At 39.4% G+C, this 144,179-nt stretch overlaps 8 protein-coding genes and 1 pseudogene across 12 annotated transcripts; 3 read left to right on the top strand and 6 right to left on the bottom strand.

Annotated features, from left to right (window-relative positions):
- The first annotated feature begins 403 nt into the window (after nucleotides 1–403).
- fxr2 (FMR1 autosomal homolog 2) lies at nucleotides 404–19,114 on the top strand. Its single transcript, XM_053343328.1, has 17 exons — nucleotides 404–1,104; nucleotides 3,967–4,019; nucleotides 5,087–5,180; nucleotides 6,504–6,575; nucleotides 8,154–8,302; nucleotides 8,529–8,622; nucleotides 9,004–9,120; nucleotides 9,214–9,384; nucleotides 9,475–9,553; nucleotides 9,725–9,882; nucleotides 10,351–10,437; nucleotides 12,799–13,018; nucleotides 13,137–13,316; nucleotides 14,265–14,459; nucleotides 14,627–14,734; nucleotides 16,146–16,234; nucleotides 16,352–19,114. The coding sequence occupies exons 1-17, from the start codon at nucleotides 1,054–1,056 to the stop codon at nucleotides 16,460–16,462; spliced, it is 2,028 nt and encodes a 675-aa protein (XP_053199303.1). The 5' UTR covers nucleotides 404–1,053; the 3' UTR covers nucleotides 16,463–19,114.
- A 3,922-nt stretch (nucleotides 19,115–23,036) lies between these two features.
- LOC128383743 (RNA-binding protein 4.1-like) lies at nucleotides 23,037–27,350 on the top strand. 5 transcript variants are annotated; one of them, XR_008323957.1, is made up of 6 exons: nucleotides 23,037–23,076; nucleotides 23,475–23,904; nucleotides 24,020–24,664; nucleotides 26,419–26,766; nucleotides 26,872–26,897; nucleotides 26,969–27,350. XR_008323957.1 is itself a non-coding variant. In XM_053343334.1 (4 exons), the coding sequence occupies exons 2-3, from the start codon at nucleotides 23,496–23,498 to the stop codon at nucleotides 24,640–24,642; spliced, it is 1,032 nt and encodes a 343-aa protein (XP_053199309.1). In that variant the 5' UTR covers nucleotides 23,037–23,076; nucleotides 23,475–23,495; the 3' UTR covers nucleotides 24,643–24,664; nucleotides 24,956–25,787. The 5 variants fall into 5 exon arrangements, 1 of the variants encoding a protein (XP_053199309.1); XR_008323956.1 differs by having other exon boundaries at nucleotides 26,872–27,350; XR_008323959.1 differs by lacking the exon at nucleotides 24,020–24,664 and having other exon boundaries at nucleotides 26,419–26,497; nucleotides 26,676–26,766; nucleotides 26,872–27,350.
- Nucleotides 27,351–30,243: 2,893 nt separating this feature from the next.
- Nucleotides 30,244–31,372, bottom strand: tifa (TRAF interacting protein with forkhead associated domain). The gene is made up of 2 exons (XM_053343339.1): nucleotides 31,260–31,372; nucleotides 30,244–31,140 (listed from the first exon to the last, which is right to left on the bottom strand). Exon 2 carries the CDS (start codon nucleotides 31,086–31,088, stop codon nucleotides 30,501–30,503), a length of 588 nt encoding a protein of 195 aa, XP_053199314.1. The 5' UTR covers nucleotides 31,089–31,140; nucleotides 31,260–31,372; the 3' UTR covers nucleotides 30,244–30,500.
- Nucleotides 31,373–32,545: 1,173 nt separating this feature from the next.
- Nucleotides 32,546–36,439, top strand: rbm4.3 (RNA binding motif protein 4.3). The gene is made up of 4 exons (XM_053343333.1): nucleotides 32,546–32,650; nucleotides 33,361–33,779; nucleotides 33,883–34,540; nucleotides 34,827–36,439. Exons 2-3 carry the CDS (start codon nucleotides 33,371–33,373, stop codon nucleotides 34,512–34,514), a joined length of 1,041 nt encoding a protein of 346 aa, XP_053199308.1. The 5' UTR covers nucleotides 32,546–32,650; nucleotides 33,361–33,370; the 3' UTR covers nucleotides 34,515–34,540; nucleotides 34,827–36,439.
- A 5,651-nt stretch (nucleotides 36,440–42,090) lies between these two features.
- LOC128384379 (uncharacterized) lies at nucleotides 42,091–43,449 on the bottom strand. Its single transcript, XM_053343929.1, has 5 exons — nucleotides 43,404–43,449; nucleotides 42,962–43,303; nucleotides 42,489–42,596; nucleotides 42,332–42,366; nucleotides 42,091–42,213 (listed from the first exon to the last, which is right to left on the bottom strand). Exons 1-5 carry the CDS (start codon nucleotides 43,447–43,449, stop codon nucleotides 42,091–42,093), a joined length of 654 nt encoding a protein of 217 aa, XP_053199904.1.
- A 2,471-nt stretch (nucleotides 43,450–45,920) lies between these two features.
- On the bottom strand, nucleotides 45,921–47,246 carry LOC128384380 (uncharacterized). The gene is made up of 5 exons (XM_053343930.1): nucleotides 47,201–47,246; nucleotides 46,759–47,100; nucleotides 46,319–46,429; nucleotides 46,158–46,192; nucleotides 45,921–46,043 (listed from the first exon to the last, which is right to left on the bottom strand). Exons 1-5 carry the CDS (start codon nucleotides 47,244–47,246, stop codon nucleotides 45,921–45,923), a joined length of 657 nt encoding a protein of 218 aa, XP_053199905.1.
- A 3,002-nt stretch (nucleotides 47,247–50,248) lies between these two features.
- LOC128384381 (uncharacterized) lies at nucleotides 50,249–51,604 on the bottom strand. Its single transcript, XM_053343931.1, has 5 exons — nucleotides 51,559–51,604; nucleotides 51,115–51,456; nucleotides 50,668–50,784; nucleotides 50,492–50,526; nucleotides 50,249–50,362 (listed from the first exon to the last, which is right to left on the bottom strand). The coding sequence occupies exons 1-5, from the start codon at nucleotides 51,602–51,604 to the stop codon at nucleotides 50,249–50,251; spliced, it is 654 nt and encodes a 217-aa protein (XP_053199906.1).
- A 24,742-nt stretch (nucleotides 51,605–76,346) lies between these two features.
- LOC128384382 (uncharacterized) lies at nucleotides 76,347–77,432 on the bottom strand. Its single transcript, XM_053343932.1, has 5 exons — nucleotides 77,402–77,432; nucleotides 76,954–77,298; nucleotides 76,727–76,843; nucleotides 76,569–76,603; nucleotides 76,347–76,469 (listed from the first exon to the last, which is right to left on the bottom strand). The coding sequence occupies exons 1-5, from the start codon at nucleotides 77,430–77,432 to the stop codon at nucleotides 76,347–76,349; spliced, it is 651 nt and encodes a 216-aa protein (XP_053199907.1).
- Nucleotides 77,433–119,806: 42,374 nt separating this feature from the next.
- LOC128384384 (uncharacterized) lies at nucleotides 119,807–125,860 on the bottom strand (annotated as a pseudogene).
- Between the last annotated feature and the right edge of the window lie 18,319 nt (nucleotides 125,861–144,179).

Here is a 144,179-nt window from a genome sequence, read left to right on the forward strand (position 1 = left end):
CCACCATGTGATGTAAGTGTTGCTTGGTAAATAATATGTGTAGTAACTTCACTAGTGTGCTGTTTACACAATGGCTGGTGGTCCTCATTCATCAATGAGTGGGCAAAATTAGATGTGGGAGCCAGTCAATTTGTGCAGGATTATAATTGACAAGAGATAAAACCAACGGATTGTGTCAGGATGCAACTCTTTGGATTTGATTGGTCACACTTGCGGACCAACCCTTATTTGCTACACCAATTAACGAAAACTAGGATTGATTGCTGGGATTATTGACCAATTATAAGCGCACATTTCCTAATGGGCGGCTCTTGGCTACGGAGGGGTGGGGTGTTTGAGGTCATTCAGTCAGTCCCTCTCTGATTCACTCTATCGGCGTGTGTTTGAGGGGACGGGGTAGTTGGAGTAAAGGAGTCGCCGGGCGGCAGTGCATCTCAAAACGCCTTTTTTTTGGGAGCGAGACACCGCTGAAAAAATTGCACCACCAACTGAAGAAAACGACCCCCCCCCCCCCCGGTGACGACTTGTGTGAAATTTATTCAACGCAACGACTGCGCCACACGCACAACCAACAAACGCAGCCAGGCTGTATCAAATGCTAGCCAGCTAGCATCCCTGAAAACGGACGGTATCAAGGTGTTGATAGCTAGCCTCCCAGCTAATTATCCAGCAGATAGCATCCTTAGCTTTTGCTTTTTCCTCTTCGCCGTTGCTCGTGGCGGCGCCTTCTCAGCTAGCGAGCACCGTATCCCGCATTGAGACAAACAAAAACACCGGCGCCTCCTCCCCGGCTGCTCCTGGAGACAGCGTCTGCGTTTGCATTAGTTTGACACCATCACACCCATCTCCCCCCTAACCCCTCTTCACCTCTTGCCCCCCCCCTACCCCCTTACCCCCTTCTCTCTCTCTCCCCTACCACCCGAAACACTGGAAATCCACAAGCGGCCGGAGAGCGGCGAGGGGCCGGCGAGGCTGGGGGTGGTACCGCTACCGGACTCGCAGGGAGTCGTAACGGCTACAGACAAGCTCAACCGTGGGGAGCTACCGACGAGCATGGATGGGCTGGCCGTGGAGGTCCGTGGCTCCAACGGGGCCTTCTACAAGGTAACCTGGCTACAGTCGTAGTTTTCTAGGTGTCCCAGTTGAAAGTTTTGTTTGATGAAAAAACTGCCAGCCCAAGCTAACTCTGACTTGGCTAACGTTAGCTCAGGCAAACAAGGGTGTTTTTGCGTTGGCCATTGTGGGGTGGGTAGCTAGCTCCAGCTAGCTGTTGAGCTAGGTACACTTGTCACATCATCTTGTATGGCCTGTGTTTGGTCGTTATTTAGCCATTGTCAGTGTGGTTACAGTCTATAGAATTGGAAACATAGTCAAATAGTTTTGATATGGCACATAGTGTTTTCTTGTAACATATAAGTTTGTCCTGAAATGTGGGATGCAAGCATTTAAAATACAAGCGAGCTGCTAATCAGACAGCAGTTGAGCAGCTTTGCGTGCAAATATGATGAGCTGCTACATTAAAGATCACATACTGACTGTTGTTTAGTAGCCCAACCAACATTTGAACAAATTACTGAACCTGAAGAGCCTCCTCTTCATCGCTGTGACTGAGGAAGAGCTGTTGTTGGTTTCTGTTTCAATTCTGTCTCATTTTCATAAGAAAGTGTACTTTCATATCCAGACAAATGACTTTTAGGTTTTGTTGCGGCTGTGTCACAACTTGTTTTTTTACACATCAAATTCAGGGGGAAACTTGGTGACTTCATATTGTAAATTCTACACGTACACATTTCAATGTTTTTTTATTAGTCAGTCATACAGATTTGGGTTTGAGTGGACACTGAATTTCACAGGACTTTAGCTGTGTACTTAGCCAAAACACTTATAGTGGTAACCCTAAAGATGAGGACAGCATGGTTGTCAGGGACAGGCAAATTACTACATTTATCTTCCACCCCCTGTCTAGTTTTAATCTCGATGACATCTCTTATTTTTGATTTCTCTCACTTCAAACACATTCCTCTCTTCACTTTTGTCTTTGGACGTTCAGCAGGCCGACCGACTCCCGGCTCTAACCACATGGCGGTTTAGAGATGAGCCTATATTTACACTCCTTATGCTGCTTCACCTGTCGTCCTGTTTTACAGGGTGACAGTTTGGCTCTGGCGTGAATGAACACTTTCCACTCATCTCTATTACGTCCATTATCTCCCCAGCTCTCATTTTGTGGATGAGTTGCACGCTTAACTGTTCTAGTGACATTATAAATGTCATATTACAGTAGATATGTTGTCCTTGATGACAGACAATGAGGGCAAAAGCGTTTCCTTTAATGATTGACACACAGTGTAAAAGAGATTTTGCTATTTGAATGCACTTCAGTCACCTTGGTGTCACTGTTTTTACTGTAACTATGAACCACAATCATATTTATGGACCTAAACCTGAAACTGGAAAATGGCACTGTGTCTCATTTATGGTCTGCACCTTTCACAGCAGCAGACACACACCAGACAAACTGATAAAAGCTGAAATGGGGATACACACATTGTTGTGTAATTATGTGTAAGTTTTCGCATGAGTATGTGTTATGTTTATATGTATATGTATTATTATTATTATTATTATTATTATTAGTCTACTCAGATTCTTAGTAGTTTTTGTTAGAACTGGAAGTTGGAGGCCTGGCTTAGCTGGGCCAAAAGGTCTTGGTCACCACATGGACCTGCATGTGGCTGCTGGCCAGAGGATAAAGTGACGTAATTACGGCACTGCTCGTGCCCCCACTTGTCCCCCCCAATCTTGTCATGTCAGAAAGAGGGCTTGCCTGCCCTTTGACCTGGTACTACTTGGTGGAAGCAGCACTTACACTGACATAACATGCACATGCAGCTGTCTCCTAATGTGACCTCTGGAAAATGGAGGATGAGCACTTTTTCCAGACGCTAGCCAGCTCTAGTAGCGCCCAGCAGTGTAAGACAAGTTTCAATGAATGCTCTCTAAAAGCAGCAGCAGCAGCAAGTGGTAATTGATAATCAAAGCTGGACTCAAAGGGCCACGATGGTTCTGATGTGTGCACAGAGCATACACATACACACACACATTTCTCCTGATCCCAGCTGAAACTCTAGCCGGTTGGTCCAGTGCATAGGCAGCACCTTCAAGCAGGTGAATCCACCCCTCTCGCCCCCACCCATATGCACCCCCATCCCAATCCCGAAGCATGCTTGCATATGGAGAAAATGCCTGACCTCTCTGTCCCATACATGGTAGTGTCACACCGAGCGACTCGCCACACCCACCGCTTCCCTTCTGTCTCGTCATTGCTTAGCGCTGGGGGGGGGTGTCCAACGTTTATGGCGTGCTGTGAGTGACAGATTCGTGGCGGGTCACAACGGACAAGCGACATATTTACGCAAACTCTCTCGTAATAGTTGTCTCTGGGCTATCTCACAGTGTGTCCATATAGAGTTGGCAGGGGGACTACACATCGCCCCCCATACATGTGCCCTCGTGAACACGCCCCTTGTAAAACTATAGTCACCCAAAGAGAAAGCTCCTGCATTTTAATTCTGTTTGTGTGTGTGTGTGTGTGTGTGTGTGTGCGTGTGTGTGTGTGTGTGTGTGTGTGCGAGCGAGCGAGAGATTTCCAGGCTGTCTGTGCTGTCAGGAGGAGTCAGTGTTACTCGTCACTTTACCCAGCACAGAATTCACAGCCAGAGAATTGTGTCAGCGATGTGATGTCTCGGCTCCCAAAAAGCCCAGAGATGCTCTTTTTTCTTTCTTTCTTTTTTTCTTTTTTTTGAGCAACAGTCACAGTATTAGTCTAGCACAGCTTACGAGCCAGCTGCCTGTGTTGTTTACATGCAAAAATCGAAACACCCACAGCCCCACCCCTCATCACTGTCTCCTGTGCATTCATGGGAATACATTTCTCTTTCTCTCTCTGCTTTTTTTCTTTTTTAGGGTTACATCAAAGATGTCCACGACGACTCGCTCACAATTGTATTCGAAAACAAGTAAGTTTGCTCTCTATAATAAGTAGTCCGCACATGAAAAATGAAGGAAATGAAAGCTTGACATGAAATGAAATGAAATGAAATGAAATGGGAGGGGGGGCATGAAGTGAAGCTCGAGCTGTAGTAATTGAGAGTTAGAAAGAGCAGCCCCAGTCTGGTGCTTCACCCAGGCATTCAAAATTATCCTCTTCAGGCACCTGTGCTTGGAATGCAGCTGTCCACACACGTCTGTAACAGTTTTTTTTTACTTCCCCCTTTCCACCCCTCCGTTCATCCTGATAGCATGCTTTCCTATACTCCTAGCCCCACCTACTGTCCCTCATCCACCAACCCCTTACCCACACATCCCTCCGGACCCTTTTTATCTATTTGGCTTAGAGTGTAGAGCAGGGTGCCCCTAAAAATAGTGACCCAAAGTATGCAGGGAGGGGAGGGAAGTGGGGGTGGCAGGATGGTGGCCTGTGTCATTTTTGGGATGGTTGCTCCCGCCCCCCTCACCAACACCACCTCCCCCTATCTCCTCCTTTTACTTACTGAGCACATGGTGGTGTTAGAGTAGCCTGGTTGTATAAGAAAGTGCATGAATGAAACACCTTTTCTGCTCTATAATGACAGTAATTCAGATCTTTAGATACATTTTCATTTGAAGTACAAGCTTCTAAATGAGCACGAGAGGGTTTTAGTAGATATTAATACTGAATTAACATAGAAATGAGCCAGTTTTCATTTTGTGTCCGATATTATAATTCACATTTGAAAGTCATTTACTGAGCTTTACAGCGCTCCATTCAGCTATTTTCAATTTCTTCTTTAATGTCAAAGGACATCATACAATGAACATAGTTGCTCTCTGTCCACACTCAAGTCTTTGAACTTTCTTATTAAACTTAACGAACCATTTTCATTTTTCTTTTCATTATATCTGTTAATGTGCTGTGCAGCGGGGGGGGCGATATGCTCCCTTCGCTTTCAATCCTACTGTGACACAAGAGAAAATGAGCCATGTTCCAGCATTACGTTTTGTTGACTTGGAAGTGTTTGTGTTTTTGTCTCCCGTCTCACCAAAGTTGGCAGCCAGAGAGACAGTTGCCCTTCAGCGATGTGCGGTTGCCTCCTCCGGCAGAGTACAACAAGGATATTGGTGAAGGAGAGGAGGTGGAGGTAAGGCCCCGCCGCACCCCGGATCTGTTTTCCGACTCAGAGTTTGCACCCATGTCAAGGCCTCGCTGTCTTCACACCCCATCAGACGCTTCATTATTGGATAGTGCTGAGTTTTGACTGACATAACTAAAACGTCCATGTGGCCTCTAAACTCTGGAAACATCTCAAATAAAAACAATCAACTTTGATGCTTTTTAAAGTATTTCTCTTACTGTGAAAGAGCTTTTAACACATGACTGCTTTAAAGTCATTTCAAATCTACATTTGCCCATTTTTTTTTAGTGCTTTTGGGTGATAAAGTGTACCCATAAAAGCTGTTCACCCAAATCTGTATAAAACCTTTCATACTGTGTTTGCAATATCCAACAAATTTGCCTTTGTTATTAAACATTTTCTCCATATAGCACAGCACTATTAGGGCTAGGTATCAATTCAGATTTCCTGATTTGATTCTGATTGACAAGATCCTAAATCTGTTAAATATTGATTTGATATAGAGATAAGTATAACACTAAGTTTGCTTGGATATGAATGAGATTCACAGAGAACTAATGCTATAAATGATGCAAGGAACTTTCTACCTGTTGCATTCTTAAAAAATTTCAATGTTTACTTTAAGAATTGACCCCAAAACAGTAACATGAATCTACTTTTTATTGAACACAAGTTGTGCGATACAGTCAGTGAGTTTTAGGGAACTAGATAGGTGCTTTCTTTAGTGCAGTGTAAAAATAACAACCATAGATTTTAAACCAACTCACCAGGCAGTCAGTGTAAATAAGGTGGCTACAAACACACCTACTGTAGTGTGATTTTCATTCATATATCAGGAGAAGACACACTTTGCTGTGAGTGTCAGCAGCAGATCAGCTCCCGCCATGTTCACAGATCTCACACACAGCAAGATCTCGTGGCCAGATCTCGTTTAAGATGGTGGGAGCTGCTACGCTGACGGCATCACCAAGCCTAAAGGCAGATTCATTTCAGATCTAAAATCACAGCAAAAGGCTATATATCAAAAGGTCGATCTCTGATTTTATGAACTGATGTTGTAAAATTTTAATTAAGATCAATTTGAACCAAAAAATTGACTTTCTTTTTCAACCCAGCCCTCTACACTGTTTCTATTTGCTTTCTGAATCGCTGGCATAGTGCAGATCTGCCATTTTCTCCCTTGACATCCAGCCAAAGCCACGTTCACCGTCATCACGCATTCCCCTACAGACTATTTTGCACTTGAATCACTGTCTATAAGTGTGATAGGTGTACAAGTACTTGTCATTTTCAGCTGTCTGCTGTCATTCACTGTGTGTCTCCTTACAGGTTTACTCCAGGGCCAATGAACAGGAGCCATGTGGCTGGTGGCTGGCCCGGGTCAGAATGATGAAGGGAGAGGTAAATGGCTCAGTGAGATTAAAAAAAAAGTGTGCAAGTAGTGTGTAAACTAAACTTTATTTAAAAACATTATCTCATAGCTAGCTGATGGATACTAGCAGAACAGAAATAACACAGAGTATATCCTCTGTTCATTGTAGACATGTGTTGAGCATTTTTGTTATTTTCACCTTCCTTTCCACCTCTGCACTTCCTCCATTAAACACTAATTCACACATAATAGTTGTACCACAGTGAAATACACAGAAGAACAACAGGATGCTGCTTTGTTTTCTTGTCATGTGCAAAAAACCAAACGTTTTAAAGCGTATGCTGCTGTTTTTTTGTTTTGTTTTTTAATCCGCTGTAATTTGCCTAATCTTCACAGAGGCTCAGATGCAGTGGAAACACTTGCATGCTAAAGTAATTGTTTGTTCCTGTGGATTAAATTTCCTGAAACTATTTAGTTGTTTAAAAAAAATAAATAAAGGACTTCTTACTATAGAGGATGATACCTTGTGTGTCACAGATAAGATCCAGCCAGCCTCGCTTCTCCTTTTTGTCTCTGCGTTTAATAATCTGTAATAGAGGCTAAGCCGTTATCTTTCACTTTGGCTCAGTGTTACGTTGTATTGCCAGTAACTGTTTACTGAGCTCTGAGTACTGCAGCACACTCTATGCAGAGTGAATACAGGGCTGTAGTAAGATGCTGCTGGATAATAAGCTCAAAGAGTCCTGATGTGGTCTGACACTGTACGTTTAAATAATGTTCCCTGCTTCTTTACACTGACTTATCACGTCAGAATGGAGGCTCAGTCGGCTTTATTTTGAGCTAATTCCTCCGAAAAAATTCTTAAATTCCAACCAGGAGCGTCTCTCTCTCTCTCTCTCTCTCTCTCTCTCTCTCTCTCTCTCTCTCTCTCTCTCTCTCTCTCTCTCTCTCTCTCTCTCTCTCTCTCTCTCTCTCTCTCTCTCTCTCTCTCTCTCTCTCTCTCTCTCTCTCTCTCTCTCTCTCTCTCTCTCTCTCTCTCTCTCTCTCTCTCTCTCTCTCTCTCTCTCTCTCTCTGTCGCCGGCACGAGCTTACAGGTTGAATAGTGGGTCAGTGGGATATGGAAAAGGACAGAGCTTTGCAGTGCTCCGGTGCCGGGGGAGCTGCTGCTGGTGTAGCGCTGTTATTTGGAGCAGTCTGATAAGAGCCTGCAGGAATGTCTAGCGTTGACTGATGACTTTAATTCTGTCCTTTTGAGCGTGGAGTGCACAGCGTTCATCTCACTGCCTCGTACTCTCACACTTCCCCTTTTCTTTGCCTGCATTAGTTTATTTATTTTCCATATCTCACCGTGCTATTCTATCCCTCTTTCTTTCATCTTGTGTCTTTTGTAGTAGGAGCTGGGGAAAGGAGTGGAGTTTCATTAGCTAAATGAATTAATGCATAAAGTAAATGCATTTTTTAATGTAGAATTTCTTTTAAAAGTTGAGTAACGTTATCTTTGATTTATAATTTGAGTATTTTTGTATTTCTGCCTTATGTATATATTGACTTGATGGTGATTTTGGCACAATATTTAAAAAAGTGTTCTCTCTCCTGCTCTTTTCAGTTCTATGTGATCGAATACGCGGCATGCGACGCCACATACAACGAGATCGTCACAGCGGAGCGCATCAGGCCCCTCAACCCCAACAGCCCCTCCTCTCGAAACTCCTTCCATAAAGTCCCCATCCCTGTCCCGGAAGACCTGAGGGACATGTGAGTATCTTTTTATGGAATTTGTAGCAAGGAAACAAATGTGTGTATTGGTTTATTGTGTGTTTAGAGTGTATGCAGTTTATCTTAATACCTTATTTTTCTCCTAGAGCGTTAATTTTTTAACCTCCCAAAGTTGTCCCACTGTGCGGCGTAGTTTCAAAGCACAGAGCGCCGACAAATGAATAACAAAGCCTGACTCTCCTGTGGATTGTTTTCTTATCGACAGCTGCGCAAATGACAACATTCACAAAGACTTCAGGAAAGCTATCGGAGCCAACTGCATCTTCTTCAGTGCCCAAACACACGAACTCATTGTGCTGGTTAGTACTCTGAACACACACGCATCAGCTGGGTCTCACCTCATTAACAAGTGAATGGACATTGTTATACACCCAGAGATGAAGGACTAATACAAAAGGGCTTATAATGAAAACTTGGAAAAGGTTAAAATGAATTGTACATCAGGGATTCGTTGGGTAAATGCTGAGTTGCATATAACATATTGTAGCTCTGTAGATTTAAATTCAGTTTGTCACTTATCATGCTTGATTTTTCTGTTTTTATGTGAATCTTCACCAGTCCTCATTAGACTCCTTAATGATGCTCGTTAATAATCACAAACACTGGCGAAACAATATTTGATGTTTGAGGACTAATTTTGAAGATGAAACTTAGCTTCTCGCATTCTTTTGTCTCCACAGTCTACAAATGAAACCACAGTAAAGCGTGCCACTCTCCTGAGCGACATGCACTTCCGCAGCATCCGTACCAAGCTCATGCTCATGTCCCGCAACGAAGAAGCCACCAAACATTTGGAGGTAAACATAACAAAAACACATAATTCATCTGCCTTCTCGGATATCGACTGTACACTTTTTCACACAAACCTTTCATCCGTTTCCCCCTCCTAGACAAGTAAGCAATTAGCGTCGGCGTACCAGGAGGAGGTGAAGGTCAGAGAGGACCTGATGGGCCTCGCCATCGGCTCCCACGGTGCCAACATCCAGCAAGCGAGGAAGGTGCCGGGCGTCACGGCTATCGAGCTGGAGGAGGAGAGCTGCACCTTCAGAATCTACGGAGAGGTACGCTGCTTAATGGATTGTGCGCAATTGTATAAACATGGAGAATATCCAGTAGTTGACTTTTCGTTTGATGTGTGTGTTGCATTGCAGTCCCCAGAGGCAGTGAAGCAGGCTAGAGAGTATCTTGAGTTCAAAGAAGACTACTTTCAGGTACCCAGGAATCTTGTAGGTGAGTGAGCGACAGAACATTCCTGAGGGAGAATCATTTTGTTGGTGACCACATCCCACTTCATCACCATAACCTGATTTCTACACATATATTCCCTTATTATTATGATTATTAATTTGACTGTTCCCTTTCTTTTCTTTTTCCTTTTCTTTTTCTTTCCGTCTCACGCAGGCAAAGTCATCGGCAAGAGCGGCAAAGTCATCCAGGAGATCGTGGACAAGTCGGGCGTCGTTCGCGTCAGGATCGAGGGAGACAACGACAAAAAGCTTCCCCGGGAGGAGGTAGGCAGGCAGGGGGCTGGCAGGGACGACACTGCCAACAGCAAAGAGGTGAATGGACCGTCAGACTTGTCTCCCAGCACCCACCCCACCCCCCCATGTCCCCCCTCCCTCTTTTCTCACCCCTGCTCTACAAAAAAAAGCTACTTAACTGCAGCACGGTGTAGACGTCCCATGTGCTGTCTGCTTTGACACTGTTCCTTTCTGCTTCTTTGTCTCTTTTCTTGTCAGTAGTGATTCTTGTTTTGTTTTTTTGATTGCTTTCAATACACACAGCCCACCACACAGCTTATGTCAATTATGTTGGGCGTGTGTGGGCTCTTAGCTGTCTGTTGTCTCCGCTGGGTTGATATGTTTTTGTCGAGTGTGCTTCGTAAGCATACCAATCATTTCAGAAATGGTAATTCTGAACCTCTTCTCTTTTTTTTTTGAGAGGATCAGACAGTGATGATCTGTTTCCCTAAAAGAAAAAAAGAAACTCAACTCTACATCTCTCTCTCTCCTTTTTGTTTTTATCAGGGTATGGTTCCCTTTGTGTTTGTGGGGACTAAAGAGAACATCAGCAATGCTCAGGCTCTGTTGGAGTACCATGTGTCCTATCTCCAGGTTAGTTTATTGTTCATGTTCACCAGTAGAGGGCGACACCACCCCTTTCCTCTGCTCCTGTCACTCAAAAAAAAAAGAAATCATAAAATAGAACTCTCGCAGCTACTTTCGCTCAATGATTTGAAGCTCACATGTGTTTCTGCTCAGAATATCCGCTCACTTAAAGGAAATGTGTTTCTTAGAAGTACACCTCCTTTATGAGAGAGGGGGTAGGAATGGGGGTTTGCTTTTGGGTAGTAGTGTAAGTGTGTGTGTGTGTGTGTGTGTGTGTGTGTGTGCGCGCAGGGTCATTTTCATATTGGTCACCTGTCTCCCTCCTGTCCAGCACCACATGAGGAAAGCTGCTGAGAGCACCTCATTTTGTCCTTACCTCATGTGCTTTTATAAATAGAGCCTCTCTCTGGGATGGGGGTTGAAGGGTACGCTGGAGTTTAGATTACCAGCTATCTGGACCCTCGGCTTCCAAAAATAACACCAGACCCTCCTCCCGCCTCGCTTCCTTCACACCCCATTTTGCCCCCCCACCCATGAGATTCAGCTGTCGTTGGTGGAGGCAGCTGTCACACTCTGAAGTGAGAGTCCCCCCCCTCCCTTCATCCAAATCACCTACCAATGAACCACCAAAGAAACTTGCTGTCAGTGCACTGTTGCTACTATACGCCAGTGCCCACACCCCCCCTTATCTACAGAGAAGGCTCATGTTGCTCAGATGAAGAATTAGAAATTGTGGCACTCCAAAAATATCATCTGGTAGTTAAATGTTTAAAGTTACCTTTATGGTTGTATCAAACATGATAAAGTGATACCTTTAGTTCAATCCTGCCTGTGAGATAGTTGGGCTGTGTGACTGTGCCAGGGTTTGAGACTAACAACGTCCAGTCGTTCCAGGAACAAACAGATCTTCTCCAGGACACCTCTGTGACGAAAGGGATTTTTAAAATATAATCTTTCATTTATTTATTTTAAAAAATCTCCTAGCAGATGACAAACTAAACCAAGCACTGACTACAACCGAGCATGTCTTCTCATGCTGTTACTATAGTTACTATCACTGGCTGGCTATTCAACATCAAACCTGAAATGTTCAGGCAGTACTGGTACATTTATCCCTTCAGTCACAAACTACTTGCTGGTAGGACCTCACAAATATGTCTGTGTTCATGGCCCTGCTGCACAGCACTATGACTCAGTGAAAACACTGACCAAGTGGAGGAGTAGAAGCTTCAGGGCACAAAGACCTCAGTACAAAGAGTGAGGCACAGATTTGTTTCCCTAATCTGTGTTCTCCTGCTTGTTTTTTCTTTATTCTGCTTTGTACAGTTTACAGATAACTTTTCAGTTTTGTTTTGAACCAATTTCTTGGAATGGTGCAAAGAAATTCCTCAACATTTTAATTGTTTAATTGTACTATTAACAACTATAGATGACCATAACAAAGTTAAGAAGCAACATTTAGATTTTTGGGATTGGGATGGTTAAAATAGTTTTTCGGGGACTGTTAAAAGTTAGTCTGGAGCTCTGGACAGTTCTGAGAGTGAAACTATCATTGTTATTTTTATGGGGTAAAGTCTAATTAATCAAATGGGCATTTGGGTCAGATGCCTCTATTCTATTTGGGTATCAGTGAATCAAAGGGGCTGAATTTGTCCACAGTCTTTATCTGGTTGGAACACAGAACTTTGCACATCACTGCCACTTAGTGGTCGACTGATGAGCTTAATGAGAAACACAAAACCAGCCCAGGCACATAGTAGATGTGAGTTTTAAGACTGTGGCTCAATACCAGCTCAGAACAGCAGAATTTGCTTGACTTTTTTTTTTGTAGGCTTAACAAACCTGTTTCTGTGATGAAACTATTGTAGTCGATCAGTCAACCAAATGCTGTGTTTTAATTCTGTAACTGGCTTTTTGCAGATGTATTAATAGTTCTTTCAATCATGTAAAAAATGATCTCTATTTAATAGCATGCAGTGTGTAAGTCCATATAATCCTGTCTTTGTCCCTAGACAGGAGGATCATCTGATTGAAAACAGTAGCATGCACAGTGTGTTTGTAGCTGAACCTGATAATGACTGTTGGTCAGATGATACATGGTAACACTTGTGGCATGTTGTTATTTAGTCAAACTGGAGGTGGCCCAGGTCACCTTGTCATACTAAACGGCTCACTGATCTTACCTTTCACTTAAAGCAGGAGAAGAAAAATCCATTCTAGCTGCTAATAAAAACACGAGTGACATACATGAGCTATTTTGATGACTGTTATCTTGTAAGTCAGATTATAATAAATGGTACCATGTGCTAGGGGACAGGCTATGGAGCTCAAACTATCTGCCACTCTTTCTCTGTCCCTGATGTGCAGGAAGTGGAGCAGCTGCGCCTTGAGCGTCTCCAGATTGACGAGCAGCTCCGTCAGATCGGGGTGGGGTACCGCGCTCCTGCTAGTCGAACTGGGGGCCCCGGCCCCGAGCGGGAGAAAGGTTACCTGACAGATGAGAGCAGCAACTCACTCCACACCTCTCGTACCTACGGGGGCCGCGGCAGAGGACGCAGGGCCTCTAACAGCCAGTACTCTGGATATGGTGAGGGTGAAGGAGCTAGAATACTGTTTCAGTTTTACTCTTTATCAGTTGTGTATGTCATCTGAGAGGAATGTGGAAAATAGAAGATACTTATAGAGAGTACTTTCTTTTTTTACAGGCACAAACTCTGAACTGTCCAACGCATCCGAGTCGGAGGACGTCAACGACCGAGACCAGCGGCCCCGTGGAATAGGCGGAGAGGAGAGAGGCTCCCGACGGGGCGGCAGAGGCCGAGGCTCCAACTCTGGAAGAGGCCGTGGAGGGCCAGGGTCCAAGCCTTCCAACTCCATCAGCTCAGGTAGTTAAATCCCATGTTCAGTTTACTAACACACAGAAATATTCCAACTCTTGAAGACTGTTTGCCAAATTTTCTTCCCATTTTTAAAGGCTTATTAAAGGCAATGTAGTTTAGAATATTTCAGGCCACTTGAAGTCTTCTCACAGCCCATTTCATTAATTTATACTGTGCAAATGTAATTGCAAAATCAATACTTTGCACTCATATGTTTGATTTTAAAAGAGCTTATTTTTACTCTAAATATAACTATTCTAATTATGTTAACTCTCTTTGCTCTTTCATCTGTTCCTTATCTGCAAATGTCAGATTTTTTTAAGACTCACTCTGTATTTAGTGTTTTGTCAGAGTGATTATTTGGGGTGCCAACTGTGCGCTCTTCCTCATGCCTCTCGGTGCATGGAGAGTTGTATTCTCTCCTCTGCAAGCTTGCGCCGTTTTTTTCCCAGCTCTAAAGTCGTGTAAACCAACACTAGAGGTTTCTCATGTTCATCAGCCCCCAAGCGTACCACCGGTTGAGCTGCTGACATCATCCCAAGTAGCGACACGATGGTCCCTGCCGGCCACAGGTCTCACGCACCGGGTCAGCTGCAACAACACCTCCGCACGCTCCTCTGACAGTCGTGCGTGCCGAGTGAGTGCAGGTGCCGAGCGAGCTGGGCCATCTGCTGGATCAGCTGCAGGTCGCTATTAGCGCGCGATACATTTGGAATGTGCCACAGTCAATGAGTGGAGCTGCTGTGAACGCCCCCCCGAGGGCACCGCAGCAAACTGTTCGCGCCGATTCATTTTAAAACGGCAATAGCAAATGGCTCAACCAACGGTGTGTCTTCATCCCTCAGCAACATGCAGACATCAGCGGTTATAGTGCTGATCCTGCTGTTGTGTTCCAGCCAAAAAATGAGAGGAGATTAGTATTGTTGTAGTAATAATTTTCTGTGGTATCTGCAGTGCTGAGGGACCCGGACAGTAACCCATACTCTCTGCTGGAGGGTGAGGGAGAGCTGGCCGATGCAGACATCAGCGATGGCATGGGAGGAGACCGCCGCAGACGCTCCCGCCGCCGCCGCAATGACCAGGAGCCCAGCGTGATGGATGCTGCTGCAGAGTCAGACAGCCAGGCCGCCCCCAGCGAGAACGGACTGGGTAAGAACCTTACTATTACATTCTCACGATTTGTGAAAATTTAATAGAGGTGAATCAACACGTAGTAAATCTCTGATGTTGAAATCAAAATTCTTGTGAGGAAAGTAGAAATTCCAACGGCGTGACAGGATCAGACACTGACCCATATTTTCTCATTTGACTTTTAGATGAAGAAGCCCGTCCTCAGCGCCGCAACCGAAGCCGCCGCCGCCGTAACCGTGGCAACCGCCCAGAGGGAGGTTCAGCCAGCCGTGACAGACAGCCAGCCGAGAGTGGTGAGGCACAATGTTTTACTGGTTAACATTTTCTCCATTACAGTGAACAATATATTCTGTGTCAAGAGAGGCTGGGATTTATTTATTGCTCCGGGTGGTCTTCGCTAAAAGGAAACGTCACTATTTATCAACCTAGATCATTTTGTGTCAAAGTGATTGATGGAAACTGTAATTTTTAACTGATTTCCAAAATAACTCTTGTGATATTTCATAACGTGATTTCTGCTTGAGTGAGATTTGGTTAGACGTAGTAACAAACAGTAGAGATCAATTGAAAGGTAAAGGAAAAAGTTTTATTCCTCTGTGTGAACCTTTCCATAATATTGTCAGACACTGTAACAACCTGAGCCTGTCAGTGGCACTTTTAGGAGACGTACATTGATGGAGCACTATTGCCCCATTGGATTATATTACAGCCCATTTCACAGCTGCCGGCTGAAGCGCTCTGACTCAGCACTGGACCAATTTCAAAAATTGTCTTCCCCACTGGTCACTTGGACACAAAAAGATGAGAAAATACAGAAGTTTGCCTTTTTAAAGGAGACCCTTCCCTATTTTCAGTCACATATATGATGCTACAATGTCTAATGTTCTTATTAAACATGGCCAAAATGTCAAGTAATGAGGTAAAGGTATGTAAAGTAATCTCAGTGAGACAAAAGCACCTGTTCAGACTGCTCTGAACGCTGAGTTTCCAACAGTTTTTTCTATTTTTAGTCCAACACACAGCGCGCGAGTTCTCTGCTCTGTTAACATCGTGGCATCTTTCCATTGTTTTAGTCGTGCCGAGCCATGACTCAAATCGAGCTGGCACACTGTGAGTGTTTTTCCATTACACAGCAGGCAAAGTAAAAAAAGTGGTTTACCTGTTGGAGGTAGTCTGGTCGTCTGCAGCTCTTCATCAAACATCATCATCACTCTGGCTGTTTCTTTTTGTGCTATTCTTCCCTACATAATTTATAACCAATCTACTGAATCTACCAACTCAAATTTCTATGTGTTGTGTCGACTGGTTTTTAGTGCAGTTAACATTGATGCTAATTTGGTAAACGTGTTTAATTTCCTCCAAATTCTTCACTAAAAAGTGTTCCATTATTTAGTAGTGTAAAAACTTTTAATATGAAGTAAAAAAAACAAAAACAAAAAATGTTGGGTTTGCATCAGCAGTAACTTGACAGGCTTCTGGAAAGCTGGTCAATCAGAACACAGTGGGCTTATTATGATGGGGGTCCTAAAGAGATAATAGATCAGGTGTTTTTTTAACTTTGAACTCTAGTGGAGTCCCAGAATAAAAATATAGAGTGGAGATGAGCATGAGAGGTGCCCTGTAAAGCTTTACCAGGACACTTTTAAACTGTATCCACAGTGTATGGACAATATCTCTCCAGCTAACAGATTTCAATGTTTGCAGTGACTGTTGCTGACTACATATCCCGTGCTGAGTCCCAGAGCAGACAGAACCTGCCCCAGAAGGAAAACCACACCGGCCCCGAACCCAAGGTACCAAATGAGAACCATCATATTGACCCTCTGTGTTAGTCTCAATGACATAAATCGGATGATTTGATCATTCTCACTTTTTTCCCGCCTTTCTTTTTTTTTTTTTTTTACCCATAGGAGAACGGGACCACCGCCAAGAAAGATGAGCTAACGCCCTCCAAGCGTTCCCCCAGCAAAGGCATGACCTCGGCCAGCGAGACTCTGACCTTGGTCAACGGGGTCTCGTAATGAGGCGGCCCCCCCGACCCTCGCGAACCCAAGTCTAGAGCAAGACTCCATGGCAAACTCTGTCCCTGCTTGCATTAACTTAAACCTTAAACAGATGAGTGAAAAGTATCTGACAAAAATACCTGAATTCATACTATGAGAGTGAAAAAGTACAAAAAAACGACAAACGCATCTACTTAAAAACACACGTTAACGGTGTATGCTATCCTATCTATCAGTACTTAGTGCTTATTTAAAAAAAAAAACAACTAGCTTGCCAAAAAAGAGCTGGTGGATATGACTTGATTTTTAAAGAAATACTGAAACACGAGAAACAGGACGAGACTTTTTTTTTTTTCGTTTGTTTTGTTTTGTTTTTGAAACGGTTGTCTTTATTTGTGTCTTTTTTTTTCGTTTTTTTTTTTTTAATGTTAATTTTGTTCATTGTTTATCACTGGTTTGGACTTGGCGGTCGCTCTCTCAACCAAAACAGACACGTCTTTTAACAGTGTTAAAGTACAGACAAGAGAGATGTAAGCTGTAGGGAGTGGCATACGAGCAGACAGTCCAATAGCTTATGTGACGCGATGTTCGCACACTGAACCTGGGAGTGGAGACAGACAGATTGGAATATTGATAGACATTGTGCCTTGAATTTGAAAAAAACAGAAAAAAAAATAAAAAAAAAACTTGAGTTTTTCCATTAAGTTTGTTTTTGTTTTCCGAGAGGAAGAAAAGAGGGAGGGGTTGTTCCTCCGAGGTTTATTTTGGTTCCGAGGGGAAAACAGGAAGTGATGGGTAAAAAAAAAAAAAGTGAAGAGGAATACAGGAATAGAGGGAGTGGCTGGCCAACGTGAGGAAAAAAAGAAGTCTGGTGCCAAACACGAAATTCAAGGCGCTTGTCTTCATTCCGAGGAGAATGGACAGCGTTGGGGGTCAGTGCGTGCGTGTATGGGCGTGCGCGCGTATGTGTGTGTTTGTGTGTGCACAGTTGAGATATTTGGCAACCACAAAACTAAACTGAGAGGGGTAAGGTAACAAAACAAACCGTAGCCCTGGGCGCGTCACACGGTGAGGCATCTCTATTTATCAACAGGCCTGAGAGGTGTCAGGTGAGGTGTCGCTTCTCACCTCCTCTCACCTGTTTTAGGTCTTTCGAGGGTACAGGGTGGCACCCGTACAGCCTTGTAAACATGACAGGCTGAGACCAGACAGACGGCAGACTTGAACTATAGATTTAGACTTAAAGAGAACTATACCGTGCCTCTTTCTCTGTGTCGGAGGGGGCGGCGGTGCTAGCTTCCAGCCACACTAGTGTCTTGATAAACCACTGCAGCGCGCAGCTCCGGATGCACACGAGGGCGACCACCTCTCTGGAACGGGTGCTGCTAGTGGGGGTGGGGGTGGGGGTGGGGGAAGGGAGGGCCTGGAGACTGCGGACCGTGGGATTGGGACAGCTTCAAATGAGACGAGAGCCACATGACACACAGGCCCACGCTTACAGGTACACACACACACAGGGCATCCACACCAGGCGCGATAACGCAAAAAAAACAAAAAAAAACAGCACGCGGCTACGAGTCGGCGTGGTCCTGCACGGCGCAGAAGTAGAGGACCGCAACAGAAAAACTTTAAACAAAAGCGAGGTGTCTGTCTTGTACCTGGCAGATTTGGGTTGGCAAATGGTGCAAGAGAGGGACTGGCAACCACAGTGGCTCTCTGCTCATGTTGTTACTGTTGTCTTGGTTACCGCTCTCAAGTTTTTTTTGTTGCTATTTCCACATCTTAGAAAAATATTAAATAAAAAATTGAAGTGAAATCAACCTCTTCTCTGGAGATGAACTTTGATTTCTCTGTCTTGTGAGTTTGCAGTCTATTTTTCTAACTTGCATGGCATTTAGTTAACCAGTAGTAGGTGGTGCCTGTCCTGTGCATGAAGGAAGGGTGTTATTAATCTGACTTACAAAGCCATTGTTTCATTCACTAGAATTGCTGCTAATGTACACATTGAATGTCCAACTAACTTAGAAACTCTACCTTGGAGAGAGAGAGAGAAAGAGAGAGAGAAACTTTATTTGTGACTTTAGTACATTTCCCACCCCGCTTATCTGCCCAGTTTCTATCGGTGGATACGAGTCAGGAAAGGGGGGAGACGACCCATTCCTTCACTCACAAGTTTCAAGAGTCTCACAAAGTATTAAATTACAAAGGGCAACATTGTGCATGACAAGCAGGCGTCCACACGACAAAGGTTTTGAGGGACAGACGAATGGGGGAGTGCGGTTGAATCGAGATGACCCAGATGCTGCTGTTATACATTTCTGCTCACCTGTATGTTGTGTTTTTAGAGTATGAAAGAGCACTTGAGTATTTGTACCTTGGTTCAGTTGCATGTGCGTGAGTGGAGACTGAAGCCCTATCTGGTATGTTTGTGTTTACCTTTATACCTCATTGTGTGAGTACTGTAATCCCTTATGTATCTGTATCCCTCATGTCCTATTGAAAGGCTGCTCTGTGTGCGTGTGTGCGTGTGCGTATGGTGTGTATGTGTGCGTGCGCGTGTGTGTCCGTGTGGATGCTGGTTGTACAGTCGACTCCTCACTGTCAGATTTTGTCTCTGGTTTTCTCACTCATGTTCTGATGGCAATAAAGGACTTTTCATTGTTTGGTATACATTTTTTCTAAACTTGTTCTTTTTAAAAAAATATATATATTTATATGCCCAGACTACCAGAGAAGCTCAAGACAAACAGTGGAGGAAAAAATGATAAGATAATTCTTATTATTCTCTCATTTAAGTGAACCGAACTACTTTCAAGTTATAAAAAACAAAAGGAGTGGAAGACATAACTGCGTCACCAGAGTGTTAAATTTGTCTCAGGCTATTTTGAGCAAACCTCATTTTGAGTTTTGTATTGAAGCATCACTGAAGTCCAACTATTGTCTTTTATTCATTTTATTTCTTTTATTGCATTTTGTTTTGCTTCCCCTCATCAATGCTACTCTTCAGTTACAGTTCTGCATGTGAATAGACTTTTGCACAATGATAGATTTTTTTTTTTTTTATGACTAACAGTGTGGCTCTGATGGATTCATCAAACTGTTAAGACAGGGGACACTACCTGTGTCATTTCTCATGCAATTCAACTTTTAATATGAATCAAGGATACATGTAGAGTAGAGACTCAGCATGGTATACAGGCCCATGGTTACTGTTTGACTGGAGATGAAGCATCATTGCCTCTTTAGTGAAAGTATTAACCTGTAAGATGATAATCATGAGCACAGATGACTCATCATGACATTATATGCTTTATTAATAGTTTAGTGTTTTTTGCAGTTGGTGTACAAAAACATGTTTTTTCCAAGGATGTAAGAGTCTTTTGTTTTTCGGCGTGTTCACAAGCTTCTTTTACCACCTTTTTGATTTTTTTTTCAGCAGTGACAACCTCTTTGCATTATGAGACAGTGGCGTGCATCAACAGCACATGGGGGTTTTTGTATGCAAAGTGACTGTTTTGAGTACACTTAATTTAGTCACTTTTCCAGTATGAACACTCAAAAGCTGGTTTGCCTGTGAATAGCAGCTTTCTGAAAAGCCTTCAAATGCAAAGAGTCCGTTCCAGGTTTCATGGTTGAGACACTGACACTCTTCTAACAGCAGCTGTTGGCTTGCTGTTTTAACTGTCACAGTTTTGTACTGCCATGGCAAACTAATGGCCACCATTATAAATAAAAAAGACACTAAACATCTGGGCTGCTGTTATTCAGACAGCATTTGAGAGACACCTGAGCTGGAACAACATTCAAAAAGTTGTGCTTTGTGTCCCTCATATGAAAGCTTGATTGAACATGAATGCAGCAAAACAAGAAGATCCAGGAGGAAAACCTGATGCAGCCTGGTGGAAACCTGCCACGTGACAGTCCATCTTCAAGCAAGACAAGACCTCAAACAGAAAGTTAAATTTCACAGGTACGGCTTCAAAACAACAATACTTATATTTGACTCTATACCTAAATCTAATCCAGTATTCATTGCCATGGAGAATATAGAGATTTATTTTTGCAGGTAATGAAAGAAGCTAAATCTCATAGAAAAACAAACACTTATACACACTCATTTAGACATTTCTTTTAGTGGTCTATCTGCTACTATATTCATCTCCATCATGCATTAAACCAGGTTTATACCTTGATGAATGTGATTGATATTCACTCTATATATTAATCAAAACTGAGTTAATGCTATTTATAGAATAATCATATAACAGTGAGGATTCATTTCAGACAGTTGTTGATAACAAAGCTACCAGGAAGCCAGGGAAGAACTTGAAACTCATAAATGTTGCTGTAATAACAGAAGAGGATGCAGCACTCTGTCAGCCTGTGTCTCCCTCTGCTGGACACTTGCTGTCATAGCTGCTAAATTTATTCATTTAAAAAAAAAATGTGTGTGACACTAACACACCACATGAGGGGGAAGTACACAAATTCTCAGCAGCAGTTATAAACCATGTCATTCTCTAATCTGCTGCATCTTTTATCTCGCAGCATTTCATTAGATGTCACTTTTTTCATCTCAGACTCCCAGTGACTTTTTAAATTCATTATTTATAATATATTTTGACTGGGCTTATTGTGTTATTATATTTCACTCATTTAATACTTCACTTACTTTAATACTGAACGTTTAGTATTCCTAAAATCAGTTTATCATTGTATTAATACCTGGGCTTTAATGTGCTTGTGCCCAATGGTGAGTTTACATTGACCTATTATAGTATTATAAACTACTATTACTACAATATGTTTATTATGTTTTAATACCATAACACACTAAAATACAATTAAGAGGAGAAATACAGTAGTTTTGTTGTATGTTGCATTTGAGTGCACTCATAAAACTGCAGGAAAACTGACTCGATCGATGAACTGAATAGAGACACTGTTATGTTTGGTGTATAATAATTGGCAATAATTTCATATAACAGAAAGCAAATAGTGGTGTAAAACTGACACAAAAAAAACCTTAACTTTGTTTACAAGAAAACTCCACAACTTTTAACTTTTTTTTGCAAAATTGAGAAGCTGTCCAATTCTATGAACGAGAAAAACATTTTCTCTAGCTGCCTTTTCTGTGCGCTAATATATGGTAATATTTGCCTATGACGACTGTATTATGTTATTAAATTATTTTTCTTTTTTTACACCATTCCATTTATAATAACTTATATTGAAACGCACCTACATTTTTGTTTTGCTCAAAGACAAAGAGACTTTATTCTTGCCTCTCTAAAGTGTGAAGTTGTTCAATACAGCTTTAAGATGCAGCAGCTCTCTAAATGGGATCATGACTACATATGATTCATTCCATTATTTTCCACTAATGCAAAATTGGGATTTCTGGGATAATGGCCAACATCTGACTAACATCCCGTTACGAACACACACCTTCCCAGGGGACACACGTAATGGGATAGTCCCTCAACACAGACACTTCCAAAGCTTTTCACCTCTGCTGCTTCACTGTCTTTCCTCACTGCTGCTGTAAATGACTCATCACAGAGGGAAAAACAGGAATAGGGGGGGATTGGAACAGTTCATTTATTTCTGCACTACAACATGACAGTCATGTGCTTCTTACATCTAGATTAAAATGAGCTTTTTATGTAACTTCTCATTGATTTTCCATTGACTGAATGTTCTCCTAAATGACACACTGTAATTGATTGAGTTATGATATATAAATATAGAGCAGTAATTTAATTTAAAGTTAGGCTATCTAGTTTCAGGTATGTGTATTTTCCTCTGGGAAAAAAATGACAACTTGACCTGAGGTCCTTGAATACCCGTCATGCACTTTATTATTTGACTAAAGTTACAGCCATTTTATGACTTTGAGTTCCATTGTTGTAACTTTACAATGTCATAAACTCACTGCAGTAACAAAGGCACAGTTATCTTCAATGTCTTGCCCTTTGGAATCCAAGAGTCGCATCTGTGATTACATTAAGGAATAAAGTCCAAAATGTTTTTTAATTACACAACTTTATTCAACATAATAATGTCGTGCATACGGCATCAGGGAAAAAAGATTACACAATACAGGAGTGATGTATATCATATATTTTTTAAAAGGACAATTGAACAGTTATAAGAATAATTTTAAATTATATACATATATATATATATATATGTATATATGTAAAGAAGATTAATTTGACCTCAGGTGGTTTCATCAGAAATGTTCCTGTAATATTCTAAGAACCTGTTGCTTTTTGTTTGTAAGATCGACAAAGTAAAAGAACTGAGTAAAAAGAATTCAATAAAAGTCAGTATACAGGCTATGTGTGTATTTTGTGGTACGTAACGTTTCAAAGGTGATCCTTTGTAGGACAAATGAATGATTGTGGTAAAGACAGTTTACTGTTAACTGTTTCTCACGCAACAAGAAACACCATCATATAAGGAGCGGCTAAGTGAAAGCAGGATTACCCAATCACAGTCCACACTTTTTGAGTGAAACCTCTGTCCACCAATCAGATTCGTATTTGTGCGCTTATTGGGCTGTTGGTTTCAGTCGTACCTTACACTGCAGTCAGAGACTTAGTGGCGCGGAGCGTCGATTCTAAGTGGTGAGTACTGTTGTTTTTACACTATTCTTTCCACTTCTTTAATAGTAACTGCGTGTGAATTCACTTTTAGTAACATGACACAAAATGGGCTAACACCTGGGAGCTAAGGCTAGCTTGCTAACATAAACTATTGGAGTGAGCCCGGCTAGCAGCTCTCTGACCAGGAAGCGCAAACACGGAAACCTCGTCAAGTTTAGCTTAAATGCGTCGACTGTGTTTTGAAGTTGTGTTTCCAAACAACTAACGACATTTAAACGTTAAGAAGAGTTGAGTTTCACATGTAGTTCTACTTACTTCGACTAACGTTACTAGCTTTCTATTTCCTGATCATGACGTTATGGAGTCACCATTTGCTCCCCCGTCGCTTCATGGTCGCCTGTGTCTTTACCGCCCTGTAGGAGAGCAGCAGCGGAGCAACCATGGTGAAGATATTCATTGGGAACCTGTCTCAGCACACCGAGAAGGATGAAGTCGAAGCTCTGTTTGCAAACTACGGCACAGTCACCGAATGTGCCAAGTACAAAAACTACGCTTTCGTCCACATGGAAGACAGAAAGGCCGCCACTAAAGCTATCCGGGAGCTCCATCTGCACAAGCTGGGCGGCAGGCCCATTAATGTGGAACCCAGCAGAGGGAAGAACCAGGGCCCTGTGAAGCTCCATGTGGCCAATGTAGAGAAGGGCTTCAGTGATGAGCTGAGAGCGCTGTTTGAGGAGTACGGCACAGTCACCGAGTGCTCCATCGTCAAGGACTTTGCTTTTGTACACATGGACAACTCTGATGAGGCCATGGATGCCATGAAGGGTCTTGACAACACAGAGTTTCAAGGTAAGTCGAACTTTTTTTGATATTAAAGGAATGTGTTGATTTGGGAAGTTTTAAAGGGTTCCATACAGTTCAGCCGTTGTTGGATTTGAGGGCCAATGTTTCTCCTCTCTCTTAGGTAAGCGCATACATGTTCAGATATCAAAAAGCAGGAGAGCGGCACACAAGGACGATGAGTATCCCCCTCCGCCAAGCAGAGGCGGCTATTATCCTCCCCGCTACCCAGGGGAGATGCCCGAGCCTCCCTACAGAGGCCGCATGTCCGCTTACCCGCCTCCGCCGCCGCCCCCGCCCCCTCCTCCTCCCCCGAGACGACCAGTGTATGCCGAGCGTGGCTACGGCGAGCGAGACAGCTACGGGGTGGTTGATTTCTATGAGAAATACCGAGCCCGTCCTTACAGCATGCCGGGCTACGATGACAGGCGTTCCAGTGCCATCCCCCCTCCTCCGCCTCCTCCTTCGGCGTTGGTTAGAGAACGTCTCGGGATGGGGTCCCTCGATCCATACGAGCGCCGGCAGCTCCCCCCTCCTCCTGCGTCCTACATGACCAGGGACCGAAGCCCCATCAGACGAGCCCCGCTCCCCCCTGCTCCGTCAGCTGGTAACGGCTACGCCTACGAGCGCTCCCGGCTCTCCCCGCTGTCCAGGTCTCAGATGTACGCGGCCCCGCGCCCCAGGGACTCGTTCTCGGACAGATTGCAGCCGCTGCCGCCGCCGCCACCTCGCTATGCGGGCTATTAGGCACACAAGAGTATAATACAAGGTGAGAACAGAGATGTTTTAATGACCTCATGAATCACATTGCTAAAATCTTTTTAAAGAAATGTCAAAATCAAAACTTTGATTTCATAAATTGAGGTAGAAACCCACTTTTTTTAAACCATCAACATCAGCCAGAGCTCTCCATTGCTGCAGTGCTAACAAATCGACATACAATCATTCAAACATTGCTAATGGAATCCTAAAATATTGCTGCTTTGACCTCAAACATCAATCTTGCGCGAATCATGAGTAAAACGCGCTCCTTGACATGTGTCGTGTGCTCTCTCTCCAGGTTTAGAATATGACAAGATCGTCGTCGTCTGCTGATGTATACATCCCTCTCGTCTATGGCGGATTGCGTTGCGTTCGCCTGAGACTTACTGGAAGATACTGTATTGCGGACAGACCCCCCCTCGTACTTAAAAAAACAAACAAACATACGATTCCATGTCTACAGTTCACATATTCTCATGAGCTGTTCCTGCCTTTTTTCTTTTTTTGGTTCTGTTCCTCTTGCTTGTTTCTACTGTTCAAATCCTTCAATTGTTTGAGAGAATAGGATGCTGGCATAGGTGCTAAGTCTATTGCAGTGTGACTCAGTACTGATAATGGCCAAAAACTACAGTTTGCTATTCAATCTTTCTAAAAATGGATATGGCCTCTGGGGAAATTTCATAACAAGGGAAGTCAATTCAATGAAAATCTTTGTAGTATCTGTAAACAAAAAATTATTGTAGATTTTGTTCAATCTAAAGGTGTTGGTTGATCACAAAATGCTCATCAAAATAAGTAAATAAAATTCAACGTATAAAGTGCTTTAATATCATACTCTGATGTGGCAGGTTGTACATTAATCTCTTTAAGTTGTCGGACGCATGTAAAGCATGACAAATCAAAAAATTCCACTCTGGTTTTTGTTCTTTTTCACTTTGTGTTAAGTTTTTTTTTTTTTTTTTTTCTAGCGTGAACAGAATCTATTAGTAACGTTTATGTATGATTTTATTTACTTTACAAAGTTGCTTTTCATTTGAAGGCTTTTTAATAAACACATGAAACCCAAAAAACCCGACGTCCTAACTGTCAAATTCTTCCTTGCTGAGTCGGCCTTTTGGTCAGCCACTATTCACCAGAGCAGATATCTGGAGGATTACGCAGGCGGTTTCACTCTGTAACACGCTTTCAGTTTCATTCTTCACACCTTTTGACAATCCTCAGCTTGACACATGGTAGGTAATGTATTTCCAGCCCCGTTCACTTCCAGTGAAAGTGAGACTTCTTCTTTTAGACTTTTTTTTTTTTTTTTTTTTTAAGTTGATACAGCAAATTTGTAGCTTACCACAAACCCAGAATGACAAAACACTTGGAAACCAAATTCCCACTTCCTTTATTCTTCTTTCTTCTGTAGCTCCACAATGTTAAATCAGCATCCGTCGGCTGCTACGTGTCCCCTGGCAAACAGGGAGCCTCATCTTTCCCCACTCTCCATCGTCTATTGCCTACCTTGTGTCGAGCCTATGAATTATTTCCCTACAACAATCAAAAGTAACAGTAACGATAATTAACTGAGCTTTTGCGATGGGCTATGTTTCTGTCATCTTGATACAAATGTTCTAAAACTCTTCATCTCTCTGTCATTGAGTTCATACAAACGATTCACACTTTTCCATAATTTTTCCATAACTTTCAACATGGCCTTTTATCTGTGCCACAGATTGCATGCAGTCTTGGAATTCTTAGTATTTGTGCTCTTTGTAGGTTGTTAGACTCTATAGAGGAGGCAGCAGCTCTTGGTAAGTGATCCATGGAAGATGTCTCCGCCTCCTGAGGAAAAGCGGTATGTATTCAAACTGCAAAACACCCCTCACTAATGCAGCACAGTAACTCATGCATCCACTTTGTGTTTCTTGGATACTTCTTACCCTTTTTAAATGTGGTCTTAAACATTTGAAAATGTGTAATTTAATAAAGCTGTGGGGAGAGTGGCTTTACTGACCTTGTGTCTTTGTTTACAGCTTGTAAACAGGCCTGCTCTGGTGGCTGCAGTGGGTCATAAAGTGAATTGAGAACACAAACGAGGGGGATCAGGTGGTCGTGCATTTAAAGGTATGTCAGTAAAAAAATTCCTTATCTGTGCAAGTTTTTGTGTGTGTGTGTGTGTGTGTGTGTGTACCTTGATTTTAAAAGCATCTTTTTTTTTTTGTTTTATAGGAAGTGGATTCTGTGTTTCCATGAAGGTTGATTGGTGAGCTGGATTGGATGTGAAATCCTAAGGAAATCTCTTTACTTTTTTTTTTCTCTCCATCAGCTGATGACGCCAAAATAATGGATTAGGTGATAGGAAAAGACCTCTGAACAATTACTATAGATTTATAATTAAAAATCTAATTGAATCAAATCATCTTAAACATGCCAAAGACACTTTTCAAAAGCTTAAATAAATATTGGAAGTTGAGATGTGGCTAAAACATGAAACTGTGACATAGCCTGAAATGTTACTTTTTTAATTTCCTGTAATATTTCACACACATCAACAAACCTTTTTGTATTTCTATGATCTTTCTACACCTTTCTATATATCTTCACTATTTATTAACCTCAGACCTCCTAATATACTGGTTACTGTATATTGGCAGTTGCACACTGACATTTGTAGCAATTGCAGTTTTAATAAATTGAGTTTTTATAAATTATTGTCTTTGCTTTTTTAAAATTAATATGGATATGAACTTTTGACATTATCACTTTGGTATGAAAGTTGAAGCTTGGTCATTCAAGACTGTTTAGTATAAATTGGTTTCAAATATTACTCTTTATTCTAAACTATGAAGAGCTTTTGCTGTTAGTTAAAAGGTGGTGAGTGTATGAGAAAAGTCAGTTTAGAAGTGGTAATTAGGCAACATAAGATAATCGTAAGGCCTCACCCTAAAAGTATTCATAGTCTGGGAAAACCTCTGGCAATACAGATGTTGAGGTATTAATGTGTCTCAACAGTCCTTTAGTCATACCAGGTAATGTGCCTCTGTAAAAGAGTAAGATTTGTCTTGCTTTGTGGGTTGTTTTTTTTTTTTTTTTTTAAAGGTGCATATTGTCATTTTAATGTGACTTGATTTGTCATAACATTTAGCAATATACTTGTTCCTAGGGTTGCAAAGGGGTGGAAAGTTTCCGGTAAATTTCCGGAAAGTTTCCGGTAAATTTCCATGGGAAGTTAAGCTGGGGAATTTTGGAAATATTCCAAATTGGAAACTTTGCATGGGAATTATGGGAATTATGGGAATTTATGGGAATTAAATGGGAATTTATGGCAACTGAGGGTAATTAAGTGGAAAGGTATCATCATTTGATTGATTAATTGGATAAAAAAAGTCCATCCCTTCATAAAAAACATTATTTTAAGTTGACGATAAAAAAAGGTGCACAATGTCGCTTGATGTATCTGAGCTGTTGAAGTTATATTAAATTATACAATAATTTATAATTTAATATTAAAAAATAACAACTAAATGTTATTATTCTTAATGGTTTCACACACAACTCTGAAAAAATACAACGTGTCTGTGAAGCTACACATCCCTGAGGGGGATGTGTCTAATGTATCCTGGTGGAGATACAACTCATAAAATCCAAAATATACAAGATGTTTTTAAAACTATTAGTTATTGTTATTTACTTAGGTGCAAATGATATAACTAGTAACATCAAAGTGCCACTCCTGTCTGTTAAAGTGATATTTACTGTATAAATTGTGGTTTATTTGGTTTTGACCAGTTTTATTTTTTCCACCATAAGGCTAAATATAGCACTTACACATAAAAATATCCCTAAATATATTACCATATAATGTCATCAAAACCACAGGCTCAAAAGTCTGGCTTCAAGTTGTGTGCTCTGGGCTCGAAAGTATGGTCTAGGATTGTAGAAATCATCATCTGTGCATGTGATGGAGGAATGCACAGTGCATGTAGGGGGCGTGGTCTCAGTAGCCCTGCAGTAAACAGTGTGCTATGTGAGCATGTGATAGCAAAGATATTCAACTGTACTGCATGATATCTGGTTGTTTTAGTCAGGATTATGCTAAAATATTATTTTACACAACTATATTTAAGTTCCCTAATAAGAACATACCTTCAGTTTTGTAAATTCCCAGTTTATTCCCGTTAATTCCTGTTAATTCCCATAAATTCCCGTTAATTCCCGTTAATTCCCATGGAAAGTTTCCAAGTTTGAAAATTCCCGTAATTTTGCAACCCTACTTGTTCCTGATAAAATGGCGACGTGCCTGTTTTGGCAATGAATCACTTAATTTTTATCAGTGAGGAAAAATGGCTCAAACATACAGTGTGTGTGTGTGTGTGCGCGTGTGTAAATTAAAAATAATCTTTCCATTTACACTATTACTACACATTATACATCCAGCACAGGTAGGCTGCCATAATGGATACTATAGATACTGTATTTAGGAATAAGAACAAGACAACACTATCAAAGCAAAATAAAATACTCAAAGAGAAAGTTAAATAGAGCTCCTTTGTATTTCTCACAAATGAGCAGTGTCATCATCTCTATTCCCTTTTCATGCTCACTGATGTCATTCCAGTTTAAACTAGGTTTCCTGTAAACACGCTCTGTTACTGCTGCGCTCGAGTTTCCAGAAATCAGTGGTGGTGGTGGTGATAAGAATCTTAATATTGTTTACCAGACGCTGTTTTATAGGTCTGCAAGACTGGTCCAACTACTGCCAGCACGACAAGATCACATTTCAAACTGTTATGACCTTTTGTACTCATTACTCTCAATGGCTACTGATTCTGGACCTGATCAGCAGTGTGTTTCTACTTTAATCCTGTGCTGGTGTTTTCCAGAAGGACTTTTAAAGAATGTTTTTTTTTTTTCTTCAGTTTTTGGCACGATTCACTGTCTCATCTTTGCATGTGTTTGATCATGATTATGTCATGCTGGGTACAGGACCTGACAAACGGGTCAATTACAGTTTTGAGATACCTGTGCTTTTGTGTTTCCACTTCATGCTACTTTATACTTCAACTCCACAAATGTACAGGGGGAAGTTGAAGAGGGAAGTTTATTTAACAGTTATAGCTATAGTTACTATTTATATTTCAGACTCACATTTTCATCCAGAATATATAATCAGTGTATGTAATGTAGATTAAGCTTTACCTGTCGACTAGTAGCAAGATAACACTGCATACATATTAAAGTCACATTAATAATAATCCCCTAATATGTAATACTGTAACAAAAACCTCCTATTTTTGATACTTTTAAGTGTACTTCACTGGTAATACTTTGGAGCTTAAGCAATCTGATGCTGTGAGTAAAGCTTATCTCAACTTACTGTAACCCGAGGTCAAACATTTGAGGAATTTTCCTTTAAACAATGATTGGTGAGCCATTCTACTGTATGTTCAGGAGCACCATTGTATGAATAATTGCTATAAATTCTTAGTGAGTGTGAGAACAGTTTATAATGAATTGGTTGTCAAATCTAGTTCTAAAATATTTAAAATCAAAACAATTCACAATAAGATTCGACCAAAAAGAGATTTAATGTACATAAGTAGAACATGTAGAAGAAAATAGCTTTAAGGCTTGTTTTTAGCACTTACACTTCAAAAAAGTTAAAATAATACATTAAAAATCACAGTTTACAGTATATAGATATATGTTGTAATACATAGAGTGCTAAGTAATACTATCGTTTCACATTACAAAGAGGGATTGTACTTGAGTCTGAAGTCAGATGTAACAGCTGCAGTGTATTGCCATTAAGAAAGTAAAAAAGAAGTCACAGTATGTCACAGAGCAGTGATGGTCAGTCAATAACAAATGAGAGTCTCATCAGTCTCCAAGGGGGTTTGGGACCTGAGTTCAGCAGGGACATCATTCATCACATGTGAACCTGTATCCATGACAGGAGTTGTATTAGGCACATACATGCATGTCTCCCTGGATGGAGGCACTGCCAGCACCTCAAACTCCACCTCAAAGCTTCCCTTCGCCTCACCGGACTCACGGATGATCAACATCTCATACTCTCCAAACCGGATCAGGGCCTTGTCTGGGAGATCCATCCTCTCCAGGTAATTCAGCACTGAACCGTTTACTGACAGTCGTCCCCTCTGGGTCAGGTTCTGGATGGTGAACAATATGTCAGGGCTCTGAGGTGTGCGGTAGGCGAATAAGGCCAAGTGTTTACGGGACACTCGGGGGTCAGCCAGGGCATAGGTGCAAACCTGGGCATCACGGCCCAACCTGAGAGGGTCCTCAGCTGAATGCTTGCACTTTTCCCCCAGAGGAAGCAGAGTGTAAAAGCCCTGGGAAGCCTGCTTAGGATGGTAAAGTTTGATATGGAGACAAGTCAGGAAATCCTCCTCTGTCTCCATTGTCTGGGAGACAGTCGTCATGACAAAAAGCTGATGAAATGAGCAGAGGGCTGATCTTCCAAGTGATGAATGGCTGTTGGGATAGTAAACAAACAATCCCATCAGAATATGGGGGTGGATGTGGTGGTTTACCATTCAAACAAAAGTATAAGTAATACAACACATTCCTTCTGTTAGATTAGTGTGCCTTACCTTAATATGAAGAATGTTGGTATGATGTTTTACTGGAAAGTCCACTGGAAAGCTGCATCAAATACACGGTGTAACTCTCAGTACGAGCAAACTAACAGTGAGTGAACAGGAAGACTTTTACTGTGTGTCTGCTCTCCTCCCGAGTTGGATTTCGTCACCCTCATAAGGTCTTGTGGTAATAGTGCTGCGTTCAATAGCAACCTCGGAAACATGACGATTCTAAACGTGTGGATGAAATAATTGAATTGAATTGAATTGAATTGTCTTTGTCATTGCATTGCGGTCAATACAACGAATTTTAAAACAGCTACATCCTCGGTTATCACTCTCACACACATCTCACACTTAAATAAAAGAAACATTAGTTACAATATTTACACATATACATACATACACATACCCATACCCATGCACACATACATACATAAAAACTCATAATTTAAAGTACACAGATAATTATGTATAAAGTACATTTAGCGACTGCATACAGTTTCCTGGCAAAGAAATAGGCAGTAGTAAATAGACAGGAAAGGATTGGAAGTTATGTTCACTAAAAAAGATGTGTATATTAGTATGTAGACTGTTATATGAATCTACCTGTTAGTCTATCTAGGTAACTTGTCACTCACTTTCTAACACAAATTCACACAAATATTAAACGAGTGGATGGGAATTCTTTAAAATACGACTTTTAGATGAGCACCTTAACGCAACATTGGGGCGCTGAAAATTCCCCGCTGATGCAACTTGAGGCCCTTTTTGTTTTTGCTTTCACTTATATATAGGCCTATACATAGTGTTGACCAGGGCAGGGATACGACCATGGCGAGAATTAAAGCCCTGTTGTAAAATGAAGCTGTTACACATTAATCCAGGAAGAAGTCCTTTACTGCGGTCTATTTACAAAATTCTCTTACTTGTAACTATACCTGGTAGGATTGAGTCAAGCAAATAAAATGACGTACTTGGTAAATTAATATGAGACAGGGTGAGTTGCTACCTGTGGTTGCTACCAATATCAGGTTTTTAATGTTCAATAAAGTATAAACAAACTAACTAATATGCTGGAAAGGGGTTTCAGGCAAGTGGAGACAAAGCGTGATAGTGTATGGAATAATTTTAAACTCCTCCTGCCGTCAAGAATATGACATACAGTTATGACATAGTTTAAAATAAATAATACAGTTAGGTTGTGTAGGTATGAAGCGGATGATGGACACTGCCCCCTCCTGGCAGTAGGTGGCGGTGTGGCTCTGAGTTTGCAAAGAGAGGCAAACAAAGAAGAGAAGGAGAGGAAAAAGCGGAAATTAGCTGAGGCTCTTCATACATCCGTGAAAGGAAAGCTCTCGAAAGGGGGTTGAATTTTTTTGTAGAGGCCGCCCCGTGAAAAGGTAACACAAAATGCACAGGCCGCTATATAGATATGTATAATTAACTGTACCCTTAACGGCGAGGATGACGTACAGATAGCATGAGTGTTTGTTCACCTGCTTCGTGTTTGTGTGTTAACATGGAGCCCGGCGCTTTGTTAACAGCGCGGCTCGACGAGCAAGCTAACTGTGGCTAACGGCTAACGGAGTTTAGGGAGTTGCGTTGAAACCATAGAGCTGTTTAATAAACCACGCTGTCGAGTTATGAAAGGAGCAAAGTAGACAGAAACGCGTTAAAATACGTTTGTTAATATGTATCAAAATGCGTAACGACATATTTGTGACTTGCTGCGTTTAACTAATGTCAGCCATTTTGTATTGATAAAGAGGCCGGTTAATACGCAGTTGCTACGTATCTGAGCAAGTATACGTAAATATTGCCTCCGGACATGTTTAAATATGTATGTCAAATACTTTCCTGTACATAATTTGTGTCTAATAGGTTTTTTTTTTGGAAGATAATTAGCCTGTTTAAAATGCATAACTTTACATCTTCTCGATCATAAAAATCCTCAGACTATTAAATAAGCAAAATAAATAATAATAAGTATGCTGTTAGAAAACTTGCAAGTATATAACATAAAAGGATCTATGCCTTATAAATCTAATGAGAGTTTTCCTCTGTCTTCATCCCCGTGTGCCCCGATTTTCTTCAATATATTTTGAAACAGATCTTTAATAATGGTGAAGATTTTTGTTGGGAATTTGCCTCGGGAGGCAGACCAGGATGAGATCAAGGCTCTGTTCACCCAGTACGGCACGGTCACTGAGTGTGCCATCATCAAGAACTACGCCTTCGTCCACATGGATGACCGCAAGGCTGCCACCAAAGCCATCAAGAACCTGCACCTCTTCAAGCTACACGGCACGCCGATCAACGTCGAGGCCAGCCACGGGAAGAACCAGGGATCCGTCAAACTGCACGTGGCAAATGTAGAAAAGGGATCTGATGATGAGCTGCGGTCTCTTTTCGAGGAGTACGGCACGGTCACAGAGTGTGCTGTCGTCAAGAATTTTGCTTTCGTACACATGTCCAACTCTGATGAGGCTATGGATGCCATCAAGGGGCTGGACAACACCGAATTCCAAGGTAAGAAAGAGCTAGCATGTTGAATAAGGAAATGTTTAGTGTAGGCAGTCTGTCTGATTTTAATCCAGATTGTTTTAATTTGTGTGTCTTCTTTTGCATTTAGGCAAACGCATCCATGTGCAGATTTCCAAGAGCCGTCCAAGACATGATGAACGGGACGACTACCCCCCTCCTCCCCCAGACAGGGCAGGCTATTGGCCCCCACGCTATCCAGGAGAAAGGCATGAGCCACCACCTCCCAGCTACCTGAGAGGCCGCATCAGCCACATACCCCCAGGTTACCCCGCCCCTCCTCTTCCGCCCCCTCCCCCCAGGCGAGCCGTTTACCCTGACCGACCCTATGAGGGTGAGAGGGACAGATATGGCGTGGTAGATTACTATGAGAAGTACAGAGCCCGTCCTTATGGCATCGCCTCCTACGAGGACCAACGTGCTGGTGCTCCTCCTCCTCCCCCTCCCCCTTCAGCCGTCGTGCGAGACCGCCTTATGACCTCGCCGCTCGACCCGTACGAGCGTCGGCCTCTCCCTCCTCCTCCGTCCTCGTACTATGCCCGAGACCGTAGTCCCCTCAGGAGGGCGCCTAGCACGCCAATGCCCCCTGCTGGCAACGGCTACTCCTACGAGCGCTCCCGTCTCTCTCCGGTCCCCCGGGTCCCGGCATACGGAGTTCCTCGAGCCAGGGACCCCTACGCAGACCGGCTGCCTCCGCCACCGCCTGCACGCTACGCTTATTAAGCAAGCCCCCGGCATGTGAAATCAAGGTGAGGATAGGTCTGAGGTAGACTGGTGTTCATATCTTTACTGAAATTCGTCCCTGTCAGGGCAGAGGCAGCCTTTGACTTGTCCCGCACGCTCCAGATCTTGTGAGAAGGCATGCGTATGAGGTGCTACTCTGATAATGTACGTCTGGAATCTCTGTGGCTGAAGAAGGGGACTCGGCATAAGGAAGCCGATTTTAAAAACGGCATATACATAATAAAGATGGAACAGCGTGCTTTGCATCAGCAGTTGCAGACAGTTCATTTGTGTCATGTGCTCTTCTTTCAGGATCGTCGTTCGACTGCGTCGCCGCTCGCCGCCTCCTGATGCACGTGACGCTATCCTCTTCCTGTCTGCGGCTGAGCGCGTTAACGTTCCCCTGCGATGCTCACAGGAGGAGCTGAAATGCCGACGTCCACGTCTGTTTTTGTTTTTATTATTTTGGGACAGTTTTTACACTCGTATTTTTCCCTCTTGATTGTTAAGTTTGTCAATGTGCTTTAGAATTTTTAATACTTGACGTCCAAGTAAGGCGTTTTTTGTTTATTTTTTTAATTTGAACTTTTACGTTTGAATAATTAGTGTACTGGTATTGTGTGTGACCTTTGGAAAGCTGAATCAGCAGCAATTCAGCAGCATTTTGTAGGCGATACCTGTGACTGTAGATTTAACTGAACTTGAATGTTTGGTACTAAATCCAATCTGCACGTTGGTTCCATCATGTTGACCTTTATCACAAACGCAAACCAAACCAAACCACCCTGTGGCGTTCCTGTGAAAATCTAAACTGAAAAGACGTAAGACAAATATATAAAGTAACTGTTCGTAGGACAGTCAACGTAAAACGTCTACATGTACCTGTATATTGTCGAACATGTTTTCAATAAAAAAAAAAGAATTGTGCAGAAATGTTCTTCAAAGATGGCTCCAAGTCATGCCCAGCGCTTAAACACCTAATCAATGTGACCGTCTGAATTGATTCAAATACTTTAATAGAGCCTCTCGACAAATACCTAGCTTGTCAAGTAAGAGATCCAATCATTAATGATGAACTGACGCATAATAGACTTGTTAAAATCGATGCACTCATTAAAGAAACACAGCCTGTCTGAAGTGCCCCAGCCTCGTTCAGCAGCGTACCTTTTTAGCTTGTCCCCTTCTGTGCCAAAAATTGGAAGTTGCCCATAATGGAGCTTCAGCGCAGGGCATAACACTTTCCGGGCATTACTTCAGGTTGGATTTTGAAGTTGAGACTAGTTAACCCTGAATCTGGGGGGATGGCATCAAAGGCTGTTGGACACCTTCAGAATTCACAGGTAAGTAAAGGGCTTATGATGTAGACACTTATTGTGAGAACACATTTGAACTTTGTAAAGGCTGTCATTCCTAGTTGTGTCCTACAGAGGTTTGTAACAGTGGAAATTATTGTAGCCATGTTCAGGTTTAGGTTTGCTAGCTAGTAAAGTTTTTTATTCATTACCTGTTCTCAAAGGTAACCATTCAGCTGAAAATCTGCTACTCTATATTGCAAATGTTTGTTAGGAAATAATCTGCAGCTGCATAGTCAGGTGACAAATTGTTGAGACCCTCAGAAATTTAGATATCAATAAATGATCCTCAGTTTGACGATCATTATTGGTTTTAGAGGAGAATGTGTTTCAAAATTTGTAGAGAAGCATTCAGAGCAGGAAGAGTAGTTAGTAGTCAAGATTTAGAGTGAGATGATGAAGGAAGAATCAGGATCAGATGTTAGCTTTATGAAACACTTGTAAAGCAAGAAGTCAAGTTACATACAAATTGCTATATTGACAGATTTCGCATACGTTTTAATGGATGTGATAATCTGACAGGACTCTTTGTATTACCATGTTGGATTCTGACCTGCATGAATAAAATATTTAAAACAATCACTGGCTCTGTTAACTGTTGTACTGTAAAACTGTGTAGGTTTTCCAAATGCAGTAATATTACATTTCTGTATCAAATAAGGCCAGCCCAAGGAATATTGAAACTATTGCATGGTTTGGTCTTATTTTAAAAGTATAATCTTTCAATCAGATCAGGAGATATCTATTAATTCCTCTAATATATCAGTCAGTGCACAAATAAGTTAATTGATTTATTTGCTTATGTTTGAAGACAGCCCTAGTGTAATTAAATGTTCTGCTCTTTATTAGAGCTACAAGGTTTAATGAAGAGTTTATTAGAGCTTTATGGGCTTGAAATGGGAATATTTTCTAGTATTGTTAGTCCTCTGACTGTTTTTCCTACATCTTAGTCTGCAAGTACCACTGAAGGCCACCAGATGGAACATGCTTATAATGCAAAACTGCATGCTTGGCAAAAGCATTGAGTATAATGTAGGGTTGTGTGGTCTGGTCACAATTTGATGAGGTTCAGGTATGGTGTGTTAACTCTTCATAACCATAATTTTACCTTTTGATATAATCACTTGATACTCACCTGACTCATCACTGAAGACGTTTAAACTACAACAAGGAATGGGTTTGATGATATCTGAATATATTGTACTTCAACTGTCTTAGTGTATTTCAACCACCATTCACATTTTGTCACGTTCATCTGTTGAGTTTGGTCACAGTTTCATTAACACGTTTCTGGTTTTGCAAATGCTGGCTCTTTTATTGTTTGACATCTTTGAAATAGGGTAACACACAAGCTGGTACACTGCATTTACACCAAGCAAAGTAAAACAAATACTCTGCATGCGAACACACATTACACAGACCACACTGTGCTTTCTCTTCCTGTCAAAGAACCAATGTGACATTTGTAACATTTCATATAAACTCTCTTTAATTTGACAATCTTCAATGTCCTTACAGGCTCTTAATACTCAGCATGAAGACTGTGGATTTACCACAAACGTTTCTTTATTACAAATTAGAACTTAAGACAAGTGATAGTAGCTTCTTCCACACACCATCCATACAACAACACAACAGCAGAGTGATTTACTGGAACAAGTTACCAGGCTGCAGTTCCAGGTGCTTCTTGAGTCTATTTGGTGGTGGCATAAATCACATTTGGGTCCTCTGATACAGGTCTTCGGTTTCTTTTTGGCTTTGGTTTGAAACTCAATGCTGCGTAGTTCAGGTTATCAGACTCCAGATTCTGCATATTGAAGTCTTGACAGTCACTCATCTGACAAATCTGATTTTAAGAGGAGGAAAAAAAACTTTTAAAATAAAACTGTCAAATGACTTGAAATGATTCCAACACTTCCTACAATTAATAAAAGACAGTTTTCAAATTAAATGTACCTCGCTATGTGGTGTCGTTTGCTCTTCATCAGAAGCTATACAAGAGAGACAACAAATGATGAATGAATCATATTAACACACCTTTAAATGGGGCACGCAAACATAACAAAGCCAAATTTAAAAAGACATAGTTGCTCTCACAAGTACCTGTCTGAAGCTTCATGATTTTAACAACCAGACCGATGATGACCATTAGGAGGAAAAGAGTCAGACCGCTCAGGATCAAACTCATCAGTTGTGTTTGTTTGTAGAACTTTTCTATAAGAAAGATTTAAAGACAAGACTAAAGTTTACCTCTAGTGACTTGGCACCTGTTTAACATTAAATCTGACTCTTATTGACCTTCAGTTGACTGATGGTCTATGCAGTGAAAGAGAACTTAAGGAGACTCTTACTTTTATATATGTTAACCACGTCATCATTGCATTCATCGTAGCCTTGAAATGAAACAAAGTTTAATGTTTAGTTTTGTGTAGTCACATGTTGAATACAATAGTGAGAATCTAAATTTGCAATATAACAAAAAACTCAAGAGACACGAAAACTAAAAATATTTTTACCTTGAATATTCAAGTGTATTCCTTTAAGTTTTGTGTTTCCATTCAAGTAAAATCCACACATATACAGTCCAGAGTCAGATATTTCTACTTTTGTGATTTTAAGAAAGACAGTAGATATGTTGGAACTCATATTGAATCTGTCATTTTGGAATCCATCACAGAATTGAGCATGGCCATTTGACCCATTCATGGAGGAGATACAGTTGATCTTGGTTCTGTCAACAAGTCTGGACCAAAATATGTGGGTTGGAGTTCTGGAGATGTTGGAGCAGTGCAGTGTGACTTCATCACCAGGCTGGACCTCCACTGTCTGAGACTCAGAAACTGAGACAGAGGCCCAGCCTGAAACACACAGAGACAACAAGACATTTACTCCTCAGCTGATAAAGCAACAGGGACCTGGATTCTTACACCTAGATGTAATTTCAGTGGCAGTACTTACTGAAGCTGCAGAGAAGAAAAGCTGTTATCAGGATGAAGCTCTTCATTGTGCGTACGAGCATCGAACTGCAATGACACTTTATTAACTGAGCTCAAGTACAGGGGCTTTGTTGGAAAGAGGCGGGGAGTTTCTTATGTTGACTGGCCACATTAATGACTTCCGAGCGAGAAGTGTTCAAACCAAATGGCAGCCTCAAAGAGTGACACGACACTACAATAGAACACAGTTGTATCTCTTAACCTGCTTAAAAAAGAAAATTCAACCTGATCGACTAAAAGTCCAAATATCGACTGAATGAAAATGTCTTCATGAGAGAAATTTGATAACAGTTTCATGCAAATGTCCTCTGATGCAGTGAGCGACAAGCAGTCAGAGTCAATCTCACTCGTTTTGATCCCTGTGAAAATGGAAGCAAAATTAAATCAATTAGTGTGTTCAACAAATAAACACTTCCATACTATGTACTTAAATATTCTCAATTTGTACTTGTTACGTTTAATGCCAGCTTTTGGTACTTATATTAATATTTACTATTTTATGAATCTTCCACAGTCACAATTTGAACACATTTTGGTCTGTATTAAAGCTTTTCATTTTAAATTTTTTTTAAATTGATACTCCCACATCAGAGTAATGTTGAAACTTATGTGTGCTGGTCTTATTTTGAAAGAATAACCTTTTAATCAGATGTGGAAATATCTCATTAGTATTTGCTCATGTTTGAAGACAGCCCTAGTGTATTTAACTAGTCTACTGTTTATTAGAGGTACAATTATTGATTGGTTGTTTACTAATAAATTAATCTCCTGCTGTTTTCACAATCAATATTTTTGTCTTTTCTTTGAGAAAAAAATGACCCAATTGTTGAATGTTGGTTGCCGGTTGGTTTCGCCTTTTTCTTACATGTTATGTGTAGCAAACGACTAAAAAGTTTCATTTTCATTCTGCTTAATCTGCAAGTACCACTGAAGGCCACCAGAGGGACCATGCTCACAGTACAAACCTGCTGGCTTGGCAAAAGCATTGAATGTAATGTAGGCCTACAGCATGACATATGACATTTCAGCTCCACCCAAGCTTTGTAGAGTGATGTTGAGTTGTGTGGTTTGGTCAGGATTTGATGAGGTTCAATGTTCATAGCCATAATTTGACACTGGATGTAACCACTTGATAATCACCTGACTCATCAGTAAAGACGTTTTCCTGTTCTAACTGCAGCAATGAATGGGGTTGATATCTAAATATATTGTACTTTCATAATGCATTTCAGCCACATATACACAATTTATCACGTTCATCTGTTGAGTTTGGTCACAGTTTCATTTACACGTGTGTGGTTTTGCGAGTGTTGGCTCTTTTTTCTTCTGACATCTTCGATTCGAAGCATGATAAAACACTGTGAAATAAACCAATTTATTAGATTTATAAACTGCTAACTTATAAAATGACTTTATATAACTAACATAATAACTTTAATAAGTTATTTTGATGGACTATTATTTCTCATAACTCAATAGACCTTTGAACATGTGGTTATAATGCAGAGAGCTGAAGGGTGGTCTTCCTGTTTATCACCACAATGGAAAATAACAAGTAGAGTATCAATACAAGTCAAAGTCACTTGGCATGCAAATAAGCATTACACAGATCACACTGTGCTCTCTCTTCCTGTCAAAGAACCAATGTGACCTCTGTAACACTTCATCTAAACTCTGTTTAATTTGACAATCATCAATGTCCTTACAGGTTCTTAAAACTCAGCATGAAGATTGCAGACTTGCCAAAAATGATGACTCTAGATTTGCCACAAATGTATCTTTATTACAATTTTGATTTTTTTACAGAGTGATAATATCTCCTTCCACACACTAGCTGTACAAAAACAAAACAGCAGAGTGACTGACTGGAACAAGTTTTCAAATCAGATTTACCTCACTCTGTGGTGTATTTTGTTCTTCATTAGGAGCTATACAAGAGGGACAACACGTCATCTTTTAATTATTCATTTTACAAAATATATATGCACACAACTGTAAACAGGAAATAAAAATACAACAAAACAAAATATAAAAAGATATTTTAGCTCTCACAAGAAGGAAATGTCCAAATTGTCAGATTTCAGCTCTCTAATGTGAATATGTTGGTCCTCTATGATAGTAAATTGAATATATTTGAGTAATGAACTGTTGGATGATGGCCAGTTTTGCCTTTTTCCTACATTTTAATGACCAAATGACCAACAATTAATTTTGCTTAATCTGCAAGTACCACTGAAGACCACCAGAGGGACCATGCTCACAGTACAAACCTGCTGGCTTGGCAAAAGCATTGAGTATAATGTAGGCCTACAGCATGACATATGACCATTCAGCTCCACTAAAGCTTTGTAGAGTGATGTTGGGTTGTGTGGTTTGGTCAAGATTTGATGAGGTTCAGAAGAAGATGCCAGTTTATTGGGTCTGTAAGGTGTGTTCAATGTTCATAGCCATAATTTTACACTGGATGTAACCACTTGATAATCACCAAAGTCATCAGTAAAGATGATTTCCTGCCCTAAAACTGTAAATGTTCAAACTGCAGCAATGAATGGGGTTCATATCTAAATATATTGTACTTTCATAATGCATTTCAACCACAATACACAATTTATTTCGTTCATCTGTTGAGTCACAGTTTCATTTACACGTGTGTGGTGTTGCAAGTGCTGGCTCTTTTTTCATCTGACATCTTTGAAGCATGGTAAAACACTGTGAAATTAAACCAATTTATTAGATTTATAAACTGCTAACATATAAAATTACATTATGTAACTAACATATTAACTTTAATGAGTTATTTTGATGGACTATTATTCCTCATAACTCAATAGACCTTTGAGCATGTAGTTATAATGCAGAGAGCTAGGGTGGTCTTCCTGTCACCACAATGGAAAATAACAAGTATCAATACAAGTCAAATACACTTTGCATGCTAACCTACATTACTCAGATCACACTCTGTTTTCTCTTCCTGTCAAAGAACCAATGTGACCTCTGTAACACTTCATCTAAACTTTCTTTAATTTGACAATCATCAATGTCCTTACAGATTCTTAAAACTCAGCATGAAGACTATAGATTTTCCACAAATGTATCTTTATTGGAAATTAGAATTTTATACAAGCAATAGTAGCTTTTTCCCACAAACCATCCATACAACAGCAGAGTGACTGACTGGAACAAGTTATCAGTTAATCTCCAAGCTGCAGTTCCAGGTGCTTCTTGAGTCTACTTGGTTGCAGCATAAATCACATTTGGCTCCACTTCTCTCTCTGATACAGGTCTTCGGTTTCTTTTTGGCTTTGGATTGAAACTCAGTGCTGCATAGTTCAGGTTATCAGAGCCCAGATTCTGTAAGTTAAAGTATTTACGGTCACTCATCTGACATAGCTGAAACTGAAAAATGCTTTTGAAATAATTGCAGCACTTCCTACAATTCATATTTTGAAAGTTTTCAAATCAGATTTACCTCGCTCTGTGGTGCATTTTGCTGTTCATTAGGAGCTATACAAGAGGGACAACTTTTAATTATTCATTTTACAAATCATATATACACACAACTGTAAACAGGAAATACAAATACAACAAAACAAAATATAAAAAGATGTATTAGCTCTCACAAGTACCTGTTTGAAACTTCAAGATTTTAACAACCAGACCGATGATGACCATTAAGAGGAAAACAGTCAGACCACCCAGGATCACACTAATCAGCGTTGTATGTTCATCAGACTCTACAAGAAAGATTTAAAGACCAGATTACACTTTATCTGTAGTGACTTGACATCCTGCGAACATTAAAACTGAATCTAGTTTCACCTTCACTTAACTAACGGTCTGTGCAATGAAATACAACTTTAGGAGAATCTTACTTTTACACTTGATGTCCACGTCATCACTGGATTCATTGTAGCCTTGAAATGAAACAAGGAGTTATTTTCAAATAATAGTTTTGTAACCATTATGCTACTTGTTGATAATAAATCAACTTGTTGATAATAAATCAAACAAGTCAAACATGTTGGATACATTAGTGAGAATAAACATTTTCAATATGCCAAAAAAGATCAGCAGTTCAGAAACCTAAATGCATTCTTACCATGAACATTTAAGTGTATTCCTTTAAGTATTGTGTTTCCATGCATGTCAATTCCACACAAATACAGGCCAGAGTCAGATAAATCCACGTGTGTGATTTTAAGGAAGACAACAGAGTTGTTGGAACTCATTTTGAATTTCCCATTTTGGAATCCATCGCAGAATTTAGGATCCCCATCAAACCCGTACATAGAGGAGATACAGCTGGCTTTGTTTCTGTCGACCACTCTGAACCACTCTGCTGTAGTTGAACTTGCAGAGATGTTGGAGCAGTGCAGTGTGACTTCATCACCAGGCTGGACCTCCACAGTCTGAGACTCAGAAACTGAGACAGAGACCCAGCCTGAAACACACAGAGACAACAAGACATTTACTCCTCAGCTGATAAAGCAACAGGGACCTGAATTCTTACACCTAGATGTAATTTCAGTGGCAGTACTTACTGAGACCGCAGAGAAGAAAAGCTGTTATCAAGATGAAACTCTTCATTGTGCGTACAAGTGTCAAACTGTAATGAAATGTTATTGACTGAGCTCAAGTACAGGGGCTTTGATGGAAAGAGGCGGGGAGTTTCTTATGTTGACTGGCCACATTAATGACTTCCGAACAAGAATTGTTGAAACAAAATGGCAGCCTCAAAGATTTACACGACGCTACAATGGAACAGAATTGTATTCCTTAACCTGTATCGTTCACTGCTCCACTCTGCTATGTGAAATATTGATAAATAGGCCTGTGGCTAAAGGCAAATATCCTCAAAATAAAAACATAATATAAATAGCAAAATTCTCTGATAATATCACTGACGTGTATGGATCATCCAAGTTTAAGTTTATCCATGTTTCTTAAAGCTGCATTAACAGATTTTTGGCTTCTTGGGGGTCAAATGGCTCTATCTTTGCCATTGTTTGTTAGGAAATAATCTTTAGCTACATAGTCAGGTAACAAATTGTTGAGAGACACAGAAATTTGGATACCAATCAATGATCATCAATTTGATGACCATTGTTGGTTTGTTTGGTACCATGTACCATTGTACATGTAATACTCTTTGTATTACCATGTTGGATTCTTTATTCATATAGTAATTGGCAGAGAGGCTGACAGGAAATAGGGAGGGAGGGGGAATGACCTGCAACAAAGGTCCCTGGCCGGGTTCGACCCAGGGATGCTGCAACTACGTGACGTGGTTTAACCACTTGACCAGCGGCACTCCAACCATTTTTCTGATCTGCATGAATAAAATATTTGAAACAATCATAGACTGTTAAATGGTGCATTGTAAATCTGTGTCTGCCTCATTTTCCAAATGTAGTAACATTATGTTTCTGTATTTCGGTGCTGAAACTAAAACCATACGTTATCTGGTGCCTTACTCTGAGTAATAGAAACATGATTTTCTACTGACACTTACTTTCACTGAGCAAAAGAAAAAGATATATTAAAGATGTATTAAAATAGTCTAAAACTAGTCAAATTATGATTTAAATCAATGTGTGTTCATTAAATAAGCACTTACATACACTCTGTACTTAAATATTCTAAATTTGTTACTACAGCTTTTGGTACTTGCATTAATATTAATTATTTTATGGGTCTTCCACAGTCACTGTTTGGACACATTTTGGATTGTACAAAAAAAAGATATTGATCGATGATACTCCCAAGTCCAAGTAATTCTTGATTTAATTATGATTTAAATCGAAGTGTGTTCAACAAATTGATGGATAATACTCCCATGTCAGATTGATATTGAAACTGATGTATGCTGGTCTTACTTTGAAATCATAACCTTTTAATCAGATGTGGAAATATCTCATTATTATTTGCTGTTTGAAGACAGCCCTAGTGTATTTAAGTTGTCTACTGTTTATTAGAGGTACAATAATTAACTGAGTGGTTGTTTACTAATAAATTAAGTACCACTGAAGGCCACCAGAGGGACCATGCTCACAATACAAACCTGCTGGCATGGCAAGAGCATCGAGTGTAATGCAGGCCTACAGCATGACATATGACCTTTCAGCTCCACCCAAGCTGTAGTAAATGAAGCTTACAGAGTCATGATGGGTTGTGTGGTTTGAACAAGATTTAATGAGGTTCAGAAAAGATGTCAGTTTATTGGGTCAGTAAAGTGTGTTCACTGTTCATAACCATAATTTTGCACTGGATATAACCACTTGATAATCACCTGACTCATCAGTCATATTTTACTGCCCTAAAATTGCAAATGTTCAAACTATAGCAAGGAATGGGTTTGATATCTGAATATATTGTATTTATATTTTCATAATGCATTTCAACCACAAAGCACAATTGATCATGTTCATCTGCTGAGTTTGGTGACAGTTTCACTTACATGTGTGTGGTTTTGCGAGTGCTGGCTCTTTTTCAATTGACAACTTTGAAGCATGGTAAAAAACAAGCTGATACTGTGATATTAAACCAACTTATTAGATTTCTGAAAAGCTAGCTTATAAAATGACTTTATATAACTAACATAATAACTTTAATAAGTTGTTTGGTTAGATTATTTTTAAAACTCAATAGACCTTTGAGCATGTGGTTATAATGCAGAGAACTGAAGAGTGGTCTTCCTGTTTATCACCACAATGGAAAATAACAAGTAGAGCATAAATACAAGTCAAAGTCACTTTGTATGCAACCCTGCATTACACAGACCACACTGTGCTCTCTCTTCCTGTCAAAGAACCAATGTGATCTCTGTAACACTTCATCTAAACTATCTTTAATTTGACAATCATCATTGTCCTTACAGGTTCTTAAAACTCAGCATGAAGACTGTAGATTTGCAAATGTATTTTTATTGGAAATTAGAATTTTTGACAAAGTGATAATATCTCCCTCCACACACTAGCTGTACAAAAAACACAACAGCAGAGTGATCTGAACAAGTTACCAGTTAACCTCCAAACTGCAGTTCCAGGTGCTTCTTGAGTCTATTTGGTTGCAGCATAAATCACATTTGGCTCCACTTCTCTTCCTGATACAGGTCTTCGGTTTCTTTTTGGCTTTGGATTGAAACTCAGTGCTGCGTAGTTCAGGTTATCAGAGCCCAGATTCTGCAAATTAAAGTCTTTACAGTCACTCATCTGACATAGTTGAAACTGACAAATGACTTGAAATGATTGTACTTCCTACAATTAATTTTTTGAATGTGTTCAAATTATATTCACCTCGTTCTGTGGTGTATTGAGCTCTTCATTAGGAGCTGTACGGGAGACAACATATGATCTTTTAATTAATGATATAACAAATTATTTTTACATAACTGTAAAGAGGAAATACAAATATAATAAAACCAAGTATAAAAAGATACAATAGCTCTCACAAGTACCTGTCTGAAGCTTCATGATTTTAACAACCAGACTGATGATGACCATTAGAAGGAAAACAGTCAGACCACCCAGGATCACACTCATCAGCCTTGTATTTTCATCAGACTCTTCTGTAAGAAAAATTATATTTTTCTTCATTGTTTAAAACTGAATCTAGTTTCACCTTCAGTTGACTGATGGTTTGTGCAATGAAAGAAAACTTTAGGAGAACCTTACTTTTACACTTGCTGTCCACGTCATCACTGGATTCACTGTGGCCTTGAAATGAAACATAGTTCAATTTAAACCAGATGTTATTTTCAAACAATTGTTTTGTAATCATTATACTATAATGATTTATAATCCACAAGTAGTCACACATGTTGAATACAATAGTGAGAATCTTAATTTGCAATATACCAAAAAACTCAAGAGACAAGAAAACTAAAAACATTCTAACCTTGAACATTTAAGTATATTCCTTTAAGTCGTGTGTGTCCATTCAAGTAAAATCCACACAAATACAGTCCAGAGTCTGATAAATCCACTTGTGTGATGTTAAGAAAGACAGCAGAGATGTTGGAACTCATTTTGAATTTCCCATTTTTGAATCCATCACAGAATTTAGGATTCCCATTAGACCCATACATAGAGGAAATGCAGCTGACTTTGGTTTGGTTGACCACTCTGATCCACTCTGTCGTAGTTGGATTTGTTGACATGTTGGAGCAGTGCAGTGTGACTTCTTCACCAGGCTGGACCTCCACAGTCTCAGACTCAGAAACTGAGACAGAGACCAAGCCTGAAACACACAGCGACAACAAGACATTTACTCCTCAGCTGATAAAGCAGCAGGGACCTGAATCCTTACACCTAGATGTAATTTCAATGGCAGTACTTACTGAGGCTGCAGAGAAGTAAAGCTGTTTTCAAGATGAAGCTCTTCATTGTGCGTACGTGCGTCGAACTGCAATGACACTGTATTGACTGAGCTCAAGTACAGGGGCTTTGTTGGAAAGAGGCGGGGAGTTTCTTATGTTGACTGGCCACATTAATGACTTCCGAACAAGAAGTGTTAAAACAAAATGGCAGCCTCAAAGAGTGACTTGAATCTGCAATAAAACACAACTGTATTTCTTAACCCGCATGAAATGAAAATACCATCTAAAGTTCCACTAAAAGTCCAAATATCTATATAGAGAAAATGTCTTCATGTTACAACTGAAAGAATGTGAAATTTGTGTTTGCTGTTGTTTCGTAATTCCCAAGTAGTAGTTGCTTTGAGAGTATAGATTTGATAGTTTATGACCACAGACAGAAAAAGTCAGTGATATCTGGGGAACATAGGCGAGTATTCAACAGCTAAAGGGACAGACATTTTTTCTCAGGAGTTGGTGAGGACGAAAATGGCACGTTCATACATACTGACTCAAAAGCTGGGACAGCAACAGTTACTGTTCATTGCTGTTCACAGCTTCATCCAAATAACCTCTGAAGCAGTCAGGGGGGAACCAGTTAGAGCCGATCACACAGAGTTGTTCATTACTCCACTCTGCTATGTGAACTAACTTTAAACAAAACTAAGGAAAAGCTGATCATCAAGGTCTCTGAGGCTGAGAAAACACCTGTCCAGTCAGAGCAGAATATGTGAATTATGTGCTCAACACAACATACATAGAACTACAGATTTATAAGAAACCAAAGAATGATGATTACTTTGTATTCACGTGTGAACACATATGAAAGAAGAGTGAATATTGGACTTATGCTCCTTAGCTGGATAGCAACTTGACTCCAAATAAATGCTAATTTTGCACATTTGTTTTATAAGGCAATAGTATGTCTGATATTGTCTTTACAGCTTGTTCTCTGCTGTCCCCAAGTGGCCAAAAATCTGTTAATGCAGTGAAACATCATTAATACAATAACTTATTTACAATGTACACATTAAAGTAATGCTTTATGTTTCTTGTTTCTGGCAAAAATAAACCCCCCCCCCCCCACTCTCTATTTATCTGAAATGGTTCAGTCCTGCCTCCAGCCCAGGTGTGGTGATTGCTTGCAGTGAATTGTGAGTGAGGAGGAGTGCAGCATGAGCACATTGAACAGCTTCATTAAATACAAGCAGAGTTCCCCAAACCAAAAGACAGAAATGAAAGGGCGACAATATGTCACCCAATGTTTCATAAAAAGGTGGGTTTAGTCCATGAGTGGTGGAAATGAACCTGTTAGTTAAGCTTAGTCCACATTGAAACAGCTTCATTTTACTTTAGCTCTCCTAACATTACTTACTACTACTCTCTTTTCTGACATTTAATCAATGCAGGTAAATGTTTATCAAGCTATTCAAACTAACTCAGTTGTCCCTGATCCTGGTACCAGGACCAACAGATGCACCTTCAAGCTCAGCAGCCCCTCTGTCCCCCATAATAATGAACCAGCTCTACTGCAAACTGAAAAAAGAGGTGAGAAACATTGTCTTGAATGACATGTCACTAAGCATGAGAAAAAGAAGAATGATTAAATCCTTTTCAATGATAAGAATTGGTTGTATACTTAGTTGGAATACTTAGTTTAAAAAATACTGCTGATTTGATTATTTTGTTCGTTATATCAATTTATGGATAGAATTTTAAGAATTTTAACATTAAGATTACATTTAGCTTATCACTTATGGAGGGTGTCAGTCTTGTGTCAAGTAGTGAATGCTACTGTATGCAGAATGCTGCCTGCATGTCTGCACACTGTTATATTTTCACAGCTCAATGTCAGTATATTGTTGGTAATGAACTACATGAGAGTTGCAAGCCTACACAGGCAGAGGTGTGGTTACAGCAACTGTGCATGGTTGGCGTGGCCTGTGTGTGGTGGTGGGTCCCAATGTGATATCTTTTCATGGGGCCCAAAATACCTGGCCATGCCCCTGCACACTCATCTGTGTTGCAAAGAGATATTTGCTGTTTATATTCTGTCTTCATTTTGAGGATATTTGCCTTTAGCCACATGCCTTTTTCACAGCAGACATGTGTCACTGTAGGGAAAGTACAGGTATCACTAATAACATTAACTGTGCCTCTGCTTTTATTCAGGTGTCCCAGTAAAGCAATGACAGTGTGAAAATGTTCTGTGTTGAAAGTAAATGTTTAATTATTTCTGTCATCTACACAGTATCCTTAGAGTGAGATAAAGACAAGAAGTAGCATTTTCATTAACATTTGTTGTTTTGTGCTTGTTTCACCTTACATTGTGATCATTACAGGCTGGAGAATAGCACCGAACTGAAAGTCAGTCTTCCTGTGGTTGACACTTCACTTCAGACTCATACAGAGAGAACTGTTTGTTACCACAGTGGAAAGTATCATAATGGACAGATGTGAGGCATGTAGTAATGCAAACACACCAACTGAATTGTATCTTTGTATTTTTCAGTTGGACATTTACCACCCTGTCTAGCTGTTACATGTGTAGAATGCTTTCTTCAGTAATGTGAACTGGATATTTTTCAAAAACATGGCTTAAATAACAAGGCTGGTTTCTCTATCGACATTATTCACTCCTTTCTTTGAGATTTTACTCCCACAAAGCTATGAGTTAACAGGTGATTTTCCAACCCTGTATCCTAGAAATGATGTCAAAAAGTTTCATCCGCTGTTATAGACCTCAACTCTTTCTATCAGAGAATCTGGATAGACACACTCACACACACCAATCACATTCTTCAAACAAAATATGAAAGATGTAAGATGAGAGAAAAAGAAATAGAGAGGGAAAAATAAAGAGAGAATTAATACAAAGCACCACCATAAAATGTCATGAATGTAAGCTCTTTATTGCAAAGAATGATGATAAGCTTTCCCATCCAACAGCTGTACCAAACCAAATACGCACATTAATAGAAACAAATAATAATCCCTTTTGCTCTGAGTTGCAGTTTCAGGTGCTTCCTGTGTCTATCTGCTGGCAGCATAAATAACCTGAGTCTCCACTTCCCTCTGTGATGCAGGCCTCCTTCTTATTGTTGGCAAATACAATCTCAATGCTCCATCTTTGAGGTCATCAAAGTTCTGCAAATAGGACATATAGGACATTACAAACCATGTCTGATGATGTCAAAATCTATATAAAATTAAGAGATACTTTTGAGATGAAATAATTCTGGGACCATACAAAAGTAGATGGAAATACGGATTCACCTCATTTTTTGGTGGATGCCCTTCTTCATTAATGGCTAAATGACATACAAAACATTTGATCAGTACATCAGCATTAGTCATTATTCAAAAACATCGCTGTCAATGCACTTTGATATAACAATTGAGGATGTGCATGAGCAGTAATGCCAAATATAAAAAGATACAGAAGCTCTCACCAGTACTTGTCTGAAAGTTCATGATTTTAACAACCAGACCGATGATGACCATTAGAAGGAAAACAGCCAGACCACCCAGGATCACACTCATCAGCCTTGTATTTTCATCAGACTCTTCTATAAGAAAGATTATATTTTTCTTCATTGTTTAAAACTGAATCTAGTTTCACCTTCAGTTGACTGATGGTTTGTGCAATGAAAGAAAACTTTACGAGAACCTTACTTTTACACTTGCTGTCCACGTCATCACTGGATTCACTGTGGCCTTGAAATGAAACATAGTTCAATTTAAACCAGATGTTATTTTCAAAAAAATTGTTTTGTAATCATTATACTACAATAATTTATAATCCACAAGTAGTCACACATGTTGAATACAATAGTGAGAATCTAAATTTGCAATATACCAAAAAACTCAAGAGACAAGAAAACTCAAAACATTCTAACCTTGAACATTTAAGTATATTCCTTTAAGTCGTGTGTGTCCATCCAAGTAAAATCCACACAAATACAGTCCAGAGTCTAATAAATCCACTTTTGCGATTTTAAGAAAGACAGCAGAGATGTTGGAACTCATTTTGAATTTCCCATTTTTGAATCCATCACAGAATTTAGGATTCCCATTAGACCCATACATAGAGGAAATGCAGCTGACTTTGGTTTGGTTGACCACTCTGATCCACTCTGTCGTAGTTGGATTTGTTGACATGTTGGAGCACAGCAGTGTGGCTTCTTCACCAGGCTGGACCTCCACAGTCTCAGACTCAGAAACTGAGACAGAGACCCAGTCTGACACACACACAGAGACAACAAGACATTTACTCCTCAGCTGATAAAACAACAGGGACCTGAATTCTTACACCTAGATGTAATTTCAATGGCATTACTTACTGAGGCTACAGAGAAGAAAAGCTGTTTTCAAGATGAAGCTCTTCATTGTGCGTACGTGCGTCGAACTGCAATGACACTGTATTGACTGAGCTCAAGTACAGGGGCTTTGTTGGAAAGAGGCGGGGAGTTTGTTATGTTGACTGGCCACATAAATGACTTCCGAACAAGAAGTGTTAAAACAAAATGGCAGCCTCAAAGAGTGACTTGAGTCTGCAATAAAACACAAGTTTAATCCTTTGAATGATGACATGTTAGCAATTGATAACAAAACCAGTTGATAAAAACACATTTTGCTGTATTTTGCGGACAATCACTGTAGCAACGTGTCCACAGATAGAAGTTGGACAGAGCTGTGTGTACAACTGATTTAATGAGACATAAATAAGACACAACTGCAAATAAACTTCTTAATCAACAAATATCCTACCAAATTTGAGGGCCAGCTGTAGAAGATCCTCCTTCCTGCTCAGTGCTAGGTAGGCAGAACTTGACTCAGTTTAAACCTACTAAAGCACTCCTAATCTGATAATAAGCCTAATATGTTGGGTCATTTTTTAAGAAGGAAATGTCCAAATTGTCAGATTTCAGCTCTCATACGGGAATATTTTCTGCTATCTTTGGTCCTCTATGGTAGTAAACTGAATATATTTGAATACAGAACTTTTGGTTGTTGGTTGGTTTCACCTTTTTCTTACATCTTATGTACCAAACAATTAAACTGTTGTTTCACTTTCATTCTACTGGATCTGCAAGTACCACTGAAAGCCACCAGAGGGACCATGCTCACAATACAAAACCGCTAGTTTGGCAAGAGCATTGAATGTAATGTAGGCCTACAGCATGACATATGACCTCTGAGCTCCACCCAAGCTGTAGTGAATGAAGCTTACAGAGTGATGTTGGGTTGTGTGGTTTAGTCAAGATTTGATGAGGTGTCAGATTTTGGGGTCAGTAAGGTGAGTGTCCATAACCATAATTTTACACTGGATGTAATTACTTCATAATCACATTAGTAAAAATGTTTTCCTGCTCTAAAATTGCAAAGGTTCAAACCGCAGCAAAGAATGAGGTAAATATCTGAATAAATTGTACTTATACTTTCATTTCAGCCACAATGCACAATTTATCATGTTCATCTGTTGAGTTTGGTGACAGTTTCAATTATACGTGTGTGGTTTTGCAAGTGCTGGCTCTCTCTTCCTCTGACATCTTTGAAGCATGGTAAAGCACAAGCTGATGCACTGTGAAATTAAACCAACTCATTAGATTTCTAAAAGCTAACTTATGAAATTACTTTATATAACTAACATAACAATTAAATAAGTTATTTTGATGGACTATCACATTTCAAAAATCAGTAGACCTTTGCTGCGTGTGGTTATAATGCAGAGAGCTGAAGGGTGGTCTTCCTGTTTCTCACCACAATGGAAAATAACAAGTAGAGCATCAATACAAGTCAAATACACTTTGCATGCTAACCTACATTACTCAGATCACACTGTGTTTTCTCTTCCTGTCAAAGAACAAATGTGACATCTGTAACACTTCATCTAAATTCTCTTTAATTTGACAATCATCAATGTCCTTACAGATTCTTAAAACTCAGCATGAAGACTATAGATTTTCCACAAATGTATCTTTATTGGAAATTAGAATTTTATACAAGCAATAGTAGCTTTTTCCCACAAACCATCCATACAACAGCAGAGTGACTGACTGGAACAAGTTACCAGTTAACCTCCAAGCTGCAGTTCCAGGTGCTTCTTGAGTCTATTTGGTGGCGGCATAAATCACATTTGGCTCCACTTCTCTTCCTGATACAGGTCTTCGGTTTCTTTTTGGCTTTGGATTGAAACTCAGTGCTGCATAGTTCAGGTTATCAGAGCCCAGATTCTGTAAGTTAAAGTATCTACAGTCACTCATCTGACACAGCTGAAACTGTAATTCATTTTTCTTTTCAAATCAGATTTACCTCATTGTGTGGTGTATTTTGCTCTTCATTAGGAGCTATACCAGAGAGACAATATATGATCTTTTAATTAATCATATTACAAATCATATTTACACAACTGTAAACAAAAAATACAAACAAAAAGATATGAAGAGATACAGTAGCTCTCACAAGTACCTGTCTGAAGCTTTGTGATTTTGACAACCAGGCCGATGATGACCATTAGAAGGAAAACAGTCAGACCACCCAGGATCACACTTGTCAGCTTTGTTATTCCATTAGACTCTTCTATAAGAAAGATTTAAAGACCAGATTATACTTTAGCTGTAGTGACTTGGTACCCTGCTAATACTGAATCTGAATCTTATCAACCTTCAGGTGACTCACGGTTTGTGCAATGAAAGAAAACTTTAGGAGAACCTTACTTTTACACTTCATGTCCACATCATCAGTGAATTCATCCTGGCCTTGAAATGAAACATATTTCGTTTTAAACTGGATTTTAATGTCAAACAATTGTGTTGTAAACATTATACTTTATTGATTTGTCACACATATTGGATACAACTGTGAAAATATACATTTGCAATATACCAAAAACTCAAGAGACAAAAAACACTCTTACCTTGAATGTTCAAGTCTATTACTTGAAGTTTTGTGTGTCCATCCAAGTAAAATCCACACAAATACCGCCCAGACTCTGATAAATCCACTTGTGTGATTTTAAGAAAGATAGTAGAGATGTTGGAACTCATTTTGAATTTCCCATTTTGGAATGCATCGCAGAATTTAACATCACCGTCAGACCCGTACATAGAGGCGATACAGCTGATCTTGGTATTGTTGACAAGTCTGGACCAAAATGTGTGAGTTGGAGATCTGGAGTTACTGGAGCACTGCAGTGTGACTTCATCACCATGCTGGACCTCCACAGTCTGAGACTCAGAAATTGAGACAGAGACCAAGCCTGAAACACACAGAGACAACAAGACATTTACTCCTCAGCTGATAAAGCAACAGGGACCTGAATTCTTACACCTAGATGTAAGTTCAATGGCAGTACTTACTGAGGCTACAGACAAGAAAAGCTGTTACCAAGATGAAGCTCTTCATTGTGCATAGGAGCGTCGAACTGCAATGACACGTTATTGACTGAGCTCAAGTACAGGGGCTTTGTTGGAAAGAGGCGGGCGGTTTCTTATGTTGACTGGCCACATTAATGACTTCCGAACAAGAAGTGATAAAACAAAATGGCAGCCTCAAAGAGTGAATTGCAATAAAACACAATTATATTCTTTAATCTAAACTTAAAACTAAAAGTAGAAATATCAGTGAAAATGTCATGTTACAACTGAAAGGATGTGAAATGTTTGTTTGTGCTGCCAAGTAGTAGTTGCTTTGAGAGTATTTGATTGGATTTGATAGTTTATGATCACAGACAGAAAAAGTCAGTGATATCTGGGGAACATAGGCGAGCATTCAACAGCTAACGAGACAGATATTTTTCTCAGGAGTTGATGGGGATGAAAACACAGTTAACAGCACATTCACACATTGGGACAGCAACAGTTACTGTTCATTGCTGTTCACAGCTTCATCCAAATATCCTCTGATGCAGTAAGAGGGATAACCAGTGAGAGTCAATTGCACTTTTTTTGATTCTAGTGAAAATAGAAGCACAGAGTTGTTCCCTACTCCACTATGGGAACTAATTTTAAACAAAACTAAGGAAAAGTTGATCATCAAGGTCTCCGAGGCTGAGAAAACACCTGTCCAGTCAGAGCAGAATATGTGAATTATGTGCTTAACATAACACACATTCTTTTGAACTACAGATTTATAAGAAACCAGAGAATGATGATTACTTTATATTCACATGTGTAAACACATTTGAAAGAAGAGTGAATATTGGACTTATGGTAAATGGATTGTACTTATAAAGCACCTTTCTAGTCTTTGCCCATTCACATTCATACACCGTTGGCGCAGCAACAATTGAAGCAATTTTGGGATTAAGTGTCTTGCCCAAGGAACATGTGGACTGGAAGAGCCAGGAATTGAACCACCAATCTTCCAGTTGGAGGACGACCGCTCTACCTCCTGAGCCACAGCCGCCAACTTATGCTCCTCAGTTGGATAGCAAATGACTCCAAATAAATGCTAATTTTGGACATTTGTTTTAAAAGGCAGTAGTATGTCATATATTGTCTTTACAGCTTGTTCTCTGCTGCCCCCAATTGGCCAAAAATCTGTTAATGTAGCTTTAAGAAAGTTGTCCTAAAAACATTAAAACATTAACACATTTTTTATCAATGAATCATCATTAATACAATAATTTATTTACAATGTACAAGTAATGCTTTATTTTTCATGTTTCTGGAAAAAATAAACCACCTAAACCCTCTGTATTGCTCAAACCCCCCCTCTATTTATCTGAAATGGTTTAGTCCTGCCTCCAGACCAGGTGTGGTGATTGCTTGCAGTGAATTGTGAGTGAGAAGGACTGCAGCATGAGCACAATGAAAAGCTTCATTAAATACAAGCAGAGTTCCCCAAACCAAAAGACAGAAATGAAAGGGCGACAATATGTCACCCAATGTTTCATAAAAAGGTGGGTTTAGTCCATGAGTGGTGAAACATTGTGAGTGTTTGCTTTTTATCCCTGTTTTATCTGACATTTAATCAATGCAGGTAAATGTTTATCAAGCTATTCATACTAACTCAGTTGTCCCTGCTCCTGGTACCAGGACCAACAGATGCATCTTCAAGCTCAGCAGCCCTGACCCCCCTTAATAATGAACCAGCTCTGCTGAAAACTGAAGAAAGAGGTGAGCAGCATTGTGTTGAGTGACATGTCACTAAGCATACAAGAAAGTCTGTGAGAATCTCTTTTTATTATTATGAAAAAATGAAGAATGATTAAATTCTTTTCAATGATAAGAACTGAGTTTATACGTAGTTGGTAGGAATACTTAGTTTTAAAAATACTGGTTTTATTGTTTTGTTCATTATATCAATTTATGGATAGAATTTTAACATTAAGATTACATTTAAACTGTAAAATGACTTTTTGCACATTATTTATAGAGAGTGACAGTCTTGCATCCAGTAGTGAATTCTACTGTATGCAGAATGCTGCCTGCATGTCTGCACACTGTTATATTTTCACAGCTCAATGTCAGTATATTGTTGGTAATGAACTACATGAGAGTTGCAAGCCTTGACAGGTAGATGTGTGGTTACAGCAACTGTGCATGGTTGGCATGGCCTGTGTGTGGTGGTGGGTCCCAATGTGATATCTTTTCATGGGGCCCAAAATACCTGGCCATGCCCCTGCACACTCATCTGTGTTGCAAAGAGATATTTGCTGTTTATATTCTGTCTTCATTTTGAGGATATTTGCCTGTAGGGAAAGTACAGATATCACCAATAACATTAACCGTGCCTCTGCTTTTATTCAGGTGTCCCAGTAAAGCAATGACAGTGTGAAAAAGTTCTATGTGTTAAAAGTAAATGTTTAAATCATTTCGGCCATCTACAGAGTATATGAAAAGTGAAATGAAGACAACAAGTAGCAGTTTCATTAACATTTGTTGTTTTGTGCTTGTTGCACCTTACATTGTGATCATTACAGGCTGGAGAATAGCACCTAGCTGAAAGTCAGTCTTCCTGTGGTTGACACTTCACTTCAGACTCATACAGAGAGAACTGTTTGTTACCACAGTGGAAAGTATCATAATGGACAGATGTGAGGCATGTAGTAATGCAAACACACCAACTGAATAGCTGCTGTATCTTTGTATTTTTCAGTTGGATATTTACCACCTGACTCGATGACATGAATATAAGTTCTTTATTGCAAAACACAATTTTCTGACAAATTGACAATAACTCTTCCCATCCAACAGCTGCACCAAAACAAATCAACACATTAATAGAAAAAAAAGTCAGTTTCAGTTCCAGGTGCTTGTTGCGTCTATCTGCTGGCAGCATAAATAACCTGAGTCTCAACTTCCCTCTGTGATGCAGGCCTCCTTCTTATTGCTGCTGAACACAAACTCAGTGCTGCATCCTTCAGGTCAGCAACGTCCAGGCTCTGCAAATAGGAGAAATAGAACTTCAGAAACAATGTATGATGATGTTAAAAAATGCTAAAAGCATCTTAAATACATGATAAAGAAATAATCATAAGTTAAAATGATTGTGGGACATTTTAAACCCATGCAGGATCATACGAAAGTAGATTGGAATTACGGATTCACCTCATGTTTTGGTGGATGCTGTTCTTCATTCATGGCTAAATGATAAAGATCAGTACATCAACATTAATCATTTTCCAAAAACATTGCTTTTAATGCACTTTGACATAACAATACAGGATGTGCATGAGCAGTAAAACCGAATTTAAAAAGATACAGTAGCTCTCACCAGTACTTGTCTTAAACTTTTTATCAACCAGACCAATGATGACCATTAGAAGGAAAACAGTCAGACCACCCAGGATCACACTCGTCAGCTTTGTTATTCCATCAGACTCTTCTACAAGAAAGATTTAAAGACCAGATTATACTTTAGCTGTAGTGACTTGGTACCCTGCTAATACTGAATCTGAAGCTTATCAACCTTCAGTTGACTGACGGTCTGTGCAATGAAAGAAAACTTTAGGAGAATCTTACTTTTACATTTAATGTCCACGTCATCAGTGAATTCATCCTGGCCTTGAAATGAAACATATTTCGATTTAAACTGGATTTTAATGTCAAACAATTGTGTTGTAAACATTATACTTTATTGATTTGTCACACATATTGGATACAACTGTGAAAATATACATTTGCAATATACCAAAAACTCAAGAGACAAAAAACACTCTTACCTTGAATGTTCAAGTCTATAACTTGAAGTTTTGTGTGTCCATCCAAGTAAAATCCACACAAATACCGCCCAGACTCTGATAAATCCACTTGTGTGATTTTAAGAAAGATAGTAGAGATGTTGGAACTCATTTTGAATTTCCCATTTTGGAATGCATCGCAGAATTTAACATCACCGTCAGACCCGTACATAGAGGCGATACAGCTGATCTTGGTATTGTTGACAAGTCTGGACCAAAATGTGTGAGTTGGAGATCTGGAGTTACTGGAGCAGTGCAGTGTGACTTCATCACCATGCTGGACCTCCACAGTCTGAGACTCAGAAATTGAGACAGAGACCAAGCCTGAAACACACAGAGACAACAAGACATTTACTCCTCAGCTGATAAAGCAACAGGGACCTGAATCCTTACACCTAGATGTAATTTCAATGGCAGTACTTACTGAGGCTGCAGAGAAGAAAAGCTGTTATCAGGATGAAGCTCTTCATTGTGCGTACGAGCATCGAACTGTAATGACACGTTATTAACTGAGCACAAGTACAGGGGCTTTGTTGGAAAGAGGCGGGCGGTTTCTTATGTTGACTGGCCACATTAATGACTTCCGAACAAGAAGTGTTGAAACAAAATGGCAGCCTCAAAGAGTGACGTGAGGCTACAATCAAACACAATTGTATTCCTTAACCTGTGTGATTAAAAATGTTTCTAATGTTCCACTAAAAATCCAAATATCTACAGAGTGAAAATGTCATGTTACAACCAAAAGGATGTGTGTTTGTGCTGTAGTTATTAAACTAACAAGCAATAATTGCTTTGAGATACTTTAGAGAATGCAGACAGGCAACGTTAGTGATATTTGGAGATCATAGGTGAGCGTTCAACAGCTATAGAGAAATGTATCTTTCTCAGGAGTTGTTGGAGACCAGAACAGTATTAACAGCAAGTCACACGTACAGAGTCAAAAACTGGGACAGCAAAGAGTTGACAGCTGTTCGGCTGCATTACAGTCTGGATATAGAGATTCAGAAAGCATCCAGCTATACTACATAAGAAATTTGAGGACAGCTTCAAGCAAATGCCCTCAAATGTAGTGTGACTTCTGAAAGCCAATCACACTTGTTTTGATTCCAGTGGAAATGGAAGCACAGAGTTGTTCACTACTCCACTCTGCTATGTGAACTAACTTTAAACAAAACTGAGGAAAAACTGATCATCAAGGCCTCTGCCTCTCTGGAGATGAGAAAACACCTGTCCAGTCAGAGCAGAGTATGTGAATGAGGTGCTCGACACAACACAGACAGAACTACAGATTCATTAGACACCAGAGGCTGATGACTACTTTGTCCTACCTGTGAACATGCCATGAAGGAAGAGTGAATATTGGACTTCCGTTCCTCAGCTGGACAATTCCAAATAAATGTTAGTGTTGCAAATCTGCTTTATAAAGCAATAATATGTCAAATATTGTCTTGTTCTCTGCTGCCCCTAAATGGCCAAACATCTGTTAATGCAGCTTTAAATAAGTGTCCCAGTGAAGCAATGACAATGTGACAGTGAATCAACATGCACAATAGCAGGATCCTAAAGCTGAAGCAGTTAAATTAAATCAGCCATGTTATCATTTTCACCTTTTCCTGCTGTGGCATGTCAAAATGTCTGTTGTGAAGTGTTTAATCATTTCTGTCATCTACACAGTTTATGAAGAGTGAGATAAAGACAACAGGTAGCAGTTTTAAAATGTATTGTTTCGGGCTCGTTGCACTTTATATAGTAAACATTAAAGGCTGGAGAATAGCACCTATCTGAAAGTCAGTCTTCCTGTGGTTGACACTTCACTTCAGGCTGATACAGAGAGAATTGTTTGTTACCACAGTGGAAAGTATCATAATGGACAGATGTGAGGCATGTAGTAATGCAAACACACCAACTGAATAGCTGCTGTATCTTTGTATTTTTCAGTTGGACATTTACCACCTGACTCCAGCCTGTCTAGCTGTTACATGTGCAGAATCCTTTCTTCAGTAATGTGAACTGGATATTTTTCAAAAACATGGATTAAATAACAAGGCTGGTTTCTCTATTGACAGTATTCACTCCTTTCTTTGAGATTTTACTCCCACAAAGCTATGAGTTAACAGATGATTTTCCAACCCTGTATCCTAGAAATGATGCCAAAAAGGTGATGTGCACCTCAACCTTTCATCCACTGTTACAGACCTCAACTCTTTCTATCATCGAATCTGGATAGACACACTCCTCCTTCAAACACCAATCACATTCTTCAAACAAAATATGAAAGATATATGATGAGAGATGAAGAGACCGAGAGGGAAAAATAAAGGAGCTGGTGAGAATTAATACAGAGTACAGCCAATATTTATTGCAAAACACAATTTTCTGACACATTGACAATAACTCTTCCCATCCAACAGCTGCACCAAACCAAATTAGCACATTAATAGAAAAAAAAAGTCAGTTTCAGTTCCAGGTGCCTCTAGCATCTATCTGCTGGCAGCATAAATAACCTGAGTCTCCACTTCCCTCTGTGATGCAGGCCTCCTCCTTATTGTTGCTGAACACAAACTCAGTGCTGCATCCTTCAGGTCAGCAAAGGTTCTGCAAATAGGACATATAGGACTTCAGAAACAATGTTTGATGATGTCAAAAATGATAAAAGCATCTTAAATATACTATAAAGAAATAATCATGAGTTATAATGGTTGTGACATTTTAAACCCAGAACCATATGATAGTAGATTAGAAATACAGATTCACCTCATTTTTTATGGATGCTGTTCTTCATTAATGGCAGTAGCTGTACCTGTCTGAAGCTCAGTAGACCATCAGACTCGTACATAGAGGAGATACAACTGATCTTGGTTCTGTTCACAAATCGGAACCACTTTGACATAATTGAACCTGCAGAGATGTTGGAGCATTGCAGTGTGACTTCATCACCAGGCTGGACCTCCACAGTCTGAGACTCAGAAACTGAGACAGAGACCAAGCCTGAAACACACAGAGAAGACAAGACATTTACTCCTCAGCTGATAAATCAACAGGGACCTGAATCCTTACAACTTTAGATGTAATTTAAATGGAAGTACTCACTGAGGCTGCAGAGAAGAAAAGCTGTTATCAAGATGCAATGACACGTTATTGACTTATAGAGGCGCTTTGTATTGTAGCAGGCAGCATAGAAATGCGGTTGTCTTATGTTGCTGCAGTTAATTGCACACAGCTGACCACTAGGGCGGCAGTATATAAGTACGGCCTCCCTTCTTGCGCATCACTTCCAGGTCTGAGGTGTTTGCCATGCGCTGCTGCTTCAATTCATGCTTATAGCCTGTGTATTTTCACTGCAGAGTAGAGACAAAGTGCACCGTGCTCCTGGTTGATGCCTGGATCTCTCTGGTGGTGGTAAGTGTCTTTTCTCTCTGCCTTACACCGAATGCTATCCTGTGGCTAACGCTAGTGTGGTCACAGGTAGATGTCTGCTGCTCTCCCTCCCTCTCTACCTGTGCAGATCTTGACTTTGAAAACAGGTGTGCTACGTTAAATCTAGCTCTCAAAAGCTTCTGTAAATTTAGCTTAGCCATGCTAATTTTGTTTACTGTCATAAAATGCTGGCCGAAATCCAACTTTTTTTATTTTTTTATTTTTTATTGAATCATTGTAAAGTTAATCCCTTTTTTATTTTTGGGTAACTTGTTTTTTTGTTTGTTGTAGTATTTCCCCATTTAGTTTCAGTAGATTTGTTTTCTTTACTTTGCTATTGTTTTGATTAAGTAAGTTGCTGTGTTATGCAATTGTGTTTAGCTTATTTATGTCCCTTGCTTTAATTTGTATATTTTGTACATTTTGGGTTAATTATTTCTGTTGTATATTCCTTTTTTGTCCTTCTCAGTTGCTGCAGGTTGGTGGTTTTGGTGATATCACAAAGTGCGTGTCTGGGTGAAAACTTTTTTTTTTCTTGTTTGTTGATTCCCCTTCCACTCTACTAGCTCTTTCCCCACTAGTAGGCCCCTTTTCTTCATTCTTGTATTGATGGTAATTTTTAAGAGTGTATATATTTTGTAATAAAGTATTTAATTTCGTAAACTGGGAACCTTGTGTCTTGCCTGTCGCCAGTGGCGATTCTAGACCAAAATTACCAGGGGGGCCAGAGAGGGGCCAACATGTTTTGAGGGGGGGCCCCATGTACCTTATATTCTTCGACCTACTTTTGCCAAATATCGGCCTTTTTCTAAACCCAGTGTTGCCTAAAATACTTGCAAAAACACCTGCTTCAGCATCTGAAGCACATACAAAGCATGTAATTAATTGAATTAAAAGCTGAAAACCTCATCTTGCATTAGAACATATTCATTCAGCTCTAACATACCAACTTTCTTCATTAAAAAAAAAAAGGCCAGCGGTTAGAAATTATTTTTTATATCATTGGCTGCTCTGCACAGGGGCCATAGGGGGGGCAGGACCAATTCTACAGGGGCCCTGGCCCACCCTGGCCACTGTCTAAAATCGCCCATGCCTGTCGCGTAGAACGAACCTGATTCTGATAAGTGGTAAGTAATTCCTTGGGTGCAATTCCCAAGGTGGCGTTGTCCAGCAACCACATTCACATTGAGGGCCTCGGCTCGCCACAGTATGAAAGGTACGGGGTGTTTCTGATGTTGTAGTTCCTATTTGGCTTTTTGTTTAAGCAAAATCAGACCCAAAGAGTGAAGTAATGTTCATAACAGTCATTCTTCTGCCTGTATTGTTTGGAAATGGAATCTAATGTTACAATAATGAGAATATGACTATTTAGCCTCCAGTGGTAAGCTTGGTACCAACAATGGTGCTACTTTAAACCTTGATACTAAAAAATGTCCTAAAGTAATTGCTCTCAGTATATGCATTAAGAGTTGGAGTGGGTAAAAGTTTTGTTTTCTTAGTTTGGTTTCTTTTCACACAAATCAAACAAATCAAAATGTGTCATTAACATCTAAGCAAGTGTTCTCTCCTGTCACTGGTCAGATGTGTCTGGGGTTGGAACGAATGTAAGGTCAGGAAGACATGTCCTAAAAAGTCATATCTGCCTAAATATTAAGATGTTGCTGGTCCAAATCCACCAAGAATTCTTTGTGGCTGGACTGAGACAACTTTGTCCAGTAGGTGTCAGTGTGGTTTGACTATTAAAAAAAAAAAAAAAACTGGCCTTCAGTTGCCATGTGCTGAACTGTAGAGTCAGACAGCTGACCTCCATAAAGGTAACTTCAAATGCTTTAAATGTATGAAGGAAAGTAGGATGGCTGTCTTTGAGCTTTTATTATGGACCGCTTTTTTTTTTTTTTTTTTTTTTAACTTTCCATACAAATAGAGGTTTGTCATGTTTGCTGTACAGAATAAAATCTATTCACTTTACTTTTACTAAGCTTTAACTTAACAGACATCAGTCTTGGCCTTAGCTGTGCTCAGACCACACTGTGCTGTTTGTCTCATCCTGTACATGAGAGAATTTTGATATCATCCATTTCCTTTCTGGCTGCTCCTCCATCAAACACAACACATCACATAAAATCTTTCAGTCAGCTCAAAGGAAACCAGTAAGACGTAGAGAGAATGAGAGAAGAAACAGATTATGATGATGGTAACTCATCACAGCAGCAGATTTACATGACAAAGCATAAGTTCTACTTCAAGGCTGATTTAAAATAAGCAAACATTGCCTTTATATTTAGTCAACAGTACAGTTGAGGCTGCAGAGAAAGATGATCATGCATATTGTGTTGTAATGGCTTTTATAACACTAAGGTCATCAGTTATACTTTTTTTTGTTTACACTATTCATATATGGGATTCTGAGAGATGAATGTTGGAGCATAATCATAGCCTCAATGAGTGAATTATAAAATTAAGAGTATGGAAGTTATTAATGGTGCAGTGTGTAGAATTTAGTGGCATCTAGGAGAACAGACTTGGCAGAAACTGAAATATTCACAGGCATGTTTTAATTACTGCATAACCACTTGAAAATACAAATATTGTCTTCATTATCAAGAGGGGACCTTTTGTAGGTTCTCCATACCTGGAAGGTAAATACTCAGTTGGCTGCAATCTGCAACTTCACCACTAGATGTCACTAAATTCTTCACACTGCACTTTTGAGTCAGTTAATTAGATATAATTCATCTTAATGTTGCACTGTATAAGGTATTTTCAAAACTTGGCAGCTTTATCAAGGACTGCAATTACACATTATTCCAGCATGTGAATATTTAAAACGGTGTACCATCAACTTGAAAGTGCAGCTACCTTTTTTCGTGTCACCACTAATCCTAAATAAGAGGAGCAAAGATTATGTCTGTTGTGTGGAATGACGAATCATGGACATTATATTACCCTTCACATATTTGCTTTGTCTTCAAGTCTGTGTTCCTGATCATGTTGTAAATATATCAGGATAAAACACTTAAGGAATAGTGAATATATACGGCTTCCCATGTCAAAAGGCATAATCTTTGATCATGTCAGCTGGATAAATTGATTAAATTGGAATTGATCAGGTACAGGGTGGAGCACAGTGAATGATTTCATATGAGGTTGGTTTCAAAAGCTCCAGCACTCAGCAGGCTGATCTTTCTCTGCTTTACAGAAGCTGAAAACAGCTGCTCACTGTCTCATGATTGTCATAATTATGTTCACACCAGTGTTATAGTTTTGAAAATTTTTCTTTTTAATTAGTTTTTATTTTTACTTAGTTTTTCAATTTGCTTTTTTATTTCATTTTAGTTTTAGTTAGTTGAACAAGTGATGAAGTAGTTTTAGTTTTGGGGAATTGACTTGTTTTAGTTTAGTTTTTATTTCGTTTTAGTTTTTCAGGTATTAGGAGGAATGCCTTGATTAGTAGACACTGAAAAGGATGAAATAATGCTGACACTGAGGTCACATTTGCTGTGTACGGCCTACTGTAACCCGTTATTTCAAGAAGTCAAATTGAACAGAATACAGTAAAAATGGATGGAGAAAACGAAAATAATACTAAGCTGATTTTATCTGCAATTCAGTTTAGTTTTAGTTAGATTTGCATTGTTCATTGTAGTTTTTATAGTTTTCATTTTTCTTTTACAAAACTCTTCATTTTTATTTTAGTTAACTAGATTATTTTTTCACTGCTAGTTTAAGTTTAAGTTTTATATAACTATAATAACCCTGGTTCACACTACACACTGCTGCTTCTTCATGTCAAAGAGTTTGTATATCCTGGTCCCAAGAGAAATGATACTTCATTCAGCTGTATTTTTCATTGCTGTAATAGAAACACAATTTGAAAGTCCTCTGCTGCAGACCTCCAGCTAACTTCCACTATTAACAGTCATGAATGTCCTTACTGGCACATGCTCTAGCAAAGAGAAATTCTCTAAGATTAAAATCTAAAAAAGCCAAATGTGTGACACAGAGAGAGAAATGAAGTAGACAAGAATTGAAACTCACATTGAACAAGAGTATTGAATGTTTTATTTGATTCACTGTTACAAAGTTGGACTTAATGACGAAGTAATCCTGATACTATGTGATGTATGGTTTAAAGTGATGATGCACCCACCAAGCATAATAAAACACACTAGTGGATCAATAATAAAATCAGTTCCACTTTAAGCTGCAGTTTCAGGTGTCCTCTGAATCTATCTGCTGGCAGAATAAATAACCTGAGCCTCTGCTTCGCTCTCAGATGCAGGTCTGTGGTTCCTTCTGTCTTTTGGGTGAAAGGTCACTGCTGCATAGTTCAGATCATTGCAGTCGGGACTCTGTGAATAAGAGTATTTACTGTCATTCATCTCACATATCAAAGTTTTTGAGAAAACAACGGTCTTGAAGTGAGTGTGGTGCTTTCCGTAACAAAAAAATGTAAACAGGTAAATCAATAAACCACAATCTTTACCTCTGGATTCAATTCTTCAACATGAGCTAAATGATAGAAACAAACAAAACTGTTGCTATCAACTGAATTTGGTAAATAGCATGTTATTGACTTTTATGTCATATAGATACAATTGAAAAAAAAAATGTAAAAATGCAATAAAACTCAAGTACCTGTCAGAAGCTTCATGATTTTGACAACCAAACCAATGATGACCATTACAAGGACAACAGTCAGACCCTCCAGGAACAAACTCATCATCTTTGTTGTTCCATCACACGCTTGATCAGACTCTTCTACAAGACAGATCATTAAATTCTGGTGACTTGACATCTGGTTTAGATTTAGACGGACATAACTGATTGATAACCAACAAAGATCATGGCACAATGACAAATTTTAATGGGAGACAATAAGAATTAAAATGTTAGGTTATTCCGTGAATCTAAAACTTTAAACTGTCATCATGAGGTTCACTAAAATGAAATAAATAAGATAACATTCTCCCCATGTTATTTTGCAGGAATATCAAATAGACCATATGTTAAATAAAAGACAGACAAGACAATCTTACCTTGAACCTCTAAATATGTCGCACTGAACATAAGTGGGCTTTTGTTTATTTTATATCCACAAAAATACAGTCCAGAGTCTGTGTAATTGACTTGCTTGATTTTTAGAAAAATTGTTGAAAGGTTGGAGCTCATTTCAAATTTGCCATTTTGAAATCCCTCATAGAATGAAGCAGGCTTGACAGGCTCGAGCATAAATGAGATACAGTGAGGCCCAGATGATCTCTTGACCACTCTGAACCACATTATCTGAGTGGGAGAGCTGGAAAAGTTGGAACACAGCAGTGTGACTTCTTCACCAGTCTGGACGTCCACAGTGAATAACTCAGAAGCAGAGATCCAGCCTGAAACAAATATATGGTTGATAAAGGTACAGGAACCTAATCAGTACTTTAATACACATTTACTTAAAGTTGACCTTAGGTTGAGGAGTAATTCAGTGCCAGTACTTACTCAGGCTGCAGAGCAGTAAAGCTGTAGTTAAGGTGAAGTTCCTCATTTTGCGAATGGTTGTCACTGCAGCTGCACACAAGTGTGAGTTCCTATAAGTGGCTTTCAAGAGGCTATTCTCCACTTGCACAATGTTGTGTGACGTAACAAACATTACATCCAAACTGCTGTCAACTCTACAGTAACGATATATTTGTCTCCACTTACTTCACTTTTCGCAGTTCATCTTGTACATATTGTTAATAAAATTTACTGTTTGTTTTTATAGTATTTTTAGATGTTTGATAATTTTACTCAGTCACTCAGTTTTGCACCAACATTGATTTTTAATGTTAGGTAGCTACAGCTTGTTTGTATGTAGTGTTTTGCTGCCAAAATGGAAATTGAGTGACATACACTGTCTTGTGAAAGCAAGCAGTAAATGTCTGATCTCATTGCTGGATAAGGGGTTTAAATTGTATGTGTCTAGTTCGATTTTCAGTTATGAAGGTGCATAATGTTAATGTAACTGAAACATTCACCAACATTGTTCCAATAACTTGGGTGATCATGGACAAATTCTTCTTAGTGGCCTTCAGTTTGAATCTTTCATGTAACACATTCCTCAAACTTCATGGTGCTTTTCTCCATTTTAGTAGCCATTAAGCTAGCTGACTAGCTACATTTCCTATTTAAGATACAGAGATGGTTATTGAAACGATAAAAAAATGCTAAAATGCTTTATACAAAATCAACTGGGAAATAACTATGTACAACTACACTGCTAAAAAATAACACCAAGTGAGTTAAACTTCAGGGATATCAATCTATCCATTTAGATAACACATGTGATTGTGAATCATTTTCACATGCTTTGGTGCTAATTAAAAGTAACAATAGGTTCAATGGAAAGGCAACAGTAAGACAACAGCTAAAAAGGGAATTATTTTGTATGTGGTGGCCATAGACATTTGCTCTCTCCTTATCCTTTCGGCCTGATTTTTCTTTAGTTTCATGTTCTGTTAAACATCAAAGGAACAACGTTATAAGAGGGTGGAAGCCATTTGATACCTACTGAACTCAGGAGAGGCAGTTTTCTCAGTTACTGGTTCTTGTGTTTTAACAGCAGCTCTGATGAAGTATCATTGCTCTATGGGAACATCAATGTCTTTGTTGCATGTGGTTATGATGCAGAGAGCAGAAAGCCGGACTTTCTCTGGTTTAGACCCCACTCATGATACAGATATAGATACCTCACTGATACACAGAAGGCTGTTTGTTACCACAATGCAAAGTGCAATAGTGGTTAGGTGTGAGTCATTTATGTTTTATGCAAATGATAAATAGCGTTGATAACATACGCAATGACCAAAGGTGGTAAGAAACTTCATCTTCAACTGTGCTTCATAAATTCTGCCTGCAACAACAACAGTGAGATTGTTTTGTGGCTTTTTTAAAAACTTACATGCTGGAAATAATAGTGCATAGCTGAAAGCCAGTCTTCTTGTGGTTGACACTTTACTGTAGGTCAACACAGTGCTGTTTGTTCCGATAGGTGAAGAGTATAAATTCTTGTTGCTTGTTTTTTGCATAGAAAGATGATTATATTCACTCTGTTAAAATGACAAAGTTGATCCAGCTGCACTGTTCGTGTATGTTCTATGATGAAAAGGATTGATTATTATTTTCTCAGCTTATATGTTAATGAAATGCTTAGAGACATTAAATATGTGGCATGTTTTTGTTTGCTATCAGCAGCAGAGTGATAGCAGATGTTATCCCAGAAAGGCTGGATGCAGAAATCAAAACATATATTGGATATACTGCCTTTTTAAAATCCCATTTTAAATGTAGTTTATAAATAAATTTTAATTGAGATGAGAAGGCTATATATTATGTTATATCTGTGACAGAATTAAACATCAAAGGAACAGCATTATAAGAGGGTGGAAGCCATTTGATACCTACTGAACTCAGGAGAGGCAGTTTTCTCAGTTACTGGTTCTTGTGTTTCAACAGCAGCTCTGACATCAGTGGCCATTCTCATTTTTCTGATTCCTATTATGATCTATCATTCATTATGAGTCATTATGAGTCTGCCCATATTGTGTGCAGATTACAATGATAAATTAATAAATGTTTACTTGTTGTGTCAACTCTCCACTGCTGTTTATCTCTCTGCGTAGGCCTGCAGCCTCCTCTTCTTGGTGCTCCTCAGCTCCCTGTTTACGTTGCTAACTAACCGCAGCGTCTACTGCAGGAGAGATATTCATGTTACACACGCCCTTATCCTCGCAATATAAAACATTAAAATCATTACACCCCTTAAAATCCAGAGGGTGTCGCGACCATCAGTGGATCTTTGGCACCCACCTGGTTGGGAATCACTGCTCTAGTCGGACCTGTCCACACAGCCCAGCACTGTGCAGCACGATTGGCAATCACCAGACACACCAGTATTTGGAGGTCTGCCATTGGCACCTTGTTCTTCTTCACAGATGAGAGCAGGTTCACACTGAGCACATGTGACAGGCATGAAAGAGTCTTGGGACTCCATGGTGAACATTATGCTGCCTGTAACATCATCCAACATGACCAATTTGGCAATGGGTCAGTGATGGTATGGAGAGACTTATCCTTGGAAGGTTACACAGCCAATGGTACCCTGACTGCTGTTAGGTATCGGGATGAAATCCTCAGTGATTGTCAGAACTTAGGCTGGTGCAGTGGGCCCTGTGTTCCTCCTGGTGCAGGACAATGCCTGGCCTCATGTGGTCAGGGTATAGGCACTTCCTGGATGATGAAGGCATTGATGCCATTAACTGGTGCTCACGTTCAATCGACCTAAATCTGTTACGTTATGTATCTGTGCATCTGACACCGCCAAGTACTGCCACACACTGTCCAGGATCTTACTTGTACCCTGATCCAGGTCTGGCAGGAGATCCCCCAGGACAGCATCCCCTGATTCATCAGGAGCATGCCTAGACATTGTTGTGAGTGCATACAGGCACATGTGGACCATAAACACTACTGAGTCACATTATGAGTTTCATGATGAAATTCACACAAGTTAGATCAGCCTGTGATTTCAGATTTTTACTTTGATTTTTGGTGTGATCTTGAATCCAGCCCTCAATGGATGATGATTTTGGTTTATATTGACCGTTATGTCATGTTGTAAAGTTCCCCTAAATTTTTGTGCAGTGTTTAATGCACAGCGGGTTCAAAGAAACCTTTTTGCATCATTCTTGCTTTGTGACAATGTAAAATTGAAAAAGTTGAACTCTTATTATAACTTAATTAAATTTTGATAACGATGAACTGGTTCACAAGAGCAGTCTAAGGCCATGTGTAAAGAGAGGCTCATATTAAGTGTGACTAAGATCCATCATTTGCTGCAAATGCTGCTGCAGTGAGCGGACTAAGTACATATCACACAATGGATGGAAACTGCAACTGCTGTAGCTTTACTGTGGTCTGTCATGTCTTATTCACATCTAGTCTGGAGAAGGGTAAACAGTTGTGTGGTTGTGCAAGTGTCATGCTACATCTTTTACTAGTTTTAAAAGAGGTGAATTTAGAGACAACAGAAAGTTCATCAAATATATCTGTAGAAATCAAACACATTTCTATTTAAAAATAATTGATGAAGCATCATTGCTCTGTGGGAACATCAATGTCTTTGTTGCATGTGGTTATGATGCAGAGAGCAGAAAGCCAGACTTTCTCTGGTTTAGACCCCACTCATGATACAGATATAGATACCTCACTGATACACAGAGGGCTGTTTGTTTGCACAATGCAAAGTGCAACAGTGGTTAGATGTGAGCTATCTATGCTTTATGTAAATAATAAATAGCATCTAACATACTCAATGACCAAAGGTGGTAAGAAACTTCATCTTCAACTGTGCTTCATAAATTCTGCCTGCAACAACAAAAGTGAGATTGTTTTGTGGCTTTTTGAAACTTACATGCTGGAAATAATAGCGCATAGCTGAAAGCCAGTCTTCCTGTGGTTGAGACTTTACTGTTGGTCGACACAGTGCTGTTTGTTCCGATTGGTAAAGAATATAAATTCTTGTTGCTTGTTTTTTGCACAGAAAAATAATGATATTACACTCAGTTATCCAGTAAACAACTCTGAGACCTTACGAACCTTAAAACTGATAAAGTGGATCCAGCTGCAGTGTTTTACCTTAAAATGAAAATCTGCACAAACCTTCAATAGAATCTTACTTTCAGTTCTGCTTCTTTTATGTCCAGTTTCTGTCACCTTTATTAACGTGAGTCAGACTGACAGCCTTGAATGACTCCTTGTGTGACTTTGCGAGAGGCACGTTGCTCCCAGAAGTCTGACTCATAATGAAGTTTAGTATTACAGATTTGAATTTAGTTAGTAGTTAATAGGTCTGATGATTTTCATCTCAGTTACTGCTGCAGACCTCCGTTACTGTAAGGGAATCTAGACACTCATCATTCACTCCATCTGTTACCAATCATATGCTTAGGACAAATAAGAAAGAAACATTTTAATTTAATTATCTTGATTTCAAAAAAGATATGTTATTTATTAGAATATTACCCTTTCTACATTGTGTAAATGATCTTAATTCCTCCCACCTGTCACAAATAACAAGTGCAGAGTCCATCTAGTGGCAGCATAAGTAACATGAGCATCATTTAGTTTTCATTGTTCTGATTTGTCACTCTGTTGTTCATTTGTTTCTTTTTCTTTTCTTTTTTTGTTTGTTTGTTTGTTTGTTTTTAATACTCTATCTTTCTCTCTGTCCTGAGCTGCCAAGGGACAACGGATGAAAACTAGCATTGCATTTACATTTTAATTTGAAATGTTCATGAATGTACACTGTCCCTTTTTAAATAAATAAACTAAATGAAATGAAATTTTCTCTCTGTGAGAACATTCACTAGTAATGTCTTCCTATGCAGTATGTCAGGACTTGGCTCTCTGTTATTTATTAATGTAATTTGAAATTCTTTGGATTTGGGCCTTTCAGTCAGGCAAAACTATAGCAAAAGCAATTTGAAGATTAGGTGCTGCCATATTGTGCATTTAATATAAACTAAATTAATGAAATAAACATAACCATTAATCAATAACAAAAAATAATAGTTAATTGCAGCCCACATCTGTTCACTCTTGTCATGGTCACATCTTTGAGAGTTTTAATTTTCTTGAAAGGAGTGAAACAGCGCCTCCCTGGATTTCTATATGAGGTGAAGGTGATTAGACATCTGCAAGCACTGAGGCCCTCTGCTGTCACACTGCACTGTTAGATTTACTCAGCAATGGAATAAAAAAAGGAAACAGTCCATTCAACAGCTCAGCTTGGATACAAAAAACAAAAACAGGGACTTGAAAAACATTAAACATTTAAACCCAATATTTACATTAATTATGTATAATGAAATACAGTCTTGGCTTGGTTATCATATCCTGGATATGATAATGTGCCTTGTTTGTTTGTTTAGCCTATATCAAAAACAAAACAAAAAACAAACAAACTATTGACCACTCTTTTTTATGTCGTTGTCACAATCTGCTGGACAGGACCAGTGAAGCTAGGGATGGATAATACTGTAGTAATGGCTATAATGTATAGATAGACATGTAACCTACAAGAATTGAGTAAAGTTGGAGCTCAAAGTACTGCAATGTGTCCCCCTCATTTATAGTATTATGTCCTTTCAATGTGTGGATTTAAGTGCGTAAGTAAATCCCGGATTCTTTAACAATAAGGAACATAGCACGAGGAAGACAATCAAGGATAGCTTCCTTTTGTGTTTTATCATTGGTCCTACAGCTCTGTTTTCTGTACCTGCGTTTTCTTTTTTTTTTGGTAAATACTCATTATGTTCAATACTGCAAGCACCACCGCCAAAAGGTCTCCTAGTTTAATTTCCTGAAGTGGAAACGCGGCTATAACAGAAGAACTGCTTTTTTTTTTTTTTTTTTTTTTTAACTGAAAGGTCGCTGAACGTTAATTAGTCGACCTGCAGCAGGTGCGTCAATTATCGTTTGTGCTGACAGTAACACGATACTCATGTCTCTGCCCTGCTAAACTGAACTGAATACACTCTCAAAAAAAAAAAGAAAAAGGAAAAGTTGGTGAAGGTAAGTCCTCGGAACACCAGCTTCAACACTTTTAGAAAATTATCAGCCATATTGAAATGAAACAGCGAAGAGAGTTAGCTAGTGTTACTAATGACAGCTAGCGTCTGCCTCTGTGAGACTGAGTGATAGTTTCATGAAAACTATGAAATGATAGACTAAGATAAGAAACGGATAAAAGGCATTGCTAAACTTTTTTTTTTTTTTGCTTTAAAAACAGGACGGAGTGAGAAGAATAGAAGGGATAAAGTTGGACATGGGCCACAAAAATATTCGTCCGCGTGGAGGTAAACTTCAAAACCAGCGGGAAATGATATGCCGCAGTTATCTCACCATTATGAAGAACGGTGGCTTCAAATACCGGTAGGACAAATGAATACTCCCTCTTCTTTCTGCTTGCTGTGTGGCTTTCCTGATAAATAGCCCGCCGTGGCTGTCTATGTATGAACATACTGCAGAAGTGCTAATATTACTTGTAATGTTTGCCTGAATAGAGCTGTTTGTTTTGGATTATAGTCAGTGTGAGTGAAGCTTGTGAACTCAGCACCATGGACAGAGCCCACCAGGCATTAGATAACCTTTGACATTATGTTGTGGAACTGTTGTTTTTTAGTTATAAAGTGGCTTGTTGTGCTGTGTGAGATTGGTGATTGATTATATGCCTTAAATATTCCCTCTTTATTTAACATATTATTTATAGAGAGAAGTACAGATGTAAGTTATAGTTGCTTCAGTTTCAGTGTCCTGGTGTGGTGCAGTCTAATATAGCAGAGCCATCATTAAATGTTCTAAGTAACACCTGTGCTATTCCTACTATCTGCTGTGAAAAAAGCCTGTTGTAAGGTAAAAGTATGACAGTCTTGGTCAAGGATGATATAGTGTGTGTGAGATGTGTTGGACTGCTCTGGGCTGAACAGCTGCTTTCACTCTTAAGTCTGAATAAACTTTTTACTGTGTTCAAACTGTGTGAGATGTTAAGTCACAGATATTAATATTTTTGTACATGTTATATGTTCTATTCAGACAAATAACAGCCTGTGTGAAAGTACATGTTGTTATATATTAAGGAAAAGTGAAAATACAGGTAGGACAAATGAATACTCCCTCTTCTTTCTGCTTGCTGTGTGGCTTTCCTGATGACAGAATAGCCCGCCGTGGCTGTCTGTGTATGAACGTACTGCAGAAGTGCTAATATTACTTGTAATGTTTGCCTGAATGGAGCTGTTTGTTTTGTATTATAGTCAGTGTGAGTGAAGCTTGTGAACTCAGCACCATGGACAGAGCCTGCCACAGGGCTTTACACTGGGAACACACCGAAGAGCGCACAAATCTAATTTTTCTGCACCGGGGGTCGGGCCTTTACCTTTCATTTCTCTCATTCAGTGTGCTGCAGTAATAAACTACCAATGTGAACCAAAAACATTGCTGACATATCTGATGTTCTCTGAAGTGAGAGAGGTTGCCAAAGAGATGTCATCCCACCAAACTAAGTTTTTCAATGGAAAAGGAATTATTCAAATAATATCCTTGATAAGAGATCATTTGCACCATGGAGAGAGACACGTCACTCTTGCTGTTGCTCTGGTGTATTTGAGGAGTAAAAGGTGCTGCTCTGCCTGTCTGTGGGTGCATTACAGACTTATATTTTACTGAATATGCTCTTGGCTGAACTGCTGCTTTCACTCTGAATGATTTTTTCACTGTATTCAAACTGTCTGAGCTGTTATTTCACACTTATTAATATTTTAGTACCGGTTGTAGTACATTCTTTTCAGACAAATAACAGCTGAAACTTTATCATGTATTAAGGAAAAGTGGAAAATAATTTTATTGTGAAGGTCCTAAAAGGGTTGTATGGTATTGGGCTGTACTGTGGTATTGTTGAACATAGCAATCACAAGTAATGCAGTTGTTGGCATACCACAAAAAAAGTTGTCTTCTCATGTAACATGAGCAACTGGTCTTTTACAGTGTGTGTGACCGTAAGTGTTTGTTTAAAGGTCCTCAAAAAGCAGGACATGTATATTCATTTACTGGAGCTGATAAAGGAGTTAGAGGCCTTAAAAAAGGGGGAAAACATCATGACTGTCTCTGACTGTGTAGAGTTTAACATCATGGAAGTTGAAATGATCAGCTTTTTCCTTTTTTCTGTAGTTTGAAACAAATGTTTATCATAATTGTGTAAATGTATTAGTAGAAGACAGCAAGAAGACAACTCAGTGAGTGCAGTCATGTTCAGGTTTAGTTAAAGATTCCCTCCAGACCTGTTTTAAGATGTATTTGTGTTGTTGATGTTTGCTGCAGCTCAGTGTCTTCATGTTGTTTTGTGGCTTTAGTTTACACTGTGAGAGTTAGAGAGCTGCAGACCTGTCTTCCTGTGGTTGAGACTCCTCTTTAGGTTGATACACACAGTGCTGTTTGTTACCACAGTAACAAGTGTAACAACAGACAAGCGAGGTCATAAATAAACTGATTATTGACATTTTAAAATATTTAAACAGACACATTAGAGGAGAGGTATAGACAGAATAATTGTTGTCTGCATTGTACTGTCACTTTGCATTCCACTAAATGTTTCCAGTCTGCAAAACTTGAGTTTCTGTTTTGTGAATTGCGTGTTGTGTGGAGTTGTGACTTGCTGCAACAGCCTCATGAATTTCACCTGAGTTGTGTTCAGACCACACTGTGCTGTGTCTTCCTGACAAACAACTGTCATCAGTGTTCTTAATGTTTCCTCTTCCATAAAACACAATCATATCTGAGTGAGATATACGATGCACAAAATAAATAAAATACACAACTTTACATGGTTATGGAATCTTTAATCGAAAGTGAATTTATTGACAGTGATGGTAACTTAACAGTACATGGAGTTGATAAAGCATCAGTTTCACTCTGAGTTGCAGTTCCAGTAGTTTCCTGAGTCTATCTGGTGGCAGCATAAATCACATTTGTCTCCAGCTCTCTGTCTGATGCAGGCCTTCTTCTAGTTTTAGCTTTTGGATGGAAACTCAGCGCTGCATAGTTCAGGTCATCAGAGCCCAGATTCTGTAAATAAACATATTCACAGTCACTCATCTCACATAGCAAAATAAAAGCATGATGTGATAAACGGAGCAGACAGCATAGAAAATAGACTTTGATCACCTCACTGTGTTGTGGATTCTGTCCCTCATTTTGAGCTGAATGACAGAAAGAGTAAAATTGGTTGTCCGTTGCTTCCAATTAATTCATTTTAAAATCAACATATTTAGACAAATATGTTTTGGAGCTTTATTAACTTAATTGAAACCAAATACAAGTACCTGTACGAAGTTTCCTTATTTTGACAAGCAGAGCCATGATGACTATAATGAGGAAAACCATCACACCAACCAGGATCACAGTCACAGTCGTCCAGTCTACTATTCCATCAAACACTTCTACAAGAGACATGATTGAATCAAACTTTTTGTACAGTGTTTTACCTCTACTTTCTTAACTTTGACACAAATTAGTTTATTTTCAATGAAAAGACAGAAAAGAGTCTTACCTTGAACCTTTAAATATGTTGCACTGACAATAACTGGATTCCCATCTGATTTAAATCCACAGAAATACAGTCCAGAGTCAGATAAATCCACTTGTGTAATCTTGAGAAAGAGGGTGGTGGTGTTGGACGTCATATTAAATTTGCCATTTTGAAATCCATCGCATAATGAAGCATTGGCTTCAGGGGTGGTCATAGAGGAGATGCAGCTGGAGTTGGATCTGTCAGCCAGTTTGAACCAGAAGATGTGACTGGGAAGACTGGAAAAGTTGGAGCAGTGCAGTGTGACTTGTTGAGCAGGCTGAACCTCCACAGTGTAAAACTCAGAAACAGAGACAGCGAGACAACCTGAAACAAACAAGTCAGTTATTCATAGGATGATCAAACAATACACATGATGTTATTAATTAGTCATTTTATATTGAGTAAAGAATGTGGCAGATATACTTACAGAGTAAAGTTGTTAGCAAGGTGAAGTTCATGTTTGTGCTTACGGTAGGACTGTACCACTGCAACGTCTGTCACTGAACTGTGCTCCAGTCAGTGTGGTCTCACGTGAAGAGGCCACGTGTTGTTTTGTTCTTCCGGGAGCTCAAACGGACAACTTTACTTTTTACTTTTTACTGCTCTTATTGAAACAAATCTCTAAATCTCAGTACATCTAAAACAGTATAACTCAACTCTTCAACTCTCATTTAATGAAATAAATATTTGTACCCTTTGTTCACCTGAACCTCAGAAATTATGCTTCTTTGTGTCGTAGTTGTAGCTGTAGCAGTTAAAATGTAGCAAACTGCTACAATAGCTTCACAAACTGCAAATTGGTCGTATTTTATTTATGTATGTTGATCATATACATCATTGTAATGCACACTCAAAAGAAGCTGATAAATGATTGTTTTTGTTGTCATGGTATTTAGAAATACTGTGATATACATATGCTCCTTTTTGTATTTAAAATGACACAGATGCTCTATTAATGTGACGTCTTGATTGACAGCTGATTGAAGTTATCAACTTATGTTATGGCAGTAAAAAAAATTTAAATCTTACCTGTGCAGTGATTATTATTGGATTCATGTCTGCAAGGCTTATTAGTGGGTTTAAATTATTCACTGTGGAGATGGATCAGACTGGAGCCAAGTGAATGCTTTGATTTGAGGCTAAGTGTCATCATGCTACACATATCTTCTCACAAAAATGTGGTGATGTGAGTTTGTGGGAGTGATTAATGGATTATTGAGTGAATAAATTTGAACTGATGAAGTGAAGAGGTGAGCGGTGACACAGTTTGAGAGTGGTTAACCACTAACAGGATGCACACTGATACCAACAATGTCTTTACTGTATGGGGAGTTTCTACTCTTAGAGACCTCTTAGAGATTTAAAAGAAGTCTGAAACCGTTGATCTGATTTTCTCAAGCAGCTTGTTGCAGAGTTTTGAGGCTGTCTTCACTGTATCATGAGTTTCTACTGTTGAGAACATCAAGGCTTTTCTCTGTGTGGTTGTGATACAGAGAGCTAAAGGCTGAGCTTCCACTGGCTGAGACCTCATCAATGATACAGATACACACCTCACTGATACTCACAGCGCTGTCTGTCATTTTTATCTTAATACAAACTCATGTTGTACGAGTGGGAATCTTTGGGAATTTCACGATCAGTTCTCTTCTCTGAATTCAAAAGTGATTCTCAGTAGAGTGAATAGAAAAGATATCAGTGTCTTACTCTTACTCTATTCATTGGTGCCTTTATTCCACTGAAATGCAAAATGAAACATAACTGGCAGTTAAGATAAATGATCTTGATGAAGATTACTGTCAGCAGAGAAATGTATATGAGAGTATGCAGCTTTTTGATTTAAAGTTAAGAGCATTAATTCATTCATTTGAAAAAGTCTTATTCTAACTGTATTACAATAACAAGATGAAAGTATAATTTAATGACCAACATCACTGGTTTTTGCCTTTTGTAAAAACACAAGTTGGTGTGTTCACTTTGCATTAACCCATAAACACAGCCCTAATACACATACCTCTTCACTGTTATATGAACACACTGTTTTATTTGGAATTTGATCCATTCTGTCCTAAAACATTTGGAAAGTCTAGAAGAGCCACGCTATTAAAGTCTAAACTTCCAGCATGAGAATGTCGTGCCAGACATGAGATTTAAAAACTCTTTACTGTGTAATACAAAGAGATTTATCTGGTGTGATCGCCTTAACCAGCATTGTGTTAAACCATTTGGACCACACTACAGGTTTAAAAAAAGTTTTTTTTTTTTTTTCAAAGGCTTCTCCATTTGTCAGTCAGTATTATTTCTTTATATTTATCACTTTATATCAGATTTTATTCTTGCAAAGCTTTTACTCAACAGACTCATGATGTTCACCTTAGGTGTGTTCACACCACACTGTGACTTGTAGCTCACTCACACATCCATCTAAGGACGTGTCTAGGATGTGTTGTGTGAACTGTCATCATCTTAACCCGCTCGGCAGGCACACATCTTCTGCTGTTTGTTGAGCGGCAGGAAGCGCAACACTGAAAGGGGTCCCGTCTGAAACAGTGTCGTGCGGCGCAGTGTTCCGAACGTTGTGTAATGAAGTACACAAGTATGGCGCTACATTTAAATTCATATCATAATGGAAATATACACCACTATTCGGTGTGAACCGGTATACTGCCCAGCACTAAATCTTACCTTTAACAGTGTATCTCACTGAAGAATAGAGGTCTGTCATGTAAGGCTGCTCAATTAATCGAAATTTGATCGTGATTACGATTTAGGGGCCAAACGATCTCAAAACTAATAAAATCAGGAAACTATTTTTAATAGTAATGAGATAGCGCACAATAACAAAGGTTTTATTTTGAAAAGCTTAGACTGGAAGCCACCGCAGCTCCGTTAGTTTGACAGAAGCTGAAACACATGGTGAAATGTTTTAACTGTAAATAAAAGTGCACAGTTTACTGACTAATTTTTAAAAACCAGGATGTGTTGTGTGAACTATCGTCATCTTAACCCGCTCGGCCAGCACTAATATCGCTTCACATTTTCTGCTGTGCGTTGCGTTAAGCGGCAGATAAAAGGCTGCTGTTTGGAGAGAAAATTAATTAAGCCGAATGGACAAGAAAATCGTTTTTAATAATTGTGATTTCAATTTTGACCCAAAAAAATCGTGCTTATGATTTTTTTTCCCTAATCGAGCAACCCTACTATCATGTAAAATCAACAGAAATACAGTCCAGAGTCAGATAAATCCAGAGTTATTGGTACTCATTTCACAGGGCGGCTGTGGGGCAGGAGGTAGAGCGGTCGTCCTCCAATTGGAAGCCCGGCTCCTCCAGTCCACATGTCGATGTGTCCTTGGGCAAGACACTTAACCCCAAATTGCTCCCGTTGCTGTGCCAACGGTGTGTGAATGTGAATGAATGGTTAGATCCCTCTGATGAGCAGGTTGGCACCCTGCGTGGTAGCCCCTGCCATCAGTGTATGAATGTGTGTGAAAGGGTGACTTGTCATGTAAAGCGCTTTGAGTGGTCGCACAGACTAGAAAGGCGCTATATAAGTACAGTCCATTTACAGTCCATTTACCATTTTTCACTTAGAAAGCCTTTGCAGAAAGTAACTATGCTCTTAGCTGGTCATAACAGAAGTTGACGATCTTGGTTTTGATGACAGGTCTGTACCAGAAATTCACAGATTCAGATTTGGATATGAGTTGCACTGCTGTGTGACTTCTTTATCAGGCTGAACCTTAACAATCTGAGACTCTGAAACTGAGATAGAAATCCAGCCTGAGACAAGAAAAGATTTACTCCTCAGCTGATAAAGCAGCAGGGACCTAAATCCTTACACCTTAGATGTAATTTCAATGGCAGTACTTACTGAAGCTGCAGAGAAGAACAGCTGTTATCAAGATATAAGTTCTTCATTGTGCTCATGAGAACTCTGAAATACCTCAGATGTTCAGTCCTCTCTACAGTGCTCATTGATAACTTTTCCCCAACATGTGGTTATAGAGTTACTAGCCACTTCAACTCATTCTGAAAAATGACTGAGCTGTACAAATGTGATAAGGGAATTTCAATTTCCTGGCCACAAAGTTTGCCTGGCATTTATCCAGTCTTGTGGTCTAATACCAAGGCATTGTTATTGTAGATTCAACAAAAACCCTTGTCTTCCTCATTTTGATATGCAGAACAATACTGAAATCAAGCTGCCTGTATCAGTTCCAGTCTGCTCCCCTCTATCTAGTCTGTGTCAGTGTATACTGACACCAGACAGGTGACCAGTAGTGTGCCTTGATGGGGATTACTAGCCCAAATCATTTAGTTCATCTTGATGGTTTCAGTGTTATAATCTTTGAACCTAGTCTGTATTTGCTGGTGTATACTGCACCTGCGCCCATTTGAGCGCCCATGAGCATGTTGATCTCATAATGAAGTATAGTCAGGCAGGTTGTTGGTGCACTGCTATTTTGAGGCAGTGGAAATTGCGCTATTGACCAACAGAAACCTGCTCTGAGGTCAGTGGAGCAGAATTGTCAAGATTTTAATAGGTGGATGCAAAATGTGCGTATAGTCTGCCTGTTACACACACACACACACACACACACACACACACACACACACACACAGACATACACAAACGTAAAACTTACAAATAAAAGTATGACCCCAACATATTTAAAAAATATATGTCATAATGGTCAGTCACAATATAATGGTCAGTCACAATATTTATCTGAATTATCAAATGGCAATAATAATGGATTACATTTCCCCGACTGAATGAGCCTTGCGCTCGCGCTCTCTCTCTCTCTCTCTCTCTCTCTGTGTGTCTGTATGTGTGGATCAGCACCTTGGAGAGAGTCCTAACAACTGTTTGAGGGGTTATAACATGATTAAAATGGTTTTTGAACAATATTTGACGAATATTCTTAAGATTACATTGATCATATTTCCATACTTGTAATTACAACCTAGCTTAGTTTATTTCTTAATCCATGATTGAACAAAGCGATTTTAAACTAAACCAAGGTTGTAATTAAAAGATAAAATATTCTCAAAAACAAACAAATTTGCAACAAATGAATGAACAAGATCTTAAACTGGTCGTCTTCTTCCTCTTCAGGTTCACAGGTAAGGGGCAACATGACGTCTGTGTGGTATTGTGTGGTGCAACTGCATGCATGGGGAACTGATGGGAGGACACACGAAAATATGCAGCACAAAGTGAGTTGTTGGTGATTTTGTGGAAAATGAGTGTCAGAGCCACGTCTGTTTTTGGAGGAAAGCCGCTCTGCTGCCATTGAGTGATTTTTATCCAAAAGAAAAGCATCTGTGGTCAAAGCATCTGTATTCATCTGTTAGTTAATGTGGGTGATTCTTACATTGTCTGTTATACACAGCTCTCTCTGCAATGTGAACTTTATTTTTCAAAAATGTGGGTTAAATGTAATCTGGATAGTCAAACACCAATCAGATTCTTCAAACTAAATATGAAAGATTTAAGATGAGAGAAAAGGAAAACGAGAGGGAAAAATAAGAGTCTGTGAGAATTAATACAGAGCACCAACAAAAAATGGTATGAATGTAAGCTCTTTATTGACAAGAGTAATGATACCTTGTTCCACCCAACAACTACACCAAATCAAATATGCACATTCATAGAAAAAAAGTCAGCTTCACTCTCAGCTGTTGCTGCAGTTGCTTCTTGTGTCTTCAAAGATCCAGGTCATCAAAGTCCAGGTTCTACAAATAAGAATCAGAAAACTATCATAGATAAGACTTCACAAACAATACCTGAATTATTAAATACTAAATGACAGATATGACACTGTGATTTTGATATAACAATGGAGGATGTGCATGAGCAATGAAACCAAATATAAAAGATAGAGTAGCTGTGGTAAGTACCTCTCTGAAGCTTCATGTTTTTATCAACCAGATTGATGATGACCATCACCAGTAAAGCAGTCACACCACCCAGGATCACACTTATCAGGTTAGATATTTCATCAGACTCTTCAGCAAGAGAGATAATTAATTTAGACTTTGTACATTTTACCCCTAGTGACTTGACATCTGATTCTGATTTAGTTAGACATAACTGACTAATAATCAACAGATTGCAATGCAATATCAATGCATAATGACAGATTTTTAATGGGAGGCAAAAATTTAAATTTAAGGTTATTCAGTTAATCTAAATTTGTAAACTTTTGTAAAGAGGTTCACTAACATGAAAATAACGAAGATAAAATTCTCCAAATGTTATTTTGCAGTAATGCCATCTAAATATGTTGCATTGACAATGATTGGACTGCATTTTTGTCGTTACCAAATAAGCAAAAGCCCAGAGTCTGTGAAATTCACTTGCTTGATTTTGAGAAAAAATGTTGAAAGGTTGGAGCTCCTTTCAAATCATTTTGAAATCCCTCACAGAATGAAGGAGGCTTGACAGGCTCTAACATAAACGAGTTGCAGTGAGGCTCGATTTCTTGACCAGAATATCTGAGTGGGAGCACTTGAAGTTGGAATACAGCAGTGTGACTTCTTCACCAGTCTGGATGTCCACAGTGAAGAACTCAGAAGCAGAGATCCAGCCTGAAACAAATATATGGTTGATTAAAGCTACACAACCTTAATCAATACTTACACAATAATACCTACTTACACTACAAATTCAGTTTAAATTGACCTTCAATGCCTCTACTAACTCAGGCTGTAGAGCAATAAAGCTGTAGTTCTTCATTTTGTGAATTATTGTGTAAAAGGCTTTGAAGAGGCACATTTTAACATAATACAAAACAAACAAAGAACACAAACACTTTGAGTTGGCTCACGAGTAGTCTAAGGCCATGTGTAAAGAGAGGCTCATATTAAGTGTGACTAAGATCCATCAATTTGCTGCAAACGCTGCTGCACTGAGCGGACTGAGTACATATCACACACAATGGATGGAAACTGCAGCTGCTGTAGCTTTACTGTGGTCTGTCATGTCTTATTCACATCTAGTCTGGAGAAGGGTAAACAGTTGTGTGGCTGTGCAAGTGTCATGCTACATCTTTTACTAGTTTCAGAAGAGATTAATTTACAGACAACAAAGTTCACTAAATATATCTGTAGAAATCAAACACATTTCTATTTAAAAATAATTGATGAAGCATCATTGCTCTGTGGGAACATCAATGTCTTTGTTGCATGTGGTTATGATGCAGAGAGCAGAAAGCCAGACTTTCTCTGGTTTAGACCCCACTCATGATACAGATATAGATACCTCACTGATACACAGAGGGATGTTTGCTACCACAATGCAAAGTGCAACAGTGGTTAGGTGTGAGTCATTTATGTTTTATGCAAATGATAAACTCAGACATTTAGCACAAGGTGCTAAGAAACAATCAACTGTGCTGCAGCATGATATCTTCATAAATTCTGCCTGCAACAATAAAAGTGAGATTGTCTTGTGGCTTTGTGAAAGTTACATGCTGGAAAAAATAGTGCACAGCTGAAAGCCAGTCTTCCTGTGATTGAGACTTTACTGTAGGTTGATACAGTGCTGTTTGTTATCACAGGTGAAGAATATGAATTCTTGTTGCATGTTTTTTTGCACAGAAAAATGATCATATTAAATTCTCATGTCTTTCTGTTAATGCTCTGAGACCTTTTTAATCTCAAAACTTACAAAGTTGATACATTTGTGCAATATAAGTATAATAAAAAGATTTTTTTAAAATTCTTCATATGTCTCCAGCAGAAGTGTGTGCTAGACTGCTGCTGCTCTGTGGCTCTTTTGTGGTGGATTTTGTCATTGTGAATCTGTTTGATCTGCTTCAGCCCGATCTCATTTTTAGGCTCATTCAAGTCAGATGTTAGACAATAAGCAATGCTTTTCTGAGCTTGCTTTATGGAACGGACCCCTGGTGTGGTGCAGTCTAATATAGCAGAAAATCATTTTATTGTGAAGGTCCTAAAAGGGTTGTATGGTATTGGGCTGTACTGTGGTGTTGTTGAACATAGCAGTCACAAGTAATGCAGTTGTTGGCTTACCACAAAAAAGTTGTCTTCTCATGTAACATGAGCAACTGGTCTTTTACAGTGTGTGTGACCGTAAGTGTTTGTTTAAAGGTCCTCAAAAAGCAGGACATGTATATTCATTTACTGGAGCTGATAAAGGGAACTTGTGGTGTTAGAGGCCTTAAACAAAGGGGGCAAACATCATGACTGCGTAGAGTTTCACATTATGGAAGTTGAAATGATCAGCTTTTTCCTTTTTCTCTAGGTTGAAACTAATTATTCATTGTGTAAATGTATTACACGCAAGAAGACAAATCAGTGAGTGCAGTCATGTTCAGGTTTAGTTAAAGATTCCCTCCAGACCTGTTTTAAGATGTATTTGTGTTGTTGATGTTTACTGCAGCTCAGTGTCTTCATGTTGTTTTGTGGCTTTAGTTTACATTGTGAGAGTTAGAGAGCTGCAGACCTGTCTTCCTGTGGTTGAGACTCCTCTTTAGGTTGATACACACAGTGCTGTTTGTTACCACAGTAACAAGTGTAAGAACAGACCAGTGACCAGATCAGTTTCACTCTGAGTTGCAGTTCCAGTAGTTTCCTGAGTCTATCTGGTGGCAGCATAAATCACATTTGTCTCCAGCTCTCTGTCTGATGCAGGCCTTCTTCTAGTTTTAGCTTTTGGATGGAAACTCAGCGCTGCATAGTTCAGGTCATCAGAGCCCAGATTCTGTAAATAAACATATTCACAGTCACTCATCTCACATAGCAAAATAAAAGCATGATGTGATAAATGAAGCAGACAGCATAGAAAATAGACTTTGATCACCTCACTGTGTTGTGGATTCTGTCCCTCATTTTGAGCTGAATGACAGAGAGTAAAACTGATCGTCAGTTGTTTTAGGTTAATCTTTTTTTCGTTTTTTAAATTAACACATAGGCAAAGACAACATTGCATTTGTAAACTTAACTTAATTGAAACCAAATACAAGTACGCACTTCGCCGCCACCACCGCTGTCCACCGCCGCTGTCCACCACTCTCCGCCACTCTCCGCCACTCTCCGCCACTCTCCGCCACTGTCCGCCACTCTCCGCCACTCTCCGCCACTCTCTGCCACTCTCCGCCACTCTCCGCCACTCTCCACTGCGTGTTTAGATAGAGACTGCATGGCAACTCGCTGCAAGGTGCTTTTCAGCGCTTTTCGCCGCTCTTCGTGTGTCCGCAGCGTTAGGAACAGACAGTCCAGCTGAGAAAGATGGGAAGTGCAGGTGGACATATAAGGCTTGGCCCCTGAACCTGTTTATGAATGTTTGAATACTGTAGCTGAGCAGACTCTGCAATGTGTTTTTATTAATCTGGTACTTATGTTAACTTGCACTACATTTTTAAAATGGCCTTTTAGTAGCTTATGCTCACAGCCACAACATGGTGCTAACACTGAAGCTGAGCATGGCATTCCTGGTTGATTGTCCAGTGATAACTATGAATGGAAAGTAAGAACAAAGGAAAATGCAGACAACATGATCTCTTCAGCAGTGAAGTTCGGTCACCTTCTCAATTGTAATTAAGACTAAAATTTCATCCACAATTTGTAAAATTTCTACTCTACCAATGTCAAATGAATCTCACTGCAGTTATAATGGATCTTTTGACAGCAGCCCTGCAGACAGCAGTAACTTACATTTACACAAATGTCATTTTGAATACTTCCTATTACAGTATATTGCGATGTGTGGTCAAGTGCTCAATTTTTAGATAAATGTGTTTTTAATTAGTTAATTGGGGATATAAAAGCAGAGTGAGACATCATGATTGACAGCTGTGAAAGACAGTTGTTCTCAAAAGTCTGTCAGACGTGACAGACCTAGTTAGGTTGGTTTACCTCCATCATTATTGTGTTTGAATAGTTTACTGTGGTGAAGGATGAGAGCTATGTTGCTGTAGTTTTGATGTGATCTGTCATGTCTTCAACGCATTCAGACTGGAGCCAAGTGCTTTGATTTGAAGCTGTGTAAATGTCATCCTGCTATATGTAGCTTCTCACAGAACTGTGGTGATGTGACTTAGTGTGATAAATGTGAACTGTGACGAGGTGAGCAGTGACACAGTTTGAGTGGTTTACCACTAACAGGATGCTCACCAAAAACGTCTTCACTGTATCATGAGTTTCTACTGTTGAGAACATTAAGGCTTTTGTGTGTGTGGTTGTGATACAGAGTAAAGGCCCATTTATGCTCAACGTTAAATACGGATACGGACGGAGCCTTTTTTCCGTGCTCTGCGTTCATTTCGCCCGTATTTCTGTATGTTTCCATAAAGCTTACGGATACAGACCAAAACAGAGCAGTACCATCAGAAACCATGCGGTGGGGGGCAGTGTTGCTGTCACTACTCGATAAGTAGCACGAGTGAGACACGAAGAAGAAATAATAATGGTGGAACTTTTTGAGGAAAGGTTGTGCAAGTTGGTTAGAAACTTTAAACATATCGTTTTTGTCTTTTATGCAAGAGGAACATTATCAATATCTCCTCCACAGTCGCCATGTTGTTTTTGAGTTTGTTGTTGTTATAAACGTTTGACTCTGTGCTGCCCCTTGGTGGATGTATTGGTTAACATCCATGCCAATGTAAAGGACGCATGGAAGCATGAGAGCAGTGACGGTAACATCGTTTGAAAAGGACGGATACGTTTTCGTATGTACGTTGAGCATAAATGGGCCTTAAGGCTGCTCAATTAATCAAAATTTGATCGTGATTACGATTTAGGGGCCAAACGATCTCAAAACTAATAAAATCGAATAGAAGCGATTTTTAATATTAATGAGATAGCGCTCAATAATAGAGGTTTTATTTTGAAAAGCTTAGACAGGAAGCCACCCCAGCTCCGTTAGTTTGACAGAAGCTGAAACACATGGCGAAATGTTTTAACTGTAAATAAAAGTGAACAGTTTCCAGCCTGTGTCAGACAATGCAGTGTTTACTGAATAATTATTAAAAAGCAGGATGTGATGTGTGAACTATGATCATCTTAACTCGCTCAGCATAATTATCACTTCACATTTTCTGCTGTGTGTTGCATTGATAGGCAGATAAAAGGCTGCTCCTGGGAGGGAAAATTAATTAAGCCGAATGCACAAGAAATGCAGTATGTTTCTAAAGTTAAAAAAAAAAATCATTTTAATAATCGTGATTTCAATTTTGACCCAAATAATCCTGATTGTGATTTTTTCCATAATCGAGCAGCCCTAATACAGAGAGCTAAAGGCTGAGCTTCCACTGGCTGAGACCTCATCAATGATACAGATACACACCTCACTGATACACACAGTGCTGTTTGTTAGCACAGTGGACAAATACACTAATGGAGAAGTTACTGCTATGTACCATTTCTGAATACATTCTGCTTTTAGTTCAGACATTTATATCCTGTCACATTACCAGTTTTACTGTGCCATGTTGTGCCCAGTCATGCTGAGTCACACAGTGCACCTGACCCGCCTCCAAGTGAGTTGCGTTGATTTCTTGCCAACTGTGGTCAACCTGTGATGATCCCCTTCTCCCCCTCAAACAAGCTGTGATGCACAGTGAGACTAAACTAGGGCTGAAATGATTACTTGAATTACAATTATTATTATTATTATTATTATTATTATTATTATTATTGTTCGCCTCACTCGCTATGTTGCAAAGCAGTTTATTAGACAAGTGAAAACTGGGAAGAGTGTGCGGCATGTAGTCGGGGGGCAACACAGGGCCAAGTCATTTGACTTTACTGTAATATTTACTTTACTGTAATATTATCTTCATTGATTTGTTTCAGTGTTAGTGTATGACCAATGTTTTCACCAGGTGTCCCTTAAAATAAAAAATGTCCTATGGTGGGTTGGGGGTTGTGAATGACAGAAATATAGAAGAGAAAAAGAAGTGGACGGAGGACTGCAGCTTGTGGAACCCCAGCTTCAACATTCAGTGCCGATGCATCTCCGCCTCTAATGAGTACATGTACTGTACCTAAGTATATTTTTATATAGCTGACTTTATTTGAATATTCCCATTTTACTTCTATTTCCACTTTTTTACATCTACTCCAGTACATTTCAGATTTTCATGTTGTACTTTGTACTCCACTTCATATATTTAACAGCTTTTATTTACTCTTTCCTCTCATGACCTCTCACATGTATCTGGTGACCCTTTGGAGGGTTGATTAGGAACCACTGGACTAAACTAGTGAATTCTAGATAAAGTAGTGTAGCTACAACAGTAACATGCTGCTCTACACTGATGCGTCACTATTAATAATCTAATGATGTCGTATGTCATAATATGTCAGTGAGAGGGACCAAACCACTACTTTTACTGTAATACATTAACTACATTAAGTTGATAATACTATTTTCATTCAGGATTGCTACTTTTATGTAGTATTGTTACATTGCTGTACTGATACCTAAAGCAAAGGATACTTCTTCCACCACCCTATGTACTCAAAGACAGGTGAGAACCACGGCCAGGCTTTATTAAAGTGAGCATATTGCATTTTTATTTAACCTGCAGGCTTTAACTTCATCTTTCTATTAGTACAGCATGACAGCTGAAGAGATACTTTAGCTGCAAAAACAACATCATCAGCTTGGTGAATATCTTATTCACACATTCATATGTAAACAGACTGATATCTGTCAGATGATGTAAAAGAGAAAGTGAGATGGACAGAGTGTTGCAGGAGATGAGGAGCAGTTTGATATTTTGGCACAGAAATCAGCAGTGTGTTAAACACAGCAACAAAGATAAACATCAAAAACACAGCATTTATCTTTTTATTCATAAGTACAGTAGAAATATATCTGAAGCATTATAATGATCAATACATGCTTGTATAAAAGTTACATAGAGGCAACAAAGCAGTAAAATATGTGATACAACAAGGACAGAGCTTTTCTGATAATGTCCCTGTTTGGACTCAGCTTCTCTATTTTCTGTCTCATCCTTCATAACTTCCCACAACCTCTACAAAAGCAAAAGAGAAATGAACACTGGTGCACAACATCTTACATTCTCTCCTAATCTAGACAGGTTAAGATATGCAATATTTATATAAAAACATAAAGAGATTCAGAGGAGAAGGTCTGTTTGAGAAGTTTCCTCCATCATGTCACTTCTTCTTCATGTGTATTGTCTCATATGTGTCCTGGACACGAGGCGTCAAACCCTGGGAGGAAAACACATTAGAAATTCAATGAGTAATACTGTGAACGCTGTAATTGACTAAGAATAATAATAATAATTTAACATTTATACAATCAGCTGCTCTTCATCTCCTTTCAATGTATTCTCATCCTCTATTCATATATCATATGAAAAGTTGTGCACTACTTTTAGTATGATGTCATATTAATATTAATACATGCAGTAACATGAGTGATCAGTGAGCCTGCACAACCAAGTCTCACTGTAGTTCTTAAAATAGTCCTGAAATGTAATCTATTGATTCATGTCCATTAATCCACCAATATTATATAATACTTTAAAAATATAAATGCTATATTATTCTACATTTAACCAGGAGATTTGACCTCTGTTGTGTCTTCATCAGCATCACTTTGTCAAAGTGTGCAGGCTCACTGATCACTCATGTTACTGCATGTATTTAAATTTGTTATGTGAACCAACTTTTCATATGATATCATATGAATAGAGGATGAGAACAACCTGCTCCTTTGCATCATTCATGGTGTAAAAACTCACCGTATAGATGCCCTCTTCACCATTCTGTCAGGGGAAGAAAACAACCATATTAGATACAATGTAACTGTGAGAAAACACACATTGTGACAAGATCTGATGAGAAAGACAACTTCTTCATTTTTCTTGTTAAATGATTGTAAGAGGATGTATGTGAATGTATTTTTACACTGTAAAAGTAAAATACAAGACAGGCTCTATGAGAACTGTTGCAAACCAAAAAGCAACACGTGAGAGCTGTACACTTTAGAGTGTGTGTGTGTGTGTGTTTCACAGTGGGGTGGGCTATGTGCTGTTTGTGGCTAGTGATATAGGAAATAATAAAAAAGCAACACAGTTTAAAACTTCTTCTGTATGCTCTGTGAGTTAGTGTTCAAATCCATGAATATTCATACAATGACCAGAAATAAATGAACTAGAAAGCTATTGTTAAAGCTACTATTTATGTTTTCATCTTATATTTTTGTTTAGATATGTTTTTAATATATTGAAATCATTTCAATTCCAAGCATTGTGATTAGATCTTTTTTTAATATGTATTTTTATTTTTTAGAGTTCAATCTTGTTGTTCCCATTTCTTAATAATAAATATGGGTGAATATTATAGTGTCTGTTATCCACAGCTGTTCTTATCATAGGACTGGTATGTTGATAAATGTGTAGCCTCTGAGATGTTGCACAGAGTGCAGTGTCATTATTCACAGCTGTTCACTGTTTATTCAATCAGCTGATGACACCAGGCTGCTACAGTATAACCACACATACCTCTACACTGAGAGATCAGACTGGTCAGTTATAACTCCATATTCTTCCTTTTTATGAATAACATGTCAGGTTAGCAGATCATCAGCCAACTTTCTTTTCAGCAAAAGTAACTCATGTTATATTATTGAAACACATTGCTGGGTAAATGCAACGTTATAATAGCAATCCACCAAAGTGACAGCACTCCTGGCTTTTAAAGGGAATGGAAGATGACACTCTGATTGGTTTACCACGTGTTAAACCCAAAACACACCTATGATTAATGACGGGACTGAAGTCAAACCTTTTGAACAATGTGTCTGGTGCATTGATCATTTTTCTGCTGTTAAAATAGCAGAAGTGGGTTTGGACACGCCCTAAAGACACTTGTACCACAGCTGCAAATGTCCAAACGTCTCGCTGCAGTTTCCGCTTTGATGTAGGGCTGGGCGATATATCGAGTATACTCGATGTATCGCGGCTTGTTCTCTGTGGGATGTAGAAAATGACTATATCGTGAATATTCGAGTATACATTCAATTTACACGCAGTTTGTTTTTAGTCGCGGCCCGTTGAACTACAGGTTTTTCTCACTCTCTCAGCTCTCCGCACAGAGAGACAAAACAAGCGCACCTAGTTACGTACATCACATTCTGTTGTGCGTGCAACGTCATATGCCCGGTAGCATGTAGCAGCAGTGGCAGCGATCTCAGGTCGCGGGAGCAGCAGGTGATATTGACAAGTGGAGGAGGGAGATTAATTCCCAAAAAAACAATTCAGGATCCATCATCTGGCGGTGGTTTGGGTACAAGAGGGAGGACGTTGAACAACAAACCGTAATATGTAAAGTACGCCATAAAAACGTCACCACAAAAGCTGGTAGTACAGCAAAGTTATATCACCATGTGTGCTTGAAACTCTGCAAGAGCACATCTCCGGCCAGTGACATATTAAAGAAAGCACTGCCGCAACTGAGTCTAGCGTCTGAGTCTAGCGTCTTCTTTTTCCAGAACAGCAATACGACTAAAACAGTCAAAAACAGAAGGAGATAACGTCCGCAGTAACCCACCACACAGAGAAAGACATGGCCCCAGTGAGTGTGGTTAAAAGCCCGGTTTCAGAAAGATCATTGACACACTTGATATAATCTACGCAGCAGAGTCAGCTCTACCTTTATATCCTAGTGGCATTATGCACAAAATGTGCACTTTAATTTAGTGTTATTTTGATGTGTCATATTAGTTACATCATGCATAAAAGACACTTTATTTGTTTTGAAATGACATGTTTGTGCCACTGCTTAATAACTCTTTAATAAATACAGTTTTGATGAATTTGTTTAGTTGTGATTCACCCTTTTGGCATGAATGTTTAAAATCAGCATATATTAATGTAGTATGAACAATGTTTTAATGTAGAATCATCATACTGGCATAATTGTATACATCAAAGTGTTAATTCAAGGCTAAGGCAAAATATCGAGATATATATCGTGTATCGTGACATGGCTTAAAAATATCGGGATATTAGTAAAAGGCCATATCGCCCAGCCCTACTTTGATGTGTTTGCAATTTTGTGCCATGAATCTAACTTTGTAACCAAACAGCCAACCTGCCTCCACCTAACATGGAATTGAGCTCATAAAGATGTCACCTGAACTACGTCACTTTACCTCTGATACGTACTGTAGAAATGTTGATCTGCTACATATTAAATGTGTTGAAATGTAGAGATTGAACATATGTGTGGTTTGCAGTAACACATTTCCAACATTGTATTGTGGTGACTGGGCTGCTCATATAATATATTGAAGTCAATGTAAAAGAAAGATTCACCTCACTTGGTTGTGGATTCTGTTCTTCTTGAGCTGAGTGACAGAGATAATTACATGTGATCAGTTATTTGACAGTCATTGTCCTAAAATATTGCTGTTATTACATTTTAAAGAAAGACGTTTATTTCTAACATATTGACAACACTTGAAGAGAATGTCCAGTAGCAACAAAAACTATTGTAAGAGAGACACAGTAGCTTTTGATAAAGTACCTGTCTTAAGATTCCTGATTTTAAGCAGCAGACCAATGATGACCATTACAAGAACAGCAGTCACACCACCCAGGATCACACTCGTCAGCTTTAATGTTACACCAGACTCTACAAGAAAGATCATTAAATTAAATGAGTCTAAACTTTACTATAAGTGACATGAAATTAAAAAAATGAAGTCTGCATTTGTATGTAAATCTTACTGTCAGATGTCTTGTCCACATCATCATGTGATTGATCACTGCCTTTTAATGACATGAAGATACATTTAGAAGAAAATGATGAAGATGATTTAGTTTCACAGATTAGCATCACAATCAGGGGTGCAGCCAGGGATTTTGGGCCCCATGAAAAGATATCACATTGTTCCCACCACCACACACATAGGCCACACCAAACATGTGCAACTGCTGTAACCACCTGCTGTAACTACCTGTGCAGGCTTGTAACTCTCCTGCAGTCTAATACTAACTGTACAATATTTACTGACATTGAGCTGTGAAAATATAACAGTGTGCAGACATGCAGGCAGCATTCTGCATACAGTGAAATTCACTACTTGATACAACACTGCAGAGCCGGTTCAGACCTCCATGGGGCCCTAGGCAAAATTCTGCTAAGGGGCCCTCTTAACTGAACAGTTGCACCTGACACCCAGTGCTTCCACTCATCCCCCCTTTAAACTTATTGCACTAGTGTCGCCACCTGTTAGTCTAATTCAAATCAGACCAAATCAAATCGAACTAAATGTGTAACAAATTACTCACCATTAAAAGTGTCCCTTTCTGCACTTTCTGGATGGCTGTACTGGACCTGTGCTGCTGCTTGTACTTGCTGAGGCGGTTGCATATGATTGCTCTGTGCTGGTTGAAGGTGGCTCATCTGTCATCTATCTAACCTGTCTTATCTGGTTCTGTCCCTCCACTAGCTGACTGACTGGACTCTGTGCTGCGTGTTAGGAACTTAAGCATAGCACCTGTAAAATATAGATCAGGCTACTATTAATTCAGTTCCATCAAATTGACTGCACTTGTTTTACCTTCATACACTTAGATTTAGATTATTATTTAGCCTATTTGGCACTATTGTCATAATATTTCACAAGTTTTATTTATTCACTAATATATCTGTATATATATGTGCCTGTGGGCTATTCAAGCAAACAAAATTCAATCTGAGTAAATATTTATCCATTACTTTCCATTTTGTATAAGTGCAGTTGTAACTACACTCAGAGCGATTGATATAACACATTACAGAAGCTAGCAAGACGCACACGGAGACGGTCCGCTGTTCACCCAGGGCTCACCGCCCTGTTATGTAGGTCAAACACGGACTAGCCCCGTCCCTCCCACCCGGAGAGGAGAGTTACCTGACTGCTGTTCCCGCTGTTCATTTTCATGCACTTTCTTTTTTCTCTTTTCACTCCCCGAGGGATAACTTCGCTTCATCTTGCCGTCGATGTGAATCACATGCATGTCACGTTGTCAGGTTTTTGTTTTTTTTTTGTTTTTTTTTTCCCACGGGGCCTCTATGAGTTTGCGGGGCCCTACGCAACGTGCGTAGAGTGCATATTGGGTGAACCGGTACTGCAACACTGACACCGTCTATAAGTGATGTGCTGAAGACCAGCTGTTACACTCTAAATGTAATCTTAATGTTAACATTCTTAAATAGGAAATTCTTTCTATAGAATGATATAACAATAAAATATAATCAGCAGTAGATTTGTTAACCAAGTATACATACCAACTCAGTATACCACCAATTCTTAACCCTGATGACATTTTTAAAAAAGTACTTTTCAAAATAATAAGAAAATAAATTCTCACAGACATTCTTCAGTAATGTTTAGTGACATGTCATTCTACATGATGCTGCTCACCTCTTCCTTCAGTTGGACATGGGGTTGGTTCATTATTAAGGGGGGTCAGGGCTGTTGAACCTGGAGGTGCATCTGTTGGTCCTGGTACCAGGAGCAGGGACAACTGAGTTAGTATGAATAGCTTGATAAACATTTACCTGCATTGATTAAATGTCAGATAAAACAGGGATAAAAAGCAAACACTCACAATGTTCTATGATATTAGCAGTAACTAACGTTTGGGGAGCAAATGTAACATGAACCTGTTTCACTGTGGACTAAGCTTAACTAACAGGTTCATTTCCACCACTCATGGACTAAACCCACCTTTTTATGAAACATTGGGTGACATATTGTCGCCCTTTCACTTCTCTCTCTTGTCTTTCTTTTCTTTGGTTTTGGTTTTTGGAAGCCTTACTGTATTTTATGAAGCTGTTGAGACATTACTCTGGCACAGCCTCCTCCTCACTCACAATTCACTGTTATCAAGTGCCACCTGTTCTGGAGACAGGACTGAACTATGTCATGTAAATAGAGGGGGGTGTTTGGGTGGTTAATTTTGACCAGAGACCAGAAAAAAAGCATTAGTTAAATGGGTACCTTGTTAAAAATGTTCTATAAACGTCTATTAATGATGATGAGTTAATAAAACAATAAAATATCAGTCATGGACCTGAAGAAACGTCCTAAATTTTCTCCTGCTTATGGCGCACCTGATCACAATCATTGTTTGGTAATGTTTAAGTTTCCACTTTGTTGCATTATGTAGTTAGATAATCATGAAATATATTAACAGTATAAACATAAATGAGTAAATAGTGTGTACCAAACAAAATACAAGACTTAACAATAATCTTACCTTCAATATTTAAACATATCTCACTGAAAACTGGAAGTCCTCTTGTGTAGATTCCACAGTAATACGATCCAGAGTCAGATAAATCCACTTGTTTGATTTTGAGAGAAACAGTAGAGTTGTTGGTACTCATGTTAAATTTTCCACTTTGAAAACCATCACAGTACTTAAGTTCGCTCTTAGAACCGGTCACAGAAGAGATGCAGACTAACTTGGTGCTGTTGACAATTCTGTACCAGACACTATCAGACACATATTTGGATGGATTTTTGCACTGTAGTGTAACATCTTGACCAGACTGAACCTTCACAATGTGAGACTCAGAAAGTGAGACAGAGATCCAGCCTGAAACACACAGCAGAGACAAGTTGTTACAGGAAGATAAATGATACCTCTTAATGAATTGAACAGTGATTATATAAGTTTGAATTGTGTCAGTGAAACATAGAATAAGAAAATGTTGAATGAAGTTGAGAGTTAATCAGAGTCAATACTCACTAATGCTGCAGAGACTTAAAGCTGTTATCAAGGTAAAAGTCTTCATGGTGCGTATGACTGAAGCTCTGCAATGTCCGTACTTGAAGTGAGCTCCAGGAAGGCTGCTCTCAACATAAAGAGGCGGGCTGTTTTTTGTTGCTTGTCATGTTGCTCAGACTGAAAAATAGACTTCAGTATCAGATACATTCAGAGTCCTGATTTGGAGAAATAAAGTGTAGATGTTGGATGTCATTTCAAATGTTCCACTTTGACTCCTATTACAGAAAGAAGCAGGCTCAATATAATTGTAGAGAGAGGAAACAGCAGGGCTTGGTTCTGTTGAGCAGTATAAAGCAGACTATCTGGGAGGGAGAAGTGGAAAAGTTGGAGCACAGCAGTGTGACTTCTTCACCAAGCCGGACCTCCACAGTGTGAAAGTCAGAGGCTGAGACAGAGATCCAGCCTGAAACACACAGCAGAGACTAAATGAGATAGAATCCTCCACTGATAAACAACTAACACAAGAGTTCCTCTAATCATTTGTTCTAGGAAAGAGGTTTGATGAAAGAGGAAGGAGTGTTTTTCTATCACTCACTCATAGTGCTCCACTATTGTAGCAGCATTAATAACAACATGAGAGCTGAGCTGCTACTTTAGTGCTGGTTGTAGTGCACATGGTGTGAATGTCTGAGGACTGGTGTGAACAGATAAGAGTTTCATTCACATGATAGAGTGCAGGCAGAGGTGGTGATATTTTGGGATGAAGTGATGAGAACAGACGACTGAGAACAAAGTGGAAACACTTCTCATATTGACCTGTATCTCTCTGCTTTGTACCTGTGTGCAGTGCAACATAGGAGCATCAATTGAAGTAGGTCATTTATTGCTTTCAGTGCATTTGGACCTTAAGTGTCAAACTGTGTCAAGCATGTATTCACAAGTTGCTTATGGATCATGTGAAGATAAAATTGTGGTGCAAATGTGTCAGAATTATAAAGATACATATATACACTCACCGGCCACTTTATTAGGTACACCTTGCTAGTACCGGGTTGGACCCCCTCTTGCCTTCAGAACTGCCTTAATCCTTCGTGGCATAGATTCAACAAGGTGCTGGAAACATTCCTCAGAGAGTTTGGTCCATATTGACATGATAGCATCACGCAGTTGCTGCAGATTTGTCGGCTGCACATCCATGATGCAAATCTCCCGTTCCACCACATCCCAAAAGTGCTCTATTGGATTGAGATCTGGTGACTGTGGAAGCCATTTGAGTACAGTGAACTCATTGTCATGTTCAAGAAACCAGTCTGAGATGATTCGCGCTTTATGACATGGCGCGTTATCCTGTTGGAAGTAGCCATCAGAAGATGGGTACACTGTGGTCATAAAGGGATGGACATGGTCAGCAACAATACTCAGGTAGGCTGTGGCGTCGACACAATGCTCAATTGGTACTAAGGGGCCCAAAGTGTGCCAAGAAAATATCCCCCACACCATTGCACTACCACCACCAGCCTGAACCGTTGATACAAGGCAGGATGGATCTCTGCTTTCATGTTGTTTACGCCAAATTCTGACCCTACCATCCGACTGTCGCAGCAGAAATCGAGACTTATCAGACCAGGCAACCTTTTTCCAATCTTCTATTGTCCAATTTTGGTGAGCCTGTGCAAATTTTAGCCTCAGTTTCCTGTTCCTAGCTGACAGGAGTGGCACCCGGTGTGGTCTTCTGCTGCTGTAGCCAATCCGCCTCAAAGTTCGACGTGTTGTGCGTTCAGAGATGCTCTTCTGCATACCTCGGTTGTAACGAGTGGTTATTTGAGTTGCTGTTGCCTTTCTATCAGCTCGAACCAGTCTGGCCATTCTCCTCTGACCTCTGGCATCAACAAGGCATTTGCGCCCACAGAACTGCCGCTCACTGGATATTTTCTCTTTTTCGGACCATTCTCTGTAAACCCTAGAGATGGTTGTGCGTGAAAATTCCAGTAGATCAGCAGTTTCTGAAATACTCAGACCAGCCCGTCTGGCACCAACAACCATGCCACGTTCAATGTCACTTAAATCACCTTTCTTCCCCATTCTGATGCTCGGTTTGAACTGCAGCAGATCGTCTTGACCAAGTCTACATGCCTAAATGCATTGAGTTGCTGCCATGTGATTGGCTGATTAGAAATTTGCATTAACGAGCAGTTGGACAGGTGTACCTAATAATAAAGTGGCCGGTGAGTGTAGATATCACTGATACAAAGAGGGAATTTTGTCACCACAGTATACAGTGCACCAATGAGCAGGTGGACGACATATATAATAATATTTAGAAATACAGCCTTTTAAAGTACATATTCATTCAGACATTTAGCACGTCAACACCACAGTTGAAATATCCAGTTTTCACTTTGAATGTAAGTTTAGTATTTAGTCTACTTGTCATCAGAAAGTCAGCTGGTACTCACTGCTAGATGCCACTATATTCTACACACTGCACCTTTAACAGGCCTCTTGATGTTCAGCTCAGTTGTGCATCTAACTCCCTCTATAAGAGAATGTGGACAGTCATCAATGACTGACTTTCAGTCTCTAACTTTGAGCTTCCTTTATTTATTTGCACAGCTAATAACAGCTCATAACGATGCATTCAATAATTGAAAAAAAAACAAACAGATTTTCATCAGGTGGTTAAGTGAACAACACATAACACAATTTAGTATGAATAAAAGTAGTTTAGATGATTTGACATGATATTTGGATAGGTTGATGGTGTGTATTGCTACTCACACATCAGTCCAACAGCAGATTAAAGAAGCATTAGTTTGACTGTGAGCTGTTGCTGCAGTTGCTTCTTGTGTCTATCTGCTGGCATAATACATAACATGAGTTTCCACTTCCCTCCTGCTTCTTAATGTTGTTGAATATAAAGTCAGTTCTGTGTCCTTCAGCTGATCACAGTCCAGCTTCTGTAAATAAGAGTACATGCAGTTCTACATGTCAAACAGCTGAGTTTGTGAGTGTCATGATTCTACACTAAACTGGATTGACCTTGTTCAGTTGTGAGAGCCCCCAGAGTCATCAGTCAGTTTGTGTAAAGTGATGAGTGGAGAAGTGAAACACTGTCAGGAGTTTATATATACTAGTAACTTTTAACTAGCATCATTGTTGATCTTTAAAAAAAGTTATTGATGTGTGTGGTTATAGTTGAAACCCAGTCTTCCTTCCTTTGCCTTTGGCTTTTAGATTTCTTCCAGTTTTGTGTAGAGCCTGACTGATTCATATTTCTACAGATATGGACATCAGAGCATTTTTCTGCAGCACAGCAGACGGTGTGATGGTGTGTTGAGTCTGTTGAGTGTTGATTTCAGGCTACGCTGTGACCTCGTTTATCAGATGCATTGCTGACAATCCAACAAACTTATCATACTCATTAATCACATTAGCTAACTAGCTAATCATGTAGCTACTTACATACAGGGCTCTCAAGCTTTATGAAAAGTTTGGAGTGAGATTACATCTGTTAGGACCGGAGCAACTCAACATTCTGTGTTTTAATTGTACATACTGTTCATAATTGACCAGCACATATAAAAATGAAAACGATGGGGTAATCTAATAAAAGACTAATTTAGCTAAATAAAATGAATTGTTTTATGATATTTATCCCAAATGGATTAATAAGAAAAAGATATTTGGCCCCAAATGAGCCTCTTAACCCTCACACACTGTTCATATTCAGACTCTTCACAGTATCTCAGCATAATTACTCTCTACCAGACTTCTGCACAACAAACCATACATGAATACATCATCATTAGTCACATATGAACAGCAAGATTACTCCTTAATAAAGCTTTCAGAGAGCACAGAGAGTTTATTACTCAGTTTTTGCACTTTGTATTTAATTTTTGATGAATATGGGTCAAGCGTGTATCAGCTGCACAATGTTTGTAAGAGGTTGAAACATTTCCAACGTACAAATTAAAAAGTATTTAACAGCTCTATAATGTAAAAATAGGTCAAGTTTGACCCTGAACAGTATGAAAGGGTTACACAGCAGTGCTCAACATTTGTGGTGTGTGTGTGTGTGTGTGAATGTGAGTTGAATGTGAAATACTATATTTTGATTGGCTGCTAGGTCACTAACTCAGGACAGCTGTGAACTCAGCAGAGAAATGTGCTTACACCTCACTGTTCATTTCTGTATATAATAGTCTATATTCATTTCTGTGCGGTGGGATCTATCACTTCTCAGAGTGAGAAATGTCAGGTCTGGTGTGTGAGTGTGTGAACTGTTTGAAATGCGTATGTCTAACAGTCAATGTGTGAGACTTGAGAGCTCTGCTAACATACCTTGTTAGCTGAGTGGAAGCTAATGTGTGAACATGAAGTCACACCAGACAGACTCACAGTTCAGTTTGTCCTGCCAACTGAACAATTCAAGTTATTGCCTTTTATAAAAGTTGAAATTTCAACATCTGGTTTTCCACTGTATCAGTTTGAATAATCCCATATCAGTCAGGCTCTAGTGAGAAGTTAAACCCATGGAGCCCTGTTAGAGGGTTAAAGACCTGGCTCCTCCTCCATGAAACAGCATTCATATGATTTCAGATTGAGATGTGAAGCACATGGTGGATGGACAGCGTTGTGTTTCAAGTGTTAAGTGTGACCCTTGACAAGTGGAGCAGTGACACAGTTGTAGTCTGATATACAGCTGACATGATGCTTATTCATTACATCTCCACTTATTACACACATATGATATGACAGTTAAAATCTTCAGTTTTAACATTGTTGAATTGTGTTTGTAAAAGTTCCATCCAAGTGTAGAAGCTTTGAATTAGTGTCAAAGTAAAACATCTTTGATCTAACAGAGCACATGGTTATCACCTCAGTGGTGCTCAGACCACATTGAGCTGCCTCTTCCTGTCAAACAAGTCATGTGTACCTCACTCACTCATCCACTGCTTCCAACCTCCATATAACACTCACTATTAAACAATGTGGACAATCATCAGTGTCCTCACTGACTCCTCCTCCATCAAACACAAATCATGTTTTTACTAAATCAACTTTGACTGTGAGAAAGAAAATGCTGAGAATTAAAGCTTTGCAGTAGACAGTGATTGAAAAGAAGTCAACATTTCATCTTTATTGTAACATTTACATTTTTTTCATCAGCAAGAGTTTTTTTCTCTCACCACAACCCAGTCTGAAAGCAAAACGTACCATAGCTACGTTGGTCCACAGTGCAAAATGTAACCATCTCACAATGTGGGCTCATAAATAGTGAGATGGCTATGTTTTTTCTGCCCTATTCTTTTCTATAGGACTGTGTTCACGTCATTTGACATTAAATTTTTTGTCTGCGAAAACAAATAAAATGGCTGCCATTAATTTAATTCTTAGTGTAAAATGTAATATTTTAAGATAGTTTCTGCATTAAAATGTGCTCTGACATTTCTAGCGAGAAATGTGCATTTAGTCTTCACAATCTATGTTCAGTGAATGTTTATGATGTCTGGTTCATCACTTATTACAAAGTAGTTTCCAAGTGCGCCACAAAATTGTAGGAATACGTTTTGCTCGGCCATGCACGGTAATAATTCAACAACCTTCTTGTCTTTATTATGTTTCTGTTAATAATCTGAGATGAGAAGAGATTTAGAAGAGCAGTAATATTTGTGACAGGCTGATGAGGTTATATTTAATAAGTGATTTGAGATTGTTAACAACAAATGATCTGTGTGTTTTCACAGGATGTGCTCATTTTAATGAATAGATTCATTTGTAATCGCTGTGTATCTGATAACTTCACTGCTATCTCATGTTTTGCACATTATGACCGCTTTTTGATCAGCTGTCAATGTTGAGAGGAATAAAGACAAAAACGGGACGACCTGGGGAATACCGAGTGACATCATGCACTCCCTTGAGGAAACCCCTCCCCGCCCCGCTGCCCGCTCCCACTCACACACCTTTTATTTTTTTTAAACATTTTATTGACAAATAAATATACGTAACTTGCCTTTTTCTCCTTCGTCCTTGTTTTCACAGACAACACATGACTGACAGACTAGAGACCACATGAGTTTCTACCAAGTCTAGACCAACACAGTGTCGCAGCAGGTGGTGTGATATGTTTTGCTTTGAGACTGGGTTGATCACCAATAGCAACACACAAAAGCCTGAAAGCAGATGAATATGATGAAGCATCAGTTCCAGATGTTTCCTGAGTCTATCTGGTGGCAGCATACACAACATTTGGCTCCACCTCCCTTCTTTTTGCTTTGGGTTTAAATTTGACTGCAGCGTAGTTCAGCTCATCAGAGACCTGATTCTGTAAAAAGAGGATTTACATTTTAATGTGCTGACTTGACATGATTTAAATAAATACAATATAGCTCCATAGATACTGGTTCTGTGAGGCCAATGATTATGTACTGAAGATGTTTACTAAATGACACATTTTACAATTATAAATCAACTTGTTAGTGATCTCTGGACACATTATGTAAAGAAGACACTGTTTCTAAATGACTACAAATATATCTGTAGTATTTGCTACTCTGGTTAGGTCTGGTTTAGGCCCAAAAACCACTTTGGGTGAAAATACCTGATTATTGTTGCCAGAAAATTGGCTGCAAATATACAAAAGTCTTGCTACAAATATCCGCTTTGATGTGTTTGCAACTTTGTGCCATGAATCTAACTTTGTAACCAAACAGCCAACCTGCCTCCACCTAACATGGAATTGAGCTCATAAAGATGTCACCTGAACTACGTCACTTTACCTCTGATACGTACTGTAGAAATGTTGATCTGCTACATATTAAATGTATTGAAATGTAGAGATTGAACATATGTGTGGTTTGCAGTAACACATTTCCAACATTGTATTGTGGTGACTGGGCTGCTCATATAATATATTGAAGTCAATGTAAAAGAAAGATTCACCTCACTTGGTTGTGGATTCTGTTCTTCTTGAGCTGAGTGACAGAGATAATTACATGTGATCAGTTATTTGACAGTCATTGTCCTAAAATATTGCTGTTATTACATTTTAAAGAAAGACGTTTATTTCTAACATATTGACAACACTTGAAGAGAATGTCCAGTAGCAACAAAAACTATTGTAAGAGAGACACAGTAGCTTTTGATAAAGTACCTGTCTTAAGTTTCCTGTTTTTAAGCAGCAGACCAATGATGACCATTACAAGAACAGCAGTCACACCACCCAGGATCACACTCGTCAGCTTTAATGTTACACCAGAATCTACAAGAAAGATCATTACATCAGTCTAAACGTTACCATAAGTGACATGAAATGGAATAAAAAAGTTCTTCTGTAAATGTTACCTTTATATATCTTGTCCACATCATCATGTGATTGATCACTGCCTTTTAATGACATGAAGATACATTTAGAAGAAAATGATGAAGATGATTTAGTTTCACAGATTAGCATCACAATCAGGGGTGCAGCCAGGGATTTTGGGCCCCATGAAAAGATATCACATTGTTCCCACCACCACACACATAGGCCACACCAAACATGTGCAACTGCTGTAACCACCTGCTGTAACTACCTGTGCAGGCTTGTAACTCTCCTGCAGTCTAATACTAACTGTACAATATTTACTGACATTGAGCTGTGAAAATATAACAGTGTGCAGACATGCAGGCAGCATTCTGCATACAGTGAAATTCACTACTTGATACAACACTGACACCCTCTATAAGTGATGTGCTGAAGGCCAGCTGTTACACTCTAAATGTAATCTTAATGTTAACATTCTTAAATAGGAAATTCTTTCTATAGAATGATATAACAACAAAATATAATCAGCAGTAGATTTGTTAACCAAATATACATACCAACTAAGTATACCACCAATTCTTAACACTGACAAGATTGAATATATATATTTTTTTCATTATAATAATAAATAAATTCCCACAGACATTCTTCAGTAATGTTAAGTGACATGTCATTCTACATGATGCTGCTCACCTCTTTCTTCAGTTGGACATGGGGTTGGTTCATTATTAAGGGGGGTCAGGGCTGTTGAACCTGGAGGTGCATCTGTTGGTCCTGGTACCAGGAGCAGGGACAACTGAGTTAGTATGAATAGCTTGATAAACATTTACCTGCATTGATTAAATGTCAGATAAAACAGGGATAAAAAGCAAACACTCACAATGTTCTATGATATTAGCAGTAACTAACGTTTGGGGAGCAAATGTAACATGAACCTGTTTCACTGTGGACTAAGCTTAACTAACAGGTTCATTTCCACCACTCATGGACTAAACCCACCTTTTTATGAAACATTGGGTGACATATTGTCGCCCTTTCAGTTCTCTCTCTTATCTTTCTTTTCTTTGTTTTTGGTTTTTGGAAGCCTTACTGTATTTTATGAAGCTGTTGAGACATTACTCTGGTACAGCCTCCTCCTCACTCACAATTCACTGTTATCAAGTGCCACCTGGTCTGGAGACAGGACTGAACTATGTCATGTAAATAGAGGGGGGTGTTTGGGTGGTTAATTTTGACCAGAGACCAGAAAAAAAGCATTAGTTAAATGGGTACCTTGTTAATAATGTTCGATAAAGGTCTATTAATGATGATGAGTTAATAAAAAAATAAAATGTCAGTCATGGACCTGAAGAATCGTCCTAATATTTCACCCGCTTATGGTGCACCTGATCACAATCATTGTTTAGTAATGTTTAAGTTTCCACTTTGTTGCATTATGTAGTTAGATAATCATGAAATATATTAACAGTATAAACATAAATGAGTAAATAGTGTGTACCAAACAAAATACAAGACTTAACAATAATCTTACCTTCAATATTTAAACATATCTCACTGAAAACTGGAAGTCCTTTTGTGTAGATTCCACAGTAATACAGTCCAGAGTCAGATAAATCCACTTGTTTGATTTTGAGAGAAACAGTAGAGTTGTTGGTACTCATTTCAAATTTTCCACTTTGAAAACCATCACAGTACTTAAGTTCGCTCTTAGAACCGGTCATAGCAGAGATACAGACTAACTTGTTGCTGTTGACAATTCTGTACCAGACACTATCAGACACATATTTGGATGGATTATTGCACTGCAGTGTAACATCTTGACCAGACTGAACCTTCACAATGTGAGACTCAGAAAGTGAGACAGAGATCCAGCCTGAAACACACAGCAGAGACAAGTTGTTACAGGAAGATAAATGATACCTCTTAATGAATTGAACAGTGATTATATAAGTTTGAATTGTGTCAGTGAAACATAGAATAAGAAAATGTTGAATGAAGTTGAGAGTTAATCAGAGTCAATACTCACTAATGCTGCAGAGACTTAAAGCTGTTATCAAGGTAAAAGTCTTCATGGTGCGTATGACTGAAGCTCTGCAATGTCCGTACTTGAAGTGAGCTCCAGGAAGGCTGCTCTCAACATAAAGAGGCGGGCTGTTTTTTGTTGCTTGTCATGTTGCTCAGACTGAATACATTAATGCTTTCAGGAGAAGTATAAGTATAGATAAGACTCTTATCAGATTATTGAGAGTTGTCAGGAAATGTAATGCTAAGAGTCAGTCCACACTGTTTGACTGAATAACAACAAGTTCCACAAGTGAGTATAAAAGCTGACATTATAATGATCTTGAATGTAGCTGCACTGAAATACACAGGGAAAGATCACAAAAGAATCAACTTTGTCAGACTTGAAGTTATGTGTTTTAGTGTGTGAACCAATGGTTGTTTAGACCAATCAGAGCTGTGAATCCAGCTGCCTCACAAGATAAAGATATACTACCTTTTAAAGATCTACTGAGCAGGATTTGTAAGTTGTTTTAAACAGAGCATTCAAATTTATTTTTTAAATTGTGTCACAGCAGTTACATTCTTAAGCACAAATAAAGAAACACCTCCACACAACACACAACGCTCATAGCCATGTTTGCAGCAAAAGTGCAGCTTGATCCTGTCTGCAGTGGCCTCTCTGCCTACCTTGTCTGTTTGTGTGTGTGTGTGTGTGTGTGTGTGTGTGTGTGTGTGTGACAGTTTAAAAAAATATAATAATAATGTTGGCAGTATTATTATAGAAAAGACCATAAAAAAATTTTGTATTCCATTTCTGATGTTTTAAAATCACCAGAATGTCATGGTTCATGGTCATGTCAGGTTAATCTATTGTTTGTTGTTGGAAAAACACTGTACAGTCACGGTGGGTACAGTGTTTTCCACACAGAAGTTAATATAGTGTGTGATACAGCTTGTCTGCAGCCTGCTAGTAACAGAGTGGAGCACATCACAGGCTGCATCAGTGTTAGCAGAGGGGGGAATATACACAGCTAGAGCAATAGTATGCATGAATTCCCTCAGCAGATAGTGAGGCCTCATGCTAACTGCTAACAGTTCAATGTCCTTACAGCAGACTTTCTCTTTAATGGTGAAGTGTCCAGAGTTACACCATCTCTCATTAACAAACACTGCCAGCCCTCCTCCTTTCCTCTTACTGCTCTCCACTGTCCTGTCCACTCGTATCAGCTGGAAACCGTCCAGCATGACCATCATGTCTGGGGTCACCGTGGTCAGCCACGTCTCTGTGAACTCTATGATGCTGTACTTCCTGTATTTGCTCTGGTACCGGGTCAGCACCGCTTACTGGTCCATCTTATTAGGGAAAGATGGGTTTTGTCTCCTGCTGGCATGGCGCTCTGGTCCAGCACAGCTGCCCCGTCTCCTCCTCCTCACTTCACAGGACACTTCAGGTCTCTCCTCAGCCAGCACTGCAGTGTTAGATGGGCGCTAACAGCTGATATTTAGCACTGGTTGTAGTGCATGTTGAAGCCAAAATTATAATTTGATCATTTAAGGAATAATTAATAAATATATATATATGGGTGAGGAGTTGTAAGTGATGGTCGCTCCTTTTGGTTTTGTAGTCATACAGGTTTTATGACTGCTTAGATTAGGTGACTTGAGTTCATTTTTGTGTCCTTTGATTTGATGTCTGCTCCTCTTCAACTGGTGAGAAAGTTTCTTTTGTTTGTCAAGATGGAGAATAAACATTACAGAAGTGTCTGAATGCAAATAGATAATAAACACAACAAAAAAGGAATGGTGGACTCTGTGTATTGTTTAAGCTTGTCAACCTAGAATATGAACCAAAAGCACCATACACTGTTTGAGAGTTGCACTTTTAATGCACATGGTGTGAATGTGTGAGGACTGGTGTGAACAGATAAGAGTTTCATTCACATGATAGAGCGCAGGCAGAGGTGGTGATATTTTGGGTGCTGAGACGACTGAGAACAAAGTGGAAACACTTCTCATATTGACCTGTATCTCTCTGCTTTGTACCAAAATATCTTTACATTTCTGTGAGAGTTGAGGGTTTTAATAGTGTGTGGTTTCACAGCAGAGAGCTAAAGGACAGTCTTACTGTGGCTTTGTTTGGGCTGGTTCACATATCACTTTGACCACAATGGAAAATGACAGGGGGAGGGTTCACAGGACTTGTTGCATGTCTGTATATGCAGACAAACACAGTCAGCCAAAACAGCTTCCCCATTTCATTGTTCATATACTTATTAACTGTCAGTATATTTCTAAAATGTACAAAAAAATTACATACTCAGGCAAATGACAGAATAGCCCGCCGTGGCTGTCTGTATGAACGTACTGCTGAAGTGCTGATATTACTTGTAATGTTTGCCTGAATAGAGCTGTTTGTTTTGTATTATAGTCAGTGTGAGTGAAGCTTGTGAACTCAGCACCATGGACAGAGCCCACCAGGCTTTAGATAACCTTTGACATTATGTTGTGGAACTGTTGGTTTTTAGTTATAAAGTGGCTTGTTGTACTGTGTGAGATTGGTGATTGATTATATGCTTTAAATCTTCCCTCTTTATTTTACACATTATTTATAGAGAGAAGTACTACGACACTGGTTCACTTCTTACTGGGGTAAATCACTATGGTTACTTACGCTGAATGGCAAACCTGCTCCGGAGCAGGTTATGTTCTGGATAAGAGTTTTTAGAGAGATGCAATTCTTTAGATGTCCCCGATGACATCCTATACTAAAGGTACAGAATGATTTTCAAGCGACATTAAGTTAGTTTAATATTCAACTTCAATTTAAAATTTTCTGCCAGATTCCTTCCTGGCTTTTGCTGCAGCAACAGTGTTGCTTTTGGCCTGGATGATGTGTTTGAATTCTTCATATTGTTGAAGAATAATTGTCTGCTCCTCCATGGTAAAGTAGGCTGCTCTGCAGGGTTTCTCCATGTTTGTGATTGGTCAGACGCTGCAAACACCTCCCCTTTATGTCAGTGCGCAGTGATCCAGATTGGAAAACCCTGCGTTCAATTACTGAGTTGTTAACCAGCTTATCAGGATTGCGAATGTCTGGATAAGTCAACCCAGGTAACGGAGAGATATCGCGGGTATGATAATTCAGCTTCATAGTACAGGCCTCTGATCAGTTTCATTCTGAGTTGCAGTTCCAGTAGTTTCCTGAGTCTATCTGGTGGCAGCATAAATCACATTTGTCTCCAGCTCTCTGTCTGATGCAGGCCTTCTTCTAGTTTTAGCTTTACGATGGAAAGTCAGCGCTGCATAGTCATCAGAGCCCAGATTCTGTAAATTAAAGTATTTATGGTCACTCAGCTGACATAGCTGAAACTGAAAAATGCTTTTGAAATGCTTGCAGCACTTCCTAATAATTCATATTTTGAAATTTTTCAAATCAGATTTACCTCACTCTGTGCTGTATTTTGTTCTTCATTAAGGAGCTATACAAGAGGGACAACACGTCATCTTTTAATTATTCATTCTACAAAACATATGTACACACAACTGTAAACAGGAAGTAAAAATACAACAAAACAAAATATAAAAAGATGTATTAGCTCTCACAAGTACCTGTTTGAAACTTCATTAGGAGGAACACAATCAGACCAACCAGGATCACAGTCAACAGTGTCCTTATTCCATCAAACACTTCTACAAGAGACATGATTGAATCAAACTTTTTGTACAGTGTTTTACATCTATTGTCTTTATTTTGACACAAGAAAGAGTCTTACCTTGAACCTTTAAATATGTTGCACTGACAATAACTGGATTCCCATCTGATTTAAATCCACAGAAATACAGTCCAGAGTCAGATAAATCCACTTGTGTAATCTTGAGAAAGAGGGTGGTGGAGTTGGACATCATATCATATCATAGAGGAGATGCAGCTGGAGTTGGATCTCTCAGCCAGTTTGAACCAGTATATGTGACTGGGAAGACTGGAAAAGTTGGAGCAGTGCAGTGTGACTTGTTGAGCAGGCTGAACCTCCACAGTGTAAAACTCAGAAACAGAGACAGCGAGACAACCTGAAACAAACAAGTCAGTTATTCATAGGCTGAGCAAACAATACACATGATGTTATTAATTAGTCATTTTATATTGAGTAAAGAATGTGGCAGATATACTTACAGAGTAAAGTTGTTAGCAAGGTGAAGTTCATGTTTGTGCTTACGGTAGGACTGTACCACTGCAACGTCTGTCACTGAACTGTGCTCCAGTCAGTGTGGTCTCACGTGAAGAGGCCACGTGTTGTTTTGTTCTTCCGGGAGCTCAAACGGACACCTTAGATACTTTACTTTTTACTTTTTACTGCTCTTATTGAAACAAATCTCTAAATCTCAGTACATCTAAACCAGTATAACTCAACTCTTCAACTCTCATTTAATAAAATAAATAGTTGTACCCTTTGTTCACCTGAACCTCAGAAATGATGCTTCATTGTGTTGTAGTTGTAGCTGTAGCAGTTAAAATGTAGAACAATGTTATAGCTCCACTTGTTCACTGCCAGACATTTGTCCTGATTCTAAAACTGGTTAAAAATCCATCCAGGCTTCATTCATCTCAATCTGTTTATTTAAACTAATACTGTCATATACAGTACACACCATAGATTGTATATAAAGTAAGGATGACATGACAGCTCTACAAAAGTAAATCTAAAACATCTTAATCACCCCCTGATGGTTGGTTGTACGTAGCTTCTCACAGAAATGTGGTGATGTGACTTAGTGTGATAAATGTGAACTGTGATGAGGTGAGCAGTGACACAGTTTGAGTGGTTTACCACTAACAGGATGCTCACACCTCTACAAATACCAAAAATGTCTTCACTGTATCATGAGTTTCTACTGTTGAGAACATCAAGGCTTTTGTGTGTGTGGTTGTGATACAGAGAGCTAAAGCCTGAGCTTCCACTGGCTGAGACCTCATCAATGATACAGATACACACCTCACTGATACACACAGTGCTGTTTGTTAGCACAGTGGACAAATACACTAATGGAGAAGTTACTGCTACGTACCATTTCTGAATACATTCTGCTTTTAGTTCAGACATTTATATCCTGTCACATTACCAGTTTTACTGTGCCATGTTGTGCCCAGTCATGCTGAGTCACACAGAGCACCTGACCCGCCTCCAAGTGAGTTGTGTTGATTTCTTGCCAACTGTGGTCAACCTGTGATGATCCCCTTCTCCCCCTCAAACAAGCTGTGATGCACAGTGAGACTAAACTCATCACTCTGCTGGAGACCAGAGAGAAAGACCGTTTGAAAAGTCTCTGGGTGTGATTTACTAAAGGTCTGCGTGTGTAAAAACGTTTGCAATTTGACATCACCCACAAAAGATGTGCAAGCTGATCTACTAACACTGTGCACTGAGATTTGCATCTTTCAAATGTGCAAGATAGTACGTGCTGTCTATTTAGCACGTTTGCCATAATGATGTAATGTGGGGCGTTTCAACCCCAGTGAGCAAAATACAGGGAGGAGAAAATGCAAATATGTTATTTAGCACACACATTGTGATTTACCAAACCTGAAGGTAATGTTTCTGATGGTAACTGTGTGTATAAATAATAACTTTGAAGGGCAGATATTAACCTGCTGATCACTGCACACAGATGACTTCTGTTACTGTGGAGAGGAGGAGAAGGAGGCACAATGAAAGAATACGGACAGGACGGATGTTTTCCACCTGTATTAATAATTTTGGAGTGAAATATTTCTTATTTTACTAACAACATTGACTTCATCACAAATATTCTCCCATATGTCAGTTTTTCTGGTAATATTTGTTTTTGTAAAACTCAATATATTTATTAACCTCTTCCACTAAAACCTGATCACATTTCATTTTGTGCTTGGAGCTTCCTGCTCGTCCAAACTCTCCATTAATACACGCTAATCCCTCATTTAAATACTGCTGTCTCCACCCTGTTGCACCTGTTTTCATGCACGCAGTTATTCTTAGTAGATCACCTGCAAAACTCACACAAAGGAAATGTGCAATCTATTGCACTGTGTACGCAATGTAGTAGCCACTATTTGGGATCTTAGTAAATCAGGCCCTCTGTGTGTTCAGCTCTCTGTACTTGTGGAGCTTCTAACTGACTTTGTACTGTCAGATATCTGCTGATCATGTTCAGCTTTTTCAGAGTTACTTCTGATCAAAAAGCTTTCCACTGACAAGCTAATGAAGAACTTTTACTGTGAATAATTTATATTGTTAAAACAAATTTATAGTGTTCATACACTGTTTCACATCTGTGACTTTGAACACCAGTGACTGTCATGATTATATTTTATCATTTACAATCAGCTGCTTTCTCAAGTCTTGACTCAAGACAAATACATCATCAGTTACAGACACACCTTCAAGGACGTATTTGAATGTGTGTGGAAAACACCAACATAACTGCTTATCTCATCCTGATAAGTTTTTGCAGTAGTTTTGAAAATAATGTTTTTCTTAAAACTGAATATCAGTGGATTCAAATACTAGAGAAGTGAGATCTTAACCAATGGAGCCCTGTTAGAGGGTTAAAGACCTGGCTCCTCCTCCATGAAACACCATTCATATGATTTCAGATTGAGATGTGAAGCACATGGTGGATGGACAGCGTTGTGTTTCAAGTGTTAAGTGTGACCCTTGACAAGTGGAGCAGTGACACAGTTGTAGTCTGATATACAGCTGACATGATGCTTATTCATTACATCTCCACTTATTACACACATATGATATGACAGTTAAAATCTTCAGTTTTAACATTGTTGAATTGTGTTTGTAAAAGTTCCATCCAAGTGTAGAAGCTTTGAATTAGTGTCAAAGTAAAACATCTTTGATCTAACAGAGCACATGGTTATCACCTCAGTGGTGCTCAGACCACATTGAGCTGCCTCTTCCTGTCAAACAAGTCATGTGTACCTCACTCACTCATCCACTGCTTCCAACCTCCATATAACACTCACTATTAAACAATGTGGACAATCATCAGTGTCCTCACTGACTCCTCCTCCATCAAACACAAATCATGTTTTTACTAAATCAACTTTGACTGTGAGAAAGAAAATGCTGAGAATTAAAGCTCTGCAGTAGACAGTGATTGAAAAGAAGTCAACATTTCATCTTTATTGTAACATTAAATTTTATTAATTAGCAAGAGTTTTTTTTCTCTTCTCTCACCAACAGCAACACACAAAAGCCTGAAAGCAGATGAATATGATGAAGCATCAGTTCCAGATGTTTCCTGAGTCTATCTGGTGGCAGCATACACAACATTTGGCTCCATCTCCCTTCTTTTTGCTTTGGGTTTAAATTTGACTGCAGCGTAGTTCAGCTCATCAGAGACCTGATTCTGTAAAAAGAGGATTTACATTTTAATGTGCTGACTTGACATGATTTAAATAAATACAATATAGCTCCATAGATACTGGTTCTGTGAGGCCAATGATGATGTACTGAAGATGTTTACTAAATGACACATTTTACAATTATAAATCAACTTGTTAGTGATCTCTGGACACATTATGTAAAGAAGACACTGTTTCTAAATGACTACAAATATATCTGTAGTATTTGCTACTCTGGTTAGGTCTGGTTTAGACTCAAAAAAAAATATTATTTTTTATAAGATTATTGTTACCAGACAATTGACTGCAAATGTCCAAAAGTCTTGCTAAAAATATTCACTTCTTTTTGTTTGCAACTTTGTGTGTTGTGTGAGACTAACTTTGTAACCAAACAGCCAACCTGCCTCCACCTAACATGGAATTGAGCTCATAAAGATGTCACCTGAACTACGTCACTTTACCTCTGATACGTACTGTAGAAATGTTGATCTGCTACATATTAAATGTGTTGAAATGTAGAGATTGAACATATGTGTGGTTTGCAGTAACACATTTCCAACATTGTATTGTGGTGACTGGGCTGCTCATATAATATATTGAAGTCAATGTAAAAGAAAGATTCACCTCACTTGGTTGTGGATTCTGTTCTTCTTGAGCTGAGTGACAGAGATAATTACATGTGATCAGTTATTTGACAGTCATTGTCCTAAAATATTGCTGTTATTACATTTTAAAGAAAGACGTTTATTTCTAACATATTGACAGCACTTGAAGAGAATGTCCAGTAGCAACAAAAACTATTGTAAGAGAGACACAGTAGCTTTTGATAAAGTACCTGTCTTAAGATTCCTGATTTTAAGCAGCAGACCAATGATGACTATTACAAGAACAGCAGTCACACCACCCAGGATCACACTCGTCAGCATTAATATTACACCAGACTCTACAAGAAAGATCATTACATCAGTCTAAACTTTACCATAAGAAACATGAAATGGGGGGAAAAATTAAATGTTTCATTTTCAAATGTTTGACAATCTGCATTTCCTCATATGTAAATGTTACCTTTTGATGTCTTGTCCACATCATCATGTGATTCATCACTGCCTTTTAATGACATGAAGATACATTTAGAAGAAAATGATGAAGATGATTTAGTTTCACAGATTTGCATCACAATCAGGGGTGCAGCCAGGGATTTTGGGCCCCATGAAAAGATATCACATTGTTCCCACCACCACACACATAGGCCACACCAAACATGCGCAACTGCTGTAACCACCTGCTGTAACTACCTGTGCAATTCTTACCACTGACAAGGATTTACATTCTCATTTTTTTCTTCTTAATAATAATAATAAATAAATTCCCACAGATGTTCTTCAGTAATGTTAAGTGACATGTCATTCTACATGATGCTGCTCACCTCGTCCTTCAGTTGGACATGGGGTTGGTTCATTATTATTATTTTTTATATTGGAAACAAAATAAAGTCATCAGATTTATTCATTTTTTAATTAATTAAATTCTCACAGATGTCCTTCAGTAATTCTAAGTGACTGTGAATGTCATTCTACATGGTACTGCCCACCTCTTTCTTCAGTTGGACATGGGGTTGGTTCATTATTAAGGGGGGTCAGGGCTGTTGAACCTGGAGGTGCATCTGTTGGTCCTGGTACCAGGAGCAGGGACAACTGAGTTAGTATGAATAGCTTGATAAACATTTACCTGCATTGATTAAATGTCAGATAAAACAGGGATAAAAAGCAAACACTCACAATGTTCTATGATATTAGCAGTAACTAACGTTTGGGGAGCAAATGTAACATGAACCTGTTTCACTGTGGACTAAGCTTAACTAACAGGTTCATTTCCACCACTCATGGACTAAACCCACCTTTTTATGAAACACTGGGTGACATATTGTCACCCTTTCACTTCTCTCTCTTGTCTTTCTTTTCTTTGTTTTTGGTTTTTGGAAGCCTTACTGTATTTTATGAAGCTGTTGAGCCATTACTCTGGTACAGCCTCCTCCTCACTCACAATTCACTGTTATCAAGTGCCACCTGGTCTGGAGACAGGACTGAACCATGTCATGTAAATAGAGGGGGGTGTTTGGGGAATACAGAGAATTTGGGTGGTTAATTTTGACCAGAAACAGAAAAATAAGGTGTTAGTTTTGTAAAGAAATATTCTATTAATGTCTATTAATGATTTTGAGTTAATTTATAAAAAAATCTAATATTTTTTTAGGGCCCCTGTCAGTCATGGAACCTTAGACTCATCCTAACTTTTCTCCTGCTTACAGTGTACCTGATCACAATCATTGTTTGGTAATGTTTAAGTTTCCACTTTGTTGCATTATGTAGTTAGATAATCATGAAATATATTAACAGTATAAACATAAATGAGTAAATAGTGTGTACCTAACAAAATACAAGACTTAACAATAATCTTACCTTCAATATTTAAACATATCTCAGTGAAAACTGGAAGTCCTCTTGTGTAGATTCCACAGTAATACGATCCAGAGTCAGATAAATCCACTTGTTTGATTTTGAGAGAAACAGTAGAGTTGTTGGTACTCATTTCAAATTTTCCACTTTTAAAACCATCACAGTACTTAAGTTCTTTTCCATTATCAGTACCGGTGATAGCAGAGATACAGACGATCTTGGTTTTGTTGACAAGTCTGGACCAGAAAGTGTCAGCTGCATATTTGGATGTATTTTTGCACTCCAGTGTAACATCTTGACCAGACTGAACCTTCACAATGTGAGGCTCAGAAAGTGAGACAGAGATCCAGCCTGAAACACACAGCAGAGACAAGTTGTTACAGGAAGATAAATGATACCTCTTAATGAATTGAACAGTGATTATATAAGTTTGAATTGTGTCAGTGAAACATAGAATAAGAAAATGTTGAATGAAGTTGAGAGTTAATCAGAGTCAATACTCACTAATGCTGCAGAGACTTAAAGCTGTTATCAAGGTAAAAGTCTTCATGGTGCGTATGACTGAAGCTCTGCAATGTCCGTACTTGAAGTGAGCTCCAGGAAGGCTGCTCTCAACATAAAGAGGCGGGCTGTTTTTTGTTGCTTGTCATGTTGCTCAGACTGAATACATTAATGCTTTCAGGAGAAGTATAAGTATATATAAGACTCTTATCAGATTATTGAGAGTTGTCAGGAAATGTAATGCTAAGAGTCAGTCCACACTGTTTGACTGAATAACAAGTTCCACAAGTGAGTATAAAAGCTGACATTATAATGTTAACACAGAACAATGATGTTAAATGAAGCTGCACTGAAATACATTGTTGTTAGGTTGATTTGACTTGAGTAATGTACTGGTGTGGTCTGTGTTTACATGACATATTCATACATCCCTACATGTAAAACATGTCAATCTCAAAGTGACTTTAAAGTCAGCCAGCTAGTGAAGATGAACAAGGATCATTGTTATGAAGTAGCATCCTCATATTTAGAAGAAGTTTGTGTTTGCTGCAGATGGAGGACATTATTTAACATCTCATCATGAGATCACACAAGAATCCATTTAGTCACACTTCAACTTCTATGTTTGTGTGAATCCAGCTGCCTCACAAGGTAAGACACTGATAGCCTGTGATAGACAGATGGTTCATCCAATCACCTGCTGAGTATTTATTGAAAGTGTGTACTAATAGTGTTCATGGATAACTTTTCACATGACTCAATACTTTACATTATTGCCGCATGATGAGAATATTTAAAGATGATTATGAAAACATTCTTCAGATGTTATTCACAGTTTTTAGACAGTATTTCATCATAATCCTAATTCTATTGTTTGTTGTTTATTGTTTAAATATGTGACACTAGTGAGAACAAAGTCTTGAATCAGAGAAATAAAACATTTTTGTGATTGTGTCACAGCAGTTACATTCTTAAGCACAAATAAAAACACACACACCTCCACACAACCAGGTTTGCAGCTTCATCCTGTCAGCTGTGGCCTTTCTGTTTGTGTGTGGCAAATTAAAGAAATAAATAAAAAGCACAGTTGCAGTAATATAAGAGAAAAGTTGGTGTGTGTGGGTATAAGATGTTTGAGAGGGATTACTTTCATATGACTCTGGAAAATCCTGCATAGTATATCTTTAAATATATTGCATTGACTGTTATTGTGTGTCTGTTTATGTCAAATCAACAAAAATAGACCTCAGTATCAGATACATTCAGAGTCCTGATTTGGAGAAATAAAGTGTAGATGTTGGATGTCATTTCAAATGTTCCACTTTGACTCCTATTACAGAAAGAAGCAGGCTCAGTATAATTGTAGAGAGAGGAAACAGCAGGGCTTGGTTGTGTTGAGCAGTATAAAGCAGACTATCTGAGAGGGAGAAGTGGAAAAGTTGGAGCACAGCAGTGTGACTTCTTCACCAAGCCGGACCTCCACAGTGTGAAAGTCAGAGGCTGAGACAGAGATCCAGCCTGAAACACACAGCAGAGACTAAATGAGATAGAATCCGCCACTGATAAACAACTAACACAAGAGTTCCTCTAATCATTTGTTCTAGGAAAGAGGTTTGATGAAAGAGGAAGCTGTGTTTTTCTACAAATGTTGATCTTGTCCGTCACTGATCACATAGTAAACACTCAGCAGCATTAATAACAACATGAGAGCTGAGCTGATACTTTAGTACTGGTTGTAAAGCACATGGTGTGAATGTGTGAGGACTGGTGTGAACAGATAAGAGTTTTATTCACATGATAGAGCGCAGGCAGAGGTGGTGATATTTTGGGTTGAAGTGCTGAGAACAGACAACTGATAACAAAGTGGAAACACTTCTCATTTTGACCTGTATCTCTCTGCTTTGTACCAAAATATCTTTACATTAAGAAAGACAAAGTTCTGTGAGAGTTGAGGGTTTTAATAGTGTGTGGTTTCACAGCAGAGAGCTAAAGGACAGTCTTACTGTGGCTTTGTTTGGGCTGGTTCACATATCACTTTGACCACAATGGAAAATGACAGGGGGAGGGTTCACAGGACTTGTTGCATGTCTGTATATGCAGACAAACACAGTCAGCCAAAACAGCCTCCCCATTTCATTTTTCATATACTTATTAACTGTCAGTAAATTTCTAAAATGTACAAAAGAATTACATATTCAGGCAAATGCAGGAGAATACATTCCACTGCTCACACATGACAGAATAACCGTGGCTGTCTGTATGAACGTAGTGCTGAAGTGCTGATATTACTAATGTTTGCCTGAATAGAGCTGTTTGTTTTGTATTATAGTCAGTGTGAGTGAAGCTTGTGAACTCAGCACCATGGACAGAGCCCACCAGGCTTTAGATAACCTTTGACATTATGTTGTGGAACTGTTGGTTTTTAGTTATAAAGTGGCTTGTTGTGCTGTGTGAGATTGGTGATTGAGTATATGCTTTAAATCTTCCCTCTTTATTTAACACATTATTTATAGAGAGAAGTACAGATGTAAGTTATAGTTGCTTCAGTTTCAGTGTCCTGGTGTGGTGCAGTCTAATATAGCAGAGCCATCATTAAATGTTCTAAGTAACACCTGCTATTCCTACTATCTGCTGTGAAAAAAGCCTGTTGTAAGGTAAAAGTATGACAGTCTTGGTCAAGGATGGCATAGTGTGTGTGAGATGTGTTGGACTGCTCTGGGCTGAACAGCTGCTTTCACTCTTAAGTCTGAATAAACTTTTTACTGTGTTCAAACTGTCTGAGATGTTAAGTCACAGATATTAATGTTTTTGTACAGATTGTAATATGTTCTATTCAGACAAATAACAGCCTGTGAGAAAGTACATGTTTTATATTAAGGTGAAAAATAATTTTATTGTGAAGGTCGTAAAAGGACTGTACTGTGTTGTTGTTGGCTAATCACAAAAAAGTTGTCTTCTCATGTTGTGTGAACAACTTGTCTTTTACAGTGTGTGTGACCTTAAGTGAGTGAAAGGAAAGGAGGACATGTATACTGTTTAACATCATGGAAGTTGAAATGATGAGCTTTTTCCTTTCTCTCTAGTTTGAAACAAATGTTCATCATCATTGTGTAAATGTATTAGTAGAAGACATCAAGAAGACAAATCAGTGAGTGCAGTCATGTTCAGGTTTAGTTAAAGATTCCCTCCAGACCTGTTTTAAGATGTATTTGTGTTGTTGATGTTTGCTGCAGCTCAGTGTCTTCATGTTGTTTTGTGGCTTTAGTTTACATTGTGAGAGTTAGAGAGCTGCAGACCTGTCTTCCTGTGGTTGACACTCCTCTTTAGGTTGATACACACTGTGCTGTTTGTTACCACAGTAACAAGTGTAAGAACAGACCAATGACCAGATCAGTTTCACTCTGAGTTGCAGTTCCAGTAGTTTCCTGAGTCTATCTGGTGGCAGCATTAATCACATTTGTCTCCAGCTCTCTGTCTGATGCAGGCCTTCTTCTAGTTTTAGCTTTTGGATGGAAACTCAGCGCTGCATAGTTCAGGTCATCAGAGGTCAGATTCTGTAAATAAACATATTCACAGTCACTCATCTCACATAGCAAAATAAAAGCATGATGTGATAAATGAAGCAGACAGCGTAGAAAATAGACTTTGATCACCTCACTGTGTTGTGGATTCTGCCTCTCATTTTGAGCTGAATGACAGAAAGAGTAAAACTGGTCGTCAGTTGTTTTCAGTTCATCTTTTTTTGTCTTTTAAATTAACACATAGGCAAAGACAATGTTGCATTTGTAAACTTAACTTAATTTAAACCAAATACAAGTACCTGTATGAAGTTTTCCTTATTTTGACAAGCAGAGCCATGATGACTATAATGAGGAATCAGTCACACCAACCAGGATCACAGTCAACAGCGTCCTTATTCCATCAAACACTTCTACAAGAGACATGATTGAATCAAACTTTTTGTACCGTGTTTTACCTCTACTTTCTTAACTTTGACACAAATTTGTTGATTTTCAATGAAAAGACAGAAAAGAGTCTTACCTTGAACCTTTAAATATGTTGCACTGACAATAACTGGATTCCCATCTGATTTAAATCCACAGAAATACAGTCCAGAGTCAGATAAATCCACTTGTGTAATCTTGAGGAAGAGGGTGGTGGTGTTGGATGTCATATTAAATTTGCCATTTTGACATCCATCATATAATGAGGCATCTGTCTTAGAGCTCATCATAGAGGAGATGCAGCTGGAGTTAGATCTGTCAGCCAGTTTGAACCAGAAGATGTGACTGCGAAGACTGGAAAAGTTGGAGCAGTGCAGTGTTGTCAGGTCACAGAGACTAGCGGACACAAGTGCAGGCAGGCAGACAGAATCAGTTCTCAATATATATTTATTTAGTCCAAAATCCAGAACAGCAGAGGTTTCAACACAGGAGATGAAGACTCGGGAGCACAGGCAGACACAGGAAGATTCTCACTGAAGAAACACACGGCTGGGAAGCTGCTCGGGGAGACAAGACATTCTGGCACTGACACACAGGGGAGCACTGGTTATATACACACAGGAGGGAAGGGATAATGAGACAAAGGTGAAACACAATAGGGCGGGGACAGGTAATCACACGGAGAACAGGAAGTGAGCACAGAGACTAGACTGTCAAAATAAAACAGGAAACAGACACATGACAGACCCTGACAGTACCCCCCCCCCCCCCCCCCCCCCCCCCCCCAACGGCCGACACCTGGCGGCCCAGGACCCGGAGGATTGCGTCGGTGGAACTCCGCAATGAGGTGAGAGTCCAAGATGTCCCGAGAGGGGACCCACGAGCGTTCCTCCGGCCCGTAGCCCTCCCAGTCCACCAGGTACTGCAGGCCCGGCCCCGCCGCCGAACATCCAGCAGCCTCCTGACGGTGTAGACCGTCCCACCATCGATAAGACGGGGACGAGGGAGGGGCTCAGCAGCGGGGACGAGTGGGCTCTCCTTGACTGGTTTGATCCGGCTGACGTGGAAGGTGGGGTGTATGCGGGTGCACCTGGGAAGCTTCAACTTGACAGCAGATTCATTAATGATTTTTGAAATTGGACCACGATGAGGGGTTGTCTGAGGAGAGAAAGCGAAGACCGGTCTCCAAATCCTGGTTCAGCCTCTCCATCTGGCCATTGGTCTGGGGGTGGTATCCAGAGGAGAGGCTCCTAGTGGCCCCCACCAGCTGACAGAAAGCCTCCCAGAACTGAGCCACGAACTCTGGCCCCCGGTCGGACAGAATGTTCCTGGGGAATCCGAAGGTTCTGAAAATGTTCTGGAGCGAGAGTTCAGCGGTCTGTTTGGCAGATGGCAGTTTGGGTGAGGGGATGAATTTAACCATTTTAGAGAATCTGTCAACGACCGTGAGGATGACCGTGTTAGCTTCGGATGAAGGGAGGCCAGTGACGAAGTCCACTGAGAGGTCCGACCAGGGGCACTGTGGCACGGGCAGAGGGTGAAGGAGGCCAGCCGGTGGGGCATTGGAACTTTTCTGCCGGGAACAGACAGGACAGGAAGCGACATATTCTGACACGTCATCCTTGGCATTAACCCACCAGAACCGCTCCAACACTCTGAAGAGGGTTCGGCGGGTGCCAGGATGACAGGAGAACTTACTTTCATGAGCCCACTTCCTAACCTCTCCCCAGAGGGGCGGGGGAACAAACAACTTGTTCGTAGGAGTCTCAGGGGGTGCTGGAATAGCTCTGAGAGCCTCTTTCACCTTGCCTTCCACACTCCCTTTTACAGCCAACAGCTCCCGGTCCCCCACCGAGTAGTTTCTCTCTGCCTGGGATAACCTTCGGTAAAGGAAAGCACAGGGGTGGATCTTATTATCCATACTTGATCTCTGGGACAAGACAGCCCCCACTCCGGAGCTGGAGGCGTCCACTTCCACGACGAACTGTTGGTCGACTGAGGGTAGGGTGAGGACCGGAGCTGTGGTGAAGAGCTTCTTCAGGCGCTGGAACGCCTCCTCGGAGGATTGAGACCACTGAAACGAAACCTTGGGAGAGGTTAAGGCACTTAAAGGGGCGGCCACAGAGCTAAAGTTTCTAATGAACTTAGGATAAAAATTTGCGAAACTGAGAAATGTTTGTACGTCTTTTCAGGAGGTGGGGGTGGGCCTCTCTGCCACCGCCTGGACTTTTCTGGGGTCCATTTCCAATTGGTCATGGGAGATCACGTACCCCAGAAAGGACACTTGTTTCCTGTGGAATTCACACTTTTCTGCTTTGACAAACAGTTCATTTCTTAACAGTCTTTTCAATACTTCCCATACGATCTGAACATGAGACTCGGGGGAAAAAATAAGTATATCATCAAGATATACAAAAACAGTTTGATTCAGGAGGTCCCTCAGGACATCGTTCACTAGGGCTTGGAAGACTGTGGGGGCGTTTGTCAATCCAAAGGGCATGACCAAGTACTCATAGTGGCCAATGGGCGTATTGAAAGCTGTTTTCCATTCATCCCCCTCCCGGATGCGTATTAAGTGATACGCGTTCTGCTAATCCAATTTTGTGAACACTTTAGTGCCCTTGAGGACATCAAAAACAGAAGAAATTAGCGGGAGGGGGGTAACGGTTCTTAGTGGTAATGTTGTTGAGTGGGGAGTAGTCTATGCATGGTCTTAGACTCTTGTCCTTCTTCTCTACGAAGAAGAACCCTGCTCCAGCTGGAGAGGAGGAGGGCCGAATTAGCCCTGCTGTGAGGGAGTCATTAATGTAGTCCTCCATAGCCTTTCTCTCGACTGCTGACAGAGAGTACAACCGGCCCTTAGGAATTGGTGCGCCCGGGAGGAGGTCGATAGCACAATCATAACCACGATGGGGAGGAAGGGAAGCAGCTCTGCTCTTACTGAAGACTTATTGTAAGTCATGGTAACAGGCTGGGACATCCGTCAGGTCAGGAGAGTCCGTTGACTGTGTCTTACTCTGAGTAGAGAGATTAGAGTCGGGGTCAGGAAAACAGTTTTTGTAGCAGTCTTTTTTCCACCCAATTACCTGACTGGTAGCCAGTTGAGGTGTGGGTTGTGCTGGATCAGCCAGGGGTACCCGAGGATCAGGGAATGCATCTCCGAGTTATACAGGTGGAAACGGAGGTTTTCCACATGTCCGTCAGGGAGGCACATCCGGATGGGGGAGGGTCTGGTGAGTAACGGTGGCAAGAAGCCTGCCGTCAAGAGCAGTGGCAAGAAGAGGTGTATGCAGTGGCTCATCTGAGGCACCTAGACTCTGGGCTAGACTGGAATCCATTAGGTTAGAATCTGCACCTGAATCAATTAATGCTGAACCGTGCAGAGTAGAAGAGGCAGAGGTTAGTTTCACCTTTGTCAATTGTCTCTGAGTTTATTTTTAAGGGTGGTAACACTCACCAGGGGCCTAGAGGGGGGATCAGGTAGGGCACCACGTAGAGGGCATGAGGCAATGAAATGACCCAGCTGGGCACAGTATATGCACCGACCTTCCATCATCCGACGGGTGACGTTCAGCGGAGGTGAGGCAGGTACGCCCAACCTCCATTGCCTCCTGAACCGCATTGGGAGGTGAGCTGCTCATGGAGGCCGAAGCTTGGGGAGGGGTACCGAGCTGGTCTGGTTCCCTGATGGGGCGACCGAGAGAGAGAGAGAGAGAGAGAGAGAGAGAGAGAGAGAGAGAGAGAGAGAGAGAGAGAGAGAGAGAGAGAGAGAGAGAGAGAGAGAGAGAGAGAGAGAGAGAGAGAGAGAGAGAGAGAGAGAGAGAGAGAGAGAGAGAGAGAGAGAGAGAGAGATAGATAGATAGATAGATAGATAGATAGATAGATAGATAGATAGATAGATAGATAGATAGAAACTTTATTGATCCCTTGGGGAGGTTCCCCTCAGGAAATTTAAGTTCCAGTGCAACACCACAATAAGTACAGGTTGAATAAAAACACACAAAGTAGTATAAAAACACACATCTTACACAGTAAAAACACACATTATAAATACCAGGGAGAGTGCAAAACAGTGTGCAAATTGCAAGTATATGCATTGTAAATATATATATATATATATATGTGTATATGTATGTATATGTACAGGAAAGTATATGTATATGTACACGAGGTAGCAACAGGTTTTGGGTAACTGAAGGATAAGTTACGATTGTAGTCAAGTGAGTATTACATTTTTAAGTATCCAGTAATAAATAATAAGAGTCTGTATGAGTTTTCAGGTGTTACTCCTCTTATGTGTCCTGTTTCCTCCCCCTGCCACAGTGGAGTTGTACAGTTTGATGGCACAGGGGACAAATGAGTTGTTGAGTCTGTTAGTGTTAGGACCAACACTAAGTTAGTGTTGGTCCTAACACTAACTAAGGTGAGCTGAGCGGTAACTGTTTCGCACGCCGCTTCACTGCGCTGGGATGCCTCTGCCACAGCCCGATGCATCTGTTCAATCTCCTTCTCCTGTTGTCTGAGCCGACGCTCCTGCCCTTCGAGGGCAGCGAGCACAGACCCCTGCTCTGCTGTGTCCATCGTGGCGAGAATGTTCTGTCAGGTCACAGAGACTAGCGGACACAAGTGCAGGCAGGCAGACAGAATCAGTTCTCAATATATATTTATTTAGTCCAAAATCCAGAACAGCAGAGGTTTCAACACAGGAGATGAAGACTCGGGAGCACAGGCAGACACAGGAAGATTCTCACTGAAGAAACACACGGCTGGGAAGCTGCTCGGGGAGACAAGACATTCTGGCACTGACACACAGGGGAGCACTGGTTATATACACACAGGAGGGATAACGAGACACAGGTGAAACACAATAGGGCGGGAACAGGTAATCACACGGAGAACAGGAAGTGAGCACAGAGACTAGACTGTCAAAATAAAACAGGAAACAGACACATGACAGACCCTGACAGTACCCCCCCCCCCCCCCCCCCCCCCCCCCCCAACGGCCGACACCTGGCGGCCCAGGACCCGGAGGATTGCGTCGGTGGAACTCCGCAATGAGGTGAGAGTCCAAGATGTCCCGAGAGGGGACCCACGAGCGTTCCTCCGGCCCGTAGCCCTCCCAGTCCACCAGGTACTGCAGGCCCGGCCCCGCCGCCGAACATCCAGCAGCCTCCTGACGGTGTAGACCGTCCCACCATCGATAAGACGGGGACGAGGGAGGGGCTCAGCAGCGGGGACGAGTGGGCTCTCCTTGACTGGTTTGATCCGGCTGACGTGGAAGGTGGGGTGTATGCGGGTGCACCTGGGAAGCTTCAACTTGACACTTGACAGACCCTGACAAGTGTGACTTGTTGAGCAGGCTGAACCTCCACAGTGTAAAACTCAGAAACAGAGACAGCGAGACAACCTGAAACAAACAAGTCAGTTATTCATAGGCTGATCAAACAATACACATGATGTTATTAATTAGTCATTTTATATTGAGTAAAGAATGTGGCAGATATACTTACAGAGTAAAGTTGTTAGCAAGGTGAAGTTCATGTTTGTGCTTACGGTAGGACTGTACCACTGCAACGTCTGTCACTGAACTGTGCTCCAGTCAGTGTGGTCTCACGTGAAGAGGCCACGTGTTGTTTTGTTCTTCCGGGAGCTCAAACGGACAACTTAGATACTTTACTTTTTACTTTTACTACTCATGCTGAAAAAAAATTCTAAATCTCAGTACTTTAACTCTCATTTAATAAAAACATATTTGTCAGGTTTCCACTGACAAGCTCATGAATCACTTTTACTGTGAATAATTTATATTGTTAAAACAAATTTATAGTGTTTATTTACTGTTTCACATCTGTGACTTTGAACACTAGTGACTGTCATGATTATATTTTATTATTTACAATCAGCTGCTTTCTCAAGTCTTGACTCAAGACAAGTGCATCACCAGTTACAGACACACCTTCAAGGACGTATTTGAATGTGTGTGGAAAACGCCGACATAACTTCTTATCTCATCCTGATAAGTTTTTGCAGTAGTTTGAAAATAATGTTTTTCTTAAAACTGAATATCAGTGGATGCAAATACTAGAGAAGTGAGATCTTAACCAATGGAGCCCTGTTAGAGGGTTAGAGACCTGGCTCCTCCTCCATGAAACACCATTCATATGATTTCAGATTGAGATCTGAAGCACATGGTGGATGGACAGCGTTGTGTTTCAAGTGTTAAGTGTGACCCTTGACAAGTGGAGCAGTGACACAGTTGTAGTCTGATATACAGCTGACATGATGCTTATTCATTACATCTCCACTTATTACACACATATGATATGACAGTTAAAATCTTCAGTTTTAACATTGTTGAATTGTGTTTGTAAAAGTTCCATCCAAGTGTAGAAGCTTTGAATTAGTGTCAAAGTAAAACATCTTTGATCTAACAGAGCACATGGTTATCACCTCAGTGGTGCTCAGACCACATTGAGCTGCCTCTTCCTGTCAAACAAGTCATGTGTACCTCACTCACTCATCCACTGCTTCCAACCTCCATATAACACTCACTATTAAACAATGTGGACAATCATCAGTGTCCTCACTGACTCCTCCTCCATCAAACACAAATCATGTTTTTACTAAATCAACTTTGACTGTGAGAAAGAAAATGCTGAGAATTAAAGCTTTGCAGTAGACAGTGATTGAAAAGAAGTCAACATTTCATCTTTATTGTAACATTACATTTTATTAATTAGCAAGAGTTTTTTCTCTTCTCTCACCAACAGCAACACACAAAAGCCTGAAAGCAGATGAATATGATGAAGCATCAGTTCCAGATGTTTCCTGAGTCTATCTGGTGGCAGCATACACAACATTTGGCTCCACCTCCCTTCTTTTTGCTTTGGGTTTAAATTTGACTGCAGCGTAGTTCAGCTCATCAGAGACCTGATTCTGTAAAAAGAGGATTTACATTTTAATGTGCTGACTTGACATGATTTAAATAAATACAATATAGCTCCATAGATACTGGTTCTGTGAGGCCAATGATGATGTACTGAAGATGTTTACTAAATGACACATTTTACTATTATAAATCAACTTGTTAGTGATCTCTGGACACATTATGTAAAGAAGACACTGTTTCTAAATGACTACAAATATATCTGTAATATTTGCTACTCTGGTTAGGTCTGGTTTAGACTCAAAAACCACTTTGGGTGAAAATATTATTTTTTATAAGATTATTGTTACCAGACAATTGGCTGCAAATGTCCAAAAGTCTTACTAAAAATATTAGCTTTGATGTGTTTGCAACTTTGTGCCATGAAACTAACTTTGTAACCAAACACCCAACCTGCCTCCACCTAACATGGAATTGAGCTCATAAAGATGTCACCTGAACTACGTCACTTTACCTCTGATACGTACTGTAGAAATGTTGATCTGCTACATATTAAATGTGTTGAAATGTAGAGATTGAACATATGTGTGGTTTGCAGTAACACATTTCCAACATTGTATTGTGGTGACTGGGCTGCTCATATAATATATTGAAGTCAATGTAAAAGAAAGATTCACCTCACTTGGTTGTGGATTCTGTTCTTCTTGAGCTGAGTGACAGAGATAATTACATGTGATCAGTTATTTGACAGTCACTGTCCTAAAATATTGCTGTTATTACATTTTAAAGAAAGACGTTTATTTCTAACATATTGACAGCACTTGAAGAGAATGTCCAGTAGCAACAAAAACTATTGTAAGAGAGACACAGTAGCTTTTGATAAAGTACCTGTCTTAAGTTTCCTGATTTTAAGCAGCAGACCAATGATGACCATTACAAGAACAGCAGTCACACCACCCAGGATCACACTCGTCAGCATTAATATTTCACCAGACTCTACAAGAAACATCATTACATCAGTCTAAACTTTACCATAAGTGACATGAAATGGGAAAAAAGTTAAATGTTTAATTTTCAAATGTTTGACAATCTGCATTTGTATCTGTAAATCTTACTGTTACTGTTAGATGTCTTGTCCACATCATCATGTGATTCATCACTGCCTTTTAATGACATGAAGATACATTTAGAAGAAAATGATGAAGATGATTTAGTTTCACAGATTTGCATCACAATCAGGGGTGCAGCCAGGGATTTTGGGCCCCATGAAAAGATATCACATTGTTCCCACCACAACACACATAGGCCACACCAAACATGTGCAACTGCTGTAACCACCTGCTAACTAACTACCTGTGCAGGCTTGTAACTCTCCTGCAGTCTAATACTAACTGTACAATATTTACTGACATTGAGCTGTGAAAATATAACAGTGTGCAGACATGCAGGCAGCATTCTGCATACAGTGAAATTCACTACTTGATACAACACTGACACCCTCTATAAGTGATGTGCTGAAGACCAGCTGTTACACTCTAAATGTAATCTTAATGTTAACATTCTTAAATAGGAAATTCTTTCTATAGAATGATATAACAATAAAATATAATCGGCAGTTTATTTGTTCATTTTTTTCTCATAATAATGATAAAATAAATTCCCACAGACATTCTTCAGTAATGTTAAGTGACATGTCATTCTACATGGTACTGCCCACCTCTTCCTTCAGTTGGACATGGGGTTGGTTCATTATTAAGGGGGGTCAGGGCTGTTGAACCTGGAGGTGCATCTGTTGGTCCTGGTACCAGGAGCAGGGACAACTGAGTTAGTATGAATAGCTTGATAAACATTTACCTGCATTGATTAAATGTCAGATAAAACAGGGATAAAAAGCAAACACTCACAATGTTCTATGATATTAGCAGTAACTAACGTTTGGGGAGCAAATGTAACATGAACCTGTTTCACTGTGGACTAAGCTTAACTAACAGGTTCATTTCCACCACTCATGGACTAAACCCAGTAAATGCACCCAATTGTAGTCAAAAGACTAGTTTCCATTAGCAGTCTCCCTGTCAGAAGGAGCAAGGCCATGCACATAATCAAATTTATCATCATCCTATTAATCACATCAAATAATGAAATCACCAGTGAGCAGCACTCCAAAAGCTCCGACTTAATTAATGAATTAATGTTTGTACACTGCATTCATGTATGTATGTACACACACACACATATATATATATATATGTATATATTTTATTCCACTCATGAGCTATTCTGTAAGCAAAAAACTCCTGTCCGAACACATTTGACACATTAGTCTGCAGAGTGGAGGGGGGGGGGGCAAGGCGAAGATGAATTTTGTAGATCAAAAGTTCAAGAGTTCTCTCTCTTGTCTTTCTTTTCTTTGTTTTTGGTTTTTGGAAGCCTTACTGTATTTTATGAAGCTGTTGAGACATTACTCTGGTACAGCCTCCTCCTCACTCACAATTCACTGTTATCAAGTGCCACCTGGTCTGGAGACAGGACTGAACTATGTCATGTAAATAGAGGGGGGTGTTTGGGTGGTTAATTTTGACCAGAAACCAGAAAAATAAAGTGTTAGTTAAATGAGTACCTTGTTAAAAATATTCTATAAACTATTAATGATGATGAGTTAATAAAAAAATAAAATATCAGTCATGGACCTGAAGAATCATCCTAACTTTTCTCCCGCTTATGGTGCACCAGATCACAATCATTGTTTGGTAATGTTTAAGTTTCCACTTTGTTGCATTATGTAGTTAGATAATCATGAAATATATTAACAGTATAAACATAAATGAGTAAATAGTGTGTACCAAACAAAATACAAGACTTAACAATAATCTTACCTTCAATATTTAAACATATCTCACTGAAAACTGGAAGTCCTTTTGTGTAGAATCCACAGTAATACAGTCCAAAGTCAGATAAATCCACTTGTTTGATTTTGAGAGAAACAGTAGAGTTGTTGGTACTCATGTTAAATTTTTCACTTTGAAAACCATCACAGTACTTAAGTTCACTCTTAGCACCGGTCATAGCAGAGATACAGACGATCTTGGTTTTGTTTACAAGTCTGGACCAGAAAGAGTCAGCTGCATATTTGGATGTTTTGTTGCACTCCAGTGTAACATCTTGACCAGACTGAACCTTCACAATGTGAGACTCAGAAAGTGAGACAGAGATCCAGCCTGAAACACACAGCAGAGACAAGTTGTTACAGGAAGATAAATGATACCTCTTAATGAATTGAACAGTGATTATATAAGTTTGAATTGTGTCAGTGAAACATAGAATAAGAAAATGTTGAATGAAGTTGAGAGTTAATCAGAGTCAATACTCACTAATGCTGCAGAGACTTAAAGCTGTTATCAAGGTAAAAGTCTTCATGGTGCGTATGACTGAAGCTCTGCAATGTCCGTACTTGAAGTGAGCTCCAGGAAGGCTGCTCTCAACATAAAGAGGCGGGCTGTTTTTTGTTGCTTGTCATGTTGCTCAGACTGAATACATTAAAGCTGCAGTTGGTAACTTTGAGGAGAGAGAGGACTTTGCATAGAATTTGAACAAGTACAACTTTTAGATCCCTCCCCCTCCCTCTCCGCTGCACTCCTGCCCTGCCTCCAAAGTCCCTCCCCCACAGGAGACTGACGTGCACGCTACGGTACGCGACATTGGATGTGCACGCAATCGGTAATACATGAACTACACTGCACACAGCTAGATAAAAAACCTTTTACAGTGACTTTCACATGGCTATACCTTACCTAGAAACTCAGAGATATGAGCTTGACCGAGCTGAGGAGGAAGGGGGAGGTGGCGGTTTGTATGAGCAGTGATTGACAGCTGTCATACACTCCATGAGTTTGTGTTTGCTGCAGATGGAGGACATTATTTAACATCTCATCATGAGATCACACAAGAATCCATTTAGTCACACTTCAACTTCTATGTTTGTGTGAATCCAGCTGCCTCACAAGGTAAGACACTGATAGCCTGTGATAGACAGATGGTTCATCCAATCACCTGCTCAGTATTTTTGAAAGTGTCTGCCCATTATCAAACAGTGTTCAAGGACGACCTGTCACATGACTTATTACTTTACATTATTGCTGACTGATGAAAGTATTTAAAGATGATTATGAAAACATTCTTCAGATGTTATTCACAGTTTTTAGACAATATTTCATCATAATCCAGGTTTGCAGTGGAAATGCAGCTTCATCCTGTCGGCTGTGGCCTTTCTGCTTTCCATGTGTGTGGCAAATTAAAGAAATAAATAAAAAGTAATATTATAGAAAAGTAGTGTGTATGTGTATGTGTATGTGTATGTGTGTGTGAGAGAGAGAGAACTACACACTCACTGCCCAATGGTTGAATCCCACAAATGTAATAAACACAGCAAAATAATTAGAAAATACAGAGTACAAAGTGTCTGTAGATAAATACACTGCCACACACTATTAGTGAGTCATAAGAGATGATTGAGAGGGATTACTTTTATATGACTCTTGAAAATCCTGCATAGTATATCTTTAAATATATTGCATTGACTGTTATTGTGTGTCTGTTTATGTCAAATCAACAAAAATAGACCTCAGTATCAGATACATTCAGAGTCCTGATTTGGAGAAATAAAGTGTAGATGTTAGATGTCATTTCAAATGTTCCACTTTGACTCCTATTACAGAAAGAAGCAGGCTCAATATAATTGTAGAGAGAGGAAACAGCAGGGCTTGGTTCTGTTGAGCAGTATAAAGCAGACTATCTGAGAGGGAGAAGTGGAAAAGTTGGAGCACAGCAGTGTGACTTCTTCACCAAGCCGGACCTCCACAGTGTGAAAGTCAGAGGCTGAGACAGAGATCCAGCCTGAAACACACAGCAGAGACTAAATGAGATAGAATCCTCCACTGATAAACAACAAACACAAGAGTTCCTCTAATCCAGGGGTGGGCAATTAATTTTTTACAAGGGGCCACATGAGAAACCTGAATTGTGTCAGAGGGCCACACCAACGATAACTTAACTTAATTCTGCTCAACTTTCTTCCATTGTAAAATGCACTAAATTACGTATATATTTTGAGTAGCTGGTACTGGTGAAACTATTCTGTAAGTATTTATATTAGGCTATGTGAAATTGTGGTGTAGAGGTCAAATAAGAAAACACAAACAATCATTGAATCAGTGCATTTTAATTTTAACAGTATTTTTAACCAGTGGTTGTCTCTTTCATTGACTGCATGGCTGCCAGCTCCTCCGTGACTTGAAAGTCTGCAGTTATCCCACGTAAGAAGATGAGGAGCTGGGCGGTGTCACGTACATCGCAGCTCACATCCAAAGCCAGAGAAAAACAGTCAAAGTCGGCCGCTCTGTTCTTCAGTGCCTCGTTACAGTGCGTCGAGAGAGTGACACGTTCTCAAACGCAGCCTTTTTCTCCATATCAGTGCAACAGAGTCCAATAAGCACTCCTTAGTGAACTCTCCGTCAGAACGCCTTACGTTTTCTGGCGATTTTGTGAGAAATTACATCACTTGTCGCTGTTCACCTTCACTCACAGCTCACGCACGCACGCACACACGCACATACGCACATACGCACATATGTCCACACGGAAGTAACACAAACGTAGTGCTTTCAAAATAAAAGCAGCACAGTTGTATTGCACGCACGACATAGATATTTGTTTAATTTATGTTGTAATTTATGGTTGGCCTCACGCGGGCCGGACAGGGACGCACAAATTAATAACAACATGAAAGCTGAGCTGATACTTTAGTGCTGGTTGTAGTGCACATGGTGTGAATGTGTGAGGACTGGTGTGAACAGATAAGAGTTTCATTCACATGATAGAGCGCAGGCAGAGATGGTGATATTTTGGGTTGAAGTGGTGAGAACAGACGACTGAGAACAAAGTGGAAACACTTCTCATTTTGACTTGTATCTCTCTGCTTTGTATCTGTCTGCAGTGCAACATAGGAGCATCAATTGAAGTAGGTCAGTTATTGCTTTCAGTGCATTTGGACCTTAAGTGTCAAACTGTGTCAAGCATGTTTTCACACGTTGCTTTTGGATCATGTGAAGATAAAATAGTGGTGCAAGTGTGTCAGAAGTGTAAAGATACATATACAGATATCACTGATACAAAGAGGGAAGTTTGTCACCACAGTATACAGTGCACCAATGAGCAGGTGGAGGCCATATATAATAACATTTAGAAATACAGCCTTTTAAAATACATATATTAATTCAGACATTTAGTACATCAACATCACAGTTGAAATATCCAGTTTTCACTTTGAATGTAAGTTTAGTATTTAGTCTACTTGACAGCAGAGAGTCAGCTGGTACTCACTGCTAGATGCCATTAAATTGTACACACTGCACCTTTAACAGGCTTCTTGATGTTCAGCTCAGTTGTGCATCTAACTCCCTCTATAAGAGAATGTGGACAGTCATCAATGACTGACTTTCAGTCTCTAACGTTTAGCTTCCTTTATTTATTTGCACAGTTAATAACAGCTAATAACAATGCATTGAATAATTGAAAAAACTTATTTCCATCAGGTGGTTAACTCATCAACACACAACACAATTTAGTATGAATAAAAGTAGTTTAGATGATTTGACATGATATTTGGATAAGTTGATGGTGTGTATTGCTACTCACACATCAGTCCAACAGCAGATTAAAGAAGCATTAGTTTGACTGTGAGCTGTTGCTGCAGTTGCTTCTTGTGTCTATCTGCTGGCATAATACATAACATGAGTTTCCACTTCCCTCCTGCTTCTTAATGTTGTTGAATATAAAGTCAGTGCTGTGTCCTTCAGCTGATTTTATGTAGAGCCTGACTGATTTCTATTTCAACAGATATGGACATCAGAGCATCTTTCTGCAGCACAGCAGACGGTGTGATGGTGTGTTGAGTCTGAGTGTTGATTTCAGGCTACGTTGTGACCTCATTTATCAGATGCAATGCTGACAAGTAAATAAACAATGTCCACTTATTTTTATGGGTCAAACGTGTATCAGCTGTTTTTAAAAGGTTGAAACATTTCCAACGTACAAATGAAAAAGTATTGAAAGAGTCACAGCTCTAAAATGTGAAAATAGGTCAAATTTGACCCTGAACAGTATGAAAGGGTAACACAGCAGTACTCAACGTTTGTGTGTATGTGTGTGTGTTAGGGTTGCACATCTCTCTGTGATAAACGATTCGATATGCATCTCGCTACACAGGTTACGATTTGATTCAAAAACGATATCCTTTCATTACAGTCCGATCCGAATTGGTTTGATTCGATGCAATGTAAGAACGATGTGATTTGATTCTACAGTTAATATTTGTTGTAGATATTTTATACAATAAAGAAGCCAATTCTATGAAAGTGACAGTACAATTTTTTCTTTTCAAATTTGTAAAAAAGCACATATCCCCTAGCATTGTGGCTTTATGCCACTGGCAAAAAAAACAAAACAGAACAACAAAATCACATGGACTGGATGCACTGGATGTCTTTTCAAATGTTCCACTTTGACTCCTATTACAGAAAGAAGCAGGCTCAATATAATTGTAGAGAGAGGAAACAGCAGGGCTTGGTTGTGTTGAGCAGTATAAAGCAGACTATCTGAGAGGGAGAAGTGGAAAAGTTGGAGCACAGCAGTGTGACTTCTTCACCAAGCCGGACCTCCACAGTGTGAAAGTCAGAGGCTGAGACAGAGATCCAGCCTGAAACACACAGCAGAGACTAAATGAGATAGAATCCTCCACTGATAAACAACTAACACAAGAGTTCCTCTAATCATTTGTTCTAGGAAAGAGGTTTGATGAAAGAGGAAGGAGTGTTTTTCTATCACTCACTGATAGTGCTCCACTATTGTAGCAGCATTAATAACAACATGAGAGCTGAGCTGATACTTTAGTGCTGGTTGTAGTGCACATGGTGTGAATGTGTGAGGACTGGTGTGAACAGATAAGAGTTTATTTCACATGATAGAGCGCAGGCATTTTGGGTTGAAGTTCTGAGAACAGACTAAGAACAAAGTGTATTTGTGAGGAAACACTTCTCATTTTGACCTGTATCTTCCTCCTTTGTACCAAACTACACTACCAGACTAGTTGAAATGTGGCAGGCACATTCATGCCTTTATGATGTGTCCACAGATACGTACCATGATAGGATTAGGATTAGTTATCTACCTCAAATGTTTCTGTCAATGGTGTAGAACACATATTTTGTACATTTGCACATACTGAACACACGTTCATTTAAAATTGATCTTTTTATTCACTTTTGTATGATAGAAAACAAATATATTATCAAAATATGTGAAGGGGTAAGAGACTCAGTAATAGTTGAAGTATTAAAATTGTAAATTGTCAACTTCAGAGAGAACCAGAGGCCTGTACTACGAAGCTGGATTTTCTCTTATCGAGGTAACTTCAGGGTTAACTCTGGGTTTTCCATCCTACGATGCTGGTTCACTTCTTACCAGGGTAAATCACCTTGGTAACTTATGCTGAACGGCCAACCTGCTCCGGAGCAGGTTATGTTCTGGATAAGAGATCAACTAGTATAAAAGCACCACCTCCTGACCAATCAGTTCTCTTGGAATATGGCCCGCCCATTCTTAGAAGATCCTGTGGATGTTGGTCCACAGATCGTGAGAGGAGAGCTTAAGCTGGTCATACACTGCACGATTTTTTCAATCAGTTGGTCAATCTCAAGCTCAAACTGTACGAGTATATCGCATGCGATAAAAAGCCAAAGCTCACGACTTCTGTACGCACACTGTACGTTCCGATTGGCTGCGACTTGACTGCTCATACTACAAGAGCAAAATAAACACTTGGGGCCCCCGAACCGGAACAGGACTGGAGAGATGCTGACGAAGGAGAAGCGTGCTGCCCTGGCTATATGTGCTATTCTATGCGCAGAAACTTCAAAAAAGAAGAGACGCCGGTGTGTGTGGACACACAGATGGCTAGGGAGACGTGGACAATACGGTCTGTCCATTTTACAACGAGAACTGGAGGTAAGCGACAGTTAAATTACATCAAAATCACATTACATCACGCAGTGACACAAAACATCCTACATCTCTACTGCCTATTGACATGAGGGGTTTGTTTATGAATAGATGGATGACATGAAGGGTTCCCGGGACCTTCTTAGAATGTCTGTGGAAGACTTCAGTTTCCTCCTGGAGAAGGTAACTCCACATATCATAAAGAAGGATACCCACCTAAGAGAGGCCATCAGCCCCAAGGAGAGGCTTTCTGTGACAATACGGTTTCTGGCAACAGGCAAGTATACACACATTACGTTATTAGGATACAAAAAAGGTAACCGTAATCCGCTTCAGTTAAATGAAGAGACGTAATCTGATAACATTTAGTTAAAATGAGGATTGTGTTTCCCTGAGAATGTTACAGCACCGTGAATTGTGCAGTATCTGCACCCGCTCTGCTCCGTTTTATGTGCATACGCCAAAACGATTTTTGCACTAATCTGCAGATAATAGCAACAATGCTGGCTGCATGTCACAGCTGCTGTAGCTTCATTCAGCAGCTGAAACAGTGTGTCTCCAAACTGAGACTGAAGGTTGTGCGCATTTATGCACGCTGTACAGCAGTGGTAACTTCATTAACACCAGGGATTAGGATCTGACGGTGATTCATGTTTTGTAATCGGCTGCACATCTAGGCTACAGATCAGCTGTTACACATAGTCTCAGGTTTATAAGGTGTGTTTTTTCATAATAAAGCAGAAGTTATGAATGAACCCTGGGTCCCATCACAGCTGTGAGGACATTTTTATTTTTTAGTAGCTGACATTATTTTAAGTTGCCAAAAGTCTGACTGTTATATTATTAAATATCAATTTTATATCATTCAAAAAATAGATAGCACAGTTAACATCAACTATCTGAACACACTATATCTCCACCCTAACTGCTTGTGGCAATTTGCACTGGTCTGTGTTAATTAGATGGTTTTATTTGCATAGAATGGCCATTTTGCACCAAATGTGCCCTGTGTCTTTATTATTGCATATTTGGTATTGCAGTAATCCTAAAGTAATAGAAAGTAATCAAGTTACACTAGTGACTGTATTGAATACATTTTTAAAGTAACCCCACCCCCCCACTCCCAACTCTGCACACAAATATATTCAATGCTGTCCACTAAACTGAACAGGTTGACATGAAGCCACATCTATGCTCACCCATCTGTTTCACTATCCACATCTCTCTGTCCTTTTAACTACATCTGACCATTTGTCTATCCGAACCCTAACTCTAACCCTACATTGATGTAGCCTACCTATCCATGTCTATTCTACTCCATCCATCAACCCTGTCTATCACATAGAAGTCCATCAATCTATCCATATCCATCCATACACCAAACTATGCATCCATAATTCCAGCTGACATTATTTGGTTGAATTTCTAATTGAACATATTTTTTTCACTTTGACAGGTGAAACATTTAATTCTTTAAGTGTCCAGTATAGGATTGGAAGCACCACACTAAGCAAGATTGTGATGGAGACATGTGCAGCCGTAACTGTAACCTAACCTGTACTGTGTGAAGATTACTTGAAGGTAAATGACTGTAATGTTGATGTAGGCTATGCAATTATATATACTTAATATACTGTACTGAATATCACATTACCCATGTTCATAAAATCAACATGTTGAATGATATACTGTCAAAAATGTCTATTACTCAATGCAACAATGAAATTACACGCACATAGTTGTCTGAATCCCTAATGTTGTATTTCTTTTTCCTGATGACTTCCTTGTTAGTGAGCATGGGTACTGTAAAATATGCAATCACAAAAATAGAGAAGAGTGAACTGTAAAAATGGCTAGGGATGAAGTTAACATGTGCATGGATATAAGTGGACAGTTTTGGTATTAAAACCATTGATGATGCTCATTCTATGCATTCAATTCACTAATGATGTTGAAAAAAGGATTTATTCACAAATATTTCCATGACCCTATCTTACTTGTGGTTCACAGACACCATCAACTGAGTTCGAGTGGAGGGCCATTGCAAGAGACTTTGCAGACAAGTGGCAATTTCCACACTGCTTAGGGGCTTTGGATGGGAAACACATCTACATTCAACCCCCTGCGAAAAGTGGAAGCATGTTCTACAATTATAAGTCAAGGTTTTCAGTCATTCTTATGGCTGTAGTTGACGCCGACTACAAGTTTGTTTATGCAAGTGTAGGAACACAGGGAAGGGTGTCAGATGCTGGTGTGTTAGCCCATTCTGACCTGAGAGAGGCTATGGACACAGGCCTACTGCACGTCCCCCCTGACGATGCTCTTCCCAACACTGATGTAATGATGCCATACATGTTTGTTGGTGATGAGGCTTATCCACTGAGACCAGATCTCATGAAACCCTATCCCTTCCGAAACCTGAGCACAAGTTAAAGAATCTTTAACTACCATCTCTCAAGAGCCCGCCGTGTTGTAGAGAACGCATTTGGAATTCTGGCCAATCGCTTCAGGGTTTTCAGGACAACTATCTGCCTGGATCCAGACAAGGTAGTTACCATTACTTTTGCCTCTCTATGCCTACAAAACTTCTTACGCCACCAGAGATCTGATGCCTATGTACCACCTGGCTATGTGGATGCTGAAGATGCCAACCATCAAGTCATTGAAGGCACATGGAGTGCACATCACACAGCCACTTAATGACCACCTTACTGTAATAACATCCATGTGCTGGTAGAGAGCATTGAGGTACAGTAGAGCTCACTGATGTGTGCAGTCATAGTCAGTTTAAACAGCAGACCTCACTGAACAGGTCTGAGTGTGTGCTGCTGTCTGTCATCTTATGTTGTTATTATTGTTGTATTGCTGTTATTGTGTGCTGTTGTATGAAATGTTATCTGATACTTACAATACTGTGGAACATCATTTACCCTTAAACACAATAACATTTTAAAAAAGAGTGAAGTTAGTAAAGTCAAGACTTTCTGGCAACAATAGTCAGTAAATAGCTCTCTGTGTTATACTTCATAGTTCAGTTACTGTAGTCTGTACAGAAGGTGATGGTTGATGGTTGAGGGTTTTAATAGTGTGAGGTTTCACAGCAGAGAGCTAAAGGACAGTCTTACTGTGGCTTTTTTTGGGCTGGTTCACATATCACTTTGACCACAATGAAAAATGACAGGGGGGGGGTTCACAGGACTTGTTGCATGTCTGTATATGCAGACAAACACAGTCAGCCAAAACAGCTTCCCCATTTCATTGTTCATATACTTATTAACTGTGTCAGTACATAATGGAGACATTTCTAAAATGTAGAAATACTCATATTCAGCTTAATAGAGGAGAATACAGTCTTGTTGAGATAGTTTCTACATTAGTAGAGATGAAGAAATGAAATGTATTTTTATGACCCTTGATGTTCACCTCAGACCACACTGTGCTGTACTTCCTGTACAAGAGACGTTTACTCACTCACTCCTCCCTTCCTGTAGACCATCAGAGTCTCCCTATAAGGAGGTGTGACAATCATCACTGTCCTTTTCTGACTCCTCCTCCATCAAACATATTTCATATACATATTAACTGTGTCAGTATATATTAGAGAAATGTCTAAAATGTAGAAACATTATAATCATCCTATTAGAAGAAAATACAGTCTTAATAATTAAGAAACTTAATGTATTAATCATTTGCTGACAGTGACTCCTTCCATTCACTGCTCACACACAAACACATCAGATTAATGTGATAAAACATCAGTTCCTCTCTGAGCTGCAGTTACACTTCCTCTTTGTGTCTATCTGCTGGCAGCAGAGTGTCCACCTTTTTTCTTTTGATTTATTTATTTATTGATAAAGTGATCTGAACTGCTCCTACTTACCACTAGCATCTGGAAACTCAACAGTCAATCAATATGATAAAACATAATGTAAACTCTTTGAATCTGGTGGCAGCAGCATAAACCATCAGAGCATCAATTGAAGTACATCAGTTATTGCTTTCAGTGCATTTGGGCCTTAAGTGTCAAACTGTGTTTAACTACATTAAGTTGATAATACTTCTGGATGTTTCATTCAGGACTGTTACTTTAATGTAGTATGTTTACATTGCTGTACTGATATCTAAAGTAAAGGATATAAAGTAAAGGAATACTTCTTCCAATGCTAGAACAGGTAAGAACCACAGACACCATCATGTAAGAAAACTGCTCAGGCTTTATTAAAGTGAACATATTGCTTTTTTATTTAACCTGCAGGCTTTAACTTCATCTTTCTATTAGTACAGCATGACAGCTGAAAATAAACAACACCATCAGCTTGATGAATCTCTCTTTCATAGATTAATATGTGAACTCATCTGTCAGATGATGTAAAAGAGAAAGTGAGATGGACAGAGTGTTGCAGGAGATGAGGAGCAGTGTTACAACCCAGCTCGTTAAATGAAAGATGTAACATAAAAACAATGTTAAGGTTTAAAACTAAATGATTTATTAACCAAGGATTATTCAAAACACTACACAGAGGAAGTTTACAGAAACAAAACAAGGGCCGGTTGATGCTGCTCAAACAAACAAAATAATATAATCAAAAGAGGACTCCTAAAACAGAGCTAAGGAATCTGTCTAATGTGGTAACAGAGAAATAGAAACCAAACCTCTGTTAATGATTGCTACAGTAATACTAAAAGATGAGCAGCACCCCTGCTCCTAGTGAAACTAACACAAATAAATAAGTAAGGAAGGTGTGTATCATCAATAACTAAACCTGACCCATATTCAACAACTCACAGCAACAAAACACAGTACAGCAGTAAGATGAGGTGGACTGGCCACAAAGATCCAGCACGCTGACTGACAGGCTGCACAGTATTTGAAAGCTCGCACTCTGATTGGTGGCTAGGGATTGGACCGCACTGAACGAAGCCGCACCAATCAGTAACCAGGGATGGAGTCAAAGGAGTGGGAGGAGCCAGGACCAGAGGGTGGCAAGGCAGGAGAGGAGGGAACCAAACAAAAGAAAGAGAAAACACATACACACACCATATACACCCCTGCAGGGCCGTAACAACCAGTTTGATATTTTGGCACAGAAATCAGCTGTGTGTTAAACACAGCAACAAAGATAAACATCAAAAACACAGCATTTATCTTTTTATTCATAAGTACAGTAGAAATATATCTGAAGCATTATAATGATCAATATATGCTTGTATAAAAGTTACATAGAGGCAACAAAGCAGTAAAATATGTGATACAACAAGGACAGAGCTTTTCTGATAATGTCCCTGTTTGGACTCAGCTTCTCTATTTTCTGTCTCATCCTTCTTAACTTCCCACAACCTCTACAAAAGCAAAAGAGAAATGAACACTGGTGCACAACATGTTACATTCTCTCCTAATCTAGGCAGGTTAAGATATGCAATATTTATATAAAAACATAAAGAGATTCAGAGGAGAAGGTCTGTTTTTGAAGTTTCCTCCATCATGTCACTTCTTCATGTGTATTGTCTCATATGTGTCCTGGACACGAGGAGTCAAACCCTGGGAGGAAAACACATTAGAAATTCAATGAGTAATACTGTGAAAGCTGTAATTGACTAAGAATAATAATGATTATTTAACATTTATGTAATCAGCTGCTCTTTATCTCCTTTCAACATATTCTCATCCTCTATTCATACATCATATGAAAAGTTGTGCACTACTTTTAGTATGATGTCATAATAATATTAATACATGCAGTAACATGAGTGATCAGTGAGCCTGCACAACCGAGTCTCACTATTTTAAGAACTGCAGGTTCTTAAAATAGTCCTGAAATGTAATTTATTGATTCATGTCCATTAATCCACCAATATTATATTATAATAATATATTATTCTACATTTAACCAGGAGATTTATCCTCTGTTGTGTCTTCATCAGCATCACTTCATCAAAGTGTGCAGACTCACTGATCACTCATGTTACTGCAAGTATTTAAATTTGTGTGACATCATACGAAGATTAGTGCATATCTTTTCGTATGACATCATATGAATAGAGGATGAGAACAACCTGCTCCTTTGCATCATTCATGGTGTAAAAACTCACCGTATAGATGCCCTCTTCACCATTCTGTCAGGGGAAGAAAACAACCATATTAGATACAATGTAACTGTGAGAAAACACACATTGTGACAAGATCTGATGAGAAAGACAACTTCTTCATTTTTCTTGTTAAATGATTGTAAGAGGATGTATGTGAATGTATTTTTACACTGTAAAAGTAAAATGTAAGACAGGCTCTATGAGAACTGTTGCAAACCAGAAAGCAACACATGAGAGCTGTACACTTTAGTGTGTGTGTGTGTGTGTGTGTGTGTGTGTGTGTGTGCGCGTGTGTGCGTGTGTGCATGCGTGCGTGCGTGTGTGTGTTTCACAGTAGGTTGGGCTATGTGCTGTCTGTGGCTAGTGATATAGGAAATAATAAAAAAGCAACACAGTTAAAAACTTCTTCTGTATGCTCTGTGAGTTAGTGTTCAAATCCATGAATATTTATACAATGACCAGAAATGAATGAGCCAGAAAGCTGTTGTTAAAGCTACTGTTTATGTTTTCATCTTATATACTTTTTTAGATGTGTTTTTAATATATTTAAATCATTTCAATTCAATTCCAAACACTGTATTCGTCCCCGAGGGGCAATTTAAAAGGCATGAGGAGCAGCATTATTAAAAAAAGACAAACAGAACATCAACAACATAAAATCATTCACAAAGTGCTACAGTCAGAATATTTCCAGCAACTGTCACTAACTACCGGTAATATATATATTTATTATATATATGTTACAGTTCAATCGTGTTGTTCCGTGTTTTTTAATAAATATGGGTGAATATTATAGTGTCTGTTATCTACAGCTGTTCTTATCATAGGACTGGTATGTTGATAAATGTGCAGCCTCTGAGATGTTGCACAGAGTGCAGTGCCATTATTCACAGCTGTTCACTGTTTATTCAATCAGCTGATGACACCAGGCTGCTTCAGTATAACCACACACACCTCTACACTCATCAGACTGGTCAGTTATAACTCCATATTCTTCCTTTTTATGAATAACATGTCAGGTTAGCAGATCATCAGCCAACTTTCTTTTCAGCAAAAGTAACTCATGTTATATTATTGAAACACATTGCTGGGTAAATGCAACGTTATAATAGTAATCCACCAAAGTGACAGCACTCCTGGCTTTTAAAGGGAATGGAAGATGACACTCTGATTGGTTTACCACGTGTTACACCCAAAACACACCTATGATTAATGAGGGGACTGAAGTCCAACCTTTTGAACAATGTGTCTGGTGCATTGATCATTTTTCCACAGTTAAAATAGTAACAGTGGATTTGGACACACTCTAAAGACACTTGCACCACAGCTGCAAATGTCCAAACGTCTTGCTAAAAATATCTGCTTTGATGTGTTGTGTTTGATGCAACTTTGTGCCATGAAACTAACTTTGTAACCAAACACCCAACCTGCCTCCACCTAACATGGAATTGAGCTCATAAAGATGTCACCTGAACTACGTCACTTTACCTCTGATACGTACTGTAGAAATGTTGATCTGCTACATATTAAATGTGTTGAAATGTAGAGATTGAACATATGTGTGGTTTGCAGTAACACATTTCCAACATTGTATTGTGGTGACTGGGCTGCTCATATAATATATTGAAGTCAATGTAAAAGAAAGATTCACCTCACTTGGTTGTGGATTCTGTTCTTCTTGAGCTGAGTGACAGAGATAATTACATGTGATCAGTTATTTGACAGTCATTGTCCTTAAATATTGCTGTTATTACATTTTAAAGAAAGACGTTTATTTCTAACATATTGACAACACTTGAAGAGAATGTCCAGTAGCAACAAAAACTATTGTAA

Source organism: Scomber japonicus, chromosome 22, assembly GCF_027409825.1.
Source record: "Scomber japonicus isolate fScoJap1 chromosome 22, fScoJap1.pri, whole genome shotgun sequence".
NCBI lineage: Eukaryota > Metazoa > Chordata > Actinopteri > Scombriformes > Scombridae > Scomber > Scomber japonicus.

Bases quoted from the DNA above. Each gene is read 5' to 3' on its own strand.
- LOC128384380 (XM_053343930.1), bottom strand. From the start codon at position 47,246: ATGAAGAGCTTCATCTTGAAAACAGCTTTACTTCTCTGCAGCCTCA. The intron at 47,101-47,200 runs GTAAGTACTGCC...TGTGTGTTTCAG, and splicing joins TTTACTTCTCTGCAGCCTCA to GCTTGGTCTCTGTCTCAGTT. The intron at 46,044-46,157 runs GTGAATATAATT...TTTAATTTGCAG, and splicing joins TCAATACACCACAGAACGAG to AATCTGGGCTCTGATAACCT.
- LOC128384381 (XM_053343931.1), bottom strand. From the start codon at position 51,604: ATGAAGAGCTTCATCTTGAAAACAGCTTTTCTTCTCTGTAGCCTCA. The intron at 51,457-51,558 runs GTAAGTAATGCC...TGTGTGTGTCAG, and splicing joins TTTTCTTCTCTGTAGCCTCA to ACTGGGTCTCTGTCTCAGTT. The intron at 50,785-51,114 runs GTTAGAATGTTT...TCTTTCTTATAG, and splicing joins AATATACTTAAATGTTCAAG to AAGAGTCTGATGAAAATACA.
- LOC128384382 (XM_053343932.1), bottom strand. From the start codon at position 77,432: ATGAACTTCACCTTGCTAACAACTTTACTCT. The intron at 76,604-76,726 runs GTACTTGTATTT...TCTGTCATTCAG, and splicing joins AATAAGGAAACTTCGTACAG to CTCAAAATGAGGGACAGAAT. The intron at 76,470-76,568 runs GTGATCAAAGTC...GTTTATTTACAG, and splicing joins AGAATCCACAACACAGTGAG to AATCTGGGCTCTGATGACCT.
- tifa (XM_053343339.1), bottom strand. From the start codon at position 31,088: ATGACGACTGTCTCCCAGACAATGGAGACAGAGGAGGATTTCCTGACT.
- fxr2 (XM_053343328.1), top strand. From the start codon at position 1,054: ATGGATGGGCTGGCCGTGGAGGTCCGTGGCTCCAACGGGGCCTTCTAC. The intron at 8,303-8,528 runs GTGAGTATCTTT...TCTTATCGACAG, and splicing joins CCGGAAGACCTGAGGGACAT to CTGCGCAAATGACAACATTC. The intron at 8,623-9,003 runs GTTAGTACTCTG...TTGTCTCCACAG, and splicing joins CACACGAACTCATTGTGCTG to TCTACAAATGAAACCACAGT.
- LOC128384379 (XM_053343929.1), bottom strand. From the start codon at position 43,449: ATGAAGAGTTTCATCTTGATAACAGCTTTTCTTCTCTGCGGTCTCA. The intron at 43,304-43,403 runs GTAAGTACTGCC...TGTGTGTTTCAG, and splicing joins TTTTCTTCTCTGCGGTCTCA to GCTGGGTCTCTGTCTCAGTT. The intron at 42,367-42,488 runs GTACTTGTGAGA...CCTCTTGTATAG, and splicing joins AATCTTGAAGTTTCAAACAG to CTCCTAATGAACAGCAAAAT.
- rbm4.3 (XM_053343333.1), top strand. From the start codon at position 33,371: ATGGTGAAGATTTTTGTTGGGAATTTGCCTCGGGAGGCAGACCAGGAT. The intron at 33,780-33,882 runs GTAAGAAAGAGC...TTTTGCATTTAG, and splicing joins GGACAACACCGAATTCCAAG to GCAAACGCATCCATGTGCAG.
- LOC128383743 (XM_053343334.1), top strand. From the start codon at position 23,496: ATGGTGAAGATATTCATTGGGAACCTGTCTCAGCACACCGAGAAGGAT. The intron at 23,905-24,019 runs GTAAGTCGAACT...CCTCTCTCTTAG, and splicing joins TGACAACACAGAGTTTCAAG to GTAAGCGCATACATGTTCAG.